Source organism: Muntiacus reevesi, chromosome 22 (assembly GCF_963930625.1).
Source record: "Muntiacus reevesi chromosome 22, mMunRee1.1, whole genome shotgun sequence".
Classification (NCBI taxonomy): domain Eukaryota; kingdom Metazoa; phylum Chordata; class Mammalia; order Artiodactyla; family Cervidae; genus Muntiacus; species Muntiacus reevesi.
Genome location: NC_089270.1, coordinates 18062337 through 18188885, shown reverse-complemented (window position 1 = coordinate 18188885; position 126549 = coordinate 18062337). Strand labels below are relative to the sequence as shown.

The window sequence follows — 126549 nt, the reverse complement described above, 5'->3', positions numbered from 1 at the left end:
AAAGCCTCAAATAAGGTGTTTTTCAGAATCAGTTCTTCCTGCATTGGCTCCTGGATACTTACCTGGACTCACTCAGCTTATTCCTGTTCTGTTTATTTATTTAGTATTATCTAAGATGTAATTCGGAGAAGGCAATTGCACCCCACTCCAGTCCTCTTGCCTGGGAAATCCCATGGACGGAGGAGCCTGGTAGGCTGCAGTCCATGGGGTCGCGAAGAGTTGGACATGACTGAGTGACTTTACTTTCACTTTTCACTTTCATGCATTGGAGAAGGAAATGGCAATCCACTCCAGTGTTCTTGCCTGGAGAATCCCAGGGACGGGGGAGCCTGGTGGGCTGCCGTCTATGGGGTCGCACAGAGTCAGACACGATTGAAGTGACTTAGCAGCAGCAGCAGCAGCAAGAAGTAATTAACAATGTCGTGTTAGTTTCAGGTACAGAGCAAAGTGGTTCATATATATATATTTGTGTATATATATTCTTTTCTAGATTCTTTTCCATTATAGGTTATTACAAGATATTGAATATAGTTTCCTGTGGTATACAGTAGGTCCTTGTTGTTTATCTATTTTATGTATAGTAGTGTGTGTGTGTGTGTGTGTGTGTTAATCCCAAACTCCTAATTCATCCCTCCTCCCACCTTTCCCCTTTGGTAACTGTATGTTTTTTTTCCCCGTGACCTTTTGCCATCAGTTAAGTATAAAAATCTCTCCTTTTTTGTCCACACTCTAAGGGCTTGCTGATCAAAGTGTGTATGTACACCAACAATATCAGCATCACCTGGGAGCTCCTAGAAATGCAGAATCTCAGGCCCCATCCCAGCCCTAGGAAGAATCTTCACTCTCAGGGGCCCCAGGGATTCCTACCCACTTTAAAGTTTGAGAAGCTCTGGACTAGATGCTAACCCTTTTCTTCATTCTCCTATGCAACTTCACTTGGCCTCAGGTGTTGACAAGGGATCATGCATGGACTTGACATTTTCATCAAAAAGTGTAATATTTTAGGACAGGAAGGGATCTCGGAAATTACATAAGAATAAGGGAACCATGGGATTTATCACACAAACCAGGACATTTTTTTTGAGAGTGAAAGGAAGTGTCATTAAAAATGTATGGCAGAACAACAGGTGAAAACAGGGTTGTCCTAAACAACCTCACTATTGAGTATTTACTATCAGCTGAAGTTTAAATTCTGAAAGAGGTGGGAATACCATACCACCTGACCTGCCTCTTCAGAAATCTATATGCAGGTCAGGAAGCAACAGTTAGAATTGGACATGGAACAACAGACTGGTTCCAACTAGGAAAAAGAGTACGTCAAGCCTGTATATTGTTACCCTGCTTATTTAACTTATATGCAGAGTACATCATGAGAAACCCTGGGCTGGAAGAAGCACAAACTGGAATCAAGATGGCTGGGAGAAATCAATAACCTCAGATATGCAGATGACACCCACCCTTATGGCAGAAAGTGAAGAGGGACTAAAAAGCCTCTTAATGAAAGTGAAAGAGGAGAGTGAAAAAGTTGGCTTAAAGCTCAACATTCAGAAAGCTAAGATCATGGCATCTGGTCCCATCATTCATGGGGAATAGATAGGGAGACAGTGGAAAGAGTGTCAGACTTTATTTTTTTGGGCTCCCAAATCACTGCAGATGGTAATTGAACCCCATGAACAGTATGAAAAGGGAACAAGATAGGACACTGAAAGAGGAACTCCCCAGGTTGGTAGGTGCCCAATATGCTACTGGAGATCAGTGGAGAAATAACTCCAGAAAGAATGAAGGGATGGAGCCAAAGCAAAAACAATACCCAGTTGTGGATGTGACTGGTGATAGAAGCAAGGTCCAATGCTGTAAAGATCAATATTGCATAGGAACCTGGAATGTTAGGTCCGTGGATCAAGGCAAATTGGAAGTGGTCAAACAGGAGATGGCAATAGTGAATGTCGACATTCTAGGAATCAGCGAACTAAGATGGACTGGAATGGGCAAATTTAACTCAAAGGACCATTATATCTACTACTGTGGGCAGGAATCCCTTAGAAGAAATGGAGTAGCCATCATGGTCAACAAAAGAGTCCGAAATGTAGTACTTGGATGTAATCTCTGTTCTTGGACGAATGATCTCTGTTCGTTTCCAAGGCAAACCATTCAATATCACAGTAATCCAAGCCTATGTCCCAACCAGTAATGCTGAAGAAGCTGAAGTTGAACAGTTCTATGAAGACCTATAAGACCTTTTAGAACTAACATCCAAAAAAGATGTCCTTTTCATTTGAGGGGACTGGAATGCAAAAGTAGGAAGTCAGGAAACACCTGGAGTAACTGGCAAATTTGGCCTTGAAGTACAGAATGAAGCAAGGCAAAGGTGAATAGAGATTTGCCAACAGAATGCACTGGTCATAGCAAACACCCTCTTCCAACAACACAAGAGAAGACTCTATGCATGGACATTGCTAGATGGGCAACACTGAAATCAGACTGATTATATTCTTTGCAGTCAAAGATGGAGAAGCTCTATACAGTCAGCAAAAACAAGACTGGGAGCTGATTGTGGCTCAGATCATGAACTCCTTACCCAAATTCAGACTTAAATTGAAGAAAGTAGGGAAAACCACTAGACCTTCAGGTATGACCTAAATCAAATCCCTTATGATTATCCAGTGGAAGTGAGAAATAGATTTAAGGGACCTGATCTGATAGACAGAATGCCTGATGAACTATGGACAGAGGTTTGTGACATTTACAGGAGACAAGGATTAAGACCATCCCCATGGAAAAGAAATGCAAAAAAGCAAAATGGCTGTCTAAGGAGACCTTACAAATAGCTGTGAAAAGAAGAGAAGCAAAAAGCAAAGGAGAAAAGGAAAGATATTCTCATCTGAATGCAGAGTTCCAAAGAATAGCAAGGAGAGATAAAAAAAAGCCTTCTTCAATGATCAATGAAAAGAAAGAGGAAAAAAACAGAATGGGAAAGACTAGAGATCTCTTCAAGAAAATTAGAGATACCAAGGGAACATTTCATGTAAAGATGGGCTCGATAAAGGACAGAAACGGTATGGACCTAACAGAAGCAGAAGATATTAAGTAGAGGTGGCAAGAATACACAGAAGAACTGTACAAAAAAGATCGTCATGACCCAGATAATCATGATGGTGTGATCACTCACCTAGAGTCAGACATCCTGGAATGTGAAGTCAAGTGGGCCTTAGAAAGCATCACTACGAATAAAGCTAGTGGAGGTGATGGAATTTCAGTTGAGCTATTTCAAATCCTGAAAGATGATGCTATGAAAGGGCTCCATTCAATATGCCAGCAAATTTGGAAAACTCAGCAGTGGCCACAGGACTGGAAAAGGTCACTTTTCATTCCAATCCCAAAGAGAGGCAATGCCAAACAATGCTCAAACTACCGAACAATTTTACTCATCTCACATGATAGTAAAGTGATGTTCAAAATTCTCCAAGCCCAGTTTCAACAGTATGTGAACTGTGAACTTCCAGATGTTCAAGCTGGTTTTAGAAAAGGCAGAGGAACCAGAGATCAAATTGCCAACATCCTCTGCATCATCAAAAAAGCAAGAGAGTTCCAGAAAAACATCTATTTCTGCTTTATTGACTATGCCAAAGCCTTCGACTGTGTGGATCACAATAAACTGTGGAAAATTCTTAAAGAGATGGGAATACTAGACCATCTGACCTGTCTCTTGAGAAACCTGTATGCAGGTTAGGAAGCAACAGTTCAAACTGGACACGGAACAACAGACTGTTTCCAAATAGGAAAAGGAGTACATCAAGGCTGTATATTGTCACCCTGCTTATTTAATTTATATGCAGAGTACATCATGAGAAACCCTGGGCTGGAAGAAGCACAAACTGGAATCAAGATTGCAGGGAGAAATCAATAACCTCAGATATGCAGATGACACCACCCTTATGGCAGAAAGTGAAGAGGGACTAAAAAGCCTCTTGATGAAAATGAAGGAGGAGAGTGAAAAAGTTGGCTTAAAGCTCAACATTCAGAAAGCTAAGATCATGGCATCTGGTCCCATCACCTCATGGGGAATAGATGGGGAGACAGTGGAAACAGTGTCAGACTTTATTTTGAGGGGCTCCAAAATCACTGCAGATGGTGATTGCAGTCATGAAATTAAAAGACGCTTACTTCTTGGAAGGAAAGTTATGACCAACCTAGACAGCATATTAAAAAGCAGAGACATTACTTTGCCAACAAAGGTCCGTCTAGTCAAGGCTATGGTTTTTCCAGTAGTCATGTATGGATGTGAGAGTTGGACGGTGAAGAAAACTGAGTGCTGAAGAATTGATGTTTTTAAACTGTGGTGTTGGAGAAGACTCTTGAGAGTCCCTTGGACTGCAAGGAGATCCAACCAGTACATCCTAAAGGCGATCAGTCCTGGGTGTTTATTGGAAGGACTGATGTTGAAGCTGAAACTCCAATACTTTGGCCACCTGATGCAAAGAACTGATTCATTTGAAAAGAAACTGATGCTGGTAAGGATTGGGGGCAGGAGGAGGAGGGGATGACAGAGGATAAGATGGCTGGATGGCATCACCAACTTGATGGACATGAGTTTGAGTAAACTCCGGGAGTTGGTGATGGACAGGGAGGCCTGGCATGCTGCAATTCATGGGGTCGCAAAGAGTCGGACACGACTGAGTGGCTGAACTGAACTGAAGAGATATGTTAGGAGTAATGGGTTGAACTGTACCCTCCCAGAAGATATGCCCAAACATAACCTGTGAAAATGAACTCATTTGGAAAAAAAGTTCTTTCCCGATTAAATATAATTAAGTAAAGAATCTCAAGATGAAATTGTTCTGGGGATTTTCCTGTTGGTCCAGTGGCTAACTCTGAGCTCTCAATGCAGGAGGCCTAGGTTCCATAACTGATCGGGGAACTAGATCTCACATGCTGCAACTTAAAGATCCCACGTGCTTCAAGTGAAGATCGAAAATCCTGGGTCCTGCAACTATGACCCAGATCAGTCAAATAAATAAATAAATAATAACATATTTAAAAAAAAGAAATCATCCTGCATTAGAGTGAGCCTTAAATCTGGGGTGATGGGTGTCTTTATAAGAGAAGAAAAGGCCATTTGAAGACTGAGGCTGCAGGTATGCTGCCACAAGCCAAGGAACACTGAGAAGTACCCACGAAGCTGGAAGATGCGTTTGCCTCTTGAGCCTTTGGAGCGAGCTTGGCTCTGCAGACACATTGATTTCAGACTTCTGGCCTTTAGAACCGAGAGAATAAATTTATGTTTAGTCACTAGGGGGCTTCCTTGGTGGCTCTGTCAGTAAACAATCTGCCTGCAATGCAGGAGACCCAGGTTCAATTCCCAGGTTGGTAAGATCCCCTGACAACGGAAATGGCAACCCACTCCAGTACTCTTGCCTGGAGAATCCCATGGACAGAGGAACGTGGTGGGCTATAGTCCATGCGGTGGCAAGAGTTGGACATGACTTAGGTGGCTAAACCACCATCAAAGTCACTAAGTTTGTGGTAATTTGTTATGGCAGCCCTAAGACAGTGAAAGGAAAACGGAGAGGAAAATGAAGTCGCTCAGTCGCATGAGATTCTTTGCGACCCCATGGACCGTAGCATACTGTGAAGGGAATCCTAAGTGGAGCAATGGGAGGGAGTAGCCTTCCCAGGTTTAAATGATAGAGCCTTAGGGTGTGCAAGAAAAGGAGAGAAGAGAGAAATCTGAAAGAAAGCATGGAGACCGCTTGCTATGTCTTGTCTCCCCTCTCCTCCCCCATCACTGCAGAAGTGAGCCTTTCTTGGTTCTCCTGTTTTAGGCAAGAAAATGATGATCTTTTATTTCTCTCATTGAAGCCCCCTTCAATGTCTGCACAGAGCTTTGTTGTTACTAAATGACTTCAAACTCATCATCATATTTGATCCTAAAAAGAATGCACTTTACTGATGAGAAAGCTGAAGCACAGAAGACTAAATGAATTGTTCAAATTGATGTGCTGGAGTCAAAAGCCTTCAAATTGTACATTATTGCAGAGGCAGGAGATGGATGAGTCCCAGGCTGAGCAGTTTCTCCCTTATAGATAGAAACTCTGTAATAGCAGAAATTCCATAGAAACAGAACGATGGAGGAAGTTGGGCCCTGTCCAGATAAAACATGGAAGACCACGTATTCGTTATTCTCCAAGTTGAAGAGACCTCCCAGATCACACGTGTGCAGAAAGGCTCTTTGGTGGTCAAAAAGGGAGGGGGCGTCACCTCATAGTAAGTGACAATCAACTACCCAGGAGCCTCTTCACTAGACTCCATAATTTGCTAAGAAATGAGCCTGCACGCATGGGAGAATCCTGAGATATACCAAATATAGACTCAGGGCCAGGCACATCTAAATGATTGGTCAGAGGAAACCGGGAAGGAACGCCCCATAAAAGTAATTAAAACTGCCAGGAGGGAGTAACTCAGTGACTCTCTGAGCCTGCCTGTGTGTTCATCCACATTACTCTTTTCCTCCCAACAAACACTTTACTTGTTTCACCACTTGCCTTCTCTGTGGGAATTATTTTCTGCAAAGCTGAGAAGCCAGTGTCTTGTCACTGAGGACGGCCTCCATCTCTGGCAGGGAACCAAAGCCCCTTTGCAAGCTGCTGCAGGCAGAGGTCACTCGAGATCATAGCCATTTTACCATTCTGTTGTGGGACAATACTTCTTCCGTGAAAAAACAAACAAAAGCCCCCCAAAACAAAAGAAGCAAACCCAGTTCATGAAATTTGGTCATGAGCAACAGAAAGCATTGGAGATTGTGGGCGCTCAGCTTTTGGGTCTCAGTGGGTAGACAAAGGACATCCTTAAACAAAGCTGCCTGCACTGGGACTTGTTGGGTAAACTTCGGTCTAATCACTCAGGATCCCTTAGGACCTGAAGAAATAAAAGGAGCGTTTAAGAGTTTTGCCTGAATGTATAGTGTTGAGTCAAAATAATCTTTGAGGATTTGGATTAGATAGGTGTTTGTTTCCAGCAAGGAATTTGTAAGGATTTTGGCAACTGTGTTTTTCTTGTTTTCATAAAATGGCAGACCAAACAGAGGTTTAATGTTGAGAAGCCAAGCGCCTGAAACTTCTTTATTCATAACTTGAATTTTAGGACCGAGTCACATTTCTTTGCCCCTTCTTAGTGGGGGGGAAGGGGGTGGTGGTGCGGGTAGGTAGGGGGGTTGCGATACCCTCCCGGGGAGAGGTGCAAATGCCGAATATTTACATTCTTTGCCGGGGGATTCTCCTTCCTTCCGCTCCTAGTTTCCGCCACACCTTAGGCCCCGGCAGCCTCCACGGCAGTATTTTCGATCAACCCTCTGATTTCAGTTTTTCCTGCCCTCCCCGTTTCTCCAGCTTGAAATAACACCCGAAAGAGACTGCTGTGAGATTTTTGGTCTCATTCCGTGACGATCTGGAAATCCTGGGGAGCCTGATTTTCTCATCGACTACACAGTCTCAACATCCCTTCTCCCGCTTATTCTTAAAAACAGATCAGGTTTCTAAGAGGCGTGAACCGCAGGGAAGTCAATACCCCTCCAAGGTGGTTCGAAGGAGGGCCAGCCAGACGGCGGTGCGGGGCTGAATTCCCTGGCAGCGCGCGTCCGCGGGGTGAAGCCAGCGCGGGCCCGGCCGTTCTTCTGTGGTTTCTGTGCCTTGAGTGTGGGGTGAAAGGAGAGGGGAGCTGTGGTCGGAATTTTGCCCCAGGAAGAGAGCGACCCTGGGCGGAAGGATTTCTGTGCCAGGGACGCGGCGGCTGAGCGAGGTGAGCGGTCGAAAAAAGCTTTCCCCTCCCGGGATGAGCTAGGTCCCTCCCCAGCGGCTCAGCAGAGGAGGGTAGGGGGTGGGGGGCGGAGGGAGGGGATGGGGCGCGGGGGGAGAAGGAGGTGTGGGAGACCTGGAAGCGGAGGAACCGAGGCGTTTCTCTCTCCCCCGGCCGAAAGCCCAGCCGAGAGGTCGTTTTATACCCAAACAGGACCTTCTCAAGCGTCCCGGACCCATCGGTAGTCCATTCTGGGCATGAGAAAAGGCTAACGTTTTGCAGATGAAAATTCTGCTCCCAAAGGGACCTCCGCTGGGAGCGCTGGGAGGCGGGGCTCGGCGAAGGCGGGAGGCCGCCCGGGGAGGCTGCGGCGCTTTCCGCGTGGATCCCGCCTGGAGGCTCCCCGTTGGGTGGCGGAGGAGGTGGGGCCAGGGCAGGGCGCAGAAATAGGGACTCCCGGCGTCCGCGCGCAGCCTGCGGGCGGTGCAGTCCTCGGCCGGGCGCCAGGTCCGCGGCGGTGCGGTGCGGTGCGCCTCGGGATCCTCGCCCGGGAGGGCCTCCGTGAGTCACCGCTTGAGTTGTCGCAGTCGCCACCCAGCGGAAATCGGACCCGGGGAGGAGCCCGTTCCCCGCCGCGCTCGCGTGTCTCCGCGCTCGCTCCCAGGTCTGCGCTCCAGGCGACGGCTTCGGCGGGGGGCCTGGGCTTCTGGCGCAGAGAGAGTTAATCGGCCGCGGCGAGGAGGAGCCCTACGAGGAAGGAAGGAAATTGCTGTCCTTCTGAAAGTTTTTTTTTTTTTTTCCCCTTCCTCTCTTCTTTTTCCCCCGCAGAGGTGAGTGCCCGGAGACGAGGGCGTTGACTCCTGGGAGCCGGGCTCCGCGCTGCTGCTCCTGGAGTTGCCTTCGGACTACCTGGAGACAGGGACGGCCATCGCGCTCGGACCTCCTCCGTGGAGCCCAGTCGGGGTGCGCGGAGCCATGGATGGCGCGGAGCTGGCCGGGCAGATCCTTTACACCTGGCTGACTCTGGTGCTCGGCCTCATACTCCTGCCTTCGGCCTTTGGGGTGTCTTTGGGCATCTCTGAGATCTATATGAAGATCCTGGTGAAAACTTTAGAGGTGAGTCCGTGGAGGGATGCTGCGCCCCCTCCTCGGAGGGCTTTTGGGGTGGGGGGAACCCGGGGCGCTGGAGAACGAGGTTAGAGCCGAGAGCCGAGGAGACGCCAGGAGACCAGGAGGAAGGTCAGTGGTCTGGAGGGAGGTGCGTTTTAGTTTATCCTCGGCCGTATCCGGGCGTCTCCCGCAGAGCTGGAGGGCTCCTGAGACCACTGGACCACCTAGTTGCTGTGGTTGGAGGTAGAACGACCCCACCCCCTGTTATTATGATGATGATTTTTACTCATCTCAATAACAACACGACCGCCTTTTCTATCTCCGGTATTTCTTTGATGCTCTTTAAGCGAGCAGCCGCCACCTCATTCTCCTTAGTTTTTACAACCTCAGGTTTCAGAGGTCCTTCTGTGGACTAAGGTTTCCCGTCCCGAAAGGCATCAAGTTTATGCCCAAGGTAAGAAACCGATCGCTGCATGGTAGAAAGAAATCTGATTGTATTTTAGGAGCCATGGAAATTTAATCTACCCAATGGCACTTGACACGTCATTGAAAATCCATGTTTTCTTTGACTTCAGCTCTCCCTACCCTCCTGTTTCTTAAATTTTGCAAAGAAAGGTGTTAGATGGGAGTGGCCCTGATGGAACGACTGTTACTTGCCCTTCATACAGGGTTTTATTAAGTCACAGAGGGTTCCCTGTGGACTCTCATCAGATATAGGGAGAGCAAATGTTGTCCCCCCTTTACAGGTAAGGACACTGAAACTCTGAGAAGTTCAGTGATTTGCTTGAATCAAGCAGTGGAGACAGGAATCTAACTGAAGAGAGGGCCTATAGCGTAAAGGTTAATGGTGCAGAATCTGGGTACGGATTTCCTTTGACTTGGTACCAAAATCCCAGTTCTGCTTCTCAACAGGGAACTCACCTACTTATGCTTCATGTTCCTTATCTATAAAATAGTAGTAACAATAAGAACTGCTTCCATAGGGTTGTTAAGTGAGTTAAAATATGTCAAGCACTTTGGATTGGTATCTGGACATGTTAGATGCTGTGTACGTGTTTGCTGCTATTAAAAGAATAATATTATTGGGACTTGCCTGGTGGTGCAGTGGTTAAGACTACACGCTTCCGGAAGCTGCAGGAGACTCAGGTTCTATCCCTGAGGATCTTACATGGCTTGTTTCTTTAGCTGCAAAAGCTTCTAAAGTGCCTACATACCTGCTCAGTGGGGTCCAACTCTTTGTGACCTCATGGACTGTAGCCTGCCAGGCTCCTCTGTCCGTGTGGTTTCCCAGGCAAGAATACTGAGTAGGTTGCCATTTCCTCCTCCAGGGGATCTTCCCGACCTAGGGATCAAACCCGAGTCTTCTGTATCTCCTGCATTGGCAGGCGGATTCTTTACAATACCTTCTTACACGGGTTCTCATTTTTCTGCCCTTATTCTCTGTCTGTGTAGGGCTTGGCTTTATTTGCTCTTCTCCCTCAGCCAGGAGAGTGGCTTTCAGATACACATCTCTAATCTTTTATCTCCTACCTCGATATTACCTGTCACCCACCAGCTAATCTCCTGCAGATCTCTTCTACCTACTCATCTGTTTTATCTCACATTTTTGTTGCACTTTGTGGTTGATTTCCTGTCTAGTCTTTAAAAGTTATATTTGACTGTTCATCAGCCTTCACGTTTTAAAAGTTCTGTTGTTTCTACTTGGGAGATATTTCAGTCTCGAACCTTCCTTGCTGACGTCACACTTTGGACATGGTCAGAGTCTACTGTGAATTTCCTAGCTGCCTCTTGCCTTAGATCTTCTTCAGAATGTTCTGCTTGTAGCAGATGATTATCTTCAGCTGGTGTTCACACTTAGAACTCTGAAATGACCAAACTGTTCTCCCATATAGTAATATCTTTTGGAATTGATACTGCAAGTGAGAACAGAGTAAATCTCAGACTCTGTCTTCCGGGTGCTGACTCTTGATTGCTTGTGTAAGTCAGGTACAGCTAAAGAGACGTCAAGGAGATTGGCCTTCTAGTCCCTGTAGCGTGCGTGAATGCTTGCCTGCTCAGCAGTATCTGACTCTTTGTGACCTCATAGACTGTAGCCTGCCAGAGTCCTCTGTCCATGGGATTTTTCAAGCAAGAATACTGGAGTGGGTTGCTATTTCTTCCTCCAGGGGATCTTCCCAACTCAGGGATTGAACGCGATGCTTAGATTCTTTATACCACTAGTCACTGGGGAAGCCCACTCTAGTTGCTGTTGGCCTGGCAACTAACTTCTACACTTTGAAGAGATATCACCAGCCCAGGATCTGACTTTCAGTGTGGCAGGGCCTCAAGTTTTAATTTTTGTCCTTCTAGCTTTGAAGAGATTTTTAGAGATGTACTCCTTGTTAGTAAAACTCTCAAGAATGCCAGTTTTCTTTTTCTGTGTTTATACCGGGTCTTTCTTGCAGCTGCTGGATCTTCATTGCAGTAGGCAGGCTCTTCTTCAGTTGCAGCATAGGTTTCTCTTATTGTGGAGTATGGGCCTTCGTGGGCACCTGTTAGGTAGTTGCGATGCACAGGCTTAGAGTTAATTAAATTCTCCATTAATTTAGAGTTAATTAAATTCTTAGTTCCCCGACCAGGGATCAAACCTGAGGCCCCCGCATTGGATGGTGAATTTGAACCACTGGACCACCAGGGGACTCCCACCAGATTTATAATTTTAGTGGAAGATATACCAGTTAGCTTGGAAATCAGGTAGATGGCAGCATAAAGAACTATCCTCTTTGCTAAGACCAAAGTTTATTAGGTCAGACAGATGCTTGGCATATATGTAGTTAGAATGGGGATTCATTTTGTGAGCCATCTCTGACTTGGTGGTAGCTGCCTGGAGTTCCTGTGTGTGGGTACAGCTGGGTGCCTCAGGGAAGAGCTATGATCCAGTATCGAGGTTTGCTTTGGGCACAGGAGAGGGAGATGGTAACCCGGGGCTTTGTATCGTCCAACCAGAACAGCGCTGTTGGAAGTTGACAGCCGCTCAGTCGTGTCTAGCGCTTTGTGATCCCAGGGACTGTAGCCCTCCAAGTTCCTCTGTCCGTGGAATCCCCCGGGCAAGAACCCTGGAGTGGGTAGCCATTCCCTTCTCCAGGGGATCTTCCTGACCCAGGTTTTGAACCCTGGTCTCCTGCATTTCAGGTAGATCCTTTACTGTCTGAGCCATCAGGGCGGCCCAGGACTGTATTTGGTGTTTGAAAGACATTTGTTAGGCAGAGGTTGGTATAGTGGATTGTCTTTCTGCCAACTATGGGAATAATTCCCTTAAAGATTGTGCTGGTTGTTTAATATTAAAACATTTTTATATTTGGACAAATACCCTAGTCTTTGTTAAAGTCCGTTCAAGGTCCAGACCTTCTGTTACTCATTATTCCTTAGTATATTCTCAACTGACTTGGTGGTTTCTTTCTTTTACTTTCCAGTCCCAAGAATATATGGCTTCCCAGGTGGCCCTGTGGTAAAGAATCTGTCTGCCAATGCAGAAGACTTGAGAAGCTTGGGTTTGATTCCTTGGTTAGGAAGGTCCCCTGGAGTAGAAAATGGCAACCCACTCCAGTATTCTTGCCTGGAAAATTCCATGGAGAGAGGAGCCTGGCTGGCTATATATGTAGTTCTTGGGGTCCCAAAGAGTTGAACATAGCGACTGAGCAGACATACAGCCCCAAGAATATTTTTTGCACTCTTAAAAAAATATATATATTTATTTAATTTAATTAATTTAAAAAATATTTATTTGGCTTCGAGGGGTCTTAGCTGTGGCATGTGAGATCTTTGGCTTTTGTTGCAGCATGTGGGATCTTTTATTAATAGTTGTGGCATTCGAACTCTTAGTTGCTGCATGTGGGATGTAGTTCCCCAACCAGGGATTGAACCTAGGCCCCCTGCATTGGGAGCAAGCAATCTTAGCTACTGGACCACCAGGGAAATCCCTCTTTGGACTGTTTAATTAGAATTGGATATTTCTCAGGTTTCCTTGGTTACAGTTTACATACCATTTTAAAAGGTTGTTTAGTTTTATACATTATGTGTTTACTTTGATAAGTTTTCTTGACAATGGCTAGCTTTTTTTGTGACCATAAACTCAAATTCTGGAAGTTGCAGTGTGAGGGGGTGATCTTCAGAATAGCTGACTATGAAAATGACTAATTGTCAAATAACTCAGCCAGCTGAGGACTCTTCTTAGCTCTCCAGTTCAGGTAATAATTATTTATTAAGTACCTGCTGAATGCTGTCTTCTGCATTGCTAAATATCTTTATATGTATTCATAAGTCCTTGATATGGCAAGCTACTTTAAAAATTCTCTAAACCAGTGATTTTCTTCACTTCTGTTTCTTTTTTTGTAGTGTTTATTTTTATTTATTTTTATATTTGGCTGTGCCAGGTCTTAGCTGTGGTATGCAAACTCCCAGGTCCCCTCTATTGGGAGTGCAGAGTCAGCCATTGGACCACCAGAGAACTCCCTCTAAACCAGTGATTTTCTAGGGCTATATAGTAATTTTTAGGAAGTAGATGTGTCAATATTATGACTTTATATTGGAGAAAGTTGTTTTAGGAGTGCAAACTATGAAAAGTAAAACTTCTGACTGAGGGAATGCATAGTTTGTCTGCCTGGTAGGGTGTATTAATATATATTTAGAACTCTGGAAGAGAGTATGAATTTTTTATGTTTATCAAACAGGAGCATGGATTAAAGATTGAATTATGCTGTTCTCAACCAGGAAGGGTTACTGATGCCTGTTATTCATTGGCTTAAGGACTGTTATTTGTTGGCCTGAAGTTCACAATTAGAGGGAAATAAAGAATGGAAAGAGAATGTAGGATTAATGGAGAAAAAGATACAGGGGAATGATACATAAATTACCAAATCTAACCAGATATTGCAAGAAATAGATAGATAAAAATAAATGTTAATGGACTTAATTTTCCCCTCAACTTTTGAAGCATAAGTTGGACACATGAACAGCTGCCTCCAAATTTCTGGCGTTGTAACCTTGGGCAGGTCATTCAACATCTCCACCTTACTTTCTTCCTGTATTTAGGAATATAGCTCAGAGTTATTGTGCAGATTGAATGAGGAGAAGTGAATGAAAGCACTTAATATACATTAGGTGCTCAAATTTTAGTGGAGTTTGGATTGGAACACTCATTGGTTGTGTGTGTGTGTGTTTGCTCCTATGTAGCCAAGAATTAATCTACCTTGAGATCTGATGGGTCAGCACACACACATTCAGAGCAGACTACTCCTGCCTTGTATTTTAGTTACTATTCTTTCCCTTACTGTCTCCTCCATCCACCAGTTATTTTTCTGTCTTTTAAAAAAGGCAGGTCAATAATTTTCAGATGGTTAACACTTCTGTTATTATAACACTCAGATATTATCCTTTGGTGTTGGAAATATAGTAAATCTTCTAGAAGGCCATGACTGTTTATGACAGAGTGCGCTTAGTTGCTCAGTTGTGTCTGACTCTTTGTGACCCCACGGACTGTAGCTCACCAGGCTCCTCTGTCCATAGGATTTTCCAAGCAAGAATAGTGGAGTGGGTTGCCATGCCCTCCTCCAGGGGATCTTTCCTAGCCAGGGATCCAGTCGAGGCTTCTGTGTCTCCTGCATTGCATGCGGTTTCTTTATCCGCTGAGCCATTAAGTCATAGTAAAAGAAAACTACCAAAGCAATGTGCTTCTTAGTTAACTTAATTCCACAACACCTCTCTGGGATAGGGTGTGTTATTCCCACTGATAGGCTGAGGAAAGAAGGTTCAGAAAGGTGAGTTGACTAGACAGTGACATACCGCTGTCAGTGGTAGAATCAGCATTTAACTTGAATCTAGAGCCTAAGTTCTTACTCTGCCAAGAGACCAGTTTATTTTGCTACAGTTGATGGCCAGCCATTGAGTAGCCCTAACCTTTTGAGGCTTTGTACAATTTTGTACATTTTTCCTTTTTCCTTTCCCTCTCCTTAGTCAATTCTTACGTGTCTTTTTAGCATGGAAACTGGAAGCTGAATTGTCTAGCTGACAGTGCCACATTTTTGCAAACTTTTGGCCCAAGCTTGAAAAATTAGGCTTGCCCGTTTCTTTACTGTGAGTTGTGGACAGCTGCTTATTTTCTTTCAAGAGGATTTTGAAATTAAGTGAAATGACAACCTGATGGAAAGTTGTCAGGACTTTCCTAGTGGTCCAGTGGCTGAGACTGCTTGCTCCCAATGCAGGGGGCCTAGGTTTGACCCCTGGTCAGAGAACTAGATTCCATGTGCCGCAATGAAGACCAGACACAGCTAAATAAATAAATAATCATTAAAAGCAAAAACAAAAAATGTGCTCGTCTTGAACACAGTAACTGTGTTTTGGAGGACAGACTTTGGAGCTAGCATTTCAGGGGAGGGTCTTTGTTCTAAACCTCGTGTGATGACAGAACATGGAGTTCTTTGGAACACATCATGCTGTTGGATCAGTGTACCCATATTTGTTTGTTGCCATAACAGAGTCCCATAAACTCAGTAGCTTAAACCATGGAAATTTATTTCGTCACAGTTCTGGAAGCTGGAAGTCCAAGATCAAGGTGTCAGGAGATTTGATTTCTTCTGAGGCCTCTCTTTGTCTTGTAGATGGTGCCATCTTGTAGGTAGTGACCTGGATGTTCTGTCTTGTGTATACATGTCCCTAGCTCTCTCTGTTCTTATAAGGATACCAGTCATACTGGATTAGGGCTTCACCCTAAGGGCTTCTTTTTAACTTAGTCACCTCTTTAAAAACTCAGTTTTCAAATACAGCCACATTCTGAGGTACTGGGGGTTAGGGCTTTCACACATGAGTTTTTGGGGGGGAGGATAGGGGTACAGTTCAGCTCATAACAGCCATGCGATACCGATATTTTCCATCCTATCGGCATGAACTGATTGTCTTAGTCTAAGGTAATTCCCACTTATATCATACTCAAAAGTGCATGCTCACATTAAAAAAAGAAAGAGCTCCAAGATGAGGATGAATGTTTATTTACAAAATTTTATCTTAATCATATCTTTAGTCTACTTATAACCAATAATAGGTACCAAGACTGTAAAGTGAAAAACTCTCCCCCAGTGGCTCCGCAGTTAAGAACCCACCTGTTGTGCAGGAGACATTGGAGACGTGGGTTCGATCTCCGGGTTGGGAAGAACCCTGGAGGCGGGCGTGGCAACCTACTCTAGGATTCTTACCTGGGAAGTCCCATGGACAGAGGAGCTTGATGGGCTACAGCCTATGAGGTCACAAAGCATTGGACATGGCTGAGCCCGTGCGTGCACACACACATGAAAATAAACCTTCACCTCTCCTGAGACAAGATGGGAGGCATAAAAGTCCAGAATTTGAGAATTCCTGCCTGGGATCAGCAAGGAGGAGAAAAGGACGCAACCAAATTAAGACTACTGAGCCTGTTATCATTTGTGACTTGCCACTTGAAGCCGGGAAGATTAGGCATCTATTTATAGGCTGTTTTCTAAGCACAAATGGCATGTTCCTGCTTTGCTGTTTGGGCAGTGGTGCAGGGGTCCTGATACAGTCAGGTTATGTCCTGCTTCTTGACGTTCATGTGCATGTTTTAGGTCGTTTATTCTCTAGCACTTATTTTCTTATTTATTAAAAAAAATGAACAACAGAAAAAAACCTTTTATCTTTCTGCTTAACGCCTTCAAGCCCTGCAATAACTGAAGTGTGTTCTTTTGTTTGTATCTTGGAGGGGCTTGTGCTGGGTCTTTGTTGAGGTGCACAGGCTCCTCTTGTTGCCTGTGGGCTCAGTAGTTGCAGCGCTGGAGCTCTCTAGTTATGGCACGCAGGCAGAGTTACCCTGCAGCTTGTGGGATCTTAGTTCCCCAACCAGGGGTTGAGTCTACTGCAGTGGAAGGCGAACTCTTAACCACCGGACGACCAGGAAAGTCCCGATAACTGAGGTTTTTGCCTTGACATGCTTAATAAATCCTGTCTTTTTGCCCCTTCAAAGGTACTGACTGAACTCTTAATTATAATTATTGCAGTGACCTTTACTTCTTGTTTTGCTCTTCTCCTACCTCCCCGAGTCAATTTAGGCACTGTTAGCTTCTAGAATTGTAATCATCTAGGTGATATTTTAATTGATCCTTTCTCAACTGAAGATGGTAGCCATTGGGTTTTCTGGAGCGCTGTCAAAAGAGTTCACTTGCCACTCTTGAACTGTGATGTTAATGGTAGATGATTTGGGAAATGTATAAAAAAAGTATAAAGAAAAGAGCAAATCACACCTTGCTATTATTTCTGGGAGTTAATTTTTTTCTGTTCTTAAATTCTCTCAAAACTGCGGTTTCTCTTAATCATAACATTTTCTTTATCTTAGTAGATAAGCAACCTCATGGGCAGGTTTTTTTTTTTTTTAACTTTTGTTTCTTTGTTGGTTTAAAAAATTTTTGTTCGTGTGTAGTTGCTTTATAATGTTGTGTTAGTTTCAAATGTATAGCATAGTGAGTCAGTTATACATACATATATATATACATATATATCTTTTTTTCCCACTTTTTTTAGATTCTTTTCCCAAATAGGCCATTTACAGAGTATTGAGTAGAGTTCCCTGTGCTATACAGTAGGTCCTTGTTAGTTACTAATTTTATATATAGTAGTGTGTATATTTCAACACCAGTCTCCTTAGTGATTTCATGGATTCCTTTCCAGCTTTCCAAGTCTCACAACAGTCCTTCTGTAAGCTTCTATCTGATATAGGCAGTTAGGCATCTTAGAGAATGTCTCATCCTTGAATGCCTAATTTGTTATGAAAATAATATTCTTTGTGTCCTGTGTTTATGTTTTTACATGTATTAATCTCTTTTAATCCTCATGGCAACCTTATGGGATAGGAACTATTATCCTCATTTTACAGATCAGGAAATTGAGGCTGAGAGGGATTAAGTAATTTTACACCCAGACAGAGTTGATGCTGTAGTCTGTGCTCTTGTCCTCCATACTTTCTGACCTTTTCAAGGAGTAATTTATTGGATACCAGGTGTGTGTGAGAGTTTTAATAAGGTAAACATGATCTTTTCCTCATTTTTGTTTGGAAATTATCGGTAGCTAATAAAAGAGTATTCATGAGACTTGGAATGCTATTATATCAGAGATTCAGTGGGGTATCTCTTCAATTCAGATAACATGAGGGCTTAATGGTTAATTTCATGTTATTTAAGCATGGTTTAAATATGTTGCATCCTGTCTGTGGCACATTTTACATTAATAACTTCTTGTTTTTTGAACAGTGGGCCACATTACGAATTGAAACAGGAGTTGCAAAGCAATCAATCCTTAAAAACTCAGCTTCTGTCGGTAAGTCTCCCTTTTCATTATGATGGTTAAAATATCCAAATTGGGTAGATATGTGTCTACCCAACTTGAACTTGAAATATACCCCAAATAGTGCATTTTATGGGGCTTGGATTGTTCATAATTCTGTCCTTTATGCAAAATAGTAGCCTTCTGAGTTCTGGATGACTTTTCACTGTAAAGGTAGTCGTACCATGCTGGTTATCTATGTGTTCTTACAGGGTATTTCTAAAGTTATGCATTTAAAAGTGATTGCCCACGGTATTTAAATGGACTTAAGAAAAAAAAGGGGTGGCTAATTGGACCACCTGAGGTTAAGTTAAACCTATTTTTGAGATTTCATTAGCACCTTATTCTAACTTTGGTTCTCAAAGTATGTTCCTTAAAATATTATTTCCTGCTAAAAACTAATTAGTAATTCATGAAAAAAAAAACAACTCCTTGTGATATAAGCTTGGGAGTCACCACGTGCTACAGATTCCTTTTGGAGACTAATAATGTCTAGTAATAAAGGCTCAGAAAATTCGGTGGTAAAGACACTCCCTTAGTTTTTGTTAGAAGTGAGTTTCTGCTTCTGTTTGTGTGTTTTTCCTTTGCCCCCAAAACCCTTTTCATGTGAGTTAAGAATTTTAAGGATTTTTTAAGACATGGGGTTCCTAGGGGAGTAGAATTCTGTGGGAGTGATGGCAATGAAATTAGGAAGAAATAAACCCTGGATTTAATTAAAAGAATTAGGCTGTGTGTGTTTTCCAAAAATAAATGTATAGAAACAATAGTGTGCCCATCTGATTTAGGGTTCAACATGGTCAAAATGTCAAACACTTCACTAGATGGAATTTGTCTTCTGAAAACTTGTCTAAGAGGAATTGTAGAAATACAGTACATTTTAGAAATAAAGATTTTGAATGAACATATCTGTGCATTTTTGTATAATTAGATCGCTATGTTCTACTGATTGAAGCAACTAGTGAGCGTTGTGTTGTCTATGTAAACACCAGAGGATTAGCACTGATAACATTTTTACCAAGGTTGGGTATTTCCGGCTATACTTCATCCTCTTTTATTGCCGGATGCCCTCTCTGATAGTGACTAAACACAACTTTCTCTGAGCTATAGCAGATCTACTAACTTTTTTTTCTGGGTTCTCTTTAAATGTGTGTCCTGTGATTTAAGGAGAGAAGAAACTTTATTACTGATTTTTTGTTGCACTCCGTGAGACTGGGCTGTTGCTGACCTTGGATGAAATTCTCTGGGACCCTGTAGATTGGAGTGGCGGCGGCCCATATCTTGGGCCATGAGTTTAAAAGAGCACAAAGTATTTCAACTTGGTAGTTAAGAGGATTAAAGTCACTAGGTAAGGGTGTTTGCAGCATTGTTTTAGTTTTGTAAAAATTATTTATTTTTGGCTGTGTCAGGCCTTTGTTGCAGCACTTAGGCCTCTCTAGTTGAGGCACGAAGGCTTAGTTGCCCCAAGGCATGTGAATGTGAGGTCTTAGTTCCTGGGCCAGGGTGTCGAACCCGAGTCCCCTGCATTGGAAGGCAGATTCTCAACCCCTGGGCCATCAGGGAAGTCTCTGTTTTAGTTTTTTCAGCCTAATGGAAATGACTGTTTCCACTTGGATTTATTTGTTTATTTTTGTCACCCTCTTGTCTTTTCTGTCTTTGCTCTTTGCCTATTCCTTGGTACCTCCAGGAGACAGTGGAAATGAGCAGAAGGGGAAAATACACATCACAATGGTTGAGAGTCATGTGTTGACTCTTGATGTCATCAAACACTTTTGAGGTCTACCGAATTTATCTTGTTTCCTTCAGAGTGGCTGCTCTTCCTTTTCAGCCTGTGCAGTTGGCAATTGACTATTGCAGGGACCAATCATTTGTTGCCAGTGAGGTTGACACGGGATCCATGGGTGATGAAGACACGGTTCCTGTGGGGAGACGGGCATCCACTGTGATAAATGCTAAAATCGCTGCATAAGCGGAGGATGATGTGAGATCTCACGCAGGCTCTGCCGCATGCTGCTTTCATCTTTAATCCCACGGCTGTCCTTGGTATGCCCCTCTCCTCCTGACTTATGTCCTGCTTGCATCGCCTGGTGCCAGGGTGTGTCCCCTACGGATCCGTTCTGGTGCTTGGAGTCAGCAGGGAGGTAATGTCTCAGTCCTACACAGGGCAGAGGGTGATGAAACCTTCAGCGCTTGTGTGTCTGGCTGCTGCAATCTCCTGCCTTCGGAGCGTCCCGCTCTGTCCCGCGGCCAACTAGGGCGCAAGTCAGGGTCGAGCCGGGCAGAGATTAGGCCAGGGTCACTGGCAGGCCACGGGCCGGGGGTGCAGGTGTGATTTTGAGACGTACTGCTGATGAAAGGTTTGGGGAACCGAGAGGAAGAGATGAGCTGAACAGGGACGAGAGTTAGGTTTATTTTCTGCATCCAAAAATTCTCTCTGCCGCTCTTACGTGGCGAAATGCAATTTTGGAAATACTTTTCACATCTCCTTCTCCAGTTAAACCCCTCTTGTACTATATTGGGTTGGCCAAAAAAAGTTCTTTTGGGTTTTCTGTACCGGCTTATGGAAAAACACAAATGAATTTTTTGGCCACCCCAGTATTTTTTCTGAGCCTTTATTGAATAAGCTGATTGAAAGCTGAACTTTGGGAAGTGTTATCTTTGTACTTAAATACTTCATTGCCGTCCTTGACTGGACTCTACCGTGACTTTTATTAAAACTGTCTTAACTCATTGAGCTTTAAATATAATCATGAAGAGGCTCTTTAAGAAGCTCTATCATTGTACATTCCTCTTCTAGGTTAGGGTTAGTGTTAAAACAGTGGTGAATATAAATTTTTTCCTCCCTTCAAGTCACTATGTTATAAAGGAAGCGTTCATCTTCAGTGGAGAGTACAGAGTTGCCCTCTAACCTAGTTTTTCTTCCCTGAGAGCTGATGTGCTAGAAGGTAAAATAAGAAAAGAGTCTTGGTTTCTTTGCGTCAACTGTGCTGTAGGCATAGGACAAATGCATCTCCTTGGAACCCTGGAATGTGATTTTTAACAACTTTTGTTTTACTCTGTTGTAAATAGTGGAAGGGACCTTTGGACTATAAGAAGCCTCTCGCCTCTTTCTCTGGATATCTGATTTCCAGGACTTAGACTGTCAGACTTGAATGAGTCAGTAACTGTGATTGTCACTGAAATGAATGTCATTGATTATGTCATTTTCGTGACTCAAGATAAATTCCACTGTAATGGCCTTATGGTGCTAGGACACCGTGATGATTACCAACTGAATGTTGACAGGTAGGAATTAAGGGCGTGCAGTTGGCCTTCCCTGGGGAGTGAGTCACAAGCAATACCCACAGAGGCTGTGGCCCAGACCTGCTGGTGTTCCCTGGTGTGTGTTGCTGACCTTGTTCCCTGGTGCGTGTTGCTGGCCTGACTCAGCATCATCGTCAGTGGGGAAACACACTTGCCTCCTCCGGTCCTCCACCTTGCTCTGTTCTAGCAAGGATTTGGGGTCACGTGGCCTACCGTTAGTCAAGCCCCTGGGCTAAATTTTTCTTCTGCCCTACATCTCTTGCCCCTCAGCACCCCCACTCCACCTCTCCCTCCTCCCAAACACACACAAAGGACAAAATGCTGTGGTTAAGCTTCTGATGTACCTGTTCGAGGAGAATTCAGCCAGACTAATGTCTCCCACTAATTTCATTCACATTAGGAATTCTTTTGTGAGAACTGACTAACGATGTTGATACCAGTACATTATTATTATTAGTAGTAGCAGTTGTTGTTGCTGTTTCATTGCTCCGTTGTGTCCAACTCTATGTGACCCCGTGGACTGCAACCCACCAGGCTCCTCTGTCCATAGGATTCTCCAGTCAAGAATACTGGAGGGGGTTGCCATTTCCTTCTCCAGGGGATCTTCCTGACCCAGGGATTGAAGCCTGAGGGATTCTTTACCACTGAGCCACTTGGGAAGCCCGTGATTCCATTTATGTGAATCGACCAGGAGAGATGAATCCACAGACACAGAATACAGACAGGGGCTGGGGCGGGGGGGTCAGGAGTGACTGCTTCACGGGTTCAAGTCTCCCTTGGTGGGAATGAAAATGTTCTGGAACCAGATAGAGGGGCAGCCGCACGCTGTGAATGAGCTTAATACCACTGAATTAGACACTTGAAAATAGTGAATTTGGTGTTAGATGAATTTCACCTCAATTTTTTTTTTCTTCTTGTCATGAGGCATGTGGGATTCTTTACCACTGAGCTATAATGACAAGTTAGTTTAGCGACACTTTGGAGGACAGTCTGGCAATTTGTAGCAAAGTTGAAGACCTACTTATTACCCATTAACTCCTCAGTTCCTGTGATATCAAACCTATCCGAACTCAGCATGTATATGTTAGGAGACATGTTACGAGTGTGTGCAAACATGGAAATGTGGAGACGACCCAGTTACTCCTGAGGAAGGAAGATTATGTAAGCAGCTTTATTTATACTACACAGCAATCAAAATGAATTAGCTGGATTTACATGAAGAAAACAAAATAGACAAATCTCAAACAACGTTGAGAGAAAATAAATGTACAGTATAATAATATAATAATATTCATTTAAAATTGAGTACTTTAAACAGATACTATATATTTATGTAGATGTATGTTGATTAGTAATAAAATACTTACGGAAATGATGCATCAGCTAGAAGGAAGATCAGATGGAGAGGTCAGCTTTAACTCTACCTATAATTTTTTCTTTAAAAAATAACAAGTGGATAGGCCAGTGGGTTTCTTTTCTTTGTTGAACTTGTATGTTTTGGTTAAATTTGTATTTTAAACATAAAAGTTAAGAAAGCCAATCAAATAAGTTATTAATATCAATCATTCAGCTAGAGTCTGTAGTCTGTTGAATGGAACTAGTTTCATGTGAATAGAAAACAGACACCTATCTCAGAGGTGTGACTGATGGATTCAAGCTCCAAAATTCATCTCTAGTCAGTATGTCCTATGCCTGGCATTTAAACTTAAACCTGTGGAACAGAGGCACTAGTAACTGAGTTAGCGCTGAGTTTCACAACCTTAGTGCTACTGACATTTTGTCGTTATTCAGTCGCTCAGTTGTGTCTGACTCTTTGTGACCCCATGGACTGTAGCCTACCAGGCTCCTCTGCCCATGGGACTCTCCAGGCAAGAATACTGGAGTGGGTTGCTATTTCTTCCTCCAGGGGATCTTCCCGACCCAGGAATCGAACCAGGGTCTCCTGCTTTGTGGGCGGATTCTTTACCAACTGCGCCATCAGGGAAGCCCCAAATGTACTCTGCCCTCTCTGACGCTGAATCATTCTTTGTTACAGGGAGTGGTCCTGCATAGGGTTCCGGGTCTCTACTCACCAGGTGACCATAACACACTGTTAATGTGACAACCAGCAGTGTCCCCAGATACTGCCCACTGTCCCCTGGGGGCAAAATCCTCCTCTCTTCTCCCCCACCCCGCCTTCCACTTCTTTTAGTGAATAATATGTTAATCTATTGGTACCCACTCTCATTGGAATAATTTATTTAGTTTTCTAACCAGTAGCCCCTCAAAGGAGCAGAACTCGCTTTCTCCAGTTTGTGGCGACTGGTTTGGGGGGAGATGGAATGCAAGGTAAGACACGAAATCCACAGGGTTAGTGGGGTCACTGGATGGTGTGAGAGGAGGTGACAGATTCTTTAAGAAAAGGGAGAGGCGAGTGGAGGGAATCTTCCTTCAAAGTTCACCTTATCATCTGATGAAAATAGACTTCCTCTTTTAGAGGAATCTTTACTGTTTCACTTCTGAACGCAGATAACTATGCATGTAATTCTGGCCAACCGTGAGTAAGTGGGATGGAGTGGTTCTGGCAGGAAGGAAAAGACAGGACGTCAGAGAAGACAAATGGTCTTAACTGCGCGGTGAGGGATGGGTGGAAAAAGAGCAATTTGAGCCGTAAGTCACAGAGAGGAAGGCTCCTAGCCTAAGAAACCAGTTTTTCCAGTATGTTTTAGCTCTATTATTTTTCAAGATTGTGTTCCTTTTCATATAGCTGTAACAAAGTGGATGACTTGCCCTGTGTCCTCTCCCTGTTTTCCGTGAAATTAGGTGTTTTTAAAATTTATTTTTTAAAAATTGATTTATTTTTTAAATGAAGGATAATTGCTTTACAGAATTTTCTTGTTTTCTGTCAAACATCAATAAGAATCAGCCATTAAAAAAAAAGTACCTAATCTAAGCAGATTTTTAATCTAATGACAACCCACTCCAGTTTCCTTGCCTGGGAAATCCCATGGGTAAAGGAGCCTGGCAGGCTGCAGTCCATGGAATCACAGAGTTGGACTGTTTTCTGGGTGGCTCAGTGGTAAAGAATCTGCCAAGGCAGGAGACACAGGTTTGACACAGGGGATCTTCCCTGGGTTGGAATGATCCCCTGGTGAAGGAAGTGGCAACCCATTCCAGTATTCTTGCCTGGGAAATCCCATGGACAGAAGTACCTGGAAGGCTATAGTCCATGGGGTTGCAAAATAGTCAGAAAGAACTTAGTGACTAAATAACAGCAAATCCTCAGCTGTTGGAAGTGTTGTTGGTGATTTCTCTCTCTTCATCCCAATTCCCTCAGTTGTTTTGAAGAGGGTATCTGCATTTCAGAATTATGAGATTTGAAAAAACTCAAGGATTCTTTGAGAGGGAAAACAGTGTAGGCTCAGATGATAAGACAGTCAACTCAAGAGCACATCTCCTGTTTATTTAGAGTTCTCTTTACTGCTGGGAGGGGTGGACATCTCACTGGGGACTCATCAAATTTAAAATGCAGCTTGTCATTTTAGAAGCGTTCCTAAAACCAGCCTCCCCACCCACCACACCCCTTCTGGCCACTCTACACCACAGAGAAAACCCTGATCAAAACTCCAAAGCTTTTCCATTCTGTTTCTGCCTTACAGATGAGAACCTGTCAATAATAATGATAATCACCACTCTTTGTTAAACACTGACTCCGTTGTGCAAACTTTATTTACATTGTTTATGTCAAGATAATGCCTTATTAGGGCTTCCCATGTGACTCAGTGGTAAAAAGAACCCACCTTGCAAGGCAGAAGATGTGGGATCGATCCCTGGGTCAGGAAGATCCCCTGGAGAAGGAAATGGCAACCCACTCTAGTATTCTTGCCTGGATAATCCCATGGACAGAAGAGCCTGGTGGGCTACAGTCCATGAGGTTTCAAAAGAGTCAGACACGACTTGGCAACTAAACAACAACATTTTCTTAACCCTCATCTTATGGATGAGAAAACTACAGATGAAGAAGCTCAAGTAACTTGCTTCAGATCACGTCACTAGTCAAAGGCAGCCTGGAAAGGAATCTCAACTTGTCTTTCCTACTCAAAACCCCTTGCCACCACTCCCTACCCTAATCCATGCCTTCCTTACCAGCCTGTCTGGTCAATGTCTTTTGATTCTCCCTTTGAAGGTTGAGGTGACTCTTGCACAAATGGAAACTCCTCTGCTGGGTGCTGGCTTTGTCATATCCTTGGAAACTCATAACATTTCCATCTCAAGACATCAACAGAAATTTTAAAGAAATGAATCTGTTCAGACTATTCAACATTATGATCAAAGCTACCGTACATAAATGCCAAACCCTAAGACTGACATTTTAGTTAAATTAATGGTTCATTTGATGATGAAGTTTTATGGACACTTTCGTGTTGTGGAATTTCTTGTTTAATCTGATTAGTTATGTCCAAAGCAATGAATAATGTGTGTCAGTCAAAATATGAGTCAACAGTGTATTGAATGAGATGTTAAAATGTTAGTTGTTAAAATGAAACTGTGCCTGTTATTCCAAATGCCTGCTGGTTTCTCTGCAGTGCCAGATGACAACTGATTACAGTGTCCAAAATTCTACCCCACTGATGCCTTGAAATGGTATAAATACATAATTCATCCCATGATTATATATCTGGGCCTAAAATCCTCCCATTTTATAATCAGTATTGGCTATTTTGTAAGTTTCTGAACTACTGAGGGATGTAATGATGGAAATGATGGTAGGTTTTCTCATCCACGTTTCTCAAGAGGCTGCAAATACATTTCCAGTACTTCTGGCTTAGTACTTCCAGTCTTAATAACTGAGACACTAATAGAAAATTACTCACAATGAAAACAGCAATTATTTTATTATTTTATATTATTTTAATATATATTATTTTATCAATATATATTTAATATATATCAATATATATAAATTAATATATAATTTAATATATATTAAATTATTTTATTTTAGATATATGAACCATGTAGAAATCAGGAAAATAGAACATTTATTTCAGCAGAACTTTTGCTTCTATCTTAATCCCAAATAACAGGGTCAAGAAATGCATTCTGTTGGGTTGGCAGAAAGTTCATTTGGGTTTTTCCATACACTGTTACAGAAAAACCCAAATGAACTTTTTGGCCAATCCAGGACCATGTTAATCTTCCTGTGACCCTGGAGACATCACTAAGTGATGATGTCTTTGTCACCACTCAGCCTTCTTTATGGTCCAACTCTCACATCCGTGTATGACTACTTGAAAAACTATAGCTTTGACTATATGGACCTTTGTTGGCAAAATGATGTCTGCTTTTTAATACACTGTCTAGGTTTGTCATAGCTTTTCCTCCAAGGAGCAAGCATTTTCTAATTTTGTGGCTAAGGTTACCATCTGCAGTGATTTTGGAGCCCTCGAAAATAAAATCTGTCACTGTTTCCACCTTTTTCCCATCTGGATAGTAGCTATCTTTTTTTCTTCTCCTGGATGACAGGGTGGCACTGGATTGCATTCTGAACGCTGCTGTACCCTTCCTGCACCGTTCTATGTTTGGATCCTGCACCTCCTCAAATAGAACTAACTTACGTGAATGGACCTGCAAACACGTATTCACATGTTTGAAAGTTCGCAAGTTGAAGGTTATGTAGGGGACTTACTGTACTTTGGAGACAGTGCAAATACAAAGCAAATGACATCTTTCTTCAAGTTCTAAGAGAAAAGATTGTTACAGATGGTGATATCAGATATCCCTTGTAACCAATGGCACTCTCTTGGTTTAAGCAAAGTGAAATTGATAATGAATTCTAGAGACCATCCCTTAAAAGGGAGAAAGAAAGATTAAAATTGGACAGACAGTGCAGATGTTGGCTATGTGTGATTTATAGTGTGCGCCTGCTAGGTAGACTATGTAAAGTCCTCCAAGTCTTTGCAGAGAGTTGGTGTTGTTGATTTTTTCCCCAAGTGTGGTAAACTTTCTGTTTATTAAGTTGGTATCTGTTAGTGTTTCATGCAGACTTGAATCCCCTTCCTTCCTCTTCCTGCTTCTCCCACAGCATTTGCACAGATTTACTTGAATAAATGAATGTCCCCATTTTCAGTGACTCACATGTTCACACAGTGAGTTTTCTTGCCAGTCGGTGGCAATCCACATGCCCCTCTGCAACAGTTACCGGGTGTGTGATGCCAGCAGGCATTGTGAAATCCCAGCGCGGCAGTGCTCAGCTTAGCCTCTGATGCCCCTCTCAACGAGCCTGTGCTCACGATCGCTAATCAGTAGGGAAGCTTGTGTCTCAGAGAACCTGTGCAAGAGAAAAACAGGCATTTTGTAATCAACAAAAAGAGCTGACATCCTTTTCTTTTTTTTTTTTAAAGGCAGGACATTGCTTAGCCATTTCACCCTCATCATTTTTTAAAAATTATTATTTATTTATGGTTGCGCTGGTTTTTGTTGCTGTGTGCCTGTTTTCTCTAGGTGTGATGATGACCCAGGACTACTCTCTAGTTGCGGTACGTGGGCTTCTGATTGCGGTGGGTTCTCTTGTTGTGGAGCACGGGCTCTAGGCACATCAGCTTCAGTAGTTGCGACGCATGGGCTATAGAACGCAGGCTCATTAGTTGTGGCGCATGGGCTTAATTGCAACATGTGGGATCTTCCCGGATCAGGGATCGAACTTGTGTCCCCTGCATTGGCAGGAGGATTCTTAACCACTGAACCGCCAGGGAAGTCCCCATCCTCATCTTCACAGGGCAAGCCATCCAATGTGTCTTTTAGTATAAGCCTGATTTCGTTGTAGTAAAAGCCTGATTTAAATGCTGAAGTTGAAATTCTAATACTTTGGACATCTGATGCGAAGAAGTGTCTCATTGGAAAAGACCCTGATGCTGGGAAAGATTGAAGGCCGGAAGAGAAGGGGACGACAGTGGATGAGATGGTTGGATGGCATCACTGACTCGATGGACATGGGTTTGAGCAAGTTCCAGGAGTTGGTGAAGGACAGGGAGGCCTGGCGTGCTGCAGTCCATGGGGTCAAAAAGAGTCAGACACAACTGAGCAACTGAACTGAACTACTGAACTGATTTAGATTTAGAAACTTAGAAGTGATATTTTGAAAGTTTGAGGAAACATAGTCTTTCCCCCCCTTGTCTTTGCAGACAATCAGTTAAAACAACTCCTGCATCATATAATGAGTGGGATTGGTGGTTCATGGGCTCAAGGAGAATGAAAAGGGGAAATGGAGTTCCACTGATGTGAAGAATTTTGAGTGATTGTGGGAAAAAAGTGTATCAGGTGGAAGAAATTGTAAGCAGAGGCAGAAGTGTAGGAGAGTCTAAGAGGTATTAGGGGCCTAAGAACTAGGGGCCTAGGCGGGCTTTGAGCTAGGATGAGGGAGGATGAGTTGGAGGTGGAAAGAATCGAGAATGGATGTTTCAATCCTGAAGGATCTTGAATGCCAGGCCAGGAGATTATTTAATTAAATTCAGAACAAATCTGGTAGCTTTGTGGAAGTGGGGCTAGACAGGAAGAGGGTGGGGGAAGTGGAGAAAGGATAGTGGTAGATGGAAAGCCTTTCTGGAAGGTGAAGTGGCTTTGAACCAGAGCTGTGGGGCTGGTGCAGAGGTGGAGGGTCTGGGCAGCCATATATTATAAAATGTAAGCCTTGGGGTAGAAGTCAGGACTAGAGTTGCACGTTTGGGAGTTATATGCAGAGGGTGGAAATTGAAATGGTGGACTGAGTGAACTCACTTAGTGAAAGACATGTTATTGAAGCTAGAGAGAAAAGAAAAAATAGAAGAGGAGCAGGAAGAGATAAATGAACCAAATGAGGATTCACCAGGGAAAAGAATAAGAGCAGAGAGAGTGGAGATCAGAGGAGAGGGAGTTCTAACTGTATATTTTCTCTCCGTATTTCTCTGCCCACTGATACTCCTTTTTTTCCTTAGTTTTAATTAATTTGACTGGCTGCGAGGAGTCTTAGTTGCAGCACGCGGATCTTTGATCTTTGTTGCGGCCTGGGGGGTGTTTTAGTTGAGGTATGTGGGATCTAGTTCCCTGACCAGGGATCCAACCAGGGCCCCATGCATTGGGAGGGTGAAGTCTTAGCCTCTAAACTGCTAGGGAAGTCCCGAAACCCTTGAGTCTTAATTTGCATTTCTTTTATAGAGAGTGTGATTTGGTACTTGTTTTATGTTTTTAAGGGCCATTTGTATTTGTTTTTCTGGGGACTGTCTACTCCCATCTTTGGTCATTTTTCTTTTTTGGGGGCCACTTTTCTATTTCTCTTGATTTCTGTCTCACTTTGGCATCTAGGATCTTCTCATGCATTAAAGTGGTTAGCTTTTGTCTCTGCGGAGATAAAAGTACTGCTTTCAGTTTGCGATCTGTGTTTTGTCCTTTGCTTATCATGTGTCTTACTTTACGAGTATTTTTCATCTTTATGTAGTCAAACTTATCAGTATTTTCTTTTTGTGGCGTCTGGATTTTGAGTTTTTTAGTAGAAAGATTTTTCCCTCTGCCAAGTCCTAAGGGAATTTCCTAATGTTTTCTTTGATTGCTTTTATGGCTTTAAAAAAATTTAAATCTTTGATTCATTTATTCTGGTCTGTTTGTCCAGATGACTATCCAGATGTTGCCAACTCCCTATTAAAAAGCCCATCTCTACCCAACTGATTTTCGATGCATCCTTCATAGTTTCCTGTGTTCTAGTATATTTTTGGATCTATTTCTGAGCTTTCTGTTCTCTAACATTTACTTGTCTTCTCTTGCACAGGTAGGTTGCTTTAATTATTGACATTTTAACAGATTGTTTTAATACCTGGTAGGGATTGCTGTTTGGTCACTTTTCCTTACAGAAAACTGTCTTGATAATTCTTGCTTTTGATCCATATGATCTTGAGATTTAGCTTGTCTGTGATCAAGAGGAAATACAACATCTGTTTTTATTGGCATCATGTTAAAATTATACATTTCCTGAGGGTGGTTTGAAGTTATCAGTGTTGAGTCTTCCTCTCCAAGGACATTGCATCTTTCCATTTGTTTAGGTGTTTTTTTGTGTGTGTGTCATCCAGAGGTGTTTTAAAGTTTTCCTTACAGAGTGTACATTTCCTCTTAAGTTTATAATTCTAGCTGATATTATAAATGGAGCATCTTCTTCCATCATATCTTCCAAGTGGTTGTTGTTTGTATATTGGAAAGCTTTTGATTTTAGTAAGGCAGAAGGATATAATCAAGTAAGAATTCTCCTACTGTATGTAGATTTTCATATTTCCTGTTTTCTTTTCCAGGTATGCAGTTATTTTATTGTCAAATAGTGATAGTTTTGCCACTTATTATTCAACTTTAGTTTGTATTTTATGTCTTTTCCAGTTTATTTTCTTTCTTTCTTTTTTTTGACTGCATCACACAGCATGTTGGATCTTAGTTCCCTGACTGGGGATCATACCCATGCCCCTGGCAGTGGGAGTGTGGCGTCTTAACCACTGGATTGCCAGCAAAGCCCCTCTTTGCCAGTTTACACTTCCTTTCTTTCCCTGGTCTAATTGTTCTGGCAGCTGCTCCAGTACAACGTTGACTAGCAGTATTAGTTGTCATTCCTCCTGGGGACAGGCCTCCAGTGTCTTCCCAGTAAGCATCAGGTTGGGCTTGACCTAGTTTTCCATCTTATGGTAAATACTTCTTGATGCTTGTTTTGTAAGTCAAGAACTAATGTTGAAGTTTTAATGTTTTTTCAGCATGTTTGGTGATGAATATACATTTCCCCCACTTAGGCATATTTTGGTAAATTACATTAATAGCATAATATTTGAGTCATCTTTGAGTTTATGGGCTAAACATTGCTTGACCATGATACGGTGCTAGAAACTGTCTGCCAAAATTGGAGTTAGGACTTTTTGCAATTGATCCTTATATTTGAGGTTAGTGTATTACCTACCAGCTTATTTGTTTCCCCTCCTTCCCTTCTTTCCCCTTATCTCCCTTTCTTCTCAGATTTAAAGGTTTGGTAGAATTCCTTGTAAAAACAGTTTGGGTCAGGGACAGATAAAGTTTCTTTACTCCCACATGATTTCATTTGTGCAAATGGTTCTCTTTAGAGCTTTCATCTCTTGGTGTCAGTATTAGTACTTTTTTTTTTTTTTTTAAGTTAGAAAGTCAAACTTTTGCTCAGCTTTTTACTAATTTGGCAAGACTTTGTGCAAAGCTGTTTCTTATTCCTTTTATACTTTCTGTTTATATTATTTCTTTTTTTTCTCTTTTTTGGTTATGTTGGGTTTTCATTGCTGCATGTCAGTTCAGTTCAGTTCAGTCACTCAGTCATGTCCAACTCTTTGCGACCCCATGAACTGCAGCACACCAGGCCTACCTGTCCATCACCAACTCCCGGAGTCCACCCAAACCCATGTCCATCGAGTCGGTGATGCCATCCAACCGTCTCATCCTCTGTCATCTCCTTCTCCTCCTGCCCTCAATCTTTCCCAGCATCAGGGTCTTTTCAAATGAACCAGCTCTTTGAATCAGGTGGCCAAAGTATTGGCGTTTCAACTTTAACATCAGTCCTTCCAATGAACACCCAGGACTTGTCGTTAAATAGATGTAGTTTACTTTAGGATGGACTGGTTGGATCTCCTTGCAGTCCAAGGGCCTCTCAAGAGTCTTCTCCAACACCATAGTTCAAAAGCATCAATTCTTCAGCGCTCAGTTTTCTTCACCGTCCAACTCTCACATCCATACATGACTACTGGAAAAACCATAGCCTTGACTAGATGGACCTTTGTTGGTAAAGTAATGTCTCTGCTTTTTAATATGCTGTCTAGGTTGGTCATAACTTTCCTTCCAAGGAGTAAGTGTCTTTGAATTTCATGGCTGCAATCACCATCTGCAGTGATTTTGAAGCCCAGAAAATTAAAGTCAGTCACTGTTTCCACTGTTTCCCTATCTATTTGTCATGAAGTGATGGGACCGGATGCCATGATCTTAGTTTTCTGAATGTTGAGCTTTAAGCCAGCTTTTTCACTCTCCTCTTTCATTTTCATCAAGAGGCTCTTTAGTTTTTCTTCACTTTCTGCCATAAGGGTGGTGTCATCTGCATATCTGAGGTTATCGATATTTCTCCCGACAATCTTGATTCCAGCTTGTGCTTCCTCCAGCCCAGCGTTTCTCATGATGTACTCTGCATATAAGTTAAATAAGCAGGGTGACAATATACAGCCTTGATGTACTCCTTTTCCTATTTGGAACCAGTCTATTGTTCCATGTCTAGTTCTAACAGTTGCTTCCTGACGTGCATACAGGTTTCTCAAGAGGCAGGTCAGGTGGTCTGGTATGTCCATCTCTTTCAGAATTTTCCACAGTTTATTGTGATCCACATAGTCAAAGACTTTGGCATAGTCAATAAATCTGAAATAGATGTTTTTCTGGAATGCTCTTGCTTTCTCGATGATCCAGCGGATGTTGGCAATTTGATCTCTGGTTCCTCTGCCTTTTCTAAAACCAGCTTGGACATCTGGAAGTTTGAGGTTCACGTATTGCTGAAGCCTGGCTTGGAGAGTTTTGAGCATTGCTTTGCTAGCTGTGAGATGAGTGCAGTTGTGCGGTAGTTTGAGCGTGTAGGCTTTCTCTCTAGCATCACACAGGGGCTGCTGTAGTTGTGGTTGCAGGCTTCTTGTTTCGATGTGTAGGCTTCTCCAGTTTCTAATTTCATCTTTGTAAATTCTTATTTCATACTTATGTGACTTTCTCCCCTGTCCTTATTTTTCTTGCTTGGATTAACTGATGGAGATATAGGTGTTTAAAGTAAACTTTACCCTTTTTATGTAAAAAAGAAAAAAAAAGTTGAATGTAACTCTTAAATGTGCCAACTGGGGAAAGGTTACCAGAGGAACCTAATTTCATAACTCTAATGCTTTTTAAAAAACGAGGCCATCGTGATAGAGTAGCACTTAGGAAACCAGAAGTGCGAAGTCAGCATTTATTTTTAGCACATGTCATGTATATGATAATGATTGCTTCATGATTATTCTGACTTTGTCTAACCCCATTTTTTTGGCCGTGCAGCTTGAAGGATCTGTGTGGAATCTTAGATCTCCCACCAGGGTTTGAACCCAGGTGCTTGGCTGTGAAAGTGCCAAGTCCTAACCACTGGACCACCAGGAAATTCCTTTTCTTTTTATGATTCTATTTTATGGTACACATGAATCTAGTTCTAAAGCAGGGACACTTGTGAAACTTCTATGTAGTGATTTTGTTTTTAGTTTGCATTGTTTTCACATTTTTGCTTTTTATCTTTACCAATTTCTCCATTTCCAAGAAGACAGAAACTTCAGAGCTTAAAACAACACCCAAATGACCGAGCAAATGGCAACTCCTCTTACAAGTACATTGCTAATTTGACCATCAGTTAGCTAAAATATCAATAATAGGTGAAAATAAGAGAAAGATGTTAATGTGTATGACATCTCAGTGTTCTAATACTTATTGGTAATAATGTGGTTCTCTCAATCCTAAGTAGTTCTTCTTCTAAGCCATTTTAGGGGGCTTCCTGGTGGCTCAGCGCCAAAAATTCTGCCTGTAATGCAGGAGATGTGGGTTCGATCTCTGGGTCGGGAAGATCCCCTGGGGGAGGACATGGCAACCTACTCCAGTTTTCTTGCCGGGAAAATCCCGTAGACAGAGGAGCCTGGCAGGCTACAGTCTATGGGATCGCAAAGTCGGACATGGCTGAAGCAACTGGGCATACACAACACTTTTAGGTTGTAGAGTGAGTGTGTTAATATAGATTTGTCGCTTGTAGCAACAAAATAATAATGTGATTCAGAGGTGGGGGCCATTCCAGATTTTGTGGGGGCCTGATGCTTAGACAGTTTGGAGACTGTCTTTAAGAAAAATAATACTCAAAATTAGATGTGGGAGCTTGGAAAGGTCTGTGCAGGTGAGGAAACTGAGGCTTAACTTTGTTAATGGCACGATCCGTCTCTGGCTCAGAGACCTTGAGTTCAATGTGCAATCATGGCTGAGGATGTAGCAGCTTATTTATTGGGACCAGAAGAGATAGAGGCTGTTTTCTACAAAACTTGGCAGGGTGACTGTACAGGTTACTGTACCTCTGTTAATAAAACAGACGTAGACAATTTTAGAATACACCTTAGCGACAGCAGTAAACATCAGGGATGATTATCCTTTCTAAACCTTGACTGATCTGTAGGATACATGGGGTACCTGCCTCTGCCTCAGAGAGGGCTTGAAGAGGAAAGATACAGGCAGGACATCTGTGTGCTGAGTCACAAACTGGACAGAACAGCCTCCTCAGAGAGAACTTGAGTCTGGCTGAACTACAAACCAAGGGAGTATTAAACAGACCACTGCCCGGGGGCTGTTCTCTGTTGGGCTTGTAGTGGGAAGACCTAAACAGATGTGCTCCAGTCTGGAAAGATTCCTGCCCCTGTTAAAAAAAAGCGACAACAGTGACTTGAGTTCTGGCTTCCTGGGAAAGATGATTGAGCCTCGGTCAGTTAGTGACACGTGCATGTCCAGATTAATGGCAGATGGAGGCCACTTATAGATTTTCCCGTATCGATGTTCCATTTCTTCCTTCAGAGGTAGGAGAGATATTAGGAAGAACTGCTACTGGAGTAGGGCATCTATTTAACGAGGAAAAACTAGGCTGATGTGGAGTTGATGGGGGAAGATCTTAATTAACATCTTTGAGGTTTGTGGAAGATCAAATATTGGATAGAGTAACATGGAATTTGGAAACTTAGGATATGAGGGAACATTTGGTTTCAGAATCACAGGCTTGGTTTTTAAATCCTGGTTCTATTCCTCTTTCTCCCCATGGCCCTGGGCAAGTTAATCACTCTGAGTCTTAATTTCCTCATCTGCAAAATGGGGATAATAGACAGTACCTCCCAGGATTATGGGGATTCCGTCAGTGTCTGTGTCAAGGGTTTAGCACACAGTCTGGCATCAGGAAGCACTCAATAAATGTCAGCTGTCTTTTAGTTCAGCAAAGAAGACAGAAATATCCATGGGAAGTGTAGGTGTGATTGGCTAGAGCCTCTAATTGAGAGGCTAAAAGCTGAAAGCTGTGGAGACTGTTTTTTTTTTTTTTTTTGGCCACACAATGTACGTGCAGCATGTAGGATCTTAATTCCTTGACCAGGGAATGAACCCATGTCCCCTGAGTTGGGAGCATGGAGTCTTAACTGCTGGACCACCAGAGAAGTCCCTGTGAAGACTTTTTGAAAAAAAACAACAACCCTGAGGCATAATTAGCATACATTAAACTGTACAAATATCAGCTGTTCAACAAGGTGAATTTTTACATGTTTGTAGACCAATGTGCCTACTCCCCAGATTCAACTAAAGATCGTATTCATCATCTCAAGGTTCTCGAAGGCCTCTCTCTAGGAGACATCACTCATCCCTCAGTCCCTGCTGTAACCTCTCATGATTTCTGTCATCATCATTTAGTTTTTCCCATTTATTGAAATTCATACAGTTTGGGCTCTTTTGTATCAGTTTTTTCACCGAGCATAATGTTTATGCAATTTTTCCTTGTTGTGGCATGAATCAGTGGGTTTTTATTAATTGCTGTGGACTGTTTCTTTATATGGGGCTTCCCACGTGGCACTTGTGGTAAAGAACCCACTTGCCAATGCAGGAGACTTAACGGATACTGGCTCCATCCCTGAGTCAGGAAGATCCCCTGGAGGAGGGCACAGCAACCCACTCCAGTATTCTTGCCTGGAGAATCCCATGGACACAGGAGCCTGGCAGGCTGCAGTCCACAGGTTCACAAAGAGTCGGACATGACTGAAGCGACTTTGCACGCACACATTTCTTTACATACAAATACATATTAATTTGCTTACCTACGATTGTGTTGATTGACGTTTGAGTATTTTACACTTTTTAGCCATTAGGAATAAAGCTGCTATGACCGTTGCTGTGAACCTATTTGCTTGTTTTTCTTGTACACGCCTTGTAGCAGGATTGCCGGGTCACAGGGTAAGCAAGTGTGTTTTAACTGTTGAAAACTGCCAAGTGGTATTCCAAGATGGTTGTGCGCTCTCAGAGCTGGGTCTGAGTTCCATAACCTCTTCAGTGCTTGATATTTTGGGCTTTTTAAATTTAGCCATTGTGGAGGGTAAATAGTAGTACATATCTCATTTTGGTTTTTTTAAAAACAGCATTTTATTAAAAACAGCATTTTAAGTACTTTTCTCTCACTATGTAAAATGATGTGTGTGCTCAATTGCTCAGTTCTGTCTGACTCTGTGACGCCATGGACTGTAGCCTGCCAGGAACCTCTGTCCACCGGATTCTCTAAGCAAGAATATTGGAGTGGATTGCCATTTCCTCTTCTAGGGGATCTTCTCTACCCAGAGATCAAACCTGTGTTGTCAGGCAGGTTCTTTACCACTGAGCCACCTGGGAAGCCTATGTAAAATGATACATATGCTTAATTGAAAAAGTAGACATGGCAGATGTATAAATAAGAAAATTTAAAAATTCACCCACATGAAATCCTGTTACTCAGAAAAGACCTAGTATTTTGATATCTTTCCTTATAATTTTTCCTCTATTCCTATTTATTTTTAAAAGTGTGGTTATTTTGTTTAGTTTTTTGGCCTCACCATATCGCAGGGTCCTAGTTCCCTGACCAGGGATCAAACCTGTGCCCCCTGCGTTGGAAGCGTGGAATCTTAACCACTGGACCGCCAACGAAGTCCCCATGATTAGTTTATTAGATTTGGGATTGGACCCTGGTGTCTGTATTTTTCTGGAGGAGGGTATGGCAGCCCACTCCAGTATTCTTGCCTGGAGAATCCCATGGACAGAGGAGCCTGGTGGGCTGCCGTCCATAGGTCACAGGGAGCTGGACACGACTGACGTGACTGAGCACACACTCACGTCTGTATTTTTATAGATACCAGAGATAGTCTAATGTGCAGCCAAGCTTGAGAACTACTGAGTTAGTCCAATTTTTTTTTCCTTCGCCTTTCTGTGTATTTTAGTTCCTGGTCTGGCACTCTCTCTGTAATGACTGAATGAACAAATGGATGCGTGTTTTTGATTTAGATGAGGAAATAGATTCCCAGCTAAATTGACTTTTCAAATGAGTTTTTAGATACTTTAAAAAATATATATATCTAGTATTCATTTTTAAAAAGTAAAGAGAATAGTATAATTAATCCCATTATACCCATCACCCAAATTCAACAAGGATTTGTTTCATCTATCCTTTTTTGTTCAGTTTTTCCTTTGTGGGAGTTTTTTTTTCATTAAAAGTTTAATGAGAAGTGCAGTATGTAAGCAATGTAGAAAATCAGAGAATACAGATAAACAATCAAAAACAACCATATTCTCACCTTAAGTATTTTATCTTTTTTTGTAGAAGTATTTTAAAACTAATCTAGATACTATGTCATTTTACCTCTAAGTACCTTAGTATGCATGCACTCAAAAACTTGACTTTTAAAAAACATAATCCAGGTACCATTATTATACTTAACTAAGTTGATAACAGTAAACTGGATTTTAAAAGGTACTTAAGAAGGAAAGCAGTTGTCGTCAGAAACACAAAGAATTTGCTGTGAAAAAGCACAGTCAAATCGCCTAAATTATGTGCTAGAAACTGTATTTTGACTCATGGCCCAGGGAATTTTTTGCACATGGTATGTCTCAAGCTTAGCCTTGTCATATTACAGGTAAATTACTTTGAAAAAAGGTGACGAAAAGTGGACTAGAAACCTGTGCAGTTGTGTGACTTCATAGTTGGTGAACTGGTTAGCGTGTTAATTAATATCTGTGATGATGAATGAACTGGAGAAGCACGAGGACAGAGCTCAGTGGTCTTCGGGAATCCTTGGCTTTGGCCTGCTAGCATTGCATCGGGAGCTTGAACTACGCCTAAGTGACTAAACATGGGTCTTATCTCTCTGCAGCTTGGCACTGAATGTTTCTGCTCTTTAATCCCAGCAGCTCTGACCCACCCCACTCCCCAAACCCAACGGCATGCAGTTAATTTTTACAGCTACTTTACCTTGGTCTCTTTAATCAAGCAGATTGTATTTATGGATCAGAAAGGATACTGGGGCAGGGGTGGGAAGAATGTAGGGCTGGCTTCCTTGCCGAGACCAGAGCCCTTCAGAGGAGCTCCTCATAGCAGAAAAACAATCTTGTTACCAGGATTTGGTACTGAGACAGACAGACTCCTTCCTGCCCGATTGCTTAATAATTGGGTAGGGGGGATATAGAGTAAAGGGCTTCCCCAGTAGCTCAGTGGTGAAAGAACCTGCCTGCAATTCAGGAGATGTGGATTTGCTCCCTGGGTCAGGAAGATCCCCTGGAGAAGGGGGTGGCAACTCACTCCAGTATTGTTGCCAGGAAAATCCCGTAGCCTGGTGGGCTGTAGGCTCGCAAAGAGTCAGACATGGCTGAACGACTGAATACACACACGTACACACACCACACACACGCGCGCACACACACAGAGTAAACTTTTTTTAAAGGGAAGCAGTATCTACTTAATCCTGTAATAGATAAATCATGAAAATAGAGGATTGACAGATACTGTCTCCTTCCATTCCTTTTTCCCCATAGTTGTGAAAACACTTAACATAAGATCTACCTTATTTACAAAATTTAAAGTGTACGATACAGTATTGTTAACGATAGGCCATACTGTACAGCAGGTCTCAAGTATGATTTTTTTTTAAATTGAAGCATAATATACACAGAGAAGGGTGCAAAATTATAACTGTACAACGTGATGTATTTCTCAAAGTAAATGTATCCATGAACCTCTCATCTAGATCAAGAAATGGAACATTACCTGTGCCCCAGAAAGTCCTCCTGTTTCCCTAAGTCCCTACAGGATGAGGAATTTTTTGTTTTTATTAATTCCAAACTAGATTTAATTTTTAAATTTCCTGTGGAAAGAGTGCTAAAGGAAATTTTTATTTCATGGTTCAGTTCAGTTCAATCGCTCAGTTGTGTCCGACTCTTTGTGACCCCATGGACTGCAGCACTTCAGGCTTCCCTGTCCATCACCAACTCCCGGAGCTTGCTCAAACTCATGTCCATTGAGTCAGTGATGCCATCCAACCATCTCATCCTCTGTCATCCCCTTCTTCTCCTGCCTTCAGTCTTTCCCAGCATCAAAGTCTTTTTCAGTGAGTCAGTTCTTCGTATCAGGTGGCCAAAGTATTAGAGGCCAAAGTACTCCAAGTACCAGTTTCATAGTACTGGTACTGCAAGATCTGTGATCACATATATTTTGAGTTAAGTATACTTTGCTTGTGTAGTATTCCAGCTCAAACAGACTAATTCACACAAAGTTTCCATGAGAGAGTGTTTTAAACTCCGAGCTTCTGACGTTTGGAATACAGCTCATTGGTAGGTTAAGGATCAGTTTCTGTACATAAGCAGTTTATATCCACTTCTGGTGTGTAGTGGACCCTGATTTTCTGTAGTAATCGCTGACCCAGAAAACATACTTTATAGTTGCAAGATGGAAAAATGAACATGACTTAATTTATAAGTCATTTAGGGCAGTTATTCCAAGGGTTCACTCAGCTAATTTAGAGTTAATTATATTTGAGATGGTTTTAACTAAAGCCTCCATTTTTTTTTAACAGGCCTTTCATAGCTGGTATTATTTATGTACCAATGACTTGCTAAAGGCAGGGGGCACAGGAAGCTTGTGCAATTCATCTCTTGCTTTAGATGGAGATAGTTGTTCTAATTTTATCTTCATCCTAAGCATGAACTTTGTCGGGTTGGCTGAAGCATTTAGTGTAAGGACAAAGTTCAAATGTTTGTGGCTTTCCTTTTTTGAAGTTAACTTATGAAACAAAAGGAAATAGCTCCTAGAATCAGGGTTTTACCGATTTAAGAATTGTGGGTCACTCTGAAGGATCAGAAAGAATTAATTTATTAACAGTAGCGAGGTTTCCTTAATGACAATAAAAACCCAGTATTGAAACATCTGTGCTAGTTTGATATCTATTTATATTGCCCTGCCAACCCCTGAAACTACTACTCTGATTTGATGTTTATTATTTTTATGCATATTTTCATACTTCCCTTGTACATGTGAAGTGAAGTGAAGTGAAGTGAAAGTCGCTCAGTCGTGTCTGACTCTTTGTGACCCCAAGGAATTCTCCAGGCCAGAATACTGGAGTGAGTAGCCATTCCCTTCTCCAGGGGATCTTCCCAACCCAGGGATCATACCCAGGTCTCCCACATTGCAGGCAGATTCTTTACCAACTTAGACACCAGGGAAGCCCCCTCATACATGTATGTATTCTTAAATAATATAGTATCTATTGTTTTTCATTAGTCAGTTCAGTTCAATTCAGTCACTCAGTCATGTCTGACTCTTTGCGACCCCATGAACTGCAGCATGCCAGGCCTCCCTGTCCATCACCAACTCCCAGAGTTTACCCAAACTCATGTCCATTGAGTTGGTGATGCTATCCAACCATCTCATCCTCTGTCATCCCTTTTTCCTCCTGCCTTCAATCTTTCCCAACATCAGGGTCTTTTCAAATGAGTCAACTCTTTGCATCAGGTGGCCAAAATATTGGAGTTTCAGCTTTAACATCAATCCTTCCAATGAACACCCAGGACTGATCTCCTTTAGGATGGACTGGTTGGATCTCCTTGCAGTCCAAGGGACTCTCAAGAGTCTTCTCCAACACCACAGTTCAAAAGCATCAATTCTTCAGCGCTCAGCTTTCTTTATAGTCCAACTCTCACATCCATACATGACCACTGGAAAAACCATAGTCTTGACTAGATGAACCTTTGTTGGCAAAGTAATGTCTCTGCTTTTTAATATGCTGTCTAGGTTGGTCATGACTTTCATTCCAAGGAGTAAGTGTCTTTTAATTTCATGGCTGCAGTCACCATCTGCAGTGATTTTGGAGCCCAAAAAAAGACAGTCAGCCGCTGTTTCCCGTTTCCCCATTTATTTGCCGTGGAGTGATGAGACTGGAATGCCATGATCTTAGTTTTCTGAATGTTGAGCTTTAAGCCAACTTTTTCACTCTTCTCTTTCACTTTCATCAAGAGGCTGTTTAGTTCTTCTTCATTGTTTTGCATTAAGCAAACACTAAAAATATCACCTTTCACGTATTACACTGAATTATGTTTCTTCTGATGTTTGCAAATTATCTAAGTCTGTAAATGTTTAGTTAATTTAAAAAATTATTTATTTGCTTATTTCATTTTGGCTGTGCTGGCTCTTCGTTGCTGTGCAGTCTTTTCCCTGGTTGCAGAAGCAGGGGCTACACTCCAGATGCAGTGTGTGGGCTTTTCCTGTGGAATACAGCCTCTAGGGCACGCAGGCTTTAGTGGTTTGCGCGTGGGTTCAGTAGTTGCAGCTCCAGGGCTCTAGAACACAGGCTGAATAGTTGTGTAACAAGGACTCAGTTGCTCCTTGTCAGTGAGATCTTCCTGGCCCAGGTATCAAACCTGTGTCTCCTGCGTTGGAAGGCAAATTCTTTACCACTACCACCTGGGAAGCCCTCTGAAAAAGCTTATTTTTAGAAGGGCTGGTGGCTCAGATAGTCAAGAATCCGCCTGCAGTGTGGAGACCTGGGTTCGACCCCTGGATCTGGAAGATCCCCTGGAGAAGGAAAAAGCAATCTACTCCAGCATTCTTGCCTGGAGAATCCCCATGGACAGAGGAGCCTGGTGGGCTACAGTCCATGGGGTCGAAAAGAGTCAGAAATGACTGAGCGACTAGGCACACACACTCCTGTCTCCAGTGTGTTTCATCCAGCGATTTCCCAAGTAACTGTTCATCTCTCCCCTCTAGACTTAAAAAACAAACAGTGTACATTGGTAAATAATGAAACTCTTTTACTGCTAAATATTGGCCACATTGGATAGAGTCACCTGCTCTGAGTGGTACTGCAGTACCTACGGAACGCGAGGGTAATTCAGTAGAACGCTGGTTCATTCTCTGATACTGATTAAACCCTTTGCAGAGATGAAGTAAGATTAAAGTACTTGGACTGCGCAACTGAAGAAGATAATCTAATGATCATTCAAGAACTTACTTTAGTGCTCTCATTCTTAAGGTGGTTAGGTATTATTAGCTTTGCTTTGGGCAAAAATGAAAGAAAAACCACCCCAAATCCCAAAAGTAAAATCAGAAAACTTGAGTAAGTTTTAGTAAGTAAGTGTAAGGATTCCACACACTTTCCCAGCCGCTCTCCATCACCATTTTATAAAGAAGGACACCAAGTTAGGTGACCTACCAGTTACACCTGGACATAGAGCTGCCTGGTGGTTGTCTTAATAGAACCTGACTTTGGACTTCACATCCTCTTCATTTTCTACTCCATTATGCTGCAGTTCTTTAAAAAAAGGAAAATGGGTATATTATAGCTTGTTCTTTAGATGTACATCCAAGTTCTCCAGCAGGTAGATAACAGGGCTCCCTCCACTGTCCTCACTGATTTCCTAGGAAATGGAAAAGGGAGGAAATCAAAGGCAATCTTCTTTCAGGGAATTTAACATCTTAATTCTTGACTTTTCTAATTAAAGTTGGGTGTAAATTTGTTTGTGATATGCCCCATAGGGACAGATGGCTAGCCATGTCACTGTATATGCAGCTGCTTTTTATTCTTTGAAGATCTTCTCATTTATTATTTTTATTATGTGGTTAGAACTGGGTGGTATTAGTCGTTTTTCAATTTAACAAACTTATGCTACTTTGAAAAGTCTTTGAATTATTTTCTTTAAATGCAATAAAGTGCAATAAACAGTATAAAGTACAATAAAGTACAGTAAACAGTATAAAGAGGAAAACCTAACAGCCGAGAGTTTAATTTTTTTCTTCTTGACATTTTTACTGTATATATATTTCATAGAATTGAGTAAACCAGAGTTTTAGATCCTGACTTTTTCACTTAACATTATAGTTTTTTTCTTTTAATGGATGCACTATATTTTGTTGTCTGGATCGATTATAATGGAAAATGCTACAGTAAACACTCTTGCCTGCATTTCTGATTATTTTCTTATGACAGCTTCCTAGAATTGGAATTATAGTCATCAGCAAAACTACTTTTAGTCTCTTTATACCAAACAGATTTTGACAAGAGTGCTCCTTAACTGACTGCCTGAAACCAAGCATTCAGAGTTAAACAGCACAACCATAGGACAAACTGACATCAGTGCCTCTCTCGAGTGATTTACCGAAAATAATACAGTTCCAAACTCATACAAATTGAGTATGAGAATACCTGTGTCATTTCCGTCTTTGAATTTTATCATTAAACAAACATGCTGCTGATTTGATCATGTGAAAAGGCCACTGTGCCTGATTCACATTTCTTTGATGACTAAAAAAGGCATTGAATATTTATTAACTATTTATGTTATTTCTGTGAATTCAGTTCATGAAGTTTGCTTATTTTTTTTCAGGAGCCTATTTTTTCTTATGAAATAATTTTACAAACTAAAAACATCAGCCTTTTGCTGTTTGTGAAAAATACCTTTTGCCATTTTGCTTACTTTCTGGCTTTATAGCTTTTTACTTTTCTGGCTTTATAGGGGAAAATATAAACCTTTGTTTCTACACGATCTAGGTCTATACTTGGGGGAGAGTTTGTTTCTGTGAGTTCTTTTGCTGATGATACATAGGGATGAATGCAAGCAAGAGAGTTACTGAGGACGAGATTCCTCTGTAATGAGTTGAAATCATCGGATAGAAGCCATTTCATGCAGACTCAGTGATTTTACCCCTTTGCTCACTGCAGCTGCTCGTCCTTTATTTCTGAAGTCTGCTTCATGTTACCCATTAGATGTATTTGTCTTCTGCATAAAGTAGTCTCTTTGATCAGTTGTTCTTCTGTCCTATGGCGTTTTCTCATGTCCCGATGCTTTCTTTTAAGGTATTATCCAAAGAGATGAGTCACCCATGGAAAAAGGGCTGTCTGGTCTGCGAGGAAGGGACTTTGAGCTGTCTGACGTGTTTTATTTCTCCAAGAAGGGGTTGGAAGCCATTGTGGAAGACGAAGTGACCCAGAGGTTCTCCTCAGAGGAGCTAGTGTCATGGAATCTCCTCACAAGGACCAATGTAAACTTCCAGTACATCAGTCCGCGGCTCACCATGGTGTGGGTGCTGGGCGTCATTGTGCGCTACTGTGTTCTGCTGCCTCTGAGGTACGTCTCCCCGCCAGTAACGTGATGATGGTACAGCTGGCGCAGCCTTCGTTTTATGTACTTAAGATTTTTTTTTGAGGTGTACCATTTAAAAATCTTTATGGATTTTGTTACATTATTGTTTCTACTTTATGGGCTTTTTTTTTTTTTTTGCCATGGGGCATGTGGGATATTAGCTTCCTGACCAGGGATCGAACCTGCATACCCTGCATTGGAAGGCGAAGTCTTAACTGCTGGACCACCAGGGAAGTCGCCCAGCTTTCTTTTTAAATTATGTTTATAGTGATCGCATGAGGGTATTAATGGCAGTAATCCCACCCCTTCCCGTTTATTAGTAGAAAACACCTTTGAATGTGACCTCCACAAAGACATATTATCTCTTCTGTCATATCTTCCCCAAATGAAAGTGTGTATTCAGAATCCAGTATATATTCATCTGGATCCATGTTGCTTTCTCAGTCATAGATAACTTGAGGATGGATTTTCATTGTTGTTGAGTCGCAAAGTGGTGTCTGACTCTTTGCGACCCCATGGACTGTAGCCTGCCAGGATTCTCTGTCCCTGGGATTTCCCAGGCAAGATTACCGGAGTAGGTTGTTATTTCCTCCTCCAGGGGATCATCCCGACCCAGGGATCGAACCCTTATCTTCTGCATTAGCAGGTGGATTCTTTACCACTGAGCCACCTGGGAAGCCCTGAGGATGGATAGAAAAGGGAAGTTAGAAAAAGGAAGGGAAAGTATGTACAGCTTCATGTTCACCAGAGTGTCATCCAGACTGTGACTGCCTCTCTTCACTGGTCTGTAGCAGTTCATAACTGCACAGGAGAGAAAAAATTCCTGAGAGTGGTTACCACACGGGAGAGAGATATATGGGAGGGTGAATTTGTTCCACCTCATTCCATTTTGATCTCTCTTTTTTGTATTAAGAGTTCCCCAGTTGGGTCCCCTTTGTTCTAAGTGAGGGTGCCTCCTCATGAGGAGTTAGCCTCAAAGCCCAGCTTCCTGGAGCCACAGTGGGGAGTGTTAAGTAGAAAAAGTGATGAAGCAGGACAAGCCGGGCGGCGGGAGGAAGTAGCTGAGGTCTCTTTAGAATGATGGTGGCAGGTGGAAACGCGGCTGCCAGGCATGACAGCATCGTTGACGGTCTTGCTTCATTCCCCTGGATGTGGCCTTGGTGTACTCTCAATAGGGTTTTCCAGGGAGTTGCTACCAGCCAGCTAAAATTGGCATGTGAGTTGAAATGTCTTGACCACCCCTAGGGTGGCCTATCCTTGCCTCACTCAGATTTATTACAAGGAAAGAGGTTGCTTAAGTGTAGGCAAAGGCACATTTCTGCCAAGCTGTTTCTCTTTTCTTGCCCTCGTTGCCAGTGTCTAGACGGTGGGGGTAGGAGGGAGAGGAGGGGAGAGAAAAAAATTAGATGGTGGAGGTATCTTTGGGGAATCATTTCAGCTGTGATAACAGAGTGAAATTCGGACATACTTGCTTGAACATTAAGTCAGTGTTCCCAAAGTGGGGTTCATGTTCTCTGGGGACACAGAGGATTGTCCTTTGGTGGGTAAAAAGGAAATGGTTCTGCTCTGAGTTTCCCTGGTGGCTCAGTGGTGAAGAATCCATCTGCCGGTGCAGGAGACACAGGTTCGATCCCTGAGCCAGGAAGATGCCACATGCTTTGGGGAAACTAGGCCCTTGAGCCACAGCTATTGAGCCTGTGCTCTAGAGCCGGGGACCTGCATCTGCTTAGCCCATATACGACAACAGCTAAAGCCTACATGCACCCTGGAGCCCATGTTCCGCAAGAAGAGAAGCTACTGCAGTGAGGAGCCTGCATACCACAACTATGGTAAACCCATGCATCAGAGAAGACCCAGCACAACCAAAAAAAAAAAAAAAGGTTCAACTTTTATTTATTGGAAGTTTCTAGTCTGTTTATAATTAGCACCTTCCATTGATATTATTTTATTTTTATAAAGAAATGAACTTTCAGTAAAGTTGAATAATATATAGATGAGCTCTTACATGGTCACTTGCTCCATCGGTCAGACACTGTATCCAAGGCAACCTGAAGAAAGAGTGAGGATTTTACAGTCCAGGGTGCTTTGAGATGCTCTCCTCTGTTGGTTAGCTTCCATTTGCTGGAGGTGCCCACCAAATAGTGATATGATCCTGTTACCTAGTTTAAATTTACACTCGTAAATAGGTACATGACATAAAAGATTCTTGCAAATAAACCACAGATTTAGGATAATCCAGTAACGTAAGCACCCAAGAAAAGAAGAAAATGGCAGAATTGAAGCTCCTCCTCTTAGTGCCTACTCTTCATGTGAAAGAATTACTTCGTAAGTACTTTTTAGAAGAAGCAGTTTGAACAGCATGTGGACATTGGGGGAAGGAGAGAGTGGGACAAATTGAGAGAGCAGCATTGACATAGTTTATAAAATAGATAGCTAGTGGGAAGCTGCTCGTAGCCCAGGGAGCTCAGCTTGCTGCTCTGTGATGACCTAGAGGGGTGGGATGGGGGCGAGGGGCTGGGAGAGAGGCTCAAGAGGGGATATATGGATACTTAGAGCTGATTCACATTGTTGTATAGCCGAGACCAACGCATCATTGTAAAGCAATTATACTCCAATTTAAAAAAAAAGTAGTTTCTACAAAGCGAGCATTTAAATCATAGATGGTGCTAAAATTGATTGCGTTGATGGTGGTATAACTCTGTGAATGTGCCAAAAACCACTGAATTGCCCCTTTAAAGTAGGTGAATTGTATGACATGTGAATTGTATCTCACTAAAGTTCTTTAGCAAAACAGATTGTGCCAGAAAACTTGTATCATCTGTGAGAACTCTCACGTTGGCTCACTGACACTGGAAAACAGAATTTTCCGTTAATTTAGCAAATTAAAATGTTCAGTAGTTTTGAACCCAGCTGTGAAGCGTGTTAAAATATATGACCTCTTCTGACTTAATGTGTAGGAGCAAATGATTCATTATGCAAGATGGCAGTATTTTAAAACTTAAATAACTGATGGATGAGATTAAGCAATCCTTCAGTTATTGCATTAGTGGCTGGCGTGAAAATATGGTGTCCAAAGAAAATGAAACAGACCTTCAAACTGCAGTCTCAAAAGGTATTAAACCAAGACTTTAGCAAGGTTAAAAACCTTAACAAAGAATTTATAAGGAAGCCCTATTTATCTTGAAAGATTTAAAATCTCAGCTTTTTCTTTTTGAGTAATTCTATTTACATTTCTAAAAACAACTATTTTCTTTTTGAAGCGATTGGCCCAGATATTAAAAGCACTTTTTAAAAATTAGAAAGTGTCTGTTGAGATGAGAGGTCCTGTCTGCCACCCTGTTTACTAACTTCTGAGCTATTTAGAACTTCACAAGGGTACAGCAGTTAAATTTACATGGAAAAATATAATGTGCTGTTTTTATTATGAAGGAAACTTTAAGTAAAACTTCCTTGCCATTTGCTATACACTTTAAATTTCTTTGAGGAAAATTGGAATTTTTCCCTTTTGTCCCCATGATTAAAAATTACCCTGATGCTGGGAAAGATTGAAGGCAGGAGGAGAAGGGGACAACAGAGGATCAGATGGTTGGATGGCATCACTGACTCAATGGACATGAGTTTGAGTAAAACTCCGCGAGTTGGTGATAGACAGGGAGGCCTGGCGTGCTGTGGTCCATGGGTTCGCAAAGAGTTGGATAATATTGAGTGACTGAACTGAACTGAACTTAGAAAATACAGGAAAACAAGTTATTTTTAGAACTTTGCAAGGTATTTTCTTTTTTAGCCTCACCAGGCCGCATCAGGCCACACCAGAATAACTACTTTCAACCCCAAATGAAAAAAAAGTGAAAGTATTAGTCACTCAGTCCTGTCTGACTCTTTGCCACCCCTGGACGGTAGCCCACCAGGCTCCTCTGTCCACCGGGATTGTCCAGACAATAACACTGGAGTGGGTTGCCATTCCCTTCTCGAGGGGATCTTCCTGACTCAGGGATTGAACCTGGGCCTCCTGCATTGCAGGCAGATTCTTTACCATCTGAGCCACCAGGGAAGCTTTATATATTTTACAAGAAGTTAATGAGTGACATATGTACACCATGTGTAAACTAGATATTAGTGGGAAGAACAGGGAACTCAGCTTAGTGCTTTGTGATGACCTCGAGGGGGAGGAAGGCTCAAGAGGAAGGGGGGATACATGTATACTTAGAGCTGATTCACTTTGTTATAGAGCAGAAACGAACAGAACGTTGTAAAACAATTATATGTTAATAAAAACATTTAAAATTTAAATATGAATATATATTTTTTTAATTAAAAAATACTTTGGAAAAACAGAAGAGCAAGATTTTATTCTCTTCACTAGCCAGATTAACCCTTTGATAATTGCATAGACTGAATGTGGCAGTTTTGTGAACAAATTTCCAGATCTGCTCTGTACATCTGTAGGCTGGTTATGTGCTTGCTGTTATTTTGAAAATGGTGTCAAACCCTACACAGCATCTTGAAAGTTATGCTGCTTTTTTTCTCTCAAAATATACCAAGAACCATTCTGTGTCAGAATCTATAGATTTGCGTGATTCTTTGAATGCATCATATTCTGTAGCGTGGATGCTCCACAGGTTACTTGTGGTTTTGTTATTCATGAATTTTATGTTCCTTCTCTTTTCCCCCTGCTGTTCAACTAGCTTTTGCATACCTTTTCTTTTCTCTTTCAGGCTTACCTTGGCTTTCATTGGGATCAGTTTGTTTGTTATAGGAACCACCCTGGTTGGACAGCTGCCGAGAAGCAGGTGAAATGTTTTTTTTTCTCCTCCCAACCATTTAATAGGATTGTTCCTTTGCTTTCTTTTTAAAATTTTTTAAGAAAAGTTTTCTGGCCTTGCTGTGTGGCATGGGGGATCTTAGTTCCCTGACCAGGGATTGAACCTGTGCCCCTGCCTTGAAAGTGTGGTATCTTAACCACTGGACCACCAGGGAAGTCCTGGATTGTTCCTTTTCTTAGCTGTGTCCACAAAGAGAATATTTGTGTGATTCCTGTGTACTGCCTCAAATTTATGGCCTTAGCACATGTATTAAAATGCTGCTCATTTCATCTTCAGAGTCTCTAAGTGATTTTCCATCATGCTTTCACTTAAATTGACTGAAGTTGCTCTTACAAAAGAGAAAATGAAGAGGAGGAGGGAGGAAATGGACTGAGCGATTCAAGGAACACACGAGACTCTTGTAGGATCGTCAAGCTTGTGAGGCCAAGACCACAGATGCCTCAGCTTATCTTGGTCAAGGATTTGTCATGATGGGAACCATTTTCCAGTAGAGTTTTGTCCTAAATGCCTCAGTGGGCGGAGAAGGCAATGGCAACGCACTCTAGTACTCTTGCCTGGAAAATCCCGTGGACGGAGGAGCCTGGTGGGCTGCAGTCCATGGGGTCACTAAGAGTTGGATATGACTGAGTGACTTCACTTTCACTTTTCACGTTCATGCATTGGAGAAGGAAATGGCAACCCACTCCAGTGTTCTTGCCTGGAGAACCCCAGGGATGGGGGAGCCTGGTGGGCTGCCGTCTATGGGGTCGCACAGAGTCGGACATGATTGAAGCGACTTAGCAGCAGCAGCAGCCACCTCAGTGGGACCTTGAGAATTGAACTGTGCTCGTATTTCAGCGCATAGTATGCTGCTGGGCAGGAACACCCTGGAGCTTTGATTGTGTTGTTTCATAGGAGAGCCCGGAGCTGCACAATAAAATGTTTTGTCTCCCTTAGCCTCAAAAACCTGCTGAGTGAAGTGGTCCACCTGACTTGCTGCCGCATCTGTGTCCGTGCCCTCTCCGGAACCATTCACTATCATAACAGGTGAGTGTGTACCGCTTTCACACCTGCCTTCTCAGGTCAGATCAGTGTGATTGACAGGAGTGGGTGGGGGAACACAAGGGAAGTCAGAGTCCTTCCCGAGTGTTCATCAATGCACCTGAACACTTTCAGAAGCAATCCAGGGACTTCCCTGGTGGTCCAGTGGTTAAGAATCCACCTTCTAATGCATGGGCGTGGCCTCAGTCTCTGAACTAAGATCTCACATCCCGCAGGGCGACCAAGCCCGCACACCACAGCTAGAGAAGCCCGAGCGCTGCAACAAAGACCCAGCACAGCGAGCACCCCCACCCAAAAAAGCAGTCCATTTGCAGAAGGGACATGACCATAAACATGTCATGACGCCTAGTAATTGGGCATTTATGGTGTGCAGGTCTGACCTGTGATTCTTTCTCCTAGGTTGTCTCTAAGAGAAGGTGCTGTTATACCGTTTTACAGGTGAAGAAGTGGAAGCTCCAGGATTGGTTGTCTAGGGTCATGTGCCTAGTAAATGTCAGAGTCAGGTTTGGAATGAGGCTAATTAAAAAATCTTTTTAAATGGTGAAGGCGATAGGGCTGTAGAATGGTGGAAAGAGAGCTAGACTTGGAATTCTGAGGCTGGTTTCTAGTCTCAGCCCTGCCAGCTTCTAAAATCGCTGAAAACAGAACCTAGCTTTTTGCTTCCCTCACCCCTTCATCAGGGGGCAGAAAGGTGGTAGATGAAGTCATTAACTGCCTGAAGTTTGTTTTGACTGTTTTTTAATTGCTTTTCTGTAAATTCAGATTTTTTATACTTAATATCATTAGTTTAAAAATTCTAGGACAAACATCTCTTTTCTACTGACTAGATCTTTTTTTAAAATTAAAAAAGATTTTATCTTTTAAAGGTTACTTTCTACTTACAGTTATTACAAAATGTTGGCTATATTCCCCTTGTACATTACATCCTTGAGCTTACCTTACACCTAAGAATTTGTACCCACCACTCCCTCACCCCTGTATTGCCCTCCCCCTCCTAACACTTATAACCATTGGTTTGTTCTCCGTATCTGTGTGACTGGCTCTTTCTGGCTAATTTGTAGAAGGAAAACATGTCATCATTTGGCTTTGCCAAATGTGTTACCAACTTAAAAGCCCTCTTAAATTTCTAAAATTGCATGACTTTTTGTGATTGGGCTGTAAGTTTTGGGGTGAGAATGAGAAGAAAATGTTTTGGTAAAAGTGTGAAACACCTTCTTCAAAAATAAGATGAAAATCAAATGTTAGTCACTCAGTCGTGTCTGACTCTGCGTTCCCATGGACTGTGACCCACCAGGCTCATCTGTCCATGAAATCTCCAGGCAAGAATACTGGAGTGAGTTGTCATGCCCTTCTCCAGGGGATCTTCCTGGTCCAGGGATCAAACCCTGGTCTCCTGCGTTGCAGGCATATTCTTTACTGTCTGAGCCATCAGGGAAGCCCCTTCTTCGGAAAATGTGCTTTAATTCCATAGAGAGGAGGTCACAACTTGTTGTAGAATTGCTTCTAATTTTAAGGAAAACATGCTGAAGTTGTTATGCATTTTGTTCCCTTTCTTCTCTATTTAGGCTCAAAGAAAACTACTTTGCTTCAGTAGTGTCAAATACTGTTTAAACTTTGGGACAGAGGTTGGCAAACCAAACTCTGAGCCTGTAGGCCGAATGTGGTCCATCCTCTGGTTTTTGTAAATTAAGTTTTATTGGAATGAGCCATGCTCATTCATTTATGTGTTATCTGTAGCTGCCATTGTGGCAAAACAGCAGAGTCCAGAGTTTTGACCGGGATTGGCTGGCTTGCAAACCCTAGAGTATTTATTGTCTGGGCTTCGGAGGAAAAGTTTGCCAGCTTCTGCTTTAGGGGGATATGGTGAAGGAAACTACAGTGCATTTATTCTGGATCACTCTGAAGCGACTGAAAGTGATATTTATGAAGATGGAAATCATACAAAATTACTTAGGATAAAATAAGGAAAGCTTGCATATCACAAAGTTTATTAAAGTGATGGAATCTTTTGTATTGATAATTCAGTCTAATATTTAAAAGTTTTTTCATTCTCAAAGGACAATATGATCATTACAGAAAAGCAATATAAATATGTGTAAAGGGAAAATCATGGGCCCCCCTCCGCGTATACTCTTACCCCCTCCCATCCCATATATTTGAAAGTTTATTTTTTTTTTTTAGTGTTCTTTAAGAAACAAAATAGCATGAATTTCTCCAGGTGTATTGTGAGCTAATCGCTCTGTCGTGTCTGACTCTGTGACTCCATGGACTGTAGCCCGCCAGGCTCCTCTGTCCATGGAATTCTCCAGGCAAGAATACTGGAGTGGGTAGCCATTCCCTTCTTCAGGGGATCTTCCTGACCCAGGGATCAACCCGGGTCTCTTGCATCGCAGGTGGATTCTTTATCATCTGAGCCACTGTGGAAGTTGCTGTTTTGTGAAATAGTGGCCATTTTTCAATGTTTAGTATTAACCATTGTATGTAATTGCAGGCAGTACAGGCCCCAGAAGGGAGGCATTTGTGTTGCCAACCATACATCCCCAATCGATGTTTTGATCTTGACCACGGATGGGTGCTATGCTATGGTAAGAACAGCTCACTGGTATTTCAAGTACTTGCATGTTCTGTGGATTATTCAGACTTTTATTTTATTTTGACACAAATTAGAAAGTTAGTTTTGTATTAGAAAGTGACTGGATATACTATATAAGTAAGTCTATAAATTATTAATGCCTAGTTGCTTCAGTCATGTCCGACTTTGTGACCCCATGGTCTGTAGCCTGTCAGGCCCCTCTGTCCTTGGGGATTCTCCAGGCAAGAATACTGGAGTGGGTTGCTATGCCTTCTTCCAGGAGGTCTTCCCAACCCAGGGATAGAACCCAGGTCTCCCGAATTGTAGGCTGATTCTTTACCGTCTGAGCCACTAGGGAAACCCATAAATTACTAATATATTTACATTATTTATATTATTAATATATAATTACATGAGGAATATACAGTGCAAGAAAAAGAAAGAAAATAGTCATTATATTTAAGGTAGTAAGAAATTAATGTACTGAAATGTAGACACACTTGAGCATGACTGTACTTTATAAAGTTGATTCCATCTTGCTTCTAGAATCCCTGCAGTGTTTAATGACACCTTAAGATGTTAAAGCCATCCTCTTTAGAGCTGTACAAATCCCTCACCAGCCAATTAGTTCTTTCTCCCTTCAGGGAGTCATATGCAATTAAAAAAGAAAAAGAAAAAAGAAAACCTGGCTCTTTAGTGAAGATCAAGCAAGAAAGGCTAATATTTATACCATATTGCCTTTCTCAGTTCTTGCTGACAACTCCCAAAGAAAAAACGAAGCCTACTAAAATCAAACATCTCTAAGGACCTTTTTGTGGCATTTCTTGCATTTTTTTCAAATCGAAGATGTTTCAAGTCAGTGGGTCTTTTCTGTTACCCTGAAGAACTTGTCAAGATTTCCTTCATCTCTTTCCTGTGTGTGTCAGGTTAAATTTGGAGAATCTCTAAAGGTGCTCTGTCCTGCTTGGTGGTAAATATGCCCCACACTGGTGTGTGAAATAGAAAGATGGCGTGGGGATCCTGAGGTGTGGTTGGTCGCTGTCCGACTCTGCGACCTCATGGACTGTAGCCCGCCAGGCTCCTCTGTCCACGGAATTCTCCTGGCAAGAGTACTGGAGTGGGTTGCCATGCCCTCCTCCACGGGATCTTCCCAACTCAGGGACTGAACTCAGGTCTCCTGAATTGCAGGTGGATTCTTTACCACCTGAGCCTCCAGGGAAGCCTGGGATCCTGGGGAGGGCAATTTCTTTTCATATCTCATGTTGCTGGCTTGGGCTTCACAGAGAACAGATGGATTTTTTTAGTTTCACTCGTCAGCTCCAGTAACTGATAGTCGGGGTCTGGTGTGTTTTTCTGCGAAAGCATTTGAAGGGAAACTTTATTTTATTTATTTATTTAGAGATAACATTGATGTACAATATTATATAAGTTTCAGGTTTACACTATAGTGATTCATAGTAAAGGTTATACTCCATCTGTAGTTGTAAAGTATTGGCCATATTCCCCGTGTTGTACATTATGTCCTTGTAGCTTATTTATTTTCTACATGGTAGTTTTGTACCTCTTAGTTTCCTACTCCTGTGATTGATGGTCATGGTCTGGTGTGCTTTCCTGGGAAGGCATTTGAAGGGAGCCATTGTTGATTGAAATGTCTGCAGGCCACCGTGGAGTCCTGGTCGTTTGATTGCCTGTGGGTTATACATTCATTGAGGGGTGTTTGAACACCTTTGTAAAAACGGCTATCTTATTGGCAGATATTGTCTAAAATGCAAGCTCAGATATATAACTCTTGGACAACTACCTTTTAACAAGTTATAAATTTCCCTAAGTTGTGAAGCTCTTTCTGAATCTCAGGAAGCTTTAACAACCTCTCCGAAAAAACTTATGGGAATTGGTAGGTCTTGACATTTTTTAGGTTAGCAATCAGTTAATATTTATGTATCCTTTCTTTCAGAAAAACAATAACATGCATTTGCTTTATACCAACAAATATTTTTATGTAGTTCCAAGAGCCCATCCAGAGACCCTTATGTTAACAGTCCTTGATAGATCCCACCCAGCTCTGGGTGTATATAATAATTCCTTGCATTTAAGTGGACAAACACTTTCACATGCATTGTAATCTTTTGTGACCTTTCACATGCATTGTGACGTTCCCTGTAATCCAAAGAGGTTAGGGCTGAGATGTTTAGCTGAGAAAGCAGCTGTTTTCCTACAATACTATCTTTGTAAATTTCTTAACCAACTTGCCTAATCATGATTTTGTGTTTCTGAGACAATATTAATTCTGTGTCTTAGTCAACAAAGGTTTGAGTATAACTCATTTGTGACTGAAGGCCTTAGAATCTTCTTAGCGTTTTCCGTGCTTCTTGATCATACATAATTGTCATTACAGCTTCAATATACAATTGTATAATTTACAGTATTAGCCAAGGCTTAGAAATAGAACTGCAAACTTTGATGGGTTGAGTAATAGAAGTCAAAAGCCTGTTGGATTTATTTTTTACTTTTAATTTTTTAATTGTAGTTGAATACAATGTTATGTTAATTTCAGGTGTACAATATGGTGATTCATCACTTATATACATTGTGAATTGATCACCACTATACGTTTACTATTTGTCTGTTCACCATACAAAGTTAGTGGAACGTTATTGACTATATTCCCTGTGTGGTACATTACATTCCATGACTTACTTATTTTGTGATTGGAAGTTGGTACTCTTTAATCTCCTTCACCTATTTTGTCCTCCTCCCCATTCTTATCCTCTCTAAGCCAAGTCGATTTTTCAAATTTAATTTTCCAGTATCTCACAATTATGAATAATGCTGCAATTTAAACATTGTGCATATGTATTTCCATTTTGTTTGGGGTATATCTTCAGGGTAGATTCCTAGAAGTGAATTATTGAGTTTAAGGATAAACGTTTATGTAAAGTGAAGTGAAGGTTTTAGTCACTCAGTTGTGTCTGATTCTTTGCGATCCCGTTGGTTGTAGCCCCCAGGCTTCTCTGTCCATGGAATTTTCCAGGCAAGAATACTGGAGTGGGTTACCATTCCCTTCTCCAGGGAATCTTCCAGACCCAGGGATTGAATCCCAGTGTACTGCATTGGAGGCAGATTCTTTACCATCTGAGCTCCAGGGAAGCTAATGTATATGTAATTTTAATAGATATTGCCAGATTTCCTTCTATGAGTGTTATAAGCTCCCCATCCCAAGCACTGTAGGAGAATGCCTATTTCCCACAGCCTTGGTACGTTGTCACGCTTTTGAATCTTTGCCAGTCTGTCGGGTCTGAAATCGTATTTCAGTGTAGTTTTAATTTGTATTTCACTTACTTTGACTTAGTTGGAAAATCTCTACTTTTAAGAGCTAGCATAAAGCCAGTAAGTACCGCAACATAACTTAAAATTGAAAGGTGCTACTGAAGAACATTTTGTGCTTATATTTGGCCAATCGTGTCCTTTGAGCAGAGGCTTCCCAGGTGGTAAAGCACCTGCCTGCCAGAACAGGAGGCAGCAGGAGATGCAGGTTCAATCCCTGGGTCAGGAGGATTCCCTGGTGGAAGAAATGGCAACCCACTCCTGTATTCTTGCCTGGAGAATCCCATGGACAGAGGAGCCTGGCGGGCTACGGTCCATGGGGTCGCAACAGAGTGGGACACTGCTGAGTGACTGAGCACGCATACATGACCTTTGAAGGGATTAAGAACTTCAGTCAGCAGGAGGCCAGTCTTTTCTCTGAGAGGGAGTAGGAACTTACGTTAAAGAAAAGAAGGCTTTCTTTGGACAGCTATGCCTTTACATTTTTTTCCATTTTCTCATGGTCCTTGTAGGTTGGCCAGGTTCATGGTGGATTGATGGGAATTATTCAGAGAGCCATGGTCAAGGCTTGTCCACATGTCTGGTTTGAACGCTCAGAAATGAAGGATCGTCACCTGGTTATTAAGAGGTAAGCAGTGACATTACTCGGTATCCATTGGGTTGGCATAAAATCTTGGCCTTCCCGTCAAAGAGGGCAGAGCCAGTGGTACTAAAAGTGAACACTAAAAATAAGGGTTAAAACTAAAATATATGGACCTCTGTTTGTGGTTGGTCATTTCTGGTGAGTCACCTGTCTTAACTGGATTTAAAAAATTTTGAATTCTCTACTCATGGTGGTGTAGATGATGTGGTTAGAAGACCCATACATTTACATGCCCTGACTTAGGTGTTCCAGTCACTGAATTTCTAAAACTGAAAATTACTACCTGGAATGTAAATGATTGGCAACGGCTGAATAAATAGATGGTTGCTTAAGTATTTGCTGGATGTCATCACTTACACGCATCTAGAGATTGACAGGCAAAAATGCAAAATGATTGTCTGAAGAAGCCTTACAAATAGCTGAGCAAAGAAGAGAAGAGAAATGCAAAGGAGAAAAGGAAAGATATACCCATCTGAATGCAAAGTTCTAAAGAATAGCAAGGAGAGGTAAGAAAGCCTTCCTCAGTGATCAGTGCAAAGAAACAGAGGAAAATAATAGAATGGGAAAGACTAGAGATTTCTTTAAGAAAATTAGAGATACCAAGGGAACATTTCATGCCAAGATGGGCGCAATAGAGGACAGAAACGGTATGGACCTAAAGAAACAGAAGATATTAAGAAGAGGTGGCAGTACACAGAAGAACTATACAAAAAAACTCTTAATGACCCAGATAACCATGAATGGTGTGATTACTCACCTAGAGCCAGACATCCTGGAGTGTGAAGTCAAGGGGGCCTTAGGAAGCATCACTAAGAACAAAACTAGTGGAGGTGATGGAGTCCCAGCTGGGCTATTTCAAATTCTAAAAGATGATATTGTGAACGTGCTGCACTCAATATGCCAGCAAATTTGGAAAATTCAGCAGTGGCCACAAGACTTGAAAATGTCAGTTTTCACTCCAATCCCAAAGAAGGGCAATATTAAAGAGTGTTCAAACTGCCGCACAATTGCACTCACCTCACATGCTAGCAAAGTAATGCTCAAAATTCTCCAAGTCAGGCTTCAACAATATGTGAACTGTGAACTTCCAGATGTTCAAGCTGGATTTAGAAAAGGCAGAGAAACCAGAGATCAAGTTGCCAACAACCACTGGATCACTGAAAAAGCAAGAGAGTTCCAGAAAATCATCTACTCCTGCTTTATTGATTATGCTAGAGCCTTTGACTGTGTGGATCACAACAAACTGTGGAAAATTTTTCAAGAAATAGGAATACCAGACCACCTGACCTGCCTCCTGAGAAATCTGTATGCAGGTCAAGAAGCAATGATTAGAATGGGATATGGAACAACGGACTGGTTCCAAATTGGAAGGAGTATGTCAAGGCTGTATATTGTCACTCTGCTTATTTAACTTATATGCAGAGTACATCATGTGAAATGCCCGACTGGATGAAGCACAAGCTGGAATCAAGATTGCCGGGAGAAATAGCAGTAACCTCAGATAGGCAGATGACACCACACTTATGGCAGAAAGTGAAGAAGAAATAAAGAGCCTTTTGATGAAAGTGAAAGAGGAGAGTGAAAAAGTTGGCTTCAAACTCAACTTTCAAAAAACTAAGATCATGACATCTGGTCCCATCACTTCATGGCAAGTAGATGAAACAATGGAAACAGTGAGAAACTTTATTTTTTAGAGCTCCAAAATCACTGCAGATTGTGACTGCAGCCATGAAATTAAAAGATGCTTGCTTCTTGGAAGAAAAGCTATGACCAACCTAGAAAGTGAATAACGAAAGTGAAAGTCACTCACTTTCATCATGAAAAGTTTCTGACTCTTTTCGACCCCATGGACTGTATAGTCCATGGAATTCTCCATGCCAGAATACTGGAGTGGGTAGCCTTTCCCTTCTTCAGGGTATCTTCCGAATCCAGGGATTGAACCCAGGTCTCCTGCATTGCAGGTGGATTCTTTAGCAGCTTAGCCACAACCAACCTAGACATCATATTTAAAAGCAGAGTCATTATTTGCCGACAAAGGTCCATCTAGTTAAAGCTGTATTTTTTCCAGTAGTCATGTATGGATGTGAGAGTTGGACCATAAAGCTAAGCCCCGAAGAATTGATGCTTTTGAACTGTGGTGTTGAAGAAGACTCTTAAGAGTCCCTTGGATTGCAAGTAGATCAAACCAGTCAATCCTACAGGAAATCAGACCTGACTATTTATTGGAAGGACTGATGCTGAAGCTGAAACTCCCAATACTTTGGACATTTGATGCGAAAAGTTATCTCATTGGGAAAAACCCTGATGCTGGGAAAGATTGAAGGCAGGAGAAGAAGGGGATGACAGCGGATGAGATGGTTGGATGGCATCACCAACTCAATGGACATGAGTTTGAGCAAGCTCTCGGAGTTGGTGATAGACAGGGAAGCCTGGTGTGCTGCAGTCCATGGGGTTGCAAAGAGTTGGACACGATTGAGCGACTGAATTGAACTGAGAGGCAGACAGAGCTAGCGCTCTTTATGGAACAGGACGGGAAACTTCTGGGTCTTGGAGTGGAGTTGAGCTACCAGAAACCTTTGTTTGAAGCAGCTTTTTGCCTGAGACCTTTCACTGGAGGCAGTCGAGTCATTGCTTCTGTAAATATGATGGTGGGCTATGAGTGGGTAAGAGTGAAATGGCACGTGCCTATTGAAATGTCTTTAAGGTTAGAGAACTGTTTCCCCTCTTGTGATTATTGAGCAGTGGTGTGCACACTCGCAGTTGTAATCTGTCTATCTCAGCTATGCCGACTCTTACACTTGTTTAGAAAGGGGCCAACTTGAGTTTATTTCCTTTCTCTTCTTATTGCTTTACAGTTGTATTTGTGTTAGTGGAGAGTAAAGAATACCAGAGAGAGACTGGGATTGATGTATGCACACTTCCATGTGTAATAGCTAGTGGGAAGCTCAGCTCAGAGCTGTGATGACATAGAGGGGCGGGATGGGGTAGGGTGGGAGCGAGGCTCAAGTGGGAGGAGCTATATGTATCCTTATAGCTGATTCACGTTGTGGTACAGCAGAAATTAACACAATATTGTAAAGCAACTGTATACCAATTTAAAAAAATGGGCATGATTTAATTGAATCTAAAAGAAAGGATACCAAAGAGGATTCCCACCTCTCTACTTTTGAAGGTATAATTTAGATCCTTTATTTTTCTTCACAGACTAAAAGAACATATTGCTGATAAGAAAGAATTACCCATATTAATCTTTCCTGAAGGTGAGAAGTGGGATTGCTTACCAAGCTATGGTTGATAACAATAGGTACCCGAAGTATATGGGGAGCTGGATTGTTCCGGAGCTGGCATTCTTAGTCCAGATTTCTGCTGTCCTTTAGGAATGGCATGGCCTCTCTGAGCCAGTAATTCCCTGCTTTCTTATGAGGTTTGATGGAAGTCATGGTACCTTTTGGATCTCAGAAGTTGTTTCTGGGTAATAAAGTTTGATGAGCTTCCCTGGTGACTCAGATGGTGAAGAATCTGCCTGCAATGCAGGAGACTCGGGTTCGATCCTTGGGCTGGGAAGATCCTCTGGAGAAGGAAATGGCAACCCACTCCAGTATTCTTGGCTGGAGAATTCCATGGACAGAGGAGCCTGGCAGGCTGCAGTCCATGGGGCCCCAAAGAGTTGGACTTGACTGAGTGACTAACAATTTCACTTTTTTTTTTTTTTTTTTTTTTTTAATATTATTTTATTAGTTGGAGGCCAATCACTTTACAACATTTCAGTGGGTTTTGTCATACATTGACATGAATCAGCCATATAGTTACATGTATTCCCCATCCCGATCCCCCCTCCCAACAATTTCACTTTTAATGAACTTAGATAGGTATTGTCCATAACTTTATAAAGGTCCTTATTTTAAAATATATTGAAGTCGCCATCTGTTGTGAAGAAACTGTATCTCTAGAGTAGTCAACAATAAAGTAAAATTTGTTGTTAAACCTGCTTAGAACTGTTGAATTACTACTACTTAAACAGGAGTTAATTTGTAAAGTGATAGTATTTAAAATATCTGTAATTTTTTAAAAAGTCTGTAATTTTGATGTGATCTGAATATTTTAAATTATTTTATAACAAAATATTTCCGTTTCAAATTGACTGCTTTAAAAAATTTCACTCCCTGCCAATGTGCTTATAGGAACTTGTATCAACAATACTTCAGTCATGATGTTTAAAAAAGGAAGCTTTGAAATTGGAGGAACCATCCATCCAGTTGCCATTAAGGTAAAACAGATTATCCACTCTCACACCCCTCCCCGCCAAAGACAGTGACTTGGTCACTTTATTTTGATATAATTTCAAACTTAAGATTTGTAAGAATAAGGAATACTTGTGTGTTCTTTGCTTCCCTGGTTGCTCAGACGGTAAAGAATCTGCCTGCAATGCAGGAGACCCGAGTTTGATCCCTGAGTTGGGAAGATCCCCTGGGGAAGGAAGTGGCAACCCCCTCCAGATTCTTGCCTGGAGAATCCCATGGCCAGTGGAGGCTCATGGGCTACACAGTCCGTGGGGTCACAATGAGTCGGGCACGACTGAGCGTGTGCTCTTTATTCATATCCACCAGTTGTTTACATTTGTCCCATTTGCTAGATCTCTTTCTACTGATGCAGATATAGATATGTAGCGGTAGGGGGATGCTATGTGCCAAGCCATGTCTGGGTACTGAGGACACTGTGATATCAGTGTCAGATACTATTCCTGCTTTGACCCACCTCCCAGTGAAGTGGGTAGACAGACTTTTAAGAATCATGTCAATAACCCTCCAGTCTGAGCACTCTGAGGCTCTCCTCAGGGGAGTTACCTGGCCTGATTTCTTCTTTATTTTGTTTCTTTTCTTTTGTTAAAAGTTTCATTGGAATATAGTTGATTTACAGTGCTGTGTTTGCTTTCAGGTGTTTCGCAAAGTGAATCCACTCGGGTATACATATACATGTATCTAGTCTTTTAGCTTCTTTTCCCATATAGGCTGTTACAGAGTATTGAGTAGGCTTCCCTGTGCTGTATGGCAGGTCCTTATTAGTCATCTATTTTATGCATATAGTCGTGTGTTTGTGTTGATCTCAGTTTCCTAATCCATCCCTCCCCTCCTTTACCCCCTGGTAACCACAGGCTGTTTTCTACATCTTGTTGGCTCTCTGGATCCTTTCTGTCCAGTAAAGTAGCTTCTTTTTGTTTTTTTGGAGGGGGGCAGGTCTGATAGATGTTTGGCCTGTCATCTACCGACATGTAGAAGAGATGCTGCCGTTTAATTCCTAACTAGAATGCGTTTTCTTTTCTCAGTATAACCCTCAGTTTGGTGATGCGTTTTGGAACAGTAGTAAATACAACATGGTAAGCTACCTGCTTCGAGTGATGACCAGCTGGGCCATCGTCTGTGACGTGTGGTACATGCCCCCCATGACCAGAGAGGTATTGCATAGATAACAGGTGCTTTATCTAATCAGATGAAGGCGAGAAAACCTTTACCTGCACGTGTGGGTGTCTGCTTTCCTCATATCAGTTGAATTTGGACTTTCTGCCTTCTCTGTATCTAGCGCTCTTCAAAATCTCACTGGTTTTAGATCAAGAGACTCTTTTCCATAATAGTTTTTACCATTGTTATTGGTTTATTGAACCTACAGATACTGTAGAATGTTGTATCTTGCATAAGTCTAGTAAAGAGCATAATAAATACATATATGTGATAAAGATATTAAACAAAAAGAGCACTGCATTTTCTTGATGGAACAAATGGTATTTGCTATAATTCAGAATAGAGCATATTTGACTTAAAAATGTGAATATTGTACTTTAAAACAAATCTAAATGATTGTGAGATATTTGAAAGTGTTGTTTGAGAACTGTCTTCAGGATGTGCTGGTCATTTTTTATTCCAGGAAGGGGAAGATGCAGTCCAGTTCGCTAACAGGGTTAAGTCTGCTATTGCTGTGCAAGGAGGGTTGACCGAGCTTCCTTGGTAAGAAATTTTTCAGAAGTATTATTACTTTAAAAAATAGGTCATTTATTATGCTTTCTAGTTGGAGGTTTAGCTGACATTGACAGTGGTTGATACAGCATAATGATGGCTTAAATAAGATTGAATTGTATCTCTCATACTTCATCATAGGCAGCCTAGACTGGCATAACAGCTCACTTTGTATTGATCTACCATCCTCAGTGTTGTCCAAGACGGCTCTGCCCAGTGAGTACAATAACATGATTAGCAGGGAAGAACTAAAACAAGAAGAATGCATTCATGTCTTTAAGAGCACAAGCTGGAAGTTGGACATGCCATTTCCACTTCTGTCTGTTGACTTGAACTCAAGTCACGTGATGACACCTTGCTGCAGAGGATGCTCGGAAATGCAGTCTTTGTTCTGCTTGGCCCTGTTAGTGGCTCGGTCATGTCCGACTCTTTGCAACCCCATGGACTGGGTTTTGCCAGGCTTCTCTGTCCATGTAATGGGGTTGCCATTTCTTTCTCCAGGGGATCTTCCCGACCCAGGGATCAAACCCAGCTCTCCTGCTTTGCAGGCAGACTCCTTACTGTCAGAGCCGCCGGGGAAGCTCCTGCTTGGCCATATGTCTAGCTAAAATTTAGGGATCTTTCACTGAAGAAGAAAGTGGGGTTGGATTTGAGGGAAATGGATCTTTGAAGGCAGGGGGCAACTTACAAACTTGTTCTTATTTATCTCCAGCTGTAATTATATTAAAGAAAACTTCAAAACTTGACAGGAAATAAGTGGAATATTATAAGTATGGATATCTATGGCTTTAGTTTTGTGTTTTTTTAAGAAAGATAGAATATAGGTGAGAGTATTAATCTGATCAGGCTGCCAGAACAAGCTCCCATAGACTGGGTGGCTTAAACAACAGAAATTTATTTTATCACAGTTCCGAAGGCTGGAAGCTCTCTGGTGTGTTTTCTTACACGGGCACTGTTCCTGTCTTGAGGGCCCATCCCTGATGACCTCATCTATACCTAATTGGCTCCCCAAATCTCCATCTCCAAATACTGTATTATTGAGGGTTAGGGCTTCAGGAAGTGAATTTTGGGGGGCACTTGCAAACATTTTGTCTGTGTCAGTGAGGGTTGAATATCCCTAGGTTATAACGGGAGATTAAATTTGTACATATACACAGACATTGTATTAGCATAGTTAGCACAAAAACAGTCCATTCGTTAAGTCCTGTACGTTTAATGAAGTCCCTGCTATCTATCTATTTGGTGTTTTGTAAACACTTGACTTGGGAGGTTCACTAGAGGCAATTTTGGGAGTGTCGTGGAGTAGGATGTGGCTAGGCAAGTCTGGCTATGAGCTAGGCAGCCAAAACCTTTTGAACCAGCAGAGGTACCCAGGACTGCTGAGGGATTAAGCCTATGAAGAAGGGCTGCCTGGATTCTTATATACCCTTTAATGCAAGGATCGGGAATGTCTCTAAAATAATTTCATCAACTCACGTATCTTGAACACAACTAATTTCACCCAGGAAAGTCTGTTTCTGGCATCTGTCTTGCTAATTAACAAGCCACTAACTTCTGCAGTGATAACCCATTTCTAAATTCACTATGCTAATTAACAAAGCTTGGAAAGTTGATGGGAGATCAAGATAGTGGAAGCCTTATAGTCACATCTCTGGAGGGTGGCTTTCTAATTAAATGCCTGGATGACCGCTCTGGGGCTGTGAGTTCTTGATTTAGGGCAACTCCCTGAAATGTGGTTAAGATAGGTTAGGACTAATATTCTTATGACACTCTCTAAACTGGAATATGTGAAACTAAATTTCAGACATTCTACTGAAACCAGGTGACTCAGGGTGGGATTTCAGTCCACGTGTCCAGGACTTGAACCCTCCCTAAACCTAGATGGGGGCGTGAGCCCACAGTGTTTTAACTAGAATCACTCACCTGATGTCTGGGGTTACCGAGGCTCAGGTACTTTGTGTCCTAGTGCGGAAGAAATTCAGTAAGAGGCAAAGTGATAGGCAAGAAGTAGATTTGTTATTATAGGACAGTTGAGGAAATGCAAATGGGCAGGTTGCCTGCCTCACAAATTAAGTGGTCTACAATTTTATAATCAAAGGAAAATGAGGGAGAGGAAAAGACTGTCTTCTTTGAGTAGAGGTCAAGCTTATATCACTAGCTCCTCCTTTGTATTGGGTAGGAGAGTGTCTGACCCTACAAGGGTCAGACCTTGTAGGGTCAGACACTATCATAGCTTATTCAGATCAGTAGGAGGGTGGTAATGTTTTTCTTCGACCTAATGACCTGGGGAATGTCTCATGCTTTTTATTTATGACTTTATAGCAAAGCAAGCCTGCTTCATTCCATGATAATCCCATAGTTTTCTTGAGCAATCATGAACTTACAGTGGTCTCCCAAAATTTCCTAAATTTCTCTGTATCTATAGTCTCATACTGGGACCTCTACAACTACCGGTTGCTGTTTAGTCCCTCAGTCATGTCTGACTCTTTGTGACCCCATGAACTGCAGCACTCCAGGCTTCCCTGTCCCTCACTATCTCCCAGAATTTGCTCAAACTCATGTCCATTGAGTCAGTGATGCCAACCAACAGTCTCATTCTCTGTCGCCCCCTTCTTCTCCTGCCCTCAATCTTTCCCAGCATCAGGGTTTTTTCCAATGAGTCAGCTCTTTGCATCAGGTGACCAAAGTATTGGGGCATATTCAGGGTTGATTTCCTTTAGGATTGACTGGTTTGATTTCTTTGCAGTCCAAGGGACTCTCAAGAGTCTTTTCTAGCACCACAATTCAAAAGCATCAGTTCTTTGGCGCTCAACCTTCTTTATGGTTCAACTTTCATATCTGTACATGACTACTGGAAAAATCATAGCTTTGACTAGACGGACCTTTCTTGAGCAATCAGTCTCCCAAAGTTTCCTAGGATTCTGTATCTATCTATAGTCCCCTACCGGGAACTTTACAACTGTATAAGAATCCTATTCTATCCTTATCACTGCCATCAAGAAATAACAGGCTTACCAATGCTGTAGTTTACAGATGTCTTAGTGACCCATGTTCATATGTATAACTGGCTTCCTCTTCCTCGTCCATTGTTTTCTATTCTTTATACCCCCTTGCTTTTACTTGACATCCTAGCCCTAATCCTGCCCTGAAGCCATTATGAAAAGCTTAGAGCTTTAGATCTGTAGCCTCAAGTACCAAGGAAAGGAAAAAAGCCTTTCGAAACAAAGAGAGCCTAAGGGAGTTAGCTCCAGGACAGACTGTCCTCAGCCAGATTGGCTTGAGCAAAATGACAGAAATGATCCTCATAGTTTTAAAATTGCCTTTTATCAGGCTATATTCAGTTTTATATATAAAAAAGTTACTTTTAATTACTTAGACTCTTCTTTTAAAAGAAAATAAGCTCACTGCCTTTCCAGTTGTATTTGTCATTCCTCTGTTGGGTATGAATTAACATGTCTAGATTCCCCCCCCCCCCAATTAAATGAGAACTTAATTGAATCATCTTTTCAAAAATTATTATGTGACTATTTTAAAAAATTTATTGATTGATTTATTTTCTGTTGGCTCGTTGTGGCAGGTGGGTTTTCTTTAGTTGCAGTGAGTAGGACCTACTCTCTAGTAGCGATGCAGGAGTTTCTCATTGCTGTGGCTTTTCTTGTTGTAGATGTCGATTAAAAAAGATGCACCACGTGAGAGTTACAAGTTTTATTTAGGGCGAAATGAGGACTGCAGCCTAGGATTGCTCTGAGAGACTACTCCAAAGAGGTAGTGGGGGAACGTCAATATATAAGATTTTGGTGAATGAAGCACTTTACAAGAGGTTTTCTGCCGGTCATAAAGAGCTGATGTCATCATGAAGGGACTTGGTGATTTTCTAGATATGAAGAGATGCAAAGATTGGGATCATGAAATCAGTTCCTGAAAGCATCTACCTATCTGAAGGCCTGTTCTGTCAGATTCCGTGGAGCACAGAGTGCCTCGCTCTCCACCCTAAACTCCCTCAGGGGTTGTTGAGGGTCAGCAGCTGCAGCAGCACAGGGTTCAGTCTCCGCAGAGGCAGATGGCTAATGCCCTTGTTGTTGTTCAGTCCCTGGCAAATCCTCTTGGCAAGTGCCAGGTTGTAGTTGACACAGAGCATGGGCTCTAGGTGCACAGGCTTCGGTAGTTGCAGCACATGGGCAGTCGTTTGGGGCACGGCTTAGTTGCCCCTCGACATGTGGGATCCTCCCAGACCAGGGATCTAACCTGTGTCCCCTGCATTGACAGGTGGATTCTTAACCACCGGACCACCAGGGAAGCCCTCAGTTGTATTATCTTAAACTGGCTTTTATATTCAGCTGCTGCCCTCCTTAAGAACTAAGACCTGCCATTGCAAAGGGGAATTGAATAAAGTTTTGAAGTCTCTGTTGGAGTGCTTAGAGCAGTGGCTCAGATGGTAAAGCATCTGCCTGCAACGCGGGAGACCCGGGTTTGATCCCTGGGAAGATCCCCTGGAGAGGGAAATGGCAACCCACTCCAGTACTCTTGCCTGGAAAATTCCATGGATGGAGGAACCTGGTAGGCTACAGTCCATAGGATCACAAAGAGTTGGACCCAACTGAGTGACTTCACTTTCACTTTCTTTAGAAGGGAGATGCTCAGGATTTTCAAGGACAGGTGTCACTAATTGATTTGTTGCCTGTTTTGGCCTGGACCTCAGAAGAGGAGGAATGGCCTTTCCTCTGGCTCTCCCTCCCTTTCTTATTTCTTACCAACCATCCTGGATGGCATCACCAACTCGATGGACATGAGTTTGAGTAAGTTCTGGGAATTGGTGATGGACAGGGAAACTGGGTGTGCTGCAGTCCATGGGGTCCCAAAGAGTCGGAGACAGCTGAGCGACTGAACTGAACTGGTAACTCAGCTGGTAAAGAATCCGCCTACAATGCAGGAGACCCCAGTTCGATTCCTGGGTCGGGAAGATCCCCTGGAGAAGGGATAGGCTACCCACTCCAGTATTCTTGGGCTTTCCTGGCGGCTCAGACAGTAAAGAATCCGCCTGCAATGTGGGAGACCTGGGTTTGATCCCTGGGTTGGGAAGATCCCCTGGAGGAGGGCATGGCAACCCATACCAGTATTCTTGCCTGGAGAATCCCCACAGAGAGAGAAGCCTGGCGGGCTACAGTCCATGGGGTCACAAAGAACTGGACTTGACTGAGCAACTAAGCACTGCACATATTGCTTTTATGTGAATTCTGAATAGTAAGGACTGATGTTGAAGCTGAAACTCCAACACTTTGGCCACCTGATGCGAAGAGCTGACATTGGAAACGACCTAGATGCTGGGAAAGATTGAAGGCGGGAGGAGAAGGGGACGAGAGAGGATGAGATGGTTGGATGGCATCATCGACTCGATGGACATGGGTTTGGGTGGACTCCGGGAGTTGGTGATGGACAGGGAGGCCTGGCGTGCTGCAGTTCATGGGGTTGTGAAGAGTCGGCCATGACTGAGCGACTGAATTGAACTGAACTGAAGAACTAAGAAAGGGAGGGAGGGCCAGAGGAAAGGCCATTCCTCCTTTTCTGAGGTCCAGGCCAAAACAGGCAACAAGTCAATTAGCAACATCTTTCCTTGAGCAGCCAAAACAGGCAACAAGTCAGTTAACCAACATCTGTCCTTGAGCAGATGTTGAGTGGTACCAGGGAAACCCCTAAATGCTGTGTATGGTGAGAAGCATCTCCTGTGGATAAAAGAGGCTCTTGTGGACAATTCTGGAGGTCTGATGACAACTTCTAACCTTATTTCATGGAAATTTCCTACAGCTGACCCCCTGGAAGATTTGTGGGCCGAAGTCCATTTTTAAAGTTGAGGACTTCGTGGTGGACCACGTCTTAGTTTTGACTCTAGAGGCCTGAACATTACAGCGGACTCAGGCTGCCTTCTGTTTTTAGGTCAAGCTCTGTCTTCATGGCATTGAGTTCACTGGCTAACCTATGAAACTCCCATCATCATTAGAGAGCACTTGGTAAACATTCATGCTTAGCTGGGTTAAAATTAACAGGCAGAGTTATATAAAGTAAGCACTTTCTTGGTCTGTGGTCTCCTGGGAATTAAAATCTAAAGTGTGAGATTAGGAGAGAGTGGATCCGATAATCCAGTCTTCTTTCAGGTCTTTCAACTTGTTTCTTTGTTTTGGCAAAAGAAGGAAAGACATACACAATCCTTTTAACTTTGGCAGGTCTGATTTTTACCACCCTGGAGAGAGTTCAAAGATTCACAGGCTCTGAATTAAGGAATGCTGCTTACATAGGCCCTGTGATTTGTTGAATGCCATTTATGTTTTTGTTTGATTTATTTTGAGTCTATTTTGGAAGATTATCAATACTTACAATAGAGCACTTTGAATAAAAACATGACTTGTTAGACACAGGATTAGATTTGAATCATGAGCCCATTTCTTTTTGAGGAATTTACCCCCCCCCCACCACACACACATAGCACCTTCATCATTTCTTATATGTATATTTATAGTGAGACCAGGGAAGCCCAGTGACTCAGATGGTAAAGCATCCGCCTGGAATGCAGGAGACCTGGGTTTGAAACCTGGGTCAGGAAGATCCTCTGGAGAAGGAAAAGGCAACCCACTCCAGTGTTCTTGCCTGGAGAATCCTATGGACAGAGGAGCCTGGTGGGCTACAGTCCATGGGGTTGCAAGGAGTTGGACATGACTGAGCAACTAACATACACATAGGCCGATTTAGATGAAAAGATCTAGTACTTGTCTTTCCTTGGGGAAAAAGATAGGTAAACAGTCCGAGTTTTAATATCACATCCAAATATGGAAGATAGCAGCCCTAACTTCTAAAATGAAAGTGAGCAGTGAAATTGTGTTTAATTCTTACCAAACATCAAAGAGATTGCTCCTTCAAGTAACACAGGTCTGATTGAGCGGTAGAGCAGAGACTGAAGTCTGGGTTTTTCTGCTTCCAGATCCACTCTGCTTTGCCTCCTCTCTGAGCATCTGCTCAGCGCCATGGCACTGTGCAGCGTGTGTGAGTAGGTAACCCTTTGAAATCATTGCTGGGAGTATTTATGTGTCTTTCTGTTCTCAGGGATGGAGGGCTGAAGAGAGCCAAGGTGAAGGACACCTTTAAGGAAGAGCAGCAGAAGAATTACAGCAAAATGATTGTGGGCAATGGATCTGTCAAGTCGGAATTGGACTGAACGCCATGCAGGCTTTCCAGAGCTAGTCCTTAGAAATGGAACGGGGTGGAATTGTTTTTTTTTTTTTGACAAGGGGAAGAAGGAAGTGTGTTGTTTTGTTTTACTTTTTTTTTTTTTTAATTGTTAACCTTTTCTACGCGATGGTTGTCTCTACCTCCTCTTGCCAGAGGCGGAACCCACGGTGCCATTTTTGGCTTTTGTTGTTAAAGCATTAGCATGGTTGTCTCTACCTCCTCTTGCCAGAGGCGGAACCCACGGTGCCATTTTTGGCTTTTGTTGTTAAAGCATGAATTGTTAAGTCGTGTGCTGAGTTTGAACTGATTCTGCCTTTTGTGAAATGACTGTGGCCTTGTGGATTGAATGAAATATTTGTACTGGGAAAAGCTCTTCTAAAACACTTTGGGAATTCATTGTGTTTGGAACTCATTGAGAGGGCAGTTCTCAAGAAAATACCCCACACTTTGTTCATGATTCGCTTTCACCCGCCCTTCCCTTCCCACTTTCCTTACTCACTTAAACAAGGATTGCACATTAGGTTCGAATGGCTGTCATGGTTTTGTTCTACTACAAGATTGAAAAGAAAAATGGAAGACAGTCTTTAGGAGAAAGGACAGCTTTGTGGCCCCTTGATCTGAAAGTTGAAAGGAAATTAAATATCTTTTACTGGCGTGTTAGAGGAGACATCCTATTTGGTGAACTTTACCAAAGAAAAGTGAATCTACGTTACAGTGAGCGCATATTTATATGTAGGTGACTTTCAAATAGACCTATGTTAGCCAGCAACCGGTGATAAAGCTTTTAGTTTTCCATGTTTCTATAGTAAAGGTCTCTACCTGATGCCTTTTGCATCTACTGATTTGTTTGATCCATGTCACCAAACACATTTCAAAGAGGAAGAGCCTCTGACAACCACCACCAGTCACATTGAGCGTCTTCTGCAGAGGTGGGGGTGTTGTGAGTGAAGTGTTTGGCGCTGTTCCTCCCCCATCACCACTTTGTCCTTTATTTCAGAACTTTCCCATTTTCTTTAACAGGAGAATAAGTGGTAAAATTACCTTTTGGAATCTGAGCCTTAAATCTTTTGAAGGGGAAAATCAGTGTTTCCCGACTGTGCAGCCTAAGCAATGTTGATAGCAATATAGTGCCATCAGAGTGTTATTTCTCTTCTGGGAAACATGTACAAAATGTGACACTGTCTTACGGTGAATATAAATAAATTCTATATTTCTAAATGTGTGTTGCATTATTTTCTGTACCTCAGCTCTCTTGCCTTCTTTTGATTTTGAGTAAGTTAAATTTTTTCACATTACAATCTTGGATTGTTTGTTTTTTCATTTCAGTGACATAGTTGGATTTTATTCGACTGGAACGACTGGAAAATGAGAAACATTTGGTTGTTGGTTTTGCTGTGTTTTTTTTTCTCTTTCTCCTTTTTTTTTCAAGCTAAGTTGTCTGGACTCTGACTCTTGGACCTCGTCTTGAGCAAAGACATAGACTTCAGTTGTTTTGCAAATGAACGCAGGCACTACTCTCTTAACTGAGATAGGCCTGCCCCAGCACAATCAATGTGTATTCTTCTCATCAAGCTTTATGGATTTGATCCTAAAGGAAAATTTGTGAACAGGTGACCATCACGGTCAGCTAGCCTTCTCTTCTTACTTCCCCCCATCTTTTTCCTTTGTTCTTGCTTTAACCTTTGCCCCCACACCCCCAAAAAACTCTTGAGGGTAAGATTTGACCCCAAATCAGTGAATTTGTATGTTGAGGTGACTCTGTTTTTTTCTCAGAAGATTTCCTTTTTCTTTTTGCTTGTCATATTCAATACAGCTTGAGTTAATAAACTCATTCTATTAATTAGGTCAATTCTCAGAAAAGTTGGTAGAACAACTAATAGCCCTTTTGTTTGGATACTGATAATATGTATCTTTCCAAGGGCACCATGAGAGCAATCATGCTATCACACGTTCACTAGAAAATCTAATGCTGTTTTTTTTTTTATCAGAATATAATTGCTTTACAATGCTGTCTTAGCTTCTGCTGTACAAGGTGAATCAACTATATGTATACATATATCCTGGAGAAGGAAATGGCAACCCACTCCAGTATTCCTGCCTGGAGAATCCCATAGGCTGCTGTCCATGAGGTCGCACAGAGTCGGACACGACTGAAGCGACTTAGCAGCAGCAGCAGCAGCTTCCCTCTGGAGCCTCCCTCCCCTGCAAAACCCACCCCCGCCCCCCACCATTCCACCCCTATAGGTCATCACAGAGCACCAGAACCTTTGTCTTGTAAGTTTTTGACTTATACAACTAGTTATCAGGTTGTTTTAAGAATTATAGTATTACTGAAAGCATGTTTTTAGAAAGCAAATACTGCTCAGATTTAGCTTATGTTCCCTAGAACACCTTTTTTTTTTTTTTTGACTTGCCTTTCTTTATATTATTTTATACCCATTTTTAGAAATATTGTGCCCAGAGTTTAGTATTCCTGGGACTTCTGTAACTGTTGGTGTATGAAGGGTAAGCAGGAATTGGTAGAAAAAAAATCCCATTAGATAAGCCCTTTCATCTGACTCTTTAATGTAACACAGATTCATTCGTTGAGTCTTGTGAAGGGCTATCACCTAAAAAAATGTGATGGCCCATTTTTATTCCTACTCTTTGTCTCGGTGACCTCTATAGACACTGGGTTTCAGGAACACCAAGGGTTTCTGAAACATCCTGGCACATACTGGGATTTGATGAGCAGCCATGTCTGAATCAGCAAATAATCCTCAGAGCACAGGGGGAACAGTCCTGGATCACAGCCTGGTGCAAAGAACAGTGGTGAGGAAAGTTTTCTAGTAGAGACAGACTTGCTAAGGTCTAGTCAACTTCTTGGTGATTTGCACATGCTGCATTTCAGACATCTACTGATACCTGGAAATACACAATAAGGGCTGTTGGTTTCTCGTGCCTACAGATAACGTACTGGGGTTATGAGGGCTGCCTCTGGATCAGAGTTGCTTTCAGTAGCTGTTTCTGAAATATGATACTTTTAAAAGTGTGGTACTGCAGATCTAACCTCTTTCTTGCTGGGTCTGAGTGACCTATTATGAACTTGACAAAAGCTGTATGCTTGCTTTTTTTTTTTTTTTTGAATACTGGGTTCCAATGGATAGATGTTACTGGTATTTGATGTTATTTTTTGGAGTAATGGTTAGGATGAGATAGAGTCATAAAGACATTTTCTAATTGTGACTGTAGCACTCAACAACTTTTCAGCCTTTAACCAATTACTGCTCTGATTCTCATTTGTCTTTTTATTTATTGTGAAATTCTAGAGCACACACAAATGTATGAGTGTACCTTTGTGTGTAGGTATACATTAAGGGCAATGATAAAAACAGATACTTTGTTATTGGCATATTTGTTATCAAGCCAATGAGTAGAAAATGACTGTATCCTGGAAGGTATGAAAAACTCACCAGCTATTCCATTTATAGTCAATGGACAGTAGGGTTCTTTTCAGTGTATTGAGACATGCTTGTGTATCTCTTGGTAGACATGCTCAAGAGTTTCTCTAGTTGTTTGTGTACTAGGAATTAGGATCGCTCTCAGTTCAGTTCCGTTCAGGTGCTCAGTCATGTCCGACTCTTTACGACCCCATGAATGCAGCACACCAGGCCTCCCTGTCCATCACCAACTCCCGGAGTCCACCCAAACCCATGTCCATCGAGTCAATGATGCCATTCAACCATCTCATCCTCTGTCGTCCCCTTCTCCTCCTGCCCTCAATCTTTCCCAGCATCAGGGTCTTTTCCAATGAGTCAGCTTTTCACATGAGGTGGCCAAAGTATTGGAGTTTCAGCTTCAACATCAGTCCTTCCAATGAACACCCAGGACTGATCTCCTTTAGGATGGACTGGTTGGATCTCCTTGTAGTCCAAAAGACTCTTAAGAGTCTTCTCCAACACCACAGTTCAAAAGCATCAGGTTTTTGGCGCTCAGCTTTCTTTATAGTCCAACTCTCACATCCATACATGACTACTGGAAAAACCATAGCCTTGACTAGATGGACCTTTGTTGGCAAAGTAATGTCTCTACTTTTTAATATGCCATCTAGGTTGGTCATAACTTTCCTTCCAAGGAGTAAGCGTCTTAATTTCATGGCTGCAATCACCATCTGCAGTGATTTTGAAACCCAGAAAAATAAAGTCAGCCACTGTTTCCACTGCTTCCCCATCTACCTGCCATGAAGTGATGGGACCTGATGCCAAGATCTTAATTTTCTGAATGTTGAGCTTTAAGTCAACTTTTTCGCTCTCCTCTTTCACCTTCGTCGAGATACTCTTTAGTTCTTCCTCACTTTCTGCCATAAGGGTGGTGTCATTTGCATATCTGAGGTTATTGATATTTCTCCCGGCAATCTTGATTCCAGCTTGTGCTTCCTCCAGCCCAGGGTTTCTCATGATCTCTGCATTTAAGTTAAATAAGCAGGGTGACAATATACAGCCTTGATGTACTCCTTTTCCTATTTGGAACCAGTCTGCTGTTCCATGTCCAGTTCTAACTGTTGCTTCCTGACCTGCATACAGGTTTCTCAAGAGGCAGGTCAGGTGGTCTGGTATCCCCATCTCTTTCAGAATTTTCCACACTCTAGGATAGGGTATAAGCATTTCAACTTTAGTGTTGAAACAGCCATACATTTTCAAAAAGGTTGTACCATTTTACACAAATTGTACTATCAGCAGTACATGAAAGCAACATTTTCATTTAGTGTAGTAACATATTTGAATTTTATTTTTAATCTTATTTTGTGCTTTCTTGTTGTTTGTTGTTTTGTCGCTAAGTCGTGTCCAACTCTTCTGCAACCCTGGGGATTGTAGCCCACCAGGCTTCTCTGTCCATGGGATTTTTCCAGGCAAGAATACCAGAGTGGGTTACCATTTCCTTCTCCAGGTGATCTTCCCAGACTAGGGATTGACTCCAAATCGTCTGCATTTGCAGGTGAATTTTTTAGCACTGAGCCACCAGGGAAGCCCTGTTCTCTTTCTTACATTTTTAAAAATAGCTCTCTCTCTCCTTCTTGCCCTTTTTTGGATTTATTCCTTTTTCCATTTTCTCTATTTAAATTGGAGTTTAATAGTCTTGTTTTCGTCTGTGGTTACTTTATAAATTTCAGCTTGCATGCTTACCAAAGTCTAAAATTGATCACTATCCTTATACTCCTGAATAAAACAGGGACTTTGAATTCCAGTCATTCATTCTGTCTTTCAATTTATATGATATTATGCATTTTAATTACTTATATAATCCCACAAAATATCATGGACATTGTTGCCATCATAATCTTTTTTGTAATTTTATATGGTCAGTGTTTACCCATATGCTGACTACCTTGTTATTCTTTACCTCTTTTATCTCAGTCCTTCCATGTGGGATCACTTTTCTGATTGAGAGTCTCTTGGTGGCAAATTCAGTTTTTGTTTTTCTGAATGTTTATTTATTTTCTATACACTCTTGAATGCTTTGCTAGATGTAGAAGTTTATGTTCATATCAAGTTATTTTTCTCTAAACACGTTAAGGATCATCCCATAGTTGCTACTGAGAAGTCAGTCATGAGGCATGATTATTACTTCTTTGAAGGTAGGGTTTCTTTGAGCATGTTTGAGGTGACTTGTTTTTGTTCTTATACCACTTTGCTGTGATGGACTCAGTGTGAGTCTCTTGTTATCTCTCTTGCTTGTGACTTGACTTCTCATCTGGGGTTTAGTATTTTTTATCAATTCTCAGATATTTCTTTCCATAATGTTTCTGTCCCACTTGCCCTCTCCTGTCTTTTTAGAAGTCTGATTAAGCAAGTGCTCGATTTTCTCACTCTATCCTGTATGTCTCTTAATCTCTCTTTTTTATACTTTCCATTTCTTTGCCTCTAGCTAGACTTCTTTCTGGACAATCTTATGATTGTACCATTTCATTAATTCTTCAGTTCTGCCTAATTTGCTGTTCTGTCCCTTCATTGAGTCTTTAATTTCAGTTTTTATATTTTTCATTTCTATGAGTTATATTTGATTCTTTTTATTTTTTATTTTAATTTTTTTATGAGGCTGCAAGGTATTTTATTACTTGAAGATTTTAAAATATAATTCTCTAAAGGGCTTATTGCTTAAAATCACAGTGTTTAATATTTTTTATTAAAATATAGTTTATTATATTCATTTCAGTTTCACAGCATAGTGATTCAGTATTTTTACAGATTCTACGCCATTAAAAATTATTACAAGGTGTACTTATTCTTATTGCTTATCGGTTTTATACATAGTAGTTTGTTTCTCTTCATTCCATACCTTCAATTTGTCCTTCCCCCTTTCCTCTCTCCATTGGTAATCACGAATTTGTTTTCTATACCTGTTAGTCTATTTCTGTTTTGCATATACATTTATTTGTTCCTTTTTTTTTGTCTAAATTGCAGTGTAGTTGATTTACAATGTGTTAGTTTCAGGTGTATAGCTAAGTGGTTCAGTTATTCACATATCTATATCTGCATCTATATATGTCTATCTTTCAGATTCTTTTCTAAGTTATTATAAGATATTGAATATAGTTCCTTGTGTATTTGATTCTTTTCCAAGAGTGCTTACTCTTCAGTAAGTTTTGGAGCATCTTACACATATAGATTTTATATGTTTTTCCACCTATTCCAAAGTCTGACATCTTTCTTGAATCTGAGTCTCCACCCCCCCCGCCGTGGCTTCTCATTAAGGGAGTCATTTCTTGTGTGTTTAGAGAGTTTTCATGATGATGTCATCTTGGGATTTTTATCTTTAAGCTTCAGGCCTTCAGATCAAGGATAAGCAAACTATAGCCCATAGGCTGGACCCTGTGGAATATTTTTTAAAATCTTGTAAGATTAAAAAAAAAATTTGTAAGATTTTATTGGAAGACAGCCACACCTGTTTGTTCACTCCCTGTCTGTTTGCTTCTGTGCCACAACTTCAGAGCTGAGCAGTTGCAACAGTGACCGGATTGCCCAGAATGCGTAAAATATTTACTCTCTGGCCCTTCACCTGGAATGGTTTGCCTATTTCTGTTCTAGGGTACAGTCAACCTGGCACCACTTTATACTAACTGACTAGCTTGAGAGTTATTGAACCATGTATATAGTGAGAATGTAGCTTGTCAACCCAAGTGAGGTCTTCTGGTTGTTTTGAATTCTCTGCTTAATGTTTTTGAGATTCATCCATATTGTTATGTTTATAAGTAGTTCTTTCCTTTTAATTGCCAAGTGGTTTTAAATCCTTAGGGGAAAATTATTTTTCCCTTTCACTTAGCACTAAGGTTTGACACAGGCAATTTATTGGGCTGGCATCTGGGAGTGAAGGATGGGTGATTTCTTCTTTCTCCTTACTTAAAGGATGTAGTCCTTTGAGATCCCATCCTTCAAGGAAAGTTTCTAGTTGGACTTCTCACCTTGGGCTGGCCTTCAACCTTTTATCTGGTCCCTTAGGTCCTTCTTGTTGTTGTTCAGTTGCTCGGTTGTGTCCGACTCTGTGATCCCATGGACTGCAGCTCGCCAGACTTCCCTGTCCTCTACTATCTCCCAGAGTTTGCTCAAACTAATGTCCATTGAGTCAGTGATGCCATCCAACCATTTCATCCTCTGCCGCCCCCTTCTCCTCTTTCCCTCAGTCTTTCCCAGCATCAGGTCTTTTCCAATGAGACAACTCTTCACATCAGGTGGCCAAAGTATTAGAGTTACAGTTTAGCATCAGTCTTTGCAATGAATATTCTGGATTAATTTCCTTTAGGATTGATTGATTTGATCTACTTGCAGTCCAAGGGACTCTCAAGAGTCTTCTCCAACACCACAGTTTGATAGCATTGGTTCTTCTGCGCTCAGCCTTCTTTATGGTCCCTGAGGCTATGGAAACCACTGCGCAAGCTTGCTTGGCTCAGCCAACACCCTCAAGGTGAAGGGCAATAGCTGGCCTCTCCAGTCTGCTTATCTGCTGGGGTAATGTATCTTCCTTCAGTCTTTGGTGTGAGTACCTTTTTTGCTAGTTAATGTGCTGTGCTATGCTTAATTTCTCAGTCATATATGGCTCTTTACAGCCCCACAGACTGTGGCCCACCAGGCTCCTCTGCCCATGGGGATTCTCCAGGCAAGAATACTGGAGTGGGCTGCCATTGCTAGCTAATGGAAGCAGTCAAAATAGAGGATGGGTACATGTTGGTAGAAATAAGAGTTCTAGAAAGCAATAACTTTCTAAAAAGTTTCTCTGAGTCATTATTTTAATATAAAGAGCAGAGTGCTTCCTTTAGGATTAGAACTTAATTTGCAAATTAAGTACTGTGCTGAAGGTGTTTTGTAAGATGAAGTGATAAACAGGAAGATACGGACCAACACAGGGAAAGCGCTGAGATTCTTTTCTTTTTTTTTTTTTTTTTTAAAGCGCTGAGATTCTTAAGTCACATTGCATATGATAACCTAATGGCATGATGGCAGCTGAAAGCAGGTACAGTGGTATTTCCTGAATTTTTGGTTGAATGACAAGTTCTCTGACTGCCTGTGGTCTGAGTCAACCTGGGCTGAAGTCCCATCAAAGCCTTTGATTGCTCTTCACAAGGGTCAAAAATCTTGATGGGTGACCCCTGCTGTTGTGGGTAGCATACAGCGGTTCTGGCTACTCAATGGTCTCTTGGAAAAGATGCCCCAGAACCGCTTTTAAAATAGAATATTTATGCCCTGTCTTGGTGAACTGAAATACCGTGAATTCCTTTGAGCTCTAAGCTAGGATTAGGGTGTGGGATGTCTGGAAGACAGGGACCAAAAAGTCATCCTCCTTGCAAAGTGAAATATGATACTACTTTTAAAAACAAGTGAATTTAATTTTTTTGGAGATGCTTTCAAAATTATATCCCTTCGCTTAAGATACGTTATTGCCAGTTATACAAACCAATTAGGAATGATAGCTTTCTTGGGAAAGATAGCTTTCTTGGGAAAGCCTTCAAATGACTGTTTCTCTAGCTTTATAAAGTAAAACACATACTTGGTGCCTCCTCTGTGGGCCTGGTCCAAGGACACAGCAATGACAAGGAGTGATAAAGTCACTAGGCTTACAGAAATCCACAGTAGCAGGTGAAAATCAAAAAAATCAAGGCACATGTTGGGACAAAACCGTCCCAGGGATTCATTGTGATCTTTAACTTTTTTCATTGTATAAGCCTAGGACAGTAAATGCCTATGCATTCTTTAGTGTAACTTTCAGAAGAGTTTACAGAAAATTATACTCTTCTTCGAGTATCGTGTCAACTCAGTGGAGCTCTGTAACTTGGAGAAGAGAGTGAGCCTAATCTCTATGGAATGCACAACTGACAGTCAACATTGCCAAATGAACTGAACACTTGACCTTGGTTAAGACCTGCTTATTATAGCAACCATCTTCTCATACTGGCAACCCTGACATCTTGTTCAATCGCTCAGTCATGTCTGACTCTTTTGCAACCCCGTAGACTGTAGCCCCCCCAGGCTCCTCTGTTCATGGGATTTCCCAGACAAGAATACTGAAGTGGGTTGCCATTTCCTTCTCAAGGGGATCTTCCTGACCTAGGGATCAAACCCATGTTTCCTGCATTTTATGTCTCCTGTGCTACAGGCAGCTTCTTTACCGCTGAGCCCGATTGTTGCTAAACTGGGCACAAGTGAAAGAGTTCCAGACTTCCTAACTGGAAAGAATTTTCAGTGCTGGTTGTTTTCAAGGCAGGTTCTGAGGTTGTCCTTGAAGAGCCAGAATTTTGTTTAGAATGAGACAAAGGAAGGACTTTGAAACCCTGTCTTACCCAGGAGGTTCTACAGTAATTTGGTTAGTCAGTGGAGTGATGAATGAGATGCTGTGACTTTAACCAATAAATCCCTTGGTTTAATACCTCTCTTTGGGAAATGCTTTTTTTTTTTTTAAATCAACTAATTAATTTATTTACTTATTTACTTTTTTATTATTTTTATTATTTATTTATTTACTTATTTATTTTGGGCTGCGCTGGGTCTTTGTTGCTGCTCTGGCTGCGGTGTGAGGGCTTCTCATTTCGGTGGTTTCCCTTGTGGAGCACAGGCTCCGGAGCATGGACTCAGCAGGTGCGGTGCAGGCTTAGTCGCCCTGCGGCCTGTGGGATCTTCCCAGAACAAGGATGGAGCCCGTGTCTCCTGCATTGGCAGGTGGATCTGTAACCACTGGACCACCAGGGAAGCCCTGGAAAATGCTCTTTTTAAACAGTGGTTTTGTGTAGGTTTTTAGCACATTCTTTAGGTAATGCAGACAATGATTCTGACTCTGCCAGTACGGAGGCCCTGTGCTGCCCAAGATAGGAATCGGCACCACAGGAGTGTCAAACCTGGAAGTGAAAACAAGCATCATTAACCACAAGAGGAAATGGCAAGACCGTTTTTTTTTTTTTTTTTGGCCCAGGCGAAAAGTGCTGTGGAGTCTGAAGAAGTGGTTAATGCAGGGGATGAGAGGGCGTGTGGAAGGGAGGACATTTGAGCCATCTCTGGAGGGTAAGTGCTCTCTGATGAAATTAGGGAAAATGCAGATGAATGGATTCCTCCTTTCCCTATGTGCACCTAGGTATACCACGCCCTCCCTCCCCCCACCCCAAACAAAAACAGAACAAAAGCCTCAGTAGGAGAGGGTTGTTTATAATCACAGAGCTGTTTGTCTGTGACGTGTTCCCTGTTCTTATTTTTAGAGCCATTTACCCTTTCTCTCCTGTTGTTAATGCTACCTGAGCCCAAACCATCATCACCTCTCACCTGGGCTGCAGTAAGAATCTTTCAACGGATTAACCTGCTTCCGCTCTTCTCTCAAAAATAGTCTATTAGGTGACTGCAAATCACCAAATAGCATCCTAATGAATGATGATGATCCTTTAGAATCATAACTGAATCATGTCACTTGCCCGTGAAGTGAGCCCTGTGGCTCCTTCCCCCATGGACAGCTCCGCCCCCTGTGCAGGTTCTGACACCTGCTTTGGTCTCCGCTCCCTGAGCCTTCCCACCCCCAGCGTGGGGGCCGCCTTACTCTGCACCACCTATGGTCTTAAGACAGGGTGGTTCAGGAAAGGGAGAAGCAGAGAAACGGGAGGTGGGAGAGCCATTCCTATTTTTTGTATTTTGAGGAGGGGACAGCAGGGGCATTGGTTAGTGGTTGCAGACTGTGTCTTTTTTTCAAACTTTACTTTCAATCTTACATGTTTCTGTAAATTACATATAGATAAGTGTACATATTTAAAGATCCCTGATGGCTCAGATGGTAAAAAAATCTGCCTACAATGCAGGAGACCCAGCTTCAAGCCTTGGTTCAGGAAGATCCCCTGGAGAAGGGAATGCAACCCACTCCAGTATTCTTGCCCAGAGAATCCCATGGATCGAGGAGCCTGGTAGACTACAGTCCATGGGGTTGCAAAGAGATGGACATGACTAAGCAAGGAGCACTTTAACTTTCACTCTAAATAACTAGGTCATTTTCCTGCATGAATTCTTTTTTTTTTTTAATGTGGATCGCTTTTTATTGAATTTGTTGCGATATTGCTTCTGTTTTATGTTTTGGTTCTTTGGCCCCAAGGCATGTGGGAGCTTAGCTACCCTGCCACGGATCGATCCCTCACCCCTGCATTGGAAGGTGAAGTCTTAACCGGTGGACTGCCAGGGAAGTCCTCTCCTGGATGAATTCTAATTTTGCTTTCACAAACAAGGAATGTCAGAATGTTTTAGGACTATGTTTTCTTTTGAAAACTGAGATCTGATGGTTGTTTTTATTGTTCGGCTTCTAGGTCATGTCCTATTCTTTGAGACCCCATGGACTGCAGCACGCCAGGCTTCCTGTTCCTCACCATCTCCTGGAGGTCTGGTAGTACTATGAAACAAACTGAGGTCTGATTTACTGTGCTGCAGAGGGTAAATGTTATCTTTACTTTTGCCATAATCTTTCCTGTTGTTGCCATGCTGTGGTACTGAGCAAGCGACTTCTTCTGTCACTGAGGTTGGTACATCCCCTCCAGGCTAGCCAGTTAGAGAACTTCCTTTGTTCCCAGTGTGAACAGATGACCCAAGAGTGTCAAGCAGAGTCTTTTGAAAGAGCAAAAGGCATATAGGGGAGATAAGTTATTTTTTTCTGAGGTTGCACATGCAGATCTCAAGATCCTGAGGTCATCTTTGCTGCACATGGAGAGCAGCTTATTGAGAATGAAGCCAACATAGAGGAAAGTAGACAGAAAAAGAAGGATGCATCCTGATGGTACAGTTTGATACCCTTCATTCACGCATGCCTGAAGCCAGAAAACCCCATGAATTTTGAGATACAATAATTGATAAACTACTTTCCCCCTACTTAAGCTAGATGGGTTTGTATTTAGAGTGAGTTTAAATTTTTGGCTATAGTATGTTGAAAATGAAACAGTCCTAAAACAAATAGCTTTATAAATATATATGTATAGTTTATATACATATATGTGCACATACACAAGAACTTTCCAGCTAGGAATTTTTTTAACTTTTAAAAATATTTATTTATTTATTTGGCCATGCGGCAGGGTCTTGTTGCGGCAGGCAGGGTCTTAAGTTGTGGCATGTGAACGCTTAGTTGACGTATGCGGGATCTAGTTCCCTGACCAGGGATCGAACCTGAGCCCCTTCCATTGGAAGCCTGAAGTCTTAGCCACTCAGCTACCAGGGAAGTCCCAGGAATTCTTTTCTTTTCCCCAATTGAAATCTTCTTTGGAACTCCATAACATAATACTTTCACTGGGTCAGGGAATGGGCTTCCAAATGCCCAGAGCCTCATTCACTCGGTCTCCTTTTGCCTCCATCCATTCTCTCTGGGGCAACGCTGTGAAATCCTGGGGCTCTGTGAGACAAAAATGAAAGTCCATTTTTGGGCAATGAACCTGCAATGTGCATTTTTAAGGAAATTCCCCTTTAGTTAAGTAGGGCCTAATTTTAGTGGTTTAAATATAAAACAAGTACAGTAAACCTGTTATTGACTATTTATAGAATTTAAATATCTCCCTCAGAGGACTTTTTGGACAGCATCAATTATCACGCTAATTAAATATTAATGTAATTAAACCCGAGTCCAGCTGAGATCGGTAACTGTGCCATGAGCTCCTGGCAGCTTCCTGCCTGCTGCAGAACTCCTGTCTGAGGCAGAGAAGCCAGTGTGGGTGTTGGCCCTAGACGAGGGAGACCTCAGAGTCACGGATTCTTTCAGCAGCTGCGGAGCACAGAATCTGAGTTCAAGGTCAGGGCGGACAGCCAGCCAGTCTGAGCCTGTCCTGAGCAGTACAGAGTCTATCACACGCTAGAGGAAGATTTTTCAGAAGTCTCCCCCTCCCTTTAGGAGTGAGCTGGAGAAAAAGAGCATTTGAGACCCTAGTACTTCCTGTGATGAATCTATACCTGACTCTAGCCATCTCCTGAGGAAGTCCCCACATTCAGCAGAACACACACACATTTTCTAATGCTGCAGAATGATAGATTTTGGTATAGGGCACACCACTGTGCCTGCAATGTGGGAGACGGGTTTGATCCCTGGATTGGGAAGATCCTCTGGAGAAGGGAATGGCAACCCACTCCAGTATTCTTGCTTGGAGAACCCCATGGACAGAGGAGCGTGGAAGGCTGTAGTGCATGGGGTTGCAAAGAGTCAGACATGACTGAGTGACTATCACACTCACTTTCACACCACTCTGACATCTGAACATAAAAGGGATAATTGAACAGACTCTCAAAGGGGTTTAATAATAAAATATTGGGAATTAGAGATTCCACAATGCCGTAGTTACACTTTGAGGGGGACCACGAGAAGGCTGGTGTCAGTGCTTTTCTTCTGTAAACAAACCCCTATTATTAGGAGAGAATGCTTTTTTTTTTCAGTTTTTTTTTTTTTTTAATTAGTTGGAGGCTAATTACTTCACAACATTTCAGTGGGTTTTGTCATACATTGACATGAATCAGCCATGGAGTTACCTGTATTCCCCATCCCGATCCCCCCTCCCACCTCCCTCTCCACCCGACTCCTCTGGGTCCTCCCAGTGCACCAGGCCCGAGCACTTGTCTCATGCATCCCACCTGGGCTGGTGATCTGTTTCACCCTAGATAATATACATGTTTCGATGCTGTTCTTTCAAAACATCCCACCCTCACCTTCTCCCACAGAGTCCAAAAGTCTGTTCTGTACATCTGTGTCTCTTTTTCTGTTTTGCATATAGGGTTATCGTTACCATCTTTCTAAATTCCATATATATGTGTTAGTATGCTGTAATGTTCTTTATCTTTCTGGCTTACTTCACTCTGTATAATGGGCTCCAGTTTCATCCATCTCATTAGAACTGATTCAAATGAATTCTTTTTAACAGCTGAGTAATATTCCATGGTGTATATGTACCACAGCTTCCTTATCCATTCGTCTGCTGATGGGCATCTAGGTTGCTTCCATGTTCTGGCTATTATAAACAGTGCTGTGATGAACATTGGGGTGCACGTGTCTCTTTCAGATCTGGTTTCCTCAGATATTTCCTAAGATATATATTTGCCCAGGAGTGGTATTGCTGGGTCATATGGCAGTTCTATTTCCAGTTTTTTAAGGAATCTCCACACTGTTCTCCATAGTGGCTGTACTAGTTTGCATTCCCACCAACAGTGTAAGAGGGTTTCCTTTTCTCCACACCCTCTCCAGCATTTATTGCTTGTAGACTTTTGGAGAGAATGCTTTTGTTGTTGTTTAGTTGTGTCTGACTCTTTGCGACTCCATGGACTGTAGCCTGCCAGGCTCCTCTGTCCATGGAATTTCTCAGGCAAGAACACTAGAGTGGGTTGCCCTTTCCTTCTCCAGGGGATCTTCCCTACCCAGGGATAGAACCTAGGTCTCTTGCATCTCCTGCATTGACAGGCAGGTTCTTTACCACTAGTGCCACCTGGGAAGTCCAGGAGAGAATGCTGCATTGCAGAAGAACAACTCTCAGAATCTCAGAATGAGTAAACCATGGCACCCTTTTATAAAGCAACATAAAAAGTAACCCATTTTTTCTCGTTATGACTCTGTATGACAGTCTCTAGGTCCATCCATGTCTCTGCAAATGGCACAATTTCATTCCTTTTTATGGCTGAGTAATATTCCATTGTATATTTGTACTACATCTTTATCCATTCCTCGGATGGACATTTAAGTTGCTTTTATGTCCTGGCTGTTGAAATAGTGCTGCAATGAACATTGGGATACACGTATCTTTTCAAATTATGGTTTTCTCCAGATACATGTGATCAAGAGTGGGATTGTTGGGTCATATGGTAGCTCCATTTTTAGTTTTTTAGGAACCTCCATACTGTTCTCCATAGTGGCTGTGAGATAATGTCTCATTGTAGTTTTGATTTGCATTTCTTTAATAATATTGATGTTGAGTACCTTTTCATGTGCCTCTTGGCCATTTGTATGTCTTCTTTGGAAAAATGTCTATTTACGTCTTCCACTCATTTTTTTGGATGGTGTGGTTTGCTTTTTTTTTTGATATTGAGCTGCATGAGCTGTATTGTATATCAATGCATATATGTGGAATCTAGAAAAATGGTACAGATGAAACTATTTGCAAAGCAGAAATAAAGACACAGACATAGAGAACAAATGTATGGACACCAAGGAGGGGAAGAGGAGTGGGTTGAGCACTATTATGTATAAATGGATATGAGAACCTACTGTATGGCACAGGAAACTCTACTCCCTGCCCTATGGTGACCTAAATAGGAAGGAAATCCAAAAAAGAGGGGCCAAATATATACGCGTGGCTGATTCACTTTGCTGGATAGCAGACACTAACACAACACTGTAAAACAATATACTCCAGTAAAAATTTTTAAAAACAGAAGTAACCCATTTTCTCATTGAAATCTGGGACTCCCAGTCTGTATTAAAGAAAAACATTTTGGTTTTTCCTTTGACCTTGTTTTCTTTTGCTCTTTTCTTTTCTTCTATTTATAGTGTGACTCCTTCAACACTCAGTCTGGCTTTGGTCGCCTGTGTTCAGTTCATTTAGCTTTGCTATTTTTAACACATCATTGAGGTAGTTTTGGATCAAAATCATGTGCCTTGGCAGCACAAGTCATTCAGCTAACAAAGGCGTAGTAATCACTGAAGCGAAGCCAAGTCAGAATTTTTTTTTTTTTTTAAGAGTAGTATTTTCCAAGTGGTTATGTGAATTCTTTCTAGTGAGATTTGCTTTGGAACAAGAAGTATTTATTTCCCAGGACTGATCTCATTTCCTTCTAACGTCGTCTCATCAAATAATTGCTTGCATCCTTAGAAGAAAATCCAGTTTCATAGACACAAGCCAAAGTCTGTGACCAAAAGTTCAACTTCATGTTCTACTAAGAAGGTAAATAATGTCATATTAGCACCTTTTTTTTTTTTTTTTTTTTAAAGTAATGGGAAATTGCTATATGGTCAAAAGGTTTTACATTTCTTCCTTCTTGCGGCTCCTAATAAATTCCAATTCAGGAGATTTTATTCTGCTGTTGTCATGTTTATATTTATAGGTGAAATCGAGGGAGTGGATCTTCTGGTGGCAGTTCAAAATACTTTGTGGATTAACCACCTGTCCTCTATCTATAGCCCGACGTTCTGAACAAAAGCTTAAAGACAGTGATTCATTCACTCAGTGATCACTGAAATAGAACCTTTCCTGACAATCCTCTGGGCAGAAACAAGCGTTCATTTTTCACATCGGTTGACGTCTCACCCGTTTGTCTGTGGGTGTGGCCATGGGGCGGGAGCTGAGTCTGCCTACAGATCCTTCTCCCGTCTTGGGGTCCATGTCCCGGCCCCCTCATTGTGGTGGTTGTGGGGGTAGGGTGTGGCCAGCATTGGCGTGTCAAGCTTTTGAGCAGGGCTTGTGAGACCGCCTCCTAGTGCTCCCCGTGGAGGGGCTGGAGGTGGTCCCCGCCACGCTGGCAGATTCGTTAGTGGCCAGGGGGAGCGACTGGGCTTCCCAGGTGGCTCAGTGGTAAAGAATCCACCTGCAATGCCCGAGATGAGGGTTTGATCCCTGGGTCGGGAAGGTTATCTGGGGAAGGAAATGGCAGCCCACTCCAGTATTCTTGCCTGGAGAACCCCCATGGGCAGAGGAGAGTGGCGGGCTATAGTCCATAGGGTCACAAAGAGTCAGGCATGACTTAGTGGCTAGACAGCAGCAGCAGTGGGAGTGGTTGGCATTTGAAGACTCCTGAGTTCAAATAGGGGTGAGGGAGACTGTGTTTCTCTTTGTTTATCCCCTGGTGTTGGATTTCCCACTAAAGCTGCTAGATTCATGCAATTTCCTGGAAGAGAAAGGAACTTGACCCGCAGCTGCTTCCATAGGTGGATCTGTCTGAGCCACACAGCCGAGCCAGTGGTCACCTGCTGGGTGTGCTGCGCTTACTTTTTAAAACAATGTTTCATTGACATTTTTATTGTTATTTATTTATTTATTCATTTATTTTTTTGCCACACTTTGTGGGAGGCTTGCACGGCATGTGGAGTCTTCATTCCCTGACTAGGAATCAAACCTGCACCCCTGCAGTGGAAGTGTCACATCTTAATCACTGGTCAGCCAGGGAAGTCTCCTCTCTTACTCTTTTGAGTTGCAAAAGTAGGTGTCATTGCTACTGTGTGTTCTGTATCCCAGGGACTCTGACCCTGCGATGTAAGAATTATTATCCTCATTTTCAGGTGATCAGGAGTGAAGCCCATAGAGGCGAGGAGGCTACCAAAGGCCCCACAGTTTTTGAGATGGAGTCACAGCTAGTATACATTTAAGATATTTCTTTATAAATACTTTACTGCTATATTTTTCAAAATGGCTGCCACTCCTTATCACTTGTTTTCCTTAATTCTAATTCTTTGCCTCAGCATTTCAATTGCTTTTCTGATTTATTGATACTGTATGTCCTCTGGGTTTTCTCTCTCACCTTTGTCTCCCCATCAAACTGTCTAGCAATATCTGAACCTTTTACCCTATACATGCAATTGGAATCTTCCTTTAGGCTCACTCCTTTCTTCTTTTCTGTCATCACCATTCAGGCAGCGTTCAGACCTGTTCACTCCGTTGCTAGATTATAACAGCCTTGGAACCAAAACTCTCCAAATCTGAAGCCACCATTAGATTCAGCTTCCTAAAGTACCCTTTCATCCTGTCCTGGTTCATCACTAGATGCCAAACAAAGGTCAGTTCCTTAGCCTGGAATTCTAGGCTCCCCACAGTATGGTTCCAAACTAATAAAATTGTTATTTATTTATTTACTTACTTTTTTGAGGATGCCTAGGTAGTTCAGAGGTAAAGAATCCGCCTGCCAGTGCAGGAGACACAAGAGATGTGGGTATGATCCCTGGGAGGGGAAGATCCTCTGGAGGAGGAACTGGCTACCCAGTTGTTTTGGCTGTGCTGGATCTTTGTTGCTGTATGGGGACTTTTTTTGTAGTTGTGGCAAGTAGGGGCTACTCTCTGGTTGCAGGATACAGGCTTCTCTTTACTGTGACTTCTCTTGTTGTTATTTAATTTTCGATTTTTATTTTTAGAGCATGGGTTCTAGGACACATGGGCTCAGGAGTTGTGGGGCATAGGCTTAGCTGCCCTGCAGCATGTGGCATCTTCCCTGCCCAGTGATGGAACCCGTGTCCCCTGCATCAGCAGGTGGATTTTTAATCACTGGACTACCAGGGAAGGTCCAGCATCAATTTTTAAAAATCTATAAAATGGGCATAAAGTTGTTACTGAAATAATATATTTAAACACTTATTAAATTATGGAATATTCTGCTAATGTGAGGTGTTAATAGTATCTTCACAGAAAACTCTAAGATGTAAATAGGGAAGGACTTACTCTTCATTTTAGACGGGAGTAAATGAAAACAGATTGGTAACAGGGTTTGTGGTCACTGTGAATTAGTGATGAGGGCAGGACTCAAATTTCTGATTTCTTGTCTAACACTCTTCCATGATGTCACATCCAGGGTTCAGAGGAGTGGAAGGTATACAAACCAGGAGAGATAGTAGGAAGATGTGTTTTTTAAAACATGAGCAGATGAATGCGGTGATTTCAGAGCTGTCCCTGTGGAGTTGAACCTAAGACATCTCCCTGCAGAGGCTGTATATTTGGTTGTCAGTACATTGAAAAGAAACATGGCTACGCCTTAGGTATGTTTTAGTTAAATTAAAAGATGGACATGTATTTATTTTGAGGTGATGATTGAAATACCTTTCCCATGTGTAATGGAATTTTCTTTTTTTGGCAATGCTGAAGACAGTTCATTTAGCTGCATATGTTGTCAGTGAAATTTCCCACATGTTTACACGAAACATTTGTCTTCTCCAGATGGCCTGTGTAAAGCCCAGTTGTTCTTCCAAATAAATTTATAGTTATGACAACTGTGATATCTCTCTAGACTAGATGAGAGTTTTTTTCTTGGAAAAGGAAATGGTCTCTTTCCATTCAAACAGGGAAAGTGGGCACCCAATTGTATTAAGGCTGAAACTTGATGGGGTCTGTATTAGAGAGGTCAGTAGGTTAGGGATCCTGCTTTTATTCCCTCTCCATCCTTCAAATCTGTGTGGTCTTAAGCTCCCTCCATAAAAGAACCCCAAACATAAAAGAGCTCCAGAAAAGGGTCCACAGATTTTTTTTGTCAGTAATACCTTCCTTTTTATGTTAAAAATTCAAACATTTATTATTCAACAGTTAATATATAAGAAAGAATGTCTGTACCACATACGTAATTAAGAAACCTACTAATAAGTTGAATATCCATGGAACCACCGATCTACTTCTGAGCCAGGACACGGTTAATGCTATTCAATTGATCTGTGGCTCATTTCCTTCCTCCTTCCTCCCTTCCCACTCTGAACCGCATTGCGCTTTCCAAAATTTTCGTGAACTGACTATATTTATAAAGAGTTTTGAAAACCTTTTAGGAGAATATGCAATGTGACTTCAGATGTGTCTTTATTAATACAGTAATTCTTCACTTCGTGCTGAGGGCTTTCAAGTCTATGGTCTCCTTTGAAATTCACAACAGTTCTATGAACTAACTCGGGTGGGAATTTTGTACTTTTGCAGGTAGAGAAAAGAGGCTCACCCAGGACTTGTAGCTGATGAGTAGGTATCAGAGTTGAGGTTAGAACCAGAGCCTTCAGACCCCATGTCCTGTGATCTTTGCTCATAACGACATTGTCCATGAATGAGTAGTTGCCACGAAGTAGATTTCCAAGGGGAAATCCATCTTCCTGACCTGATAGGATTATCGCTGCGGGTCACAGTAGTAGACCACAGGAACTTGTATTGTTAGCAGATCCAGACACTCAGGGCCACGTAGGGTACCTTAATTTTCCATGTTTTCTCAGCCCTCAGCATGGTATCTGAAACACAGTAGGTCCAGGTTAGAAGCTTGGGTTCTGGCATCCAACATCATGGCATTGCAAACTGGCTCTTCATTCAGTAGCCGTGTGACATTGGGCAGCTAAATTAACCTCTGTAAGCGCCAGCTACTCCCTTGTAAAATGAGTTTAATCATCCCAATTCTCAGGAGTGCTGAGAGGAGTAAATGAGACAATGACTATGAAGTGACAGCAGAGGGATTGCCAGGGAGCAAGCACTGAATAGATTGTAGCTAAAAATAAAAAAAAGAGTGTCTGTTTCCATGTCCTTGGGCGAATCATTTGATTCCATCTGTTCCCCGCTTTCCAAAGCTTCGGAGCCTTATATGTGCAGGGAGGGGGTTAGACAAAGATGAATTCTCAGGTCTTTGGAGCTCTGACTTTCAGTGAAGCTAAATACAGTTCCCAAGACTTCTGCTGACTTAGTTTAACTTATTATTTGACTTTCGAAAACCGTATTCAAATACCTTCGCTGTTTATACTTCCAAGTCCTCACGTGACACACAGACTAGTGTGACGAGAGAGAACTGCAAAATAATAACCACTGCTTTTCTCTTCTGCAATTTTCTTGTTGCTCCATAGGCTACTGGTAGCATTCACTGCTTCGGCCCTAGAAAGTGTAAAAATTGAGTTTTATGTGATTAAAAAAAAACACATAGCAGCATTCATTATTATATTCATTATATTGAATTATTCATCATATATAATGATATATATATAATAAATATAATAATTATTATATTCATTATTATATTGGAAATCCTATTGGAAGAGCTAAACTTTTGAGAGAAAAAGGAGGCCTTAAGCATTGAGTTACCTTTCTAACTGTGGTCTGGAAAGCATGTGCAATGGTGTGGTAGTAGCTTCCCATCAGACAGGCATTAAAGTCTCAGTCTAATGTTAGAAGCCAAGTTTCAGACAGAACATGACCGAGACTTGGATGCTGTTGAGTGTCTGAGACGGGCGTTCTGCACCGTGCCATGTAGTGGAGGTGGAGGATGAGAAAGGAGAGAGCAGAGGGGACCTGCCCCTTATTTCCCAGGTGAAGCTTTAGGGCAGCAAGCCGGGAAGTCCTTCTGTCCCAGCCCGCATGCTGAGCCGGCGCAGCTGAGGAAGAGCGGAACGGCGTGGCGTGTGCAGGCAGAGTGTCCCCCCACGGCTCACCCACAGGCACGAGAGAAGTTGCCAGAACCGGTTCCCAGGGGCGGTGGGGAATTGACCGGCAGCCAGGGAGGAACCTGGAGAAGCCTTGCAGCGTGGCTGAGGAGGCCCCACGCTGACTTGCATGGGGGTGGTGACCGGAGGGAAGGAGGGAGGCCTCAGACACCTCTGTGCGCAGAGGGAACGGAGCCTGTGAAGCAAAGGACAGGATGGATCGTGTACGCAACAAAACCAGCCTGAGCAGACACCGCTGGAGAAAGGCTGGCGGAGTGTATTCCTGTGGATGGTAGGCCAGTAGACTGCCCGGCTTAGTCTGGGAGACAGTCTGGACACAGGTAACTGTGTCCACCAGGCATGCCGGCTGCGGTGTGTTTTACTAGATTATATCCAGTGTCATTTTTGTTTTTTTTTTAATCTGCCCCACCACATAGCATGTGGGATGTTTGGTCCCGGACCAGGTACCAAAGCTGCAGTGGAAGGGTGATGTCTTAACCATTGGATCGCCAAGGAGGTCCCCCAAGGTGCTATGGAAACCTAGCCGCACATTTCAGAGCCTTCCTGGGAACAGACGCCCCATATCACTTGGTACTTAATATTAAACTGTAATATTAAAATATTCAATTATTTTTAGTCTGTAACTTTTCCTCTTGGGATTTGAGTTATCTGGCTGTTTGTTCTACCGTTTAATAAAACAAAAACCAAATCAGCACCCCTTCCTCCTAAACCACCAATGGTCATCAGGCTTCTGAACTTGAAGAGGAGTGAAGAACAGGGGGAAAAGCCGTGAAATGGGGAAATAGTTCAGAAATAATACTTTCTTTTTTTTTGAAATAATATTTTCTTGGCAATAAAAATATTATCTTATTTTTCTGTGCATGTAAGCAGCTTTGCATACATCCCCTTGATTGATCCATGTAAATTCGGCTGTTACAGATGAGGAAGAAGAGACTCACATTTCTAGATTGAAGCTCTTTCTGCTGCCATTATGATCAGAAACACAGTGCCTAGAGGTGTGTGCCTGTGTGTACTGTGCATGTGTTGAAGGTGAGGGAGAAGGTGTGGGGACTGAAGGCAGATTTTTCTAGAGGAAAATGTCAAAACAGCCCAATCACTCAACAAAGGCATGATGAATGAAGGACTAGAGTGATTTGCTTCAACAAGTCATGAGGATCTGGCTTTAGATATACGGATAATGGCCCTTTTAATTTCCATTTTCCTTATGACATCATCACTTACTGTTCCTCAAAACGTTCTGGGAGGAAAACTCCGAAGCTCAGAGATCAGGCCAATTATTGTGGAGACTCTTTTGAAAGAATATTATGCTTCATTCTGCTCAAGGGTACACGGCACACTGTAGGACCTAGAGGAATCTGCACTAGGTTTACAGGCTCTAAGGGACATAATGGACTCTTCTGTATCTTTTCCTTCTTTTGAGCAGCAGAAGCATCCCCCTTGACTGGGTTCTTAGTGGACCTGTCAATCAAGATGCCCCTCCTTGGGTCAAGGGTTGATCACATGATCCACTCTAGGCCAATCAGGTTCCCTCTCTGAAGTTGGAGTCTGGGCTGAAATATTCAGGTGGACTGAAGTGATTCACTCTGAGGGAGATAACTTGAAGAGAATCTGGTCATTATTTTCTGCTACTGCGATCTTCGAAGCTGCTCTCTCTCCTCCTTGGGGTCTGATACTTCTCTTTCTTTTGACTTGATAAGTTACCACATGCCCTTCTAATTTACTGCTTTTAGTTTAAGTCACCCAGAGTTAATTTTGGTTGCTTCAGTCTAAATATCTCCAACAGGACTTTTCCTGGTGGTCCAGTGGTTAAGACTCTGTGCTTCCAATGTTGGGGGCAGAAGTTAGTTCCTGCCTGGGGAGCTAAGAACCAACAGTCTGTGTTCTACAGCAAGGAAAAAAGACGGGGGGGGGGGGGGCGGGGAACTCAGGTTTCCTTCGTTGCACAGCATTAATAATAATAAAAAAAACTCTAGCAAGTACAGCAGTGGTACAGCGTTGCTCAGTATTTTCTTTGTTGTGGGCAGTCTTCATATTCTATGCAAATACTTCTGTACATTTGCTAACTTGTGGAGAAAAAAGACCTTTTCAGGCAGAAGACAAGCTGGAGCCAGGTTAAACAGTTAATAAAAGTGTAGGAAATCTGAGCTCACCAGGAAACAGTGGGTTCAAGAAGAGAAAAGGTAGTTATAAAGATGTTTATTGGTCAAGAACCCTGTGTAGGCACTGCTTACAATAGCCAGGAACTGGAAGCAACCTAGATGTCCATTGGCAGACGAATGGATAAGAAAATTGTGGTACATATACACGTTACTCAGATGTTAAAAAGAATGCGTTTGAGTCAATTCTAATGAGGTAGATGAAACTGGAGCCTATTATACAGAGTGAAGTAAGTCAGAAAGAAAAACACCAATACAGTATATTAACACATATATATGGAATTTAGAAAGATGGTAACTATGACCCTATATAAGACAGCAAAAGAGACACATGTACAGAACAGACTTTTGGACTCTGTGGGAGAAGGCAAGGGTGGGATGATTTGAGAGAACAGCATTGAAACATGTATATTATCATATGTGAGACAGATCGCCAGTCCAGGTTCGATGCCTGAGACAAGGTGCTCAGGGCTGGTGCACTGGGATGACTCTGAGGGATGGGATGGGGAGGGAGGTGGGAGGGGGGTTCAGGATGGGGAACACATGTACACCCATGGCAGATTCGTGTCAATGTATGGGAAAAACCACTACAATATTGTAAAGTAATTAAATTAAATTTAAATAAATCCAATTTAAATAAATTAAAAAAAAAAACCTATGTAAAGTTGGAGACCAGGTCAAGTTTATCCATCTATGGCCAAGAGAGTTCAGGGAGAACTCTTGTTGGGACAGGAATAGATCAGAACTTCTTAGTCAGCCTCTTCCTTGGGCAGTGTGTGTGCTGGAAACAGGTTGGACCCCAGGGACTGGTATAGATCCTAGGCTCCCTGAGTTAGACTGTTCTCCCAGCCTGAATTGTCCTGGACTCTGGAACTGTTCTCTGAACCTGCCGTTGTTTGTCAGGACACAGATCCTGCCCTGATAAATCCTTGCACCTGCTTTGTAGTCACTCTCTGCCTTCAGGAAATTGTCTCAGATTTGTGACACTCATTTGTTTACTCATTCAGTAAATATTTATTGAATGCCAGTCACTGATATTGATGCTAAGTACCTAGTGGTACAGAATAGATACAGTTCCTTTCTCAAGGGGATAGTAACTGTTGAGAGGGGGAGAATGATATTAAGCAAACAGTTAAACAGAGATTTATAATTATAAATTGTGCCAGGACTATAAATAAGCAGGACTATTCCAAGTTGTGATCAGGATGTAACATGGTGTTTTACTATTGAAAGAGAGGGTTATGGAGAGAGGGTTCCCTGTAAAGAGGGTTCACCAACTTTCATTCTGATGGTAAGATCTTTGCATTTTATCCAAGAGGCTCTGTGCGATACATTCTGTAAGGTACAGTGTGTTTCTGTGTTGACTTTATGGGTAGTAGGTTGTAACTGAAAGCTGAAGGCAAGTTTTAAGAAGACCTCTTGGGCCAATTGTGTATGTGTGTTCGGTTGCCATTTGTGTCCAACTCTTTGTGGCCCTAGGGACTGTAGCCCACCAGGCTCCTCTGTCCATGGGATTTCTGAAGCAAGAATCCTGGAGTGGGTTGCCATTTCCTTCTCCAAGGGCTCCTCCCAACCCAGGGATCAAACTGGAGTCTCTTGGGTCTCCTGCACCGCAGATGGATTCTTTGCCACTGTGCCACCTGGGAACCCCCTTGGGCCATTTGGTGGGCATTAAATCTGGTTTAGACACGGGGACATAAACTTGTGACTCTAAGTTTCAACAGAGAAAGTGATTTAAAACTCATTAAAGTTGTGTTTGGCCGTGAAGAAAGAACAGATAATGAGGCTAATTTCATGGGTACATCATAGGAGCTTGGCGATCTCAGCTGTCATATGGCATGTTGATGTGATGATATGACATGTTGATATTTATGATAAATAAATATTTATTTTTAATTGAAGGATAATTGCTTTACAATATCGTGCCGGTTTCTGCCATACGTCAGCATGAATCAGCCATAGGTGTATATATAGCCCCTCCCTCCTGAACCTCCCTCCCACTTCCCACCCCGTCCCACTCCATCCCACCCCCTAGGTTGTCACAGAGCATTGTAGTGGGTCATACATCCTTGAGTAACACAGCAAATTCCCACTCTTATCTGTTTTACATCTGGAAATGTATATGTCTTCATGCTACCCTCTCCATTCGTCCCACCCTCTCCCTCCCGTCCCCCCACTGTGTCCACAGTCTGCTCTCCGTGTCTGCATCGCTACTGCTGCCCTGCAAATAGGTGACATGACTAAATTTCCTGAACACATTGTAGGTGCATCTGTTATCCTGAAAGAAATGACCAGACCTCACCTTTTTCCATTTGTTGAACATGTTAGTGATTTGACCATTAGCTGAAGACCGTCGTTAAGAGCAGGATACTCTGTGAGGTACACTGTAACTACCAGCATGTATATGGAATCATCTAGAATGAAGCAATTTTGCTATCTAATAGGAATCTGTGTGGCTCATAAATAAGATTTTAGACTTTGGCAATCATCCTGAGTGGCTGAGAAGTCTTTGAAAGAATGCTTTAGGTGCCATCTTGTGGTCAGTATTATGAATGTATTGAATTCAACTCATCTTCAGCTTTCCAGAAAAATTGTTAAAAAGTTTGTGAGGTTCCCACCAGCTATTTATTTGGTGCTCTATGATGACTTAGATGGATGGGGTGGGGGTAGGTGGGAGGGAGGTCCAAGAAAGAGGGGATATTTGTATACATATAGATGATTCACTTCATTGTACAGCAGAAACTAACACAGCATTGTAAAGCAGTTATATTAAAAAAAAAAAAAGGAAAAAGTTTATGAGGACTTCTGGGCTTTCAGACTTAAAACCTCACCCCATAGAACTAGTGTCTTAAAAGGAGTTTACATTATTTGGCTAGGACAAAGCCTTGGTATAGTAATCAGTTCTCTTTCCGTGTCAGTTGACAGACACCTGTTTCAAACTGTCTTCAACAAGAAAGGTGTTATCTTGCAGAACTGAGGAAGCTGCCACAGGAGCCAAGGCCTTGGAGGTTAATTCCAGGTCCTACTGTCCCCAGGCCCTGCCCCTCTATTTCTCATTTCTGTTTGGTTTTATCCCCTCTTGCTTCAGGGAAGAGTGCTGCTAGAGGTCCAGATTTCAAACCATTCCTGTGTTGTGACTCAGGTACAGATAGAAGGATCTTGAAAGAAGGACTTTGGCCCGATTTGGGTCCCATGCCAAGCCTGGTACCAACCATGCGATAAGGGGAAGGGGGCACCCTGAAAAGCCAGCTTGAGTCTGTGATCACGCCCCGTGGTTGGGGGTGGAGGAGAAGGCACCTTGGCAACATGAATATGTTCCCATAGTGATGGAACCTGTGGGAATGCCTGTAGGCCAATGAGCAAACACAAGGCACGACCTGACCCACTACAACTGCACTGCCTGGACCCCAGCACACATCCAAACCCTTCCCCAAATCTGAAAGGGCCAGAATACTTTACTTTCCTGAGTACATGCAACAACACAAACTCACCCCCTCTTCAAGTGGAGGCAGCTCAAAGATGCGCTGAGTTGACAAATTTAACACCAACAAGTTCAGAATTTCTAGACAATGTACATTCCTCTTAGGTCCAGATGGAGTGTCCAATCTTGGCCCAACAATCTGTTTCCATTAAGGAAAAAAAAAACTCAACCACAAAGTCAGTTCCCTTGAGTTGATATATTTTGGGTTTCCTTAACTTATCTTTGAAAATTTCCTAAAGAAAAAAAATCCTCTGAGAAATATTTTAGTAAGTCAGACACTTCAGAGACATTCAATCATGTATTCAAATAAACAGTTATTTGAACCTCTAATGTTTGTCAGTTGTCGTTTTAGCTCCTGGGAATATGTCCCTGATTTCTCTGAACTTAAAGTTGTGAAAAATAATTACAATGCTAAGCAGTAAGGGACTGTGATTGCAGAATGAATTGCATATATGTTCAACCTGTAGCATTTTTCAGAATTCTATTTCACAAGTGGTCTTTATGGAAAATTAAAACTGCTGAAATAAGAAAATCTCATTGGTACAGAGAATAGGGATAAATATCAGTAGAACCTCAAAGAGTTGGCCATATTTCTGGGAATAATTTCAGAGTGAAAGATCCTTGGCAACGGTTTGTCTAAAAAGATTGAAGCATTTTCTTCTTCTTTTGAATTTTTCTAGTCTTTTGTTCCAAACAGTTTCTTCACTTGAGGGCTGATTAATCATGAAACAATGTTGAATCAATTTACATTATTCATTAATCAGTTTCAGAGCTCATTATCTTGTTGGTGTTTCTAATTTAAAGGAAATTGAATGATTTATTTTAAGACCTACATTTAGCTTAATGATTAGAGAAGAAGAATAGAGTAGTGCTTAAGAGCATGGGTTTTGGCACTGTATTGACTAAGATTTGAATCTTACCTCCGCTCTTATTAACTGCCTGACTTTCAGCCCATTTTTTAACCGAAGTCTCTGTTTTCTGATCTGAGTAATGGGAGCAATACCAGTTCTCACCTCATAAGATTATTGTGAGGGTTTGGTGAACGTATAACAGAATTAGTAACTAGTGCTTCCCTGGCTCAGACAGTAAAGGATCTGCCTGTAATGCAGGAGATCTGGGTTTGATCCCTGGGTCGGAAAGATCCCCTGGAGGAGGGCATGGCAACCCACTCCAGTATTCTTGCCTGGAGAATCCCCATGGACAGAGGAGCCTGGCGGGCTACAGTCCATGGGGTTGCAAAGAGCTGGACATTACTTGGCAGCTAACCACAGCACAGCACACACATCCCTCACTGATTGAGGGTTGCTTTGGGGGTGTTAACTCCCTGACACCTTTGGCTGACCATTTTGTACCCAGTGGAAATCTTTAGTTGGGGAGAAGCAGGTATAGTACTTGGTACAGAAAAGCATCAGTATGGCTAGAACTCTCTGTTGGGGCTTTGAGTGGCTGAGTGTGGGTTGGGGGGATATGGGTGGGGTACCAGAAATGTGTGCTAGAAACTTTTCCGTGAATCCCTCTTAACTATGCTAGGTGCCCTCACTCTATGGTTCTACAGACTCTTTTTCCCTTTAAACTTTTTATTTTCTATTGGAGTATAGCCAAGTAACAATTGATGTGATAGTTTCAGGTGGACAGCGAAGGGACTCAGCCGTATATACACATGTATCCATTCTCCCCCAAACTCCCCTCCTATCCAGGCTGCCACGTAACATTGAGCAGAGTTCCATGTACTGAACAGTAAGTCCTTGTTGGTTATCCATCTTAAATATAGCACTGTGTACAAGTCAATCCCAAACTCCCTAACTACCCCTTCCTCCCATTCTTCTCCCCTGGAAGCCGTAAGTTTCTTCTCTAAGTCTCCACAGACTCTTGTTTCCTCCTGTATAAAACCTACCACTTGTACATGTTGTCTGTTCTTTCTCCTGGGCTATCATCTCTGTGGGCAGGGACAAGATCCATGTTGTTCACTGTGGTGTCTCCAAGCTTAGGTGATCAGTAAATATTTGTTGACTGAATGTTCTGATTAGGAATAAATAAATAGTCATGGCAAAAAACCTAACTATATGAATATTAATAAAGCAAGTTTTAGTACTTTGTATTTTCTACACATAGAAGAGAACTGCTGAACTCTTTCAACACAAAGACATGAATGCTTGGTTTGAATCCATTTGATCTGATGTCAGACTTGAAGGAAACTTGTCGTAAAAGTTTTTACAAACTTGTTGTAAAAAATTTTATGGTCCATGGAAAAAGTAGAGATCAGATATTTCTCTCTCTTAAACACATATGGTAAGCAGGGAGTAGCTTCCATGAAGGTAAGATGGGATAAAAATGTTATTAAGTTTGAAGTCTTTTAAAAATTTATTAAATGGAGAACAATTGCTTTACAATGCTGTTAGTTTCTGCTGTACAATGAAGTGAATCAGCCATATGTATACATATATCCACTCCCTCTTGAAACTCCCTCCCACTCCCCATCTCACACATCTAGGTCATCACAGCACTGAGCTGAGTTCGTGCCATATAGCAGCTTCCTGCTAGCTGTCCATTTTACACATAGTAGCGTATGTTGGTTCTGTTTGTGAAGTTACTTGTCAAAGTTTCCCAGAGGGAGTGTGCATGCGGGTTCAGTTACTCAGCCTTGTCTGATTCTTCGCAACCCCACAGACTATAGCCTGCCAGGCTCCTCTGCCCATGGGCTTTTTCCAGCAGGAATACTGGAGTGGGTTGTCGTTTCCTCCTCCCGGGGATTGATTAAAACCCGAGTCTCCAGCATCTCTGACATCAGCAGGTGGATTCTTTACCTCTGAGTCACCTGGGAATCTCATTCCCAAAGTGAGAGAGTTCAGCAATTTTGGAGGAATTTCAAGGCTGAGAATATGGTGGCGAAATGTGACAATTCTGCCAGTAGGTGGTGTGTTTCACGAAGCAATCGAGGTGGGTTTTTTTTTGGCATTTAGACTGTGTTTGAGTTCACAACATTAGTCTCAAAATGAACTGGATTAGTTTCTGAAGGATTGATAAGATTTTAGCATCAGGCAAGCAATAAGGGGAGAAAAATCAGCCACCCTCTTCCACAAGCAAAAAATTCAGAGGGAGATACAATCTTTGCAGTTCACACAACTGCAGCTAGTAGTATGGGGAAGAAGAAATACATGAAAATGACGGTGTGTACAAGTCTATCCCAAACTCCCTAACGTCTGTTCCCATATCCTTCCCCTGGACCTGTACACACTGCTATATTTAAAATGAGCAACCAGTAAGGACCTACCGTATAGCACAGGGAACTCTGCTCAATGTTATGTGGCAGCCTGGGTGAGGGAGGCATGTAAGGGGGAATACATACATGTACATGTGTGGCAGAATCCCTTCTCTGTCCAACTGAAACTATCCAACGTTGTTAATTGGCTATACCAAATACAAAATGAAAAGATTTTTTTAAAAAAAGGTAATTGTAGGTTGGTTATATGCTCTTGTATGGCCTGAACAATTCCAATTTTGAAAACTTGGACAGGCACATATGCCAGGAAAAATTCAGATTTAATGGATAGTTCTGCTATAGGGTTAAGAGTTGCTTAAATGTACAGTTTTAAGATGAACGGGGAAGTATTGGACTTAGCTTTGTGAATTACCACATGGAAGCGGAAGTGTTAGTCACTCTATTGTGTCCGAATCTTTGTGGCACTATGAACTGTAGCCTGCCAGGCTCCTCTTCCATGGAAATCTCCAGATAAGTACACTGGAGTTGGTTGCCATTTCCTTCTCCAGGGGATCTTCCCAACCTAGGAATGGAACCCAGGTCTCCTGCAGTGCAGGCAGATTCTTAACCGTCTGAGCCGCCAGGGACTTGACTTTGTGAATTACCACCTAAATACATATAAATTACTACGTAAATACCACATTTATGCTTGCAAGTTATTACATTTATAAATGAGTCATACAGTAATTTTTAATACTCTGATATGTATAACTTGACAAACTGCTGAGCTATCTAACTATTTCAATTGAATTTAATAAACATGTATTGGGGGTCTACTATGTACCAGGCAGTCTGCCAAGCACTGGAAATCCACAAATTAGTAAAATGGAGCCCTTCCTTCCATGTCAGCCTTCAGCCCAGCTGTTTGCAGACCTGTGAACACCCTGCTTCTCCTCCATCACAGCTAAAGGTCTCAGTCCAAGGGCTGTGTGCAAGCAGAGGAGTCAGTGCTCCCTAAATCCGTGCTCCCTTCTGTAGCAAGGTCCCTGCTTCTCTCACACAAAAACCTTGCCTACTCAGGGGCTGCAGAGGAGTTAGAATTGTTCACCCTCTGATTATGCTCCAGTAGTCATGTATGGATGTGAGAGCTGGACCACAAAGAAGGCTGAGCGCGGAAGAATTGATGCTTTCGAACTGTGGTGTTGGAAAGGACTCTTGAGAGTCCCTTGGACTGCAAGATCAAGCCAGTCAATCTTAAAGGAAATCAATCTTGAGTATTCATTGGAAGGACTGATGCTGAAGCTCCAATACTTTGGCCACCTGATGCAAAGAGCCGACTCATTAGAAAAGACCCTATTGCTGGGAAAGATTGAAGGCAGGAGAAGGGGAGGGTGAGATGGTTGGATGGCATTACCGACTCCATGAACACGAGTTTGAGCAAGCTCCTGGAGGTGGTGAGGGTCCAGGAAACTTGGCATGCTGCAGTCCATGGGATCGCAAAGCGTCGGACACGATGGAGTGATTGAACAACATGCCTCTTGTACTACCACACCTTTTTGTTGTTCATTTTTTAAAAAATGTTTTTACCATTTTTAAAATGGGTGTGAAAGTGGTTTTATTTTTTATTTTGTTTGTTTTGGTTGTGGCACGCAGTGTGTGGGATCTTACTTCCCTGACTAAGGATGAAATCTGCAACACCTACATCGTGACAGCAGAGTCTTAACCACTGGACCAGCAGGGAATCCCCTCTCACCCTTCAAACAGGGAAGAAGTATGGTCATTTTCAATGTATATTAAAATCCAGTGATAGGATAAAAATGCTCATGCATCACACCTGAATTTTATAATTATATCCTTTTCCAGGATGCTTGTAGAATGTTCAAAGCCATGGCAAAACAGTCAAAGTCATTATTCTAGGAGAAGGCTTGAAAATGACACCTCTTGTGCCAAGGCTCTAATAAGATTGTCCCCAGGTTTATCCACTCCTCATCATCCAGAAAGATTCAGAAAGGTAAAAGTTGCCCTAGGCAGTAGCAGAAAGATGCCCAGTTACTTTTTATGAATCAGAGCTTTTAGAAGAAGTGAGCAGCAACCATTCTGAAATGGGTCATAGAACAAAGACATCTTTGAAAACACACAGTCCTGGTTCAGATCCCAACTTAACCACATGTCAACTCTGTAATTTGGGGTAATTTATTTAACTGCTGTGAGCTTTGGTTGTCTCACTTAAAAAAATAGGAATTATAATTCCCAGCTCATAAGGTTGTTGCAATGCTTGAAATAGGATAACACATGGGAAAGCAACTATCATTCCTGGCATATGAGGCAGTCAAGTAAATTTTAGGATTACTTTTTCCCTCTTTGGAAGGGGGTATGTGTGGTCAGTTGGGCTTCCTTTGTGGCTCGGTGGTAAAGAATCTGCCTGCAATGTAGGAGATGCAGGAGACATGGGTTCGATCCCTGGGTTGTGCAGATCCCCTGGAGGAGGGCATGGCAATCCACTCCAGTATTCTTGCCTGGAGAGCCCATGAACAGGGGAGCCTGGCAGGCTATGGTCCAGTGGATTGCAAAGAGTTGGACATGACTGAAGTGACTGAGCATGCATGCATGTGTGGGTGGTCAGTCACACAGTCATCAGACAATGTGTAAGGATGTTTGGTATCAAAATGATGTCATCACCATCGACCCATCATCTCTTGGTTTGCTAGCAATGCTCCTCATTTTGGTGGCAATGTCAATAGACAATGAAAAGTCTATTGTAAAGTCAGTGGGCAAAGGATTTCAAGGGCTGATTCTGAAAGTGTGCGTGTGTGGATGCGCAGTTGCTCAGTCGTGTCTGACACTTTGCAGCACTTTGTACTGTAGTCTGACAGGCTCCTCTGTCCATAGGATTTCCAGGCAAGAATACTGGATTACAATGCCATTCTCTTCTCTAGGGGATCTTGCCAACCCAGGGATTGAACCCTTCTCTCCTGCATTGGCAGGTGGATTCTTTACCCCTGAGCCAGCTGGGAAGTCCCAAGTCTGAAAGCATCCATAGGCAAATCCAGAGTGGAAAGAGACCATTTATATTTTTCACACATGTTCTTGTAACTGGTAAGCTGGAAAGCTGGCATTCTCAAAGAAATTGATGAGATGACAGGTAAGGTTGGGGCATCCCAGAGCTTTCTCATTTGCTCTGGGATCCTCAGCCTGCTGGCTTAAATGAAGTGAGGAACAGTTTCTCTTCAACTGCCATGGACAATATGGGAGCCCGACTGCTTTTGTTGCTGATGAAAATATTATGGCCTCAGTTCCCTGTAATCAATTTACTGCTTTATGGACCCAAAGTCCTCCAGAGAATTTAATAAATTCACATAATGTTTCTAAGTGCTGCATTGTGCATTTGGAGCGCTGATTTAGCTGACAAATGTGAAAAATTCGTGTAGCTAGACAAATCCCCAGTGATTAGACATGTGTAGAAGCTAAAGAGAGCACGTTGCTCCGGAGAAGGTCAGTATTAACATAAGGCGGAGATCCTTCTCTCGTGATCAGCTTCGTGTCCCCCTGGCTCTGACAGTTAATACCATCAGACCGAATATTTGCAGGGGGGTTTCCACTTCCAGTGGGGCTGCACTTTTGGTTCCCTAACCACTTGCAACTTCTGATCCAGGCAGAGCAAAGAACAACAAAAATAAGGCAATGCTGGAGTGTGTGACAAGCATGGTACGCGCTGGATTTAGATAATGAAATGGTCACTGAATTATGGACATTTGACCCCAAAGATGTCAGAGTTCTCTAAGGGAGATTTTTATGGGCTAATATCACAGGTCACTTGTTTAAAACTGCTTTCACTTAAGTTGTATTGAATCTTTCTGCACATCTTTTTCTTTCATTCTAATTTCCTTCCTTAAATTTACCAAAATAATAAATATTAAATCATTTTTATTGTTCAAGATAATCTCTCTTTATTAATGTACCTATGAGCATTCTGCCTAGTTATAATCAATCCATCGATTGCTTTGTCTTAAAAATACCATTTTATATTCCATTTTTTCTCCTTAATGTTATTTCATACAAGCAATAATGTTATTTTATATCCATCTAGATGGGCCACAGAGCTGTGGTTTCAAATAGCTCTTTAGCATTGAATTTCTGGAACTTATCTCTTAAAGTGGACAACTGCTGTGTGCTTCAAAGACCACTATTGTTCACAAGTACTGCAGATTTTATTGCCTGACTTTTAACTTGAATTTTGATTTTCAGTTTGAGCTATATTCAGGGTTTAGCTTCCCTGGTGGCTCAATCAGTAAAGAATGCCTGCAATGCAGGTAGACCAGGGTTCAATCTCTGGGTCAGGAAGATCCCCTGGAGAAGGAAATGGCAACCCACTTCAGTATTCTTGCCTGGGAAATCCCAAGGACAGAGGAGCCTGGCGGGCTACAGTCTATGAGGCTGAAAAGAGTTGGACACGACTGCACAGTTGAGAACACACACATACACACACACACACACAATTTGCCATTTTAACCATTCTTAAGTGTACAATTCCGTGGTACTAAATACATCCATAATGTGTACAGTCATCACCACCATCAATCTCCAGAGCTTATTTCATCTTGTAAAACTGAAATTCTATACTCATTAAATAGTATTTTTCATTCCTCCATCCCCTTAGCCCCTGGTAATCACCATTCAACATTTTGTCTCTATGAATTTTACTATAATTACCATTCAACATTTTGTCTCTATGAATTTTACTACTCTACCTCATATAAGTGGAATCTTATGGTATTTGTCTTTTTGAGACTGATTTATTTCTTCTTGGCATAATGTCTTCAAGTTTCATAGATGTTGTAGGGTATGTCATAATGTTCTTCCTTTTTAGGGCTGAGTAATATTCCATTGTATGCATATACCACATTTTGCTTATCCTTTCATCCAATGATGGACACTTGGGTTATTTCTGTAGCTATATTTTTAGTATTTATTAGTTGGGAAAATCCAGAATAGAGTCATAGACTATTTGCAGTGACCCTGTAGCTTCTTGGGGGTGCCTAGGATGAAAAATCACTGCATAAGAGATTTTAATTTTTAAAAACTTTTTGGTAAACTCTGACCTGAATGGCAACATGATGCAATGCTCTTATAAACCAGATGTTTAACTGTGAGACACCCTGTCACTCAGATATTAGCAGTAGATGGTAAGAAATGAAAAGTTTGGGGAATAGTGAAGGTCCCTTTCAAGAGGACAGGACTTGTTAATGAACATGCTTTCTAGGAGTTCCACTTTATATGGAGAATGGCACCATATGCCATATACTAACTGTAGTGTATTCCTGTCACCCATCTTGAAATGGTAATGCTTATACCAGGCAGACAAGATTCTCCATTAATACTCAAATGGTAAACCCTTGTGATGCTGCAATTTTATTTTTGCACTATTTTGTTGCTGTCACTGCTGATAAGTATGTCTCTATACTTGCCAGGTTAAATTTGTCACCAGTTGTAACACATAAAACGCATACCTCTATATGTACACATTTTTTTCATTTTCTAAAATGAACATCATAAAAAAGACAGAAGCATGACCTCAAAAGGCAGGATACAGACTCAAAATATTGTACAGCAGCTTCATCTTTTTATTAGATTTTCTGTGTTTTCTCCCCCCTAGTTGCTGGATAAAATCCATACAAATGAAATACTGGCTCACTCAGTAAATAATAATGAAAAGGTAAATTCATTTTACAGAGAAGCCAGTACATGTAAGACATCATCTTGAATGACTGTGATTTTCTTGAACTGATCACCAGGCTATTATAGTCTCTCAAAAATAATATCTGGCTTTTAGGCTCTCCAATTGTGCCTGCGACCTCTCCTTAACCCTTTGGCTCTTAAGAAAAATTGATTTTTTTTAACCATGTGCAGTGTATGCTGCTAAAATTACATAGGTGCCATTTGGTTCACATCACTTTGGTGTTGGGAGAGATGACAGTACATGTCTAAGGTCTTCTTTCTGCCATCATTTCCCCCTCAACTGTAATACCCAACCATTGCATCTTCAATAGTTATGATATGAAGATATTAATATATTATATGAATAACTAATTCTAATTGTTTTTTTAAAAGAAATAGAAAAGAAATACCTTTAGGGCTCAAATTTTGTTTTCTTTTAAAGTTTGTTTTGGACTTCCTTTGGTGGCTCAGACAGTGGCCTGTAATGCCGGAGGCCCAGGTTTGATCCTTGGGTGGGGAGAATACCCTGGAGAAGGAAATGGCAACCCACTCCAGTATTCTCGCCTAGAGAATTCCATGGACAGAGGCGCCTGGCAGGCTGTAGTGCATGGGGTTGCAAACAGTCAGACATGACTGTTTTGTTTTCTTTTGAAGTTTATCTTGAGCTAATTATGTGTCGAAACCTATGTTAGATTCCATTGTATGTTTTTTGAAAAAGTCCCAATGTGTGTGTGTGTATATGACAATTTTGTTCTTTCCTCACTATTCTCTCAGACTGGTGGGAATAACTACCTTTAAATAGATCTTTAGTGTGCCAGAGAGGATGACTGAGTGGCCAGCTATCCTGGTTTGCCTAAAATGGAGGGAGTTCCCAGGACATGAGCCTTTCAAGGCCAAGCTTGGGAAATTCTGGCAAACACAGGTGAGCTGGCTACTCTGGAGAATGGGTTTATTCTGGATTTGTTTCTGGGTGAGAGAAAGGTCAAATTCAACTCAACAACAGTTTTACTGAGCAATTTCAATATAAAGGGCTTCCGGAGGCAGAAGGTTAGCAAAACAAATGGGCTCTCCATGAACTTTCTACCTGGAGGAGCTGGGGAGTCACGTGTCCAGAAAGCGGAGGTCACACCTGGACAAGCCAAATGCCGGAGGAGCAGATACCTAGGCTACGGGCATCCAAAGAGGGAATGGCCCCTCAGAGTGGTCTGTGCTCATAGTTCTCTTCTAATCAGAAATAATACCCCCAGGTCACCACAGAATGGGCTTCCTGGATGGCTCAGTGGGTGAAGAATCCACCTGCAATTCAGGAGACACAGGAGATGCGGGTTCGATCGCTGGGTCAGGAAGATCCCCTGGAGGAAGGAAATGGCAACCCATTCCAGTATTCTTGCTTGAAAAATCTCATGGACAGAGGAGCTTGGTGGGCTATAGTCTAATGGTTCACGAAGAGTTGGATATGAATCTCCCAATTCATTCCCACCCCTTCCCCGAACTCTTGCCCACATGTCCATTTTCTACGCCAGTGTCTCTATTTCTTCCTTGCAAATAGGTTCCCCTGTACCATTTTTCTAGATTTCACATACATGCATTAATATAGGATATATTTGTTTTTCTCTCGGGGCTGAGGGGGAAAGCCAAGAGGGAAGTTATATATGTATACATATAGCTGATTTACTTTGTTGTACAACTTTGTAAAGCACCTACATCCCAATTTTAAAAAAGGAGTATGTTTAAAAAAATAAAAAACAAAAGAAATAAAATACCTATAGCTCAGAAATGCCATGTAAATAACTATTTACTGAGCATCTGAGAAGGTAGAAAGCGAATAAAGTCCTTGAGTCAGAAAGAATTTGTCCTCATTTCAAGATGAGGCTTCATCATTATTAAAAGATTTATTAGGCTTTATTGAGAATTTTGAAGATGGAAATAAGTTGGAAGATTTTATGTCTTCGTCTCTAATATCGGGTGAGTAGTAGCCTGAGGAAACACTCCTATAACCTTGAGAAGTGTGTCAAGGTTGAAATAGATTTGAATTTGAGGGAAGGGAACTGTGTGCTTGGCCAGACAGGCCTCCTACCTGCAGAGAAGCCAGGCTGGTGGGGTGAGGGTCTTAAGAAAGGAGGCCTCTGAAGTTCAGCAGAGTAGACTGTGGGTGGAAGCTGAGGATGGGCAGGCCCTGGTGCAGTTATGATGTTGCCGTTCAGTCCTTAAGTCATGTCTGACTCTGCAACCCCAAGGACTGCAGCGACTAGGCTTCCCTGTCCTTCATTATCTCCCGGAATTTGCTGAAACTCATGTCCATTGAGTTTGTGATGCTATCCAACGATCACAGCCTCTGCCACCCCCTTCTTCTTTTCCTCCAATCTTTCCCAGAATCATGGTCTTTTCCAATGACTTGACTCTTCACATCAGGTGGCCAAAGTGTTGGAATGTCAGCATCAGTCCCTCCAGTGAATATTCAAGGTTGATTGCCTTTAGGATTGACTGGTTTGATCTCCTTACTGTCCCAAGGACTCTCAAGAGTCTTCTCCAGCACCATGGCTTGAAAGCATTCATTCTTTGGTGCTCAGCTTTCTTTATGGTCCAGCTCTCACATCTGTACATGACTACTGAAAAAACCACTATCTCCCAGGAGATAGTGAAGCTATGGACCTTTGTTGGCAAAGTGATGTCTCTGCTTTTTAATACACTGTTTAGATTTGTCATAACTTTCTTTCCAAGGAATAAGCTTCTTTTAATTTCATGGCATAGTTATAGTTGCCACCAAAAGGAGGAGAAAGTAGGCTGAGTGTGGGCTGTCTGTCCTGATTTTTGAAGGTGTGAAAAGTGGTGGATGGCCAATGAGGAGAGGCTAAGGGTGGAATCAGACAGTCCTTTATTGGAATCCCTTTCCCGGGGCTTTCTAGCTGTGTAACCTGGGGCAATTGACTTAATCCTTGCAAACCTCCATCTTCTTATTTGTGAACAGGGACATAATTCCTTCATGACAGTTAGTCATTAGGATTAAATCAGATAATGTAAGAAACTTAGCTCAATTCCTCTACATAATTCTAAATGAATAGTAGCTATGAACACTTTCGTTTCTAATAGTAGGGCAGCCATCTCATTGATGTCGTCAAACTGTGGTGCTGGAGAAGACTCTTGAGTGTCCCTTGGACAGCAAGGAGATCAGATCAGTCAATCCTAAAGGCAATCAACCCTGAATATTCATTGGAAGGACTGATGCTGAAAATGAAGCTCCAATCGTTTGGCCATCTGATGCAAAGAACTGACTCGTTGGAAAAGACTCTGATGCTGGGAAAGATTGAAGGCAGGAGGAGAAGGGGATGACAGAGGACAAGAAGGTTGGATGGCATCACTGACTGAATGGACTTGAGTTTGAGCAAGCTCTGGGAGATAGTGAAGGACAGGAAAGCCAAGCGTGCTGCAGTCCATGGGCTTGCAGAGTTGGACACAACTGAGCAACTGAACAACAACTAAGTCATCTCATTCACATGCCATGATTAATAACATTTGGTACTTCTTTCTCTTATCATTTTATACCATCTTTCTTCTTCCTGAACTTTTAATTGATATGTACTGTAATTCTGAGAGCTGTTTTCTAGCTGAGACACAGACTGCAAGCATAAAGTATCCGTTTGATAAATTCCTTAGGGTTGAAGTTTGACCTGTGTGACAAACCAGCTGATCCAAGATTTCATCAGAACCAGTAAGTTTCTTCCCAGGACTCCTTGGGATATAGTTTATTCTGTCCTCCAAGGGCTGTTTGCTCTCCTTGGCTGAGAACCAGGATGGAAAGTAGAAGGGAGACCTCATGGATAGCTGTCAGTGCAGTGGTGGTGCTAGGGGTAAACAACCTGCCTGCCAATGCGGCAGACCTAAGAGACCAGGGTTCGATCCCTGGTTTGGGAAGATCCCCTGGAGGAGGGTGTGGTAACCGATTCCACTATTCTTACCTGGGAAATCCCATGGACAGTGGAGCCTGGTGGGCTACAGTCCACAGGGTAGCGAAGAGTCGGACACAACTGAAGAGACTTAGCATGTGCCGCAATGCATATGATGGGCAGTGGGAGCAGCCTTGACCACACAAACCCCCCCTGCCCAATGTGCTCTGCTCTCCTCTCCCTACAGCAGTTCCATTGACTTTCTGAGCCAGGGAAAGTCATCCTGGGGTCGAGGATTAATCCTTCTCAAGTGTTCTGGCAGGGATGAGAGCCGGAAGCAGGTACAATGAAGGCCAGGTTTGTGTTCAAGGAGAAGAGAGACACTTTGAAGTAACTGCCTTGGGCAGCAAAGCAAATTTATAGCCTATCCTCCTTACTGGGCAGCCGGAAAATATACCCAACCCAGATAGTAAATTCACCTTCTCATGGTTGGATTTTGCTGCTAAGACTTTTTTTTTTTTTGGTTTTAAAGGAAACTAGGAATTTAGTCTTATAAAAATTAGAGTTACAGTACTGACATATGCACACTACCACGTGTAAAACAGATAGCTAGTGGGAAGCATCGCTGACTCACTGGACATGATTTTGAGCAAAATCCAAGAGGCATGAAGGGCAGGGAAGCCTGGCGTGCTGCAGTCCATGGGGTCTCAAAGAATCAGACACGACTTAGCGACTGAACACCAAGTAGGGAGCTGCTGTGTAACAGAGGGAGCTCAGCTCGGTGCTCTGTGATGAATGAGAAGGATGGGATGGGGGGTGGGTGGGAAGGACGCTAAAGATGGAAGGGATGTATGCACACATATAGTTGATTCACATTGCTATACAACAGAAATTAACACAACATTGTAATGCAGTTATACTCCAGTTAAAAAAAAATTACAGCTACAGACTGGGCTGAATGAGGTTATTCTCTGCCTAGAAGGTGAATATTGATGGTCACCTAACACCAGAAAACAACATTTAACAGTTGGTGGTGAAATTTGTGGACTGGGCAAGCAATGTGAGCATCAGCTGCGTTGGTGGCTGGGGTTCAGCAGTGTCGACAGAAGTCGATCTGTTTAAAGTGCTGGGGAGCCTTGTGGGGGAGGACTGACCCTGAGGGAGGCAGGAATCAGGCTGCGTGAGCCCAGTCCCTGACCAAGTCCGGGGTAAAGTTTTGGGAGGGCCATTATTTGAATGGGCCTCCCTAGTGGCTCAGTGGTAAAGAATTCTCTGGCAATGCAAGAGCCACGGGTTCGATTCCTAGGTCAGGAAGATCCTCTGGAGAAGGAAATGGCAACCCACTCCAATATTCTTGCCTGGAGAATCCCATGGACAGAGGAGCCTGGGGTCTCAAGAGTCAGACACGACTTAGCGACTAAACCACCACCAGCACCATTGTTTGAATATATTCTACCTCATAGATGAGTAAGGAAAAAAAAAAGGCTATAAGGCAGAAGCGGATAGAGTCATGATGCTAAAACATCTGTTTGTAAGCAAACTAGAAGTGCTTCAATGATAGAATGTTCTAAGAGAAACAGACTTCTGAGATGTAAGACCCCATAAGGCCATACTGCTGATGCAGAAGCTCAGAGGCTGGAGAGATACCCACCATGTCGAGCTGAGGTGGGGATCTGTGAGGAGAGCAGCTTTGCCATGTAGCAAACATGGAGTTTACATCTACAGAATGGATATTGTGGGTTGGATTCCTGGAAAGGTGACTCTAAACCAGAGGTTAGTGTGTGAGTTTATTAGGGGTGCTCTTGGGAATCAGGACTTGCTGGGGAGGGATTGGGTGGAAGGAGGGGTTGGGAGGCAATGTGGCTACGCCCATGGCAAGCTCTGCAACTAAATTGCCCTTTGGAGTTGACCCCATTTGGGGCTTGGAGGCTGGATTTTCATGGCCCTATGTCAACCAGTCATCAAATGCAGGTTGACCCTGGGGAGTGGGTAAGACTTTGGCTGAAGTGGTTGCATTCAGCCAACTTGAGGGCAATTCCCAAGAGCTGAGGGTTGGTGGAGGGCAGCATGCCCAGGAGGTGGGGGGGATAAATCCTTCAGTCCTAAAGCTGAGATTTAGGTGGGATAGCACAGTCTGTTTCAAAGGGACTTACTTTTTGAGAGAACAATGGAATGTACTGAATGAAGTGCTTCTGGCTTGGGGAGATAGAAGTCAGTGTGACTATCAAACAAACTGAGTGCTAAGTTGCTCAGTCATGTCCAACTCTGCAACCCCATGGACTGTAGCCCACCAGGCTTCTCTGTTCATGGCATTCTCCAGGCAAGAGTACTGGAGTGGGTTGTCATGCCCTACTCCAGGGGATCTTCCTGACCCAGGGATTGAACCCATATCTCTTACGTCTCCTGCAGGTAGGTTATTTACCCCTAGCGCCATCTGGGAAGCCCAAGCAAACTGCAGTAATCCTCAGATCTGGGAATCAGGGACCGACTGTGTCTTTAAGCTTTAAATCAGGTCAGATTAAAATGAATGAGCTCCAATCTGTCCCTATGGCCTTCTCATTCTGAGAAGAGCATACCCTAAGATTTCTCATTCAATTCAGTTCAGTTCCATCTCTCAGTCCTGTCTGACTCTTTGTGACCCCATGGACTTTAGCACACCAGGCTTCCCTGTCCATCACCAACTCCTGGAGCTTGCTCAAACTCATGTCCGTTGAGTCGGTGATGCCATCCAACCATCTCATCCTCTGTCATCCTTTTCTCCTCCTGCCTTCAATCTTTATCAGCATCAGGATCTTTTCTAGTAAGTCAGTTATTTGCATCAGGTGGCCAAAGTATTGGAGTTTCAGCTTCAGCATCAGTCCTTCCAATGAATATTCAGGACTGATTTCCTTCAGGATTGACTGAAGATTTCTCATACTCCAGTCAATAATAAGTACTCTGTATACTTCTAATGTTGCCTGGTGCTATAGAAATAAAAACAGTAAAGATAACAACAATCACAATTAACACAAATTGAATGTTACTATGTGCCAGCACTCTTCTAAATGCTCTATTTACTATTTTCTATTTAACCCTTACAATAACCCCATAAGGTAGGCAGTTTTATTATTCTCACTTTCAGGATGAGGAAAATCGAGACTCAGAGTTTAAATAACTCGTCCAAGGCTATGTAGCTGATAAACCCAGTGCTGGGTTGCAAACTCAGTCAGGAAAAGCAAAAGTGGAAAGATCAAAACCAAAGCAAGGTGGTCTTCAGAGGAGATGATCCCTGATGCTTTGAGATCTGGTCACATGAGGTTTCCTGACCAATGGTAGTGGCATGACAGGTCACTTCTCTTTCAACAAGGGAGAGTGCTGTGTCTGTGCTATCCTGAATTAGCCCACGGAAGGCACAGCCTCTTGAATAGCATGGCCCATTCGAGGTTCAAAAGAGATTTATTCAGTGATGGATGGAGTAAGTGTACTGGAAGGATTATTATTATTATTTTTTCTTGGCTGGAGACTCCCCTTGGACAGAGGTTGCAAAGAGTCAGACAGGACTGAAGCAACTTAGCATGCACATGTGCTCAAAACAGAATTAAGACCCTGGACAATCTTCTTACTCTCTCTGAGCCTCAGTTTTTCATCCATAGAAAGGAAATGATGTCTTTGGGGAGATGTGAGGTTTGGAAATAATCACTGATGTAGCATAGAGTTTTGCACTGCATACACATTCAACAAGTGGAAGCAATTGTTGCTGTCATTATTATTATTATCGATTTTGCTCCACATGCTAGAAGGTGATGCTTGATTTAAGAACTATGCAGAAGATCAAAATGCCTCATTCTTTCAATTTGGAAGGCTTGACTACATCATCTCTAGCATTTTGTTTTAAAACAAAGTCCGGAATCCTAGATTTTCATGTGTGTCAGGTGCAGAGTTTTTAGACAAATAATTTGTACCTAAGTGAAAATGGAGCTTCTTGGTTCCATCCGGCCCCACCTGGCCCCCTTCCGACATTTTCAAGGCACGTCTTGCTTTTATTACCCTTGCATTAACAGATCTACTTCAAGGAGCTTACCATGACCCAGGAAATGGAGGGTGATGAAAATTGGAGGAGGAGAGAGGGCAAGAAGACATAAAAGGGATTTTATGTTCTTTTTTAGGAGTCATTAAAGTAGTGTAAAAAAAAAATTCTTAAAATGCCACACAAAGTAGTGTTTAGATAAGACTCAGAGGACATTTTCTATAGACAGATGGAAAAAGCCAGTCTCTGTGCTTTTGGCTAGGTTAATTCCTGGGTAAGGGGTCTATCAGTCAGGGCTTGGTTGGATATAGGAGAAAACTCTTCAGTTACTTTAAGCAGAAGGAAATTTCACACAGGGAATAAATGTGCTTATGAAATCACTAGAGGGATTGGAGGAGGAGGTACTGGGTGGCTCTCCAGGTGCTAGTACCAGAAGGACAACCCACACCAGCTTGGCAGAGGGCCATGACTTCAGCACAGCGGGGAAGTTGGAGAACCAGGAGGTTCCTCGGGCTACTCTTGGTTCTGAAGTCATGTTTCCTTAGTTGTGAGTCTGGGGTCAGGGTGCTACCACCTCCACTGTTGGTTCACAAACACACTACCTCAACCAAAATCTAGGGGTCAGGAAGCTGGTCCCGTCATTGTTGGCTCTGGAGCTGTGATCGTCTGATAAATCTGCACTGGCAAAGTTGAAACAGGAGGCAACGGGGCAGAGCACAACCTTTAAAAGAATGACATAGCCCGAAGACATGACATAAACTGATTAGAACCAAAGTAGTCCAAGATGGTGGACACGTTGACTTCCACTAGACCTTGAGCCTCAGAACATCCTGATTGTAACGCATCAGCCTCAGTACATGCTCATTGTAATACATCAACAAGCTAAGTGATAGACCCACAGGTGCCATGACAATTCCAAGACCCCCATAAAGGTAAAAAAGTGGAGCAATGACCTGATTCCTGGAAATCTCCAGCCCTCACCCGAATTAATTGGAATAATCCTCCTGCTGATTAGCCTGTGAAATTACCCAGCCCATAAAAATGAACCATGCTATATTGGGAGGCCACTCTCTCCTGAGATGGCCCACCTTCTATGGAGTGTGTTTCTCTCTAAATAAATCCACTTCTTACCTACCTTCCTGTCTACTTTATCTCTCTCTGAATTCTTTCTGTGATAAGACCAAGAACCCGAGCTTCATTAAGTGCTGAAACCAGAGTGTGATCTCAGTTGGAAGACCATGGGTTTTGGCTGGGGCCTGGCGCCACATGCATTCAAGTTCCAATCTGAGAGGCACATGGTTTTAAAATGAATATCTCCCTCCCTACTTGACTCAGGATGAAATCCAGTTCTTGCCCAAATTCATCTTCAAAGGAGTCGTCATGTAAATGGAATTTTTATCTTTCCAGCTTCTGCAGTGCAGGAAAGCATGGTAGACAGAGGTTGGGATGAACGAATAGCAAATCCATCCACTGTTCCCACCACATAGTGGTTTACAGGGTGGAAAATTGGGAAGGCTTTGATTTTCTCTTCTTGCATAAGCTTGACTTTGCGTGTGTATGCAAAGAATAGCACATGAGTGTTTAGAAGTGTAAACTGTCCACTGTTACCTTATCTTGATCCCATGATTTATTTCAGTGAACTCTAACACTAAATCTGAATTACTTGGAGGTCAGCACTTTGTTAACACCAGACACATTTAGAAAGAAAAGACAGTTTAAATATCATTGGAGGAACTTCTCTGGTGGTCCAATGGCTAAGACGTCACACTCTCAGTGCAGGGGTTCTGGGTTCAATCCTTGGTCAGGAAACTAAGATCACACATGCTGCAAAGAAGATATTTCATGCTGCAATGCATTGCAGCCAAATAAGTAAATGAATAAAAAAAAATTGGAAAAAGCAGTCCCTGTCTTTTAACACTATTTTCAAAAAACCCACACCCATTAAAATCTCATTAGATAAATAGCAACTCCAATTCTTATTCACAAACATATTTAATAGTAATGAGCTTAATGGGGCTGTTTATTTTGTAATACACTTGGAAAACCATTGCTTCTCCAGTGACTGTGACCAGATAAGTGCCCAAATTATTTCTCTTCAGACCCTTTGGCCATGGCTAGATGCTTGGGTCAGAATCAAGTTTCCTTTTAAGAAAAGCACATAGAGCAGTAGTACTTGGAGCTTAATTGATGAACACACCGGCTTGTAGTCTTCATTTGTAAAATTTATTTATAGCTTGTAATTTCTATGAGATCAGGGACCACATCTTTCAACCCCCTCATCATCTGCTTCCCACCACTGTTGATGCTATTTCCCAGGGTCATGGATATATCAAGTGTGCAACCAGTTTTTGTTGACCATTTCTTAACTGAATGATGAAATACAGGAATAAATAACGGCTAAAAAGACCTCATATTCGCTCGAATCACAGTGAAATGTCACGCTATGCTGAGTTGCTCAATTGTGTTTGACTCTTTGCGACCCCATGGACTGTAGCTCTCCAGGTTCCTCTGTCCATGGGGATTCTCCAGGCAAGAATACTGGAGTGGGTAGCCATGCCCTTCTCTAGGGGATCTTCCCAACCCAGGGATTGAACCCAGGTCTCTCACATTACAGGTGAATTCTTTACCATCTGAGCCACCAGGGAAGCCCAAGAATACTGGAATGGGGAGCCTATCCCTTCTCCAGGGGATCTTCCCAACCCAGAAATTGAACTGGAGGTCTCCTGCATTGCAGGCAGAGTCTTTACCAGCTCTGAGCTATGTTGGGAAACATACTAGAGATTTTCTGCTTTGGTAAAGTACTTTTGATTTGACAGTTCAACAGTTCAGCTTTTATTTATTTATTTTTAACAAGAATAGTTAGGAAAATGGTTCCTGTATATCAGATCATTTTTTTTCTCCCTCTGGTTTTTATTCTGGAATAGACACAATGATAAATGAAATTCCCAATGTGATTATGCTTTGAGCATTTCATTCCCTGGAAGATATAACTGTGGACAAAGAGAAGGAACATATTCTCTTATGGATATGTTCTCTAGGGTAGCATCCATACCCTAGCCTTATTTTTAGTACTTTGCATGCTTTCTTAGATTTCATAAGTCACCCCAGAATGACCATGTTCTCAACATTTTAATCCTCCCTATGCCCTGATCAATACCATCCTTTTTGACCTTTGCGAAGAGCAATGGGCAAAGCAAAATTTTGCTCTGTAGATAAACTGCAAATTGGTTTCCCTAGTGAACTTACAACAGATGACTCAGAATAGTGTTCCACAACAGACAGAGTCAAGATGCATTATCAATATAAAGTCAAATACTTTTCTTTTGATGAGACTTCTGGTAGGGGAAAAGACATGAGTTCTAAGCAATCTTCTTTCATCATGGTGTTTAATTCGTGTGTCTGAAGGAATGTGTTAAATAACTAGGTAAAAAGTTCAGAGGTTATTTCATCATTAACCAACTCTAAATTATTTTTGAGTACTTGGTGTATGGATGCCAGGTACTGTTCCAGTTGCTAGAAATACAGCAAAGAAATGAAAATTCTTGCTTTCACAGAATTTACATTCCATTTCAGTTCAGTTAAGTTCAGTCACTCAGTTGTTTGCTGAGTATACTCTATAGACTGCAGGATGCCAGGCATCCCTGTCCGTTACCAACTCCCAGAGTTTACCCAAACTTATGTCCATTGAGTCGGTGATGCCATTCAACCATCTCATCCTCTGTTGTCCCCTTCTCCTTCAATCTTTCCCAGCATCAGGGTCTTTTCCAATGAGTCAGTTATTTGCATCAGGTGGCCAAAGTATTGAAGTTGCAGCTTCAGCATCAGTCCTTCCAATGAATATTCAGGACTGATTTTCTTTTAGGATTGACTGGCTGGATCTCCTTGCAGTCCAAGGGACTCTCAAGAGTCTTCTCCAACACCACACTTCAAAAACATCAATTCTTCGGCACTCAGTTTTCTTTATAGTCCAACTCTCACATCCATACATCACCACTGGAAAAACCATAGCCTTGACTAGATGGACCTTTATTGGCAAAGTAATGTCTCTGCTTTTTAATATGCTGTCTAGGTTGGTCATAATTTTTCTTCCAAGGAGCAAGGATCTTTTTATTTCATGGCTGCAGTCACCATCTGCAGTGATTTTGGAGCCCAAGAAAAGAAAGTCTGTCATTGTTTCCATTGTTTCTCCATCTGTTTGGCATGAAGTGATGGGACCAGATGCCATGATCTTAGTTTTCTGAATGTTGAGCTTTAAGCCAACTTTTTCACTCTCCTCTTTCACTTTCATCAAGAGACTCTTTAATTCTTCTTTACTTTCAGCCATAAGGGTGGTGTCATCTGGGTATCTGAGGTTATTGATATTTCTCCCAGCAAACTTGATTCCAGCTTGTGCTTCTTCCAACCTGGCATTTCACATGATGTACTCTGCATATGAGTTAAATAAGCAGGGTGACAATATACAGCTTTGACACACTCTTTTTCCTATTTGGAACCAGTCTGTTGTTCCATGTCCAGTTCTAACTGTTGCTTCCTGACCTGCATACAGGTTTCTCAAGAGGCAGGTTAGGTGGCCTGGTATTCCCTTCTCTTTCAGAATTTTCCACAGCTTATTGTGATCCACACAGTCAAAGGCTTTGGCATAGTCAGTAAAGCAGAAATAGATGTTTTTCTGGAACTCTCTTGCTTTTTCAATGATCCAGCAGATGTTGGCAATTTGATCTCTGGTTCCTCTGCCTTTTCTAAAACTAGCTTGAACATCTGGAAGTTCACGGTTCACGTATTGCTGAAGCCTGACTTGGAGAATTTTGAGCATTACTTTACTAGCGTGTGAGAAGAGTGTAATTGTGTGGTAGTTTGAACACAATTTTTGAGCTTTGGGGCGCTGGAGTGGTGAGTGGTGGCTGCATGGCACTGGAGTTGAGAGCAGTCGAAAGGAAATACCCCACAACCAAGGTCATTAGCCGCAGCCGTGAGGAGATAGCCCATGTCCAAGGTAAGTGAAACCCAGTAAGACTGTAGGTGCTGAGAGAGGGCATCAGAGGGCAGACACACTGAAACCACAACCACAGAAAACTAAACAAACTGATCACATGGGCAGTCTTGTCTAACTCAGTGAAACAGCCGTGCTGTGTGGGGCCGCCCAACATGGACGGATCATGGTGGAGGCTTCTGATGAAATGTGGTCCACTGGAGAAGGGAATGGCAAACCACTTTATTATTCTTGCCTTGAGAACCCCATGAACAGTATGAAAAGGCAAAAAGATAGGATACTGAAAGATGATCTCCCCAGGTCGGTAGGTGCCCAATATGCTACTGGAGATCAGTGGAGAAATAACTCCAGAAAGAATGAAGAGATGGAGTCAAAGCAAAAACAATACCCAGTTGTGGATGCGACTGGTGATAGAAGCAAGGTCCGATGCTGTAAAGAGCAATATTGCATAGGAACCTGGAATGTTAGGTCCGTGAATCAAGGCAAATTGGAAGTGGTCAAACAGGAGATGGCAAGAGTGAACATGGATATTTTAGGAATCAGCGAACTAAGATGGACTGGAATGGGTGAATTTAACTCAGGTGACCATTATATCTACTACTGTGGGCAAGAATCCCTTAGAAGAAATGGAGTAGCCATCATAGTCAACAAAAGAGTCCAAAATGCAGTACTTGGATGCAGTCTCAAAAGTGACAGAATGATCTCTGTTTGTTTCCAAGACAAACCTTTCAATATCACAGTAATCCAAGTCTATGCCCCAACCAGTAACACTGAAGAAGCTGAAGTTGAGCGGTTCTGTGAAGACCTACAAGACCTTTTGGAACTAACACCCAAAAAAGATGTCTTTTTCATTTTTAGGGGACCAGAATGCAAAAGTAGGAAGTCAAGAAACACCTGGAGTAACAGGCAAATTTGGCCTTGGAGTACAGAATGAAGCAGGACAAAGGCTAAAAGGTACAGAATGAAGCAGGGCAAAGGCTAATAGAGTTCTGCCAAGAAAACGCACTGGTCATAGCAAACACCCTCTTCCAACAACACGAGAGAAGACTCTACGCATGAACATTGCTAGATGGGCAACACTGAAATCAGATTGGTTATATTCTTTGCAGCCAGAGATGGAGAAGCTCTATACAGTCGGCAAAAACAGGACCAGGAGCTGACTGTGGCTCAGATCATGAACTCCTTATTGCCAAATTCAGACAAATTGAAGAAAGTAGGGAAAACCACTAGACAATTCTCGTATGACCTAAATCAAATCCTTAATGATTATACAGTGGAAGTCCCCATAGAATATTATTAAATAGAATTTGGGGTTGTATTATTGTTGAATTGGTCGAATGGACTCCCACTTGACCCTAGCCTGGCCAAAGCCCTCTGCCTTGGTGGGAAAGGTTCTTTTTTGTTTGGATTTGCACGGTCAATAACATAATCATTACTGAGACTGAAGCAGCACAAGCTTTATTCAATGGCCAGAGAATGGAAAATGGGAACTTAGTTTGCAAATCAACTTCCCAACCCTACTGGTAGGAGGCTTGAGGTGAAAGGGAGGGATTGGGTAAAGAGAGGGGAATATTCATGAGTTATCTGGGAACAGGGGTGTAGTTTGCTCAGAACTGAAGCAGTACCCCTTTTCAGGCCTTATATGGGCTCTTCCAGGTGTCATAGGTGTCTTGGTGTTGGTGGGTGTGTCCGTTGGCATGCTAATTTATTACAATGAGCAGGGTAATGAGGTTTGGGACTTCCCCAGTGGCTCAGATGGTAAAAAATCTGCTTACAGTGCAGGATACCTGGGTTTGATCCCTGGGTCTGGAAGGTCCCCCTGGAGAAGGAAATGGCAAGCCACTCCAGTATTCTTACCTGGAGAATCCCACGGACAGAGGAACCTGGCTGGCTATAGTCCTTACAGTCCATGGGGTCGTGAAGGGTCGGACATGGCTTAGCAACTAACACTTTGACTTTTCATATAATGATACTCAGGGTCTACTGAAGATTGTGTCATCTGGCATCTTGGATTTGACTGGTACTAACCAGTCCCAGTGGGCTCTTGCTTGTCTCTTCTGGTGGTTTCCTGTAGGACAAAGATAGCACTTCTCTGCAGCTTACATTCTCTTAAGAAGGGTTAGAGCTGGAGGGTAACAGGCATGGTAACAATATTAAGAAGAGCAACAGTGTAGTTTTCATTCCTACTGTTGTTGGCTTAAAAAAACTGCAATGTGAGAGTCCAGAGTTAAGTTTCATTTGGGGAAAAGTGAGGACTGCAGCTCTGGAGATGGCACCTCAGATAGCTGTGAGACTCCAAACTCCTCCAAAGGTCAGTACATATGTCGTTTTGGTGCAACGGGCGTGCATGCAATCAAGCACTTCTTTTTCCAGAAGGTTTCTACTAGTCTCTTGAAGCTTTTGCTATCAGGAAGAACAGTAGTCACCATGAAGGAGTTTAGTGCTTTTCTAGATATGGAGAGATATAAGAATTGGTCTCATAAAATCAGCTCCTAAAAATATCTATCTGTAGACCTGACTTCCCAGTTTTTCCCCAAGCACAGAGTGCCTCACTTATGCTCTCCACCCTGAACCCCTTTCAGAGGATGCTGAAAATCAGCAGCTGCAGCAGTACAGAATTTAACCCTTATAGAGAGAGAAGGCAAGTGATAATGGCAAGTGACAATTTGTAGTTGACACTGTGCTGTGGACATTATTGGAGGAAATGTGCTCAGAAGGCAAGAACAGAAATTTAAGAGCAGGTAAAAAAAGAGTTTCAAGGACCAATTTTAGATTGAGTAAATGGAGATAATGTGGAATATCTTTCTTGGAGATATTTTAGAAAAGCACCTAAGAAAATATTTATAATAAAGTGACCACATCTATTTCAGTGTTGACAAAAATCCCGGCAACAACATATTTTCTTAGGAAACTTTTTGTTCACCTGGGCTCCTTCCCTTTCATCTCTTTTTTCAACTAATTATTTAAACAAGAGATTAGATTTTGTAAAGTTACATTATCAGAACTTTGTCAGGGGTGAGATGGAGAATAGATTCACACACCTCTCTACCCCCAAATTGTATGTAATTATTTTATATTGTTAGGTTAATCATGTTCTATTATGGCTTGCAATTATAATTATCTCTTATTTTTTGATCTGGCTATTGATTGTGAAAACTGATAAACATCTTTTACTATTGTGACTATGTAACTATTACTTACTATCGTTGTATCATGATTGGTTAACAGAAAAATAATAGAATTCTGTATTACCAAAACTACCATTTAATAGAAGAAGAACCTGTAATCACTTTTAAAAATCCAAATGCGTATCAGAATTATCTTGGAATTATTTGAAAAATACAAATGTCCAGGTATTGTTTTTTTTCCTTCAGAACTCCAGATACATTTCTAATGAGCAGCCATGTTTAAAAACAACTGGACTATATGATGATCTTTTACTTTTATCTAGTTTGTTTCACTTTTTCTATTTCATATTCAGTACTCCCAGTTTATGTTGTCCAATCTCTCCATCTCTTCTTTTTTTTTTTTAATGTTCTTTCTCAAGCCTTTATCGAGCATAGCAGAAAAACTTTTGTATAAATATATGAATAATATATATAAGAAAGTTTATGAATTTTTGCCTAACTAAAAAATTTATGACATTTTGATTCCACTTGTTTGACGTAGTATGAATAGAATGTTAGATTTCTGATTAAAAAATAGATATACAACAAACAACAAAGGTTTACTGTTTAACACAGGGATCTATAGACAATATTTGGCAATAACCTGTAATGGAAAATAGTCTCAAAAATAACATATGTGCATATGTACAGCTGAATCACCTTCTTGTACACCTGAAACATTGTAAGTCGACAATACTTCAATAAAATATATATATTAAGAAAAAAATAGGATAGTTGGGAAGATTGAAAAAAATCTAATTGATTTATCAAAGAATGCCATAAGCTTCTGAAATAGAAAAAAACTTTAGAGAAAGCTGAATCTTCAAGGACAAATACCTATAGAAAGGTTCATAGAAGTAAGGTCAGACTTACTAAAGCAGGAAATGAAATGCAACCTCTAAAGTTGAAATAGAACATTCTATTTTCTTTTTTTTTCACTGTGAGGAGCAAGAAAAGACTAAAGCAGAGTGATGTTCTTTAATTACATAGGAAAGTAAGAGACTCAGTCATGACATCAAAAGGCCACAGGGTATTCAATATTTTTTTGAAAAACATTTCCACACAATCGAGTTGAATGGGGCTCTGGAAATAGGTAATGCAGACTTCAGGAGAATGACATGTATAAAAGAATACTCGGAGGAAGATAATTTAAATAAGAGAGATCTGTATCTAAATATGCAGACTCTGGTGATTTACATCCAAGGATACTAAGAGAATTGGTTGAAGTATTGTGGACCATAAAACTGAAAATGAGTCAGCAATTTGTAATGCTATTATTTGAAAAAGGGAACACGATCGAGAGATGTATGACATGAAAAGGGCAAGGATACTCTTGGCATTGATCAACCATTATTTAGAATATAATTATCAATCTCGGTCACTGCTTTTTAAAAGAGATGAACAGGTTCAAGGAAAGAAGCAAAAATATGACAGATGGAATAAAATACTGGTGAAAAAAACCAATAATGGTGGTAAATTCTCCACTCTGACATCATTTTGGTTTAGAATACCAAGTTCCAGATCACACTGAATTGGAATATCCAGCTTTTGCATCTTAAATGATTGACATTTCAGTAGCCACATCTCAGGTTGAAGGAGGTGGGTGGTCTTGTTTAGACAAGAAGGATTATCATGAAAACCATTCTGGCTAATTGCTTTATTTTCCGGAGGGGAGAATGAGAGTTTAGGTATATATTGGTATTATGAGAATCAGACCAAAAAAAAAAAAACTAAACTAACAGTGATTATGTGATTATGGACCAGAATGGCTTCCCCACAAATCCTTAGCATACTAATCCATGGCCCTGGGACTTCCCTGATGGTCCAGTGGTTAAGAGTCTGCCTGTCAATACATAGGACATGGGTTCGATCTCTGGTCCTGGAAGATCCCACAGGCGGCAAATCAACTAAGCCTGGGCGTCACGACTACTGAGCCTGTGCTCTAGAGCCCATGCTCCACAACAAGGGGAGGCTCCGCAATAAGAAGCCCGTGCGCTGCAACTAGACAGTAGCCCCCCACTCTCTGCAACCAGAGAAAAGCTCCCCAAAGTGACAAAGACCCAGCACAGCCAAAAATAAATAATAAATAAAAAATTGAAAAAAACCCGTGGCCCTTAAGCACATGCAGTTGTCCCTTTGGGTAACTGAGGGGGATTTGTTCCAGGGCTCTCTTTGGGTATCCAAATCTGTGGATGCTCAAGTTCCTTATGTAAAGTGATATGGTATTTACACATAACCTGTGCACATCCTTCTGTATACTGTAAGTCGTCTCTAGATCAATTGCAATTTCTAGTACAACTAAAATGCCATGTAAATGGCTGCTGATTGTGTGGCAAATTCAAGTTTTGTTTTTTTGGAACTTTCTGGATTGTTTTCCCCCCAGAATACTTTGAGATCCAGGATTGGCTAAATCTGTCAATGTGGAACCTGCAGATACAGACGACTGACTGTACTTCTTTCTTGTTGTCACAGAACCCTCTATTCCTTGATTCATTGGACCTGATGAAACTCATTGATAAACAGGTGCCCATTTCAATGGGAATTCTGCTATGACGCTGCAATTGCTAAACCGGCAAATTTGCTTCTTATTCCTCCCAATTACTCTTCATTTCCCTTTTCCATGGACACATCCTAGAACATTTCTTTCTCAGATTCCCCGGAATGTTTAAGTTGCCCCTTCCTGCAAGTTCAGCACCCTCCTCCTTGCTCACATAGATATTGTCCTGTGGACTAGTGTCTCTGGGATAGACCTTTACTTCTTGGGCTTCTTCTTCCTCACATACTGTCAAAATTTCCCTTTCCTTTGTCCCATCATCTAGGATCCTTTACTTGGCTTTCCAAATTGACAGGTTATTAACACTGGTAACTTTCTAGAGGGGTTAAAAGTGGTTCCCTTAATGAGTAGTGGTGGGACTGATGGTATAAGGAAGAACATTTTAGATGGCATATGAAAGTGGCATAACATAGCACTGAATCACATAGAGTGAAAATTATTCCCTTTTCAATCTCTTCTCAAACCTTTCTAATTAAGGGAAGGAGAAAGTTTCATTTTGGTGGTTTCAACAAAGTTTTGTCTTTTAACAACTGCTCATCTCCCCCTTTGACAAAACAAGTCTATGGTTTTCAGGCTGACAGCCTTGGAAGGTAGAATTACTTGTTAGACTTTTTTTTTTTTTATTGAGTATAATATATGCACTAGAAAGTAGAGTAAGTAAAAAATGTTACTTTGATTAATTATATTATTTAGGATTTAAAATTATTTAAATAATTCTCATTGTCTATACAGTTCCATTTTACTTAGGTTAGTGATACTGGTTTTTAACAAAGTTTTTTAAAAAGAAATTTAGTAAGTAGATAATGATTCAAAGAAAAAGTATTACACTATTTCACAGATTCTAAGGACTCACATTTCCCTTTAATATTTTAATCTCTCTGAAATCATCATACATCACACAATTGGTTTCATCTTGTGATAACATGGACTAAGGCACTCAGAGTGGTGGAAACCTTGAGGTGACTCCTGTGGTCGAATTGAGAAAGATCCACATTGGAGCATTTTAGATTCAATGATATATGGTAAATAAACATGATTTAGAAAGAATGGAGAATTGGTGAAGAAATACCTGGAGTTTAGGAAGCAGTAGCCTAGTGACCTACTCTTTCCATCTGGTGCGTTTGTGTTTTAACAGGAGCTCTCTAGAGGTGCAAAGCCTTAGCCCCAACAGTGAAAGCAGTGGTAGAAATATCAGCCTGTGGCTGGGTTCTGGTGGGTATCAGGGAAATCCTGGGGAGACAGGTGGCCTTCTTTTCCATCTCTCAGTTCTCTGTGCTTATCAACTCTGCGTCTGTCCCTGAGGCTTGTCTGGTGTCCTTTGTGACATATATGTTATCCTTGCTCAGAAAGTTTTGGGCACTGCATAATCAGCTTGCAAGCTTATCAATTATAGGGAAATCGGCTT

General features: G+C 42.0%; 1 protein-coding gene across 2 annotated transcripts; it reads left to right on the top strand.

The window, feature by feature from the left end:
• The first annotated feature begins 7552 nt into the window (after positions 1-7552).
• On the top strand, positions 7553-71636 carry GPAT3 (glycerol-3-phosphate acyltransferase 3). Of its 2 annotated transcripts, none has more exons than XM_065914474.1 (13): positions 7553-7794; positions 8620-8907; positions 18189-18255; positions 44481-44751; positions 49482-49556; positions 50526-50615; positions 53122-53215; positions 57039-57154; positions 60374-60429; positions 61351-61436; positions 62493-62621; positions 63089-63168; positions 70270-71636. In XM_065914474.1, the coding sequence occupies exons 2-13, from the start codon at positions 8767-8769 to the stop codon at positions 70379-70381; spliced, it is 1317 nt and encodes a 438-aa protein (XP_065770546.1). In that variant the 5' UTR covers positions 7553-7794; positions 8620-8766; the 3' UTR covers positions 70382-71636. The 2 variants fall into 2 exon arrangements, with proteins under 2 accessions (XP_065770546.1, XP_065770544.1); XM_065914472.1 differs by lacking the exon at positions 7553-7794 and adding an exon at positions 8252-8455.
• The last annotated feature ends 54913 nt before the right edge of the window (positions 71637-126549 follow it).

What these genes read in the sequence shown, in the direction of transcription:
- GPAT3 (XM_065914474.1), top strand. Translation starts at nt 8,767, where the DNA reads ATGGATGGCGCGGAGCTGGCCGGGCAGATCCTTTACACCTGGCTGACT. An exon ending in TGTGTTCTGCTGCCTCTGAG is followed by an intron (nt 44,752 to 49,481) that starts GTACGTCTCCCC and finishes TTTCTCTTTCAG; the next exon opens with GCTTACCTTGGCTTTCATTG. An exon ending in TCCATCCAGTTGCCATTAAG is followed by an intron (nt 61,437 to 62,492) that starts GTAAAACAGATT and finishes TTCTTTTCTCAG; the next exon opens with TATAACCCTCAGTTTGGTGA.